The sequence below is a fragment of the Gymnoscopelus braueri genome (assembly GCF_963280865.1).
Source record: "Gymnoscopelus braueri genome assembly, chromosome: 10".
NCBI lineage: Eukaryota > Metazoa > Chordata > Actinopteri > Myctophiformes > Myctophidae > Gymnoscopelus > Gymnoscopelus braueri.
The window spans coordinates 52,912,564-53,045,063 of NC_137611.1; the positions used below are offsets into that span (position 1 = coordinate 52,912,564).

A 132,500-nucleotide genomic window follows, 5' to 3' on the forward strand; every position below is an offset into this window, starting at 1 on the left:
AGTTCAATCTATTCGTTCTATTATATTGGTTCAATCTATTCGTGAGTTATCTGACTGAATTATTATTATTATAATAGATGGTGTTGGAGGGGTTCTACCAGCAGAAAGATGTGAAGTTGAAGAGTTCTCCTGCTGACCTGGTGACTGAGACTGACCAGAATGTAGAAAAACTACTTATATCATCTATCAGAGAGACATACCCTGAACACAGGTACCTGTCTGTCTGTCTGTCTGTCTGTCTGTCTGTCTGTCTGTCTGTCTGTCTGTCTGTCTGTCTGTCTGTCTGTCTGTCTGTCTGTCTGTCTGTCTGTCTGTCTGTCTGTCTGTCTGTCTCTCTGTCTGTCTGTCTGTCCCTCAGTCAATGCTAACTGTACCATGTATTAGCTAGTCTCGCATATCCAGACACATTTCAAATGCTTCTGTCATACAGTCTGGAGCACGGAAGTGGTCTGAAGCTGAAAATGATCCGGGGGTAAAGCGGATGTCCCGATGTGACATTTGACCTCTCAAGTTCTTAGGGGTTTGCCCTTTGCTCCCTCAGGTTCATAGGGGAGGAGTCTCTAGTGTTTAACCTTGCAGTTAACCCATCCAAAGTGTGGTTTAAAACTACATGCTAATAATTTCCCCCACCCCCAAAATGTTCCTAAATGAACTTTATGGGATCTCAAGCCCTATCTGTGCCCTCATTTAGAAGTCCAGGATCTATTAATATGCCAATATATGACATGCCCCCTACTCAATATCTCCACACCCCTGCGTGCCCCCCGCCCCCCCCCCACACACACACACACACACACACACACACACACACACACACACACACACAGACAGCGACCTCACACATGCGCACGCGAGCGAGAGAGCTGGCATTATACTGTTATTCAACTAGATGGCTTGGCAGAATCTAGTTACCATAATCATACACATAGCGATCTGCCAACTACATTCTTTCACATGCTTTTGTTTACTTCCTGCATGGTTTGAATAGCCAGGTACATAATGCAACGCATTGCAGCCACCTTGAGGCAAGGCATGCTATGTATTTTCAAGCCTTTGAAGAGGACGTGATTGGAGTGTCCCTGGCTGTCCTTGATGATGCGAAATTATACCATACCAAAGATTGTTAATATAGAAAGATACACATTCTCCATTGGAGCCACTAGAGGCGAAGTAGTACACAAATCCTACAAATGGTCTCCTAAGTAGGCGTAGTTGTCTTCTCCCCCGACCATCCCACGGTTCCCACCACCCTCCCCCTCCCCTCTCCCTGGCTGACAACGTCATGTGGATGTGTATTTGTGTATTTTCTTCATTAAAGAAAATAAATGCTTTACATGTTTGAAAGTGCACTGTTATTGGCAAAGATGATTTTAAAGAAACCCCCAAAAATCCCACCACAAACTCACACGTATTATTCAGTTTTATCTTCTGCTATATATGCTCCTAATTCTGCTCAACATTGTAACAGGTCCTTTTATTTATAAGGTATATATTTTACCACTATAGACTATAATGTGTTTAGCATGAATGTTTAGCAAAATGTCATGATTCCCAAATCATACCCATCAACCAAGACAGTTAATAATGGAAAATGATATTATTGAGCTTTGGAACACACATTTTATTTAATTTTTGAAATGTCCATAATGATTTCACGTAGGCCTACCACATTCACATATAGAATCTCAGTTTATTAGTTTTTAGAACATCTTATGGGGACAGAGCATAGAGTTCAAATCTAATATAATAATACAATATAAATAGTATAAGGGACAGACAGAGCCCTCTATGTCTCGTCCGTCAGACTGCAGATGGACTCTTCTGATATCTTCCCAGATCTCGCGAGAGTGTGTTGCTAGGATAGAGAAAGGTGGATAACAAAGTAGATTTTATCCTAATTTGTGTCACTAAAAAAAAAAGGCATTTTAGTATGAAAATCGTGCATATTTTGTGTCTTGTGACGATCGGGTCCAATATTTAGTTCAGTGACCATGGAGCTAAAGAATGGTTCAGAAGCTGTGTTCACGTTGACTCTTCCATTGGAATCAAATAGACTCCAACTTGCTTCCTGTCTCCTAAAAAGGTGTCCACCTACGTCACGCAGAAAATAGGAGAAACGGGAAGTAAACCGGAGAATGCGCCTCTTGCTATTTTCCTCTTGGACCATACCGAGTCATGTGTCACGTGACCACACCTGGTTTCACTAGAGGGCTGTGTTAAGGCCAGTTCTGAAGGTAAAACATCCATATTAAGGCTTTAGAGAAAAGCAGAGTGCTAAAAACCACCAGGATTCTCATAGATGAGCTTCAAAAACATATTAAAAACTCAAAACACATGTTTTGTGTGGAGTCCGTCTTTAAACCTCACAGGTTCATAGGGGTTTGACCTTTGACCTCTCAGGTTCATAGGGGAGGAGTCTGTAGCAGCAGGAGAGCCGGTGGTTTTGACTGACAGCCCGACGTGGATCATCGACCCCATCGATGGAACCGTCAACTTTGTTCACAGGTAATAACCAGTGGTGGAAAAAGTACTCAAATGTTTTACTTATGTAAAAGTATCAATGCTGCAATGTAGAAGTACTCTGTTTCAAGTAAAAGTCTCAAGTTCAAAATTTACTTGAGTAAAAGTACAAAAGTATTAGTATCAAAATGTACTTAAAGTACCAAAAGTAAAATGACTAAATGTTTGAAAATAGCAGATCTACAAGCTCACAACGCGTCGCATCGCGACGCGTTGTGAGCTTGTAGATCGGCTATTTTCAAATAGGGCTAAAGTGGTTAATGGATGTGATTTTTATCTGCAAAGTAACTAGTGACTAAAGTTTTCAAATTATTATAGTGGAGTAAAAGTACAATATTTGCCTCTGAGATGTAGTGGAGTAAAAGTAAAAGTATAGACAATTGGAAATACTCCAGTAAAGTAAAAGTACCTCAGAATTCTACTTAAGTACAGTACTTGAGTAAATGTACTTAGTTACTTTACACCACTGGTAATAACACTATTATTATTAGTAGTATTTTTATTATTATTATTATTATTATCATTATTATGGACTTCATGTGTTGTTAGATAATAGTTAACTCATACAGTTAGACACATTGGGACATCCGTGGCTCAGGAGGTAAAGCAAATCTCTGCCTGAAGCCCTAACTACTCCCAAAGTAACCACAGTCTACTATTGTTGTACTGGGGGCTGACCAGTACAACCACAGTCTACTACTGTTGTACTGGGAGCTGACCAGTACAACCACTGTCTACTATTGTTGTACTGGGGGCTGACCAGTACAACCACAGTCTAATACTGTTGTACTGGGAGCTGACCAGTAAAACCACAGTCTAATACTGTTGTACTGGGAGCTGACCAGTACAACCACAGTCTAATTCTGTTGTACTGGGAGCTGACCAGTACAACCACAGTCTTCTACTGTCTTCTACTGTTGTACTGGGAGCTGACCCAACTGCCCAGTTTGTCACCAGGCAGTTGGGTCAGTGTAGTGCTTTGCTCAAGGGCAGCGGGTTGGTGTCAATCCATCATTCACATTAAAGATGAGTAAAACAACAGCAGATCATAAAATACAAAACAATATAACATACTCATGTTTTCATCTCATTCTGATCTCAGGTTTCCTTTCGTAGCGATATCTATTGCCTTCGCTGTCAACAAACAGGTACACACACCACTAAACTTTTCTTTTTTATTTAACCAGTAGGCTATAAAACCACTTTGAGACTAAAGTGTGAACTGGCCAAGAGGCATAGATATTACACAGCTTTGCCAGCAATAACAAATACAGGACAATAACAATGACATATAACATCCGTACAGCACACCGACTATAGAAAGCTCAAGGAAATAGAATTAAAATGTAAAACAACAGATCAGGAGAGTGGCCTGCAGTATAAAACTAAAAACATTTTTAAATGTGCTACTACTCATCAAAGTAGCAGCAGTTACTGGCAACTGCATCCATGGTAATCCTTTTAAAACTCCTTAGAGGAATCAAAGGAGCCATTTGAAAAAAAAAAAAATTATACTTTTCTTTTTTTATTTTATTATTACAATTATTTTATAATTAATCTATCATGGTTAAAATGGAGTTTGAAGTTACAATGGGTTTGAATAGGAAGGGGGCGAGTCAGATACAATGAATATCAAATATCTAAATACTGAATCAAGCAACTTAACAACTGTCAGGGGTGAAACACAAAAGCCCGTTTAGACATTAAAATGACCCCAAACATGTTTGAAAGTGAAATACCCCTTTAACAGAATATGCATTTTCAGGTCAGGATACCAACGTTATCCAATCAGGATAGAGAACTCGGACACAGATTAAACAAAAGAAATTGCAAGTGATGAATAAATGGGCAGACAAAATTGGAACTGGAACACTATACAAATGAAGCTGAGACAGGGAGACTTCTGTTACTGAATCTGTATGTATCTTTGATGATTTTTGACCAGTTTTTATCGTGCTCTTAATCCACCTCTATCCTCTTTCTTCACATGTAAACTACTGTACACAAACATGATTGAATTTCACCCACTTCTCTACACGTGTAAACCTGTGATGTGATTCCATTGGTTGTGTCATGTTGCCCAGGTGGAGTTTGGCATCGTGTACAGTTGTGTAGAAGATAAAATGTACAGCGCTGAGAGAGGACATGGAGCCTTTCTGAACGGAGTCCCTCTACATGTGTCTGACCAAAAAGGTACCTACCTACCTACCTGCCTATACCTATACCTATCTACCTACCTATACCTTCCTTCCTACCTATACCTTCCTATCAACCTACCTTCCTTCCTACCTATACCTTCCTATCAACCTCCACCTCCCTATCAACCTACCTACCTGCCTACCTATCAACCTCCACCTCCCTATCAACCTCCCTATACCTCCACCTCCCTATCAACCTCCCTATACCTACACCTCCCTATCAACCTCCCTATACCTCCACCTCCCTATACCTCCACCTCCCTATCAACCTCCCTATACCTACACCTCCCTATACCTCCACCTCCCTATCAACCTCCCTATACCTACACCTCCCTATCAACCTCCCTATCAACCTCCCTATACCTACACCTCCCTATACCTACACCTCCCTATCAACCTCCCTATCAACCTCCCTATACCTACACCTCCCTATACCTACACCTCCCTATACCTACACCTGTCTGTCTGTCTGTCTGTCTGTCTGTCTGTCTGTCTGTCTGTCTGTCTGTCTGTCTGTCTGTCTGTCTGTCTGTCTGTCTGTCTGTCTGTCTGTCTGTCCGTCCGTCCGTCCGTCCGTCCGTCCGTCCGTCCGTCCGTCCGTCCGTCCGTCCATCCATGTAGCTGATCCAACTTTGTTTTTTAACGTGTGTATGTGTGTGTGTGTCGCGCACGCGTGTGTGCATATAACAGACATCCATCAGTGTGTCGTGGTGACAGAGATCGGAGCAGAGAGAGATGATTTGTCTCTGTCTACGATGACCTCCAACATCTACAAACTGTTGAAACTACCTATCCATGGGTAAGAGAATCCTACAACTACCGTTTATCTCATACAAATACTACAGTAATACAACCGTTTATCACATACAAGTACTACACTAAAACTCCCTTCACACTTGCTTGACAGCCATTTACTGATACTATAAACGACTTTGGACTTGTTTTTCCCTGTAAAGGTGCTTGTACATTTTATTAGTTGCGGGTTGCGTTTTTTTGGGCTTGTTTTTAATGCGTAGTTGCTTTTTTGCTCTTTGATTTTATTATTGTTTCAACAGTTGTATTTCTCCTCAGACCCCCATCCCATCTTAATTTAAAATATATATATATATTTTCAAGATCTTTTTGAAAATAGCAGATTTGCGACGTTTTGTGAGCTTGTAGATCGGCTATTTTCAAATAGCCAATGTGCCTTATAGCAACAGGAAGAGCTGATGTATATTATCATTTGTGTGTGTGTGTGTGTGTGTGTGTGTGTGTGTGTGTGTGTGTGTGTGTGTGTGTGTGTGTGTGTTTCAGTGTGCGTGCGGTGGGTACAGCAGCAGTAGACATGTGCCTCATAGCTACAGGAGCAGCAGATGTGTATTACCACATCGGGATGCACTGCTGGGACATCGCTGCCTCTACGCTCATCGTCTCCGAGGCTGGAGGCGTTGTCATGGATACCGACGGTAAACACAACACATCATCACACTGCAGACGATGAAACAGTCAGTAAACCACATTCAACAGTCAGTAAACAGCTTCAGTCAGTAAAGAATTTCAACAGTCAGTACAGCTTCATTCAACAGTTAGCAAACAGCTTCAACAGTCAGATGATTGGTTCATTGTTTACCTGCATAGTTTTAATGTACATAATGTTATTTAGACACATATTGTTTAGACAGATGCTTCTTGGTTTACATGTGATCCTAGTTTCTTGAGGCACTACAGACGACACTCTCTCTGCATTCTATGGACAGTATGTGGTTACCTTTATTATTGTAATACGCTCTGGATAAGGGTGTCTGCTAAATTGTAAATTGTGTTGTAAATTGTGTGCAGTGGTAAAAGTAACTAAGTACATTTACTCAAGTACTGCACTTAAGTGCAATTTTGAGGTATTTTTTACTTGACTGGAGTATTTCCATACTTTCAGTACTTTTACTTCTACTCCACTACATCTCAGAGGCAAATATTGTACTTTTTACTCCATTACAATTATTTGAACATTTTAGTTACTAGTTACTTTGTAGATTTTGATTATCATTACAATTACATTTATACATTTCGGCCATTTGAAAATAGCAGATCTACAAGCTCACAATGCGTCGCATCGCAACGCATTGTGAGCTTGTAGATCTGCTATTTTCTAAATATTGTTATACATTTGAAAACTTGTGAAATGGGACATTCTGCATAATGAGTACTTTCTACTTTTGGTACTTTAAGTACATTTTGATAGTTTGACACCAATACTTTTGTACTTTGGATACAAAAGTACATTTTTAATTCCGGGACTTTTACTTAACAGAGTAACAGAGTATTTCTACATTGCAGTATTGATACTTTTACTTAAGTAAAACATCCGAGTACTTCTTCCACCACTGATTGTGTGTCTCTCAGGGTCTGAGTTTGACATGATGTCCAGGAAGGTCATCGCTGCCAGCTCTGCGGACGTAGCCAATCGCATCGCAAAAGTGGTCTGCGCCTTCCCCTGTCGCCGTGACGACGAGGATCCATCCCTTAGTGATCCTCTGAACCCATTCTTATACTAGAAACACTGAACCTCTAAACATGCAGAAACCTTGTATCTCCATATTTCAACTTTTGATGTTTTTTCATAAATTGATTACCTACTTTGTCGTACAAAAGTGTCACATAAAAGTAGAGAAAATAGCAGATCTACAAGCTCACGATGCGTCGCCACTTTGAAAGTGGTTAAGTGTGTGTACGTTTTATGAAGATTAAACCAAGGAAAAGTATTAACAAGCGCTTGTGACTAAATAATATTGGATCCATTGGAGAAACAAAATTCATACGAAATTTTAGTACCACCAATCGACTCCAAATGGCCTGAAACGTGCTCCTAACAGGTTTTTGGGTGGTCCATTTTGGTGGGGTAAAAAAAAAAGCGACAAACGCACAAAGGCACCGGTTCTTTTTTACTAGTAAATACAGGATTAAAATCATATAGTCACTTGTACACATCATGAAAACAATTTATCATTCTTTAATCATCATTATTTTGTTAATACGACCTCATACTGCATGTACAGTTCTGTCTAAAGGCCCGTTTCCCATGTTAACATTTCTTATATTGTATTGTTTCGTTTTTTGGCATATGCAGTGCTGTCAAACTGTATTTGGTCTGTCAACACATTAAAAATGTAAATGTGAATCCTGGACTATCAATCTTCCACATACAGTCATGTCTAACTTTGTACTGTCGAAATGTATTATGCCGTACAGGAAAAGTGCAGCCTTGTGCTTTTTCAATCAGTCATCAAAACTTTAACTACAGTATAGTTTACAACAGTGGTTCTGAAAAGTGCATTCCGGTGACCCCCAACAGGGGTCCCCTTGAAGTCAAAAGATCTTCTTTTTTTTTCTTTCTTCTTTTTTTTTGTAAACAATTTTAAAAACATGTTAACAACACAAATGTTATATGGGGTCCCTGGTACAACATATTTTCAAATGGGGGTCTGACGTCTGAGGCCAAATATATATTAATTTGGGGGTCCTTCTCCTTGAGAACCATTGAGTTATACATCATAAAATACCTCCAGAGTAGGCTACACTCTGGTTATATTGACAGCATGGATGAGCATATAAAGACACAAGGACATGTCATGCTGATGGCTTTGACGTACATATTTCAAATTAGGTTTTAGGGGCTTAAAACTGAGAAAAAAAAGCAACTTTCAGGCTTATTGTACTGTAATAGTGACTGTAATAGTAAATAATAACCTATAGTTAGTAGTACAATGGTATAATAATAATTAGCAGTATTTAGTAATAGTAGTAATAGAATCCCTCAGCAGGGTTTTATATCACTGTAAATAATAAATGTTCCTTAAAATAGTACAGGACAATTCAACTGTGTATTTGGTGAGGTTGAGTAACTAAACAGAAGCAATTTTATTTTACAATCAAATTAGTATTTTACACATTCTTCTTCTTGTAATTTGAAATACATTAAAACCACTGAATTCTCCACTAATATAAAGCTAGATACTAGTACCAAAATGTTGTCTCTTCGTATTTTGTACAAATATATATATATATTTTTGCATGTGTACTGTACAGTATTTTGTTCATTGTTACTTGTTACTTGAGGTCTACATATTGTTATATACAGTGGCCACTTGGCGGCAGCATCTCACATGTCCTGATGGAATCTACAACATGAAGAACAAACCTAGAATGAACACAATAGGATAAGTCAGTGACGTCACAATATATCGGCCCCCATGTATTGTGTAAGTGTAGTTCATTAGTGTAGTTAAATATAAACATGCGACACTTTTAATTACATTGAATTGAGTTATGTTTTAGACGTGGATCCGTCTTAAATCAGTTTTAAGTGACGCTTAGTTATGAAGTCAATGTCGTGTCCTTGGTGTGTTTCTTGCAGACATTAACACGGAAGGGGTTTGTGTGACAGATTACAGAAGGAGAAGAAAACCAAACAAACCGGTAAGAATGTCAACATGTCTCTGTGTTTTAAGTGTTCATTTAATAATAATTAAATTGCTTAATAAATAAAAAAAACTCAGATCGCGTGTTTGTTAGCAGCGACAGAGGAGGCAAGGAGTACATTGGAGAAGGAGAGGTCACACAGGACAAAGTTTGATGGAAAGCTTTGGAATCAATGAATAAACATAGTTTTTTTTAAAGTGATTGTGACCTTTGTCCAATAATGTGTTAATTGAAATAAATGACCCGTTGTTTTCTAATCCGCTGTGTTTCGTTGTGACCATTATAATGTTATTGAGCTATCTAAAAAAGCACAGAATGACTTAAGCTCATGCTGCTATTACTTTTTGATGTCAGGAGATGGCGCCAGAGTCAAAGTAAATATAATCCCTTTTGACCGGTCAAGAGTGTTATTAACAGATTATAGTTATCACCAGTGGAGGAAAAAGTACTCACATATTTTACCTAAAAGTACCAATACTGCAATAATATAGAAATACTCTGTTATGAGTAAAAGTCCAGAATCCAAAAGTATTGGCATCAAAATGTACTTAAAGTACCAAAAGTAAAAGTACTCATCATGCAGAATGTCCCATTACCCATTACCCAGTTTTCTAATGTATTATAAAAATCATTTGAAAATAGCAGATCTACAAGCTCACAATGCATTGCATCGCGACGGAGGGTCCATTTGGTTTCATTTTACACTCTCAAGAGTTAAATTATTATTAAACATCTGCATTACTTAATTAAATAATTGTTATTTTGATAAACGTTTGCCTGACATCTCTCCTATTGGTATCTAGCAACATCAATCGACAACAAAATATATATATGTATATTTTCTTTTGGGGCTCTGAGAGGCTAAATCTCATCAAATGGTGGTTCCGTGGTTAATGTGTTGCTATTTAATATCAGTAAGTGTCAAACATTCTAGTCGAGATGTGCTCTAGATACCTCATTAAAATGATCTAATGTGCGTATAATACAACAACAGGTAAGAGGTAACAATGTGTGATATTTCTATATATAGTTTTGTTTTTCTGGAAGGATTATATAACAACGGTCTCCCCATTCAGAGATAGTGTTTATTCTTAAACTGGTCCTTCCTATTCCAAGAGAATCATCTGAATTCTTCTGAACATGACAAAAGCCCTTATAAGGACACATTCCTCTAACTGCTTCTCTTCTCTTCTCCTCTCCTCTCCTCTCCTCTCCTCTCTTCTCCTCTCCTCTCCTCTCCTCTCCTCTCCTCTCCTCTCCTCTCCTCTCCTCTCCTCTCCTCTCCTCTCCTCTCCACAGACAGTATGGGGGACACATGGCAGAGTGTAATTGATCATGCAGTGGGGCTGGCTCGCACGGCTGGAGCAGTGAGTGTGTGTGTGTGTGTGTGTGTGTGTGTGTGTGTGTGTGTGTGTGTGTGTGTGTGTGTGTGTGTGTGTGTGTGTGTGTGTGTGTGTGTGTGTGTGTGTGTGTGTGTGTGTGTGTGTGTGTGTGTGTGTGTGTGTGTGTGTGTGTGTGTGTCGCGCGCATGCATGGGCTACCCGGCCACCTTCAAGTATTACAAAATGCATTTGAAATTAAATACAAATGTTACATTTAATAATACTTGCTAATATCCCTTCACTGCTACATTTGTGACCATTATGGACTGTTTGAGTGATGGGGTTTACAGTATACTACTGGTGAGAGTGCAGGTAGACAATGTTGTCCCCTGGAGTGAGTGTGGACATCGATGTTACCCACCCCTGGTGTAGAGGGGAAAGCAGGTTGTTTGGGAGGCGGTGCAGTAGATCTATATAGCTTATGGAAAGGTTATATGCACAGCAGCACATATTGGAAAGAAATTGAGCCACTTCCTTACTTCCTTCACAGGTTTTACCAATGATGCTAATCAAGGTATATATTATATCGTTGCTGTCCGGCAGGAACCAGCTAACTCTATTTTTCCGCTTTTGCATTTTTGCATTTTGGAGTTACAGTAGCTGGTTTCTGTCGGACAGCAGAGATATTATTGTTGCATGTTGGCTCACTGGAAACACTCTGCTACACCAGTGGGTCTCAAAGTGTGGTCCAGGGACCCTCATGGTTCCTTAAGGGGGTTCCAAATGGACCCTTACGGGTGTGTAACTCTGAGAGTGTACAAATGGAACCAAATGGACCCTTACGGGTGTGTAACTCTGAGAGTGTACAAATGGAACCGGGTCCATTTGGTTCCATTTGTACACTATCAGAGTCAGTAAAAGGTTTGAGAACCACTGTGCTACACTAAATGGAACAGAGCCTTCATTAGAATCATTGGTAACACCTGTGAAGGAAGCAAGGAAGAGGCACCAGTTTCTTTCCAATATGGCTCTAGTGCACAGAGCCCGTTGACTGTGCGATTGACAGCAGATCTATATCATACGTGGATTGACTGTGTGATTGACAGCTGGTGCGGGAGGCGGTCCAGCCAGACATGAAGGTGATGCTGAAGAGCTCCTCTGTGGACCTGGTGACCCAGACTGACCAGAAGGTGGAGCAACTCATCATCCAATCGGTGAAGGAGAAATTCCCCACTCATAGGTAACGCACGAACGCACGAACGCACGCACACACACACACAAGTAGAGAAATCGGCAAATCTACAAGCTCACATGTCAAAAATGTCTTACTACAAAAGAATGTTTGACTATCGATACATTGTAGGAAAGGTTTTAACAACAGCAGATATTTACTTAGTTAGAATTAGGGATGGGGATCAAGAATCGGATGCAATCGATGCTGAAGTTATTCGGAATGGGGAATTCCAAAGGTTTTGGCTTATCGATTCTCTTATTGATTCTACGTGACGTAACGCCATGTAAATGGTAAATAAATGGTAAATGGTGCATTTATGTAGCGCCTTTATCCAAAGCGCTTTACATAGATTGTGCATTACATTCACCCATTCACATACACATTCATACACCGATGGTGGAGGAAACCATGCAAGGCACCAACCTGCTCATCGGGAGCAATTAGGGGTTCAGCGTCTTGCTCAAGGACACTTCGAGACTAACTCTGGGGGAGCCCGGGATTCGAACTGGAAACCTCACGGATCCGAGCCACTGCCGCCCCGTCTCAAGAGATGAGAGTCATGGCATTGCAATCAAATCAACTGGCATAAATATATGCCGTTCTAATGAAGCTTTTGACTTCTGTTGCAATTTCTTGCCAACTACCTGTAAAACAAGCAACATGAATTGAATGGCTTGCATGCATGCACTGCTTCAATGTTGAGCATCAGTTGAAGACCTTTGATTGTCTGCGGATACTAAATGGAAGTGATAGTGTCCCAGATAGGCTCTATGCACAGCAGCCATATTGGCAATCAATTGGGCCTCTTCCTTACTTCCTTCACAGGTGTTACCAATAATACTAATTAAGGGTCTGTTCCATTTAGTGTAGCACAGTGGTTGTCAAATGTCTTATTTTCAAGCACCCCCATAACTCTGAGAGTGTGCAAATGGAACCAAATGGACCCTTACTGGTCCATTTGGTTCCATTTGTACACTCAGAGTTGTACACTCTCAGAGTTACACTCTTACGGGTCCATTTGGTTCCATTTGTACACTCTCAGAGTTGTACACTCTCAGAGTTACACCCTTACGGGTCCATTTGGTTCCATTTGTACACTCTCAGAGTTACACACACCCCCACCATAAGGGGCCATTTGGGAACCAAAATGGAGTGCTTCTAGTGAGCCAGCATACATAATCAGTACCCTGACCAGAATGGAACAGAGCCTTCATTAGTGTCATTGGTAACACATGTGAAGGAAGTAAGGAAGAGGCCCAATTACTTTCCAAAATGGCTGCTGTGCATAGAGCCTATTAGCACCAATTTGCCAACAGCTACCAATAATGGAAAACGATTTATAGTGGGATTGATAAGGAATCAGATCGATAAGGGGATCAACAACGATCCCCATCCATAATCATAATATGATTATTGGTTATTCATTAGTTGTATGTACATGAGTATCGGTTATTGGTTAAGTTTATGTTTATGATTATTGTTTGTTGATTAGTTTCATAGGGGAGGAGTCTGTGGCAGCAGGAGAACCGTGTGTTCTGACAGACAACCCAACGTGGATCGTTGACCCAGTGGACGGAACCACCAACTTTGTACATGGGTAACTATATGATGACGATGATTACTATTGGTACATCACTGCCGAATCCCTTCTGCTTTGTACCATAAATAATAACCTTCAGTATTAGTAATGTAACCCAGTAATATCAATAATTCCCTCCAGATATCCCTTTGTTGCTGTTTCAATCGGATTCGCGGTCAACAGAGAGGTACTGCTATTATTATAGATGATATAATGTTATAGTATGGATAGCACTTGGATGGAGTTTCTAGTTGTGTAAATAATAAAAAGAATAATAATATATTTTGTTTACCGTAGATGGAGTTTGGTGTGGTGTACAGTTGCATAGAGGATAAAATGTACACGGCCAGGAGAGGTAAAGGAGCGTTCTGTAATGGAATCCCTCTGCAAGTGTCACAAAACACAGGTCAGTTCATTACTCTGAGAATTATATCCATAATGACAATGATGATGATGTAGGATTATAATAACAATGATGATGACAACAATTGTAATAACTAGAAGTTCTGGCCGCTGCGCGGCCCTCACATCTAGCGTGACGCGTCGTACACTTCGCATCGCAGATCCACCTTACAGCCAGCTCACAGTGTGAGCAAGAGTATTGTGTGAAAGTAGGGCAAAGTCGCTTACAATTTTCTGACATGGCAACACTGTGGTGAAAAGTAAGGCAAATTCGCTTATAATCAGAGGACATGGCAACGCTGAGTGTCCTGTGCTCCCCTCTGTCTCTGTCCCTGTGTGTCTGTCCCCCTGTCTGTCGAATAAGGTTCGGTCCCACATGGAATTGCCTAGTTGGGTTCCACCTAGGGCCCAGGTAGAAGCCACCTAAAGCCCACATGGGCATCCCAGTTGGGACCCACCTCGGTCCCACATAGACTTGGCTAGTTGGGGGCCCACCTAGGGCCCAGGTATAACCCACGTAAAGCCCACATGGGCAACCAGTTGGGACCCACCTCGGTCCCACATAGAATTGCCTAGGTGGGAGGAGGAGTAATAACCTAGCCCACCTAAGGGCCAGGTAGAACCTACGTATAGCCCACACGGGCAAGCCCAAGTGGGCCCATATAGTTCAGCCCACCTTGAAACCATATGGGATCCACGTCAGCCCCACATAAATGGCCAAATATAGGGCCCACCTACGGCCCAGGTCGAACCCACTTAAAGCCCACATGGGCAAACCCAGTTAGGACCCACCTCAGTCCCACATAGACTTGCCTAGTTGGGGCCCACCTAGGGCCCAGGTAGGACCCACGTATATCTCACATGGGCAACCCAGTTAGGACCCACCTCGGTCCCACATAGAATTGCCTAGGTGGGAGCCACCTAAGGCCCAGATAGAAAACACTTATATCCCACATGGCCAACCCCGCTGACATTGCCGACATGGGGCCCATATGGTGGGCGGATTTTGAAACTTTTTTATTTTGTTTTTTGTGACTTATTTCGGTTTTAGGGTTACAGTTAGGTTAGGGTTAGGTTATTTAATTATTTCGGGGGAGCCAGCCCCCCAAACTCCTGAAATGCATAGAAATTTATGAAATTTATATTAGAAAAGCCAGGCCCCCAACCCCCTAAAATACATAGAAATCTTTATATTATTGTCTGAACACTATTTATTTATTTATGTTTAAGTATTTATTTATGCATTTATGAATTATATTATTTATGTATTTATTAGCTGTTATAATAATCCATTATGAAGAATTCCGTTTTCCAGATGAGCATAACAACATAAGAGTTGTTCTTTAAATGGGCAAACTATTTCATTATTGATTAATATATATGAAATACATGTTTATTTATTAGACTTTAAAAACTCAACATTAATAAATAATCAACCATATGAGTCTACTGAAATAGCCTAGACTATGCCCACATCAGCCAATATGTAGGCTGCCAGGGCAGGGCAGGTAAATAGAAATAGCCTAATGACATCTTGTTAAAAACACAACCAGATGAATAAGATGTAATATCCCATCCCATGCATACCAAATCGATCTCAGGAGATGTTTCATTCAAGAACTGTGACACTTGTGCTTGGGTCCTTTGGGTTTGTATATTTTTGGAATGTTGTTCTCCTGAGGCATGCTGTCTGATGTCAGCCAGTCCACCATGCGCCACAGAAAACATACGGCGACATACTTTGCAGTTTGCTTTGTAAACATCTACACAGACGCTGTCATGCCAAGGGTTTGTCTCTTCCCACTCACGTCTGTACTTTTGGAGGCGTTTTCTCTTTTGAAGACGCTGTGGAGTATCGGCGGCTGTAGTAACTGGCACAGAACGTATCTTAGCTACGTGAAAGCGTCATTGTCAACGTGAAAACTGTCATTGGTCGTGAGGTGCACGCACACAGCTTGTTGTGGGCTAGTTGACATAGCGTCCACCTCGCAGCGCGAGTACGGCATGTTTGTTCCCCCCCCTCCCCCCGAGTATTGTGTGTGCGTGTGCGTGTGCGTGTGTGTGTGTGTGTGTGTGTGTGACATCTGCAAGGCAACAGCACAAGGCGTTGTTACTCCTCTCTCCCCCTGCCTCCCCCTCTCTCTCTCGCTCGCTCGCTCTCTCTCTCTCTCTCCCTCTCTGTCTGTGATGCTCCGGCCGAATGGAGTTTGTTGGTCTGTGCGTGTCTTTCTGTCTTGCCTGTGTGTCTGCGACGCTGACTGGCTGCATGTTGCTGTGATGAGCTGCGTTGAACTGGGTTGCCAGGTCTGCTTTGTGTGTAAGCGATTGTGGGCTTATTTGGGCGCGCTTTTGGGCTCGTTTCCATAGACCACGGCAGCGCTTGTTTCTTTCCCGTTTGACGGATGTGGCAAAAAAGGTTCTCAGTTTGGTGAAACGAACCATCCGGAAGTAAATTGCGAGATGAAATATATAGCACTTTTTGATTATTAGAGAAGGAGACACATGTGAAGGTGGAAAATGAAATGTAGGAGATTATATAGTTTTGCATGAGCGATTTTTGTAGCAAGTTGGGAGAGAATTGGGCCACTCCTGTGGGCGGGGGGCTGAATAGAACCATTGGGGTTTCAAAAGGGGACGCTCTCTGACTGAGGTGTGAGATGATGTCACCTGTTGTATTTTACTTGACGATTAATTGTCGCTCAAATAATTGCAAGTAACGATGTAATTGCTTTTGGAACATTATGAATAAAAATAACCTTCGTAAACAAAAGGTGCACAGGGCAGATATGACAAATAACTTACATCATGTAGTAACTTTATACTTAAAAAAACACATGAATAGTGGAAATAGATGACGCGTTTTGAGCTTGTAGATCGGCTATTTCCACTATTTTTGAAAATAAAAATTATGATAATCTCAAATAATTCTAACAATCGGTCGGCAAGACTCCTGTGATCTGGTGTTTCCTCACCTCTCTGGTGGTTCCATTTGCACACTCTCAGAGTTATGGGGGTGCTTGAAAATAAGACATTTGACAACCACTGTGCTACACTAAATGGAACAGACCCTTAATTAGTATTATTGGTAACACCTGTGAAGGAACCTCTCCTGACCTGAAGGTCCCGGGTTCTATTGTGGCCTTTCTGTTTGCGCTGGGTTTCCTCTCACACCAGTACACATGCATGTTAAGTACATACTCCTGCCCAGTGCACTAGCATTACAACAGGAGTTAGAAGCAGTGAACCACACTCTGGGACCAAGTAGATCAAATGCAGAGGATACATTTATCCCAAGGGCTTTAAAGGAGCATTTCAAATATTTTCAACCTATCTTCATGTAATTGCTCCTCACTAATGCTCATTATAATATGGCACCATTTTTGTCTACACACTCTGTGTCTCATTGGTGGGCTGTGGACAGTTCAGAAACCTGCCTACCAGTGACATCATCGATGTGGATTCCAAGCTAATAGAAACCACAGCCTTTCTCGTCCTGAAAAGTTAGCATGCTGAGATGGAAGCCATTGTTCTTGCATTAACAAAGAAATGTTTGAAATGATTAAACCTGCCTATTGATGATGGTGCATAAATTACTGATCTACAAACAGCAGTCAATCAACTGTTGTTTGTAGATCCGTATGTGATTGATTTTTTTTGCACCAGTGATTTAACTCTGTCCAATCACGTGACGTCAGTCAGTATCGAATCAGATGACAGTATTTCATTGTGTTTCCTGTCAGACATCAACCAGTCCATCGTGGCGACAGAGTTCGGGTCCAACAGAGACTCTGAGGTCGTCGACAAAATCTTCAACTCCATCCGAAAAATACTCTGTCTGCCAGTACATGGGTCAGTAAATACTCTATTACTACTACTACTATGATACTATTAGTAAACATACTCTGTCTGCCAGTACATGGGTCAATAAATAGTCCTATTACTGCTACTATGTACTACTACTACTACTACTATGACTACTAAGCAGTGTAATGTTTGGTTTTGATTGATTGAATACTTTATTAATCAAAAATGTAAACAGCATGTGGTACAGTCAGACATTAAGGCTAAAAGGATACCACAACAAAGTGCTGGGGAATTGTTTCCATTGTGGTCCTATGCATTCAATTCATCAACATATCATAAAAAAATTAAACAATAATAATGTCATCAACAAATACAAACACTTTATGTACAAAGGAGAAAAGGGGGAAAACGTCTGCAGTGAATGACACCTCCTTTTGAAATCACATTTAGCTCCCCTAGTGGTCTCCTGATGATTTTTCAGGTTTTTGTTTTGAAATAAACTAGTGATTTGCATCTGTTAATGGATGGTGTCAGGAGGGCATTCCACATTTTGGTGGCAGAGTAGTAGAATTAGGCCTGTCGCAATTATTACATGATCGCCTTATTGCAATTATTTGAGAAAAAAATAATATTATAATATAAAAATATTATAATGTTTCAAAACTGAAACCAGAAAAATCATCAGGAGACCACAAGGGAGGTAAATGTAATTTGAAAATATGTCACTAATTTCTTAAGTTAAGAAATTAAATATATTTAAGTTATTTGTCATATCTGCCCTGTGCGATTTTTTTTTATATGACAGAAATTAAGTTTTTATTCATTATGTTCAATGCCAAAAACATAATTATTCGTCAACTTAAATTTGCAATCGTGACAGCCCTGAGCAGAATGAGAACGTTGCCACGTTTGTTCTATATTTGTGTGTATACAGGATCAGAGGAGTAGGAACGGCAGCCACCAACATGTGTCTGGTGGCGTCAGGCTGTGTGGACGTTTACTACGAGACGGGAGTTCACTGCTGGGACTTCGCCGCCGGCGCCGTCATCGTCACCGAGGCCGGCGGCGTCCTGATGGATGTGGGAGGTGACGACGCCCTCTACCTTATGCACTTACTTACTACTTATGCACTTACTTACTACTTATGCACTTACCTACGATATCGTTGCTGTCGGGCATCTCCATATTTTAGCTTTTTGTGTTTTCTCGTAAATTAAGGCCCTACTGCAGGGGTCCTCAGAGACAGGGGGGGTCCTCAGAGTTACTACAGGGGGGCCGCCAAATCTTTGTGTGATAGGATATTTTTTACCAGCTAGCTCGAAGAGCGGCTAGTCTCTGAAGAGAAAGAGCACTAGTCAACATATTCTCGACATGTTGTCGATCATTGGCTGTCCTTTAAGCCAATGGCGAGACATCCCATACTCTGAACGCCGGTCTCGTCCTCCCATGCTATGGTATCATAACAGTGTCGCCAGATTCTGCGAGAGAAATAAGCAACCAGGTCTATGAAAACAAGCCGCGCATACACGGAACACACACACACACACACACACACACACACACACACACACACACACACACACACACACACACACACACACACACGGTCACAGAGAGAAAAAAGATCGGATCGGGGCAAAACAAAGCATGCAGCTAGCTGGTATACATGACGTGTCATGTCATGTTTTTACATTAACTTGAACCCTAGCATCCCTATTCTGAGGAGAACTTTAGCCAAAAATAGCCGATCTACAAGCTGTGAGCTTGTAGATCGGCCATTTTTTGGCAAAGAGGTTTAGCGTATAGAGGGGAAAAAGAGCAGACTAAGTACAGAGTGAAATACTGGTAATAGTGCTGTCAAACAAGTCTACGAAAACGTTGAAGACCCCTGCCCTACTGTACATGATCATACTAGAGTGTCACACAAAAGGATCAAAAATTGCAGATCGCAGTGCAAAGCGGCGTGTTTTGAGCTTGTCGATCTGCTATTTTTTACTATTTTTGAATCTGAATCCTGAAAAGTGACCGTTTTGGACATATGAGGTTTCCACCCGACAGAGACGATATACCCTGTGCACATATACACGTATCATACACATAACATACCCTAGCCGCAAGCAACTTAGATGCTATCTGCCTCTAAGTTGCGATACACTCCATTGACAGGCCATTCATGAGACATGCTTCCAAACTCCAAAATCTATGTGTGTACTTAACCCATAAAAAAAACGGGAAAGAGTCTGTGTCATTTCAGATTTTAGCGTTGGCTATTCAAAACTAGCAGATCTACAAGCTCACAGTGTGTCACTTCGTGCTTCGGTGCGAGCTTGTACATCTGCTATTTTTCAACATTTTTGAAACATCTTAAAAGTGTTTGAAATGTTTTGATTCTTTTTTTTATACACACATCTTCTCTTCTGGGGGTCCCTGCCCTGCCCCCTGGCACAACACTTCTTTTCAAATGGGGGTCCACGGCCACATAAATATAATTTTTCGGGTCCTTTGCACCAAAAAAATGAGAACTACTGATTTAGAAGGCATTTGTAGAATCGGCCTCAGGTCTTAATGGGTTAAGCGTCAACCATTCTATGAGCCAGCAGACCAGTGCTGCTACAACTGCAGTCTAGAGGAAACACTGCATAATGTGTTATTACCAGTGTGTTTGGAAGCTGACTAAACAGGTTGAACTTCAAATGTATTTTAGCGGTGAACATTTTGTGGATATGCCCCCAAATGAAACGGCTCAACCAGTGCATTTTACAATGTAAAATGTCTGGTGTAAGGCACGGTGGTGCAGTCGGTAGCGCTGTCGCCTCACAGCTAGAAGGTCCTGGGTTTGATTCCCGCCGGGGACGCTGTGGGCGCTGGGGGCGTGTCTTCTCCTCCGCGTCATCAGCGCCCATACCCTAGGTGGGGTCGGCGAAAGGGCCTACTCTGTGTGGAGTTTGCATGTTCTCCCCGTGTCTCCTAGGGTAGTTAATACCCTCACAAAAACATGTAGTAATCCTGGTCGCTATACCGCCTCCCCCATGACAGCCGGGGCGCCTGATGGAGGGGAAGGGAACTGGTTGGAATAACGTGTTCCTTCCACGCGCTACGTCCAACCAGGGAAACTCCCCACTGTCAGGTGACAAGAAGGTCAGTTGGCTCTCATGCCTGAAGGAAGCATGAGCTCGGCCCTGGCCTCCCTACTGTGGGGGACTGGTGTAGTGCTGGTGTAGGGCTGGTGTAGCGCCCAGGATCACTTAGGAAATTGGCACTGGGTGAAAAAAATGGGTTACAAAAATCGCGGGATAAAATTTAAAGTAAAAAAAAAAAAAAAAATGTCTGGTGTATCTTATAGTTGAACCAACCTGTTGTATGTAAACCAGCCTTAACTCACTCACTGTAATGTGTGTGTGTGTGTGTAGGTGGTCCATTGGACCTGATGTCCAGGAGGGTCGTGGCAGCCAACAACAAAACCATCGCACAAAGAATCATCAAAGAGATCGACGCCTTCACCCCCCCGAGGGACGACGCCCCAATAGAACCAAACGCAACCAAATAGAAGAACCTGTCTGTATATCACTGCCGCTAGAGGCCGGAGTTATTTTTTTCTATTGAAAATCCCATAGGGTCATCTTAGATCGCGCCATGTGTTCCAAAAATGTGAAAAAAAAGAAGAAAAAAACAAATGAGCCCTGCGATTTTACTCATCGATATGAAGCATCAACTGACAGTGAAAAAGTACTTATTAATCCAAAGTAAACACAGGCGTTATCAAATGTAACTCAATATCATAAACGACACAGAGTCACATACCTGACAGAATCGTGGGGCTGATTTGTTTATTTTTGGAACACAGTTCTTATATGACGTGATGTGATCTAAGATCTCTCTATGGGGTTTTCAATAGAAAAAGTACTTCCGTGACCCAGGGGGTAGCGGCAGTGACGTCAGGACTTCAGTACTCTATAGAACGCACCAATAAATGATCCAATAGGTTCTCAACCTGTGGGCCGGGGACCACTGGTGGGCCACGAGGGTATTGCAAGTGGGCCCTCAAATGATTGCCAAGACACTTGAGATTTTAATGATAATATAAACATGAATATAAAAGGAGAATGTAAAAAAAAAAAGAATGTCACAGTATTTATTTTTTTAAACCTTGGGGAAAAAAAATGTTTTATTTGTGATACCAATATATAGGAACTGTACTACTGTATGTATAAGTATACTGTGTTAGTTCCACTGATCCAAGCCGGAACACAGTCAATCGTTTGACCATTACAATTTCCAAGTCCCTGCCTACCACCAAGCAGGTTGTGGGTTTGAATCCACCGTGGTGCATCCGGCTTTGTCGGCCGTCTATGCGAACACAATTGGCTCGTGTTCGGGGGAGGGATGCCGGGCGGGGAGGGTGATATCAGTCATTGCATGTATTCCTATGGGCTGGGGCGGCACCTGTCAGCAGGGAGCGTTGGGCGGGAGGAGTAGGACGAAGACCTCCCGGCGGGGGCTCCTCACTGGCAGGTGAGTCAGTACTAGGATACAACAGCAGTGACAACACAGAAATGTGTGTGGGGAGGAATCAGTTGGAATAACAACTAAATTGGGGAGAAAAAGGGGGTAAAAAATAATTGGCTACTCAAATTTTTTTCATTTTTTTATATGTTCCATGCTCTGAAAATGCACGTGGCCCACCCATCTGACCACTTAACGGCTGCCACGTTAAGTGGTCAGATCCAGGATCCAGAAAAGGTTGAGAACCACTGCAATAGAAGCAACAGTTGTTTGTTGATAAGCAGAATACCAGCCTAGAGCCTAGATATCCTAGGAATCCATCTAGGCTTAGAGTTGGGTTCTTTCCATTTATATACAAACTGAACACACGTCTGATTTCTGAATAGTTTTCTACACATTGTTTGTACTGTACTTTTCCATGTATTAGTATTCTATGTAGTACTGTACCTGTATTCTGTCTGTATCTCTCACTGAAGAGTCTTAAAAACACATTGAAAATAAATGACATGAAGTCGTATTTTTCCTTTTTTGTCAGAAGTTTAATAAGTTGTTTTCCTGGTCACCAAGGAAACAAACTCTTTAAATATGAGAGCATTCTTATTTTTATTCAGTCTGGTTATTATAAACAAATGGCATGTCTAACACTGAATTATAATAACAATAAAAAAACTAATATATTATCATCCATACTAGCAGCTTCTGAATCACTGTTTCTCAAACATTTTCATGTCAAGGACCCCCAACTTAATATGTACTTGTGTTGATGAAATGTTTCAAAAATATAGAAATATTTTGACGATTTTTTGAAAATATCACACCTACAAGCTCAGCGTGTCGATGCAATGCGTTGTGAGGTTGTAGATCTGCTATTTTCAACTAGCTGATGTATATGAGGTTTAAGTGGTTAAACTTATTTTGATGCTATATTAACTAATTTAGCTGGGGACCCCCTGGAACCCTCTCAATGACCAGCTGGGTCAGTGGTTCTCCCCTCAAGGACTCAGGGGTCCTTGAGCGGGCTTGAGGGGGTTCCAGGGGGTCCCCAGCTATTTGTTGCAGTAGAGCGGGAAGTGGAATTCCTTTTTTATTATAAAAAAAAAAAAATGAAAATAGCAGATCAACGTGTCACATTCATTTACAAAAGTCGAGTAGGACATTCATTTACCCAAAACAATTATATGTAAAGAAAATATATGGAAATACAAGGTTTCTATATGCGACAACAACGATATACAGATAAAAAAAAAACAATAAAATATATTACAATATAAATATGGTATACTGGTTAAAAATAATCATTAAAACATTCAATAGACACATAACAGTGCATTTGAATATTGTCTTTATTGACAACATGAATATGAGCATTATGGAAGCTCTTTAATGCAATGCTTCCAGGACCAGTGGTGGAAGAGCTCTTTTTTTTTTTACTTGAGTAAAAGTACAAATGCAATTTTTCGATTTCAATTTACAATTTCAGCATTTAGCAGACGCTCTTATCCAGAACAATAAGTAACTATACTGTGTGTATGTATACTGTAGAAAAATACATGCAGAACTACAAAAGTATTGTCATAAAAACATACAGTAGGCCTACTGCAGAATGACCCATTGCCCTGTGTTTTTGTCAAAATCTATCAAAATCTTTCAAAAATAGCAGATCTAAAAGCTCGTAGCGCAATGCATTGCAACACGCTGTGAGCTTGTACATCTGCTATTTTGGAAGAGCCTTTGGAAGAGCCTTGGGCTTAAAGACTCACTATTTAACTTTTTTTGAATCAATAAAATTTAATTTTGTCCAATCTGTATGGTAGAGTATGTTAATGCAATATAACTTATACAATTGGGGTGGTTGTATTTTGTCTCCCTGCTCTTCTATTGAGACATTTAGATGGTGTCAAAGGTCATGTCTCACCTAGACACAGGATCTGAAACGAATTTGAAAAGTTTCAATTTATCCCCTGAGCAAGCAGGCAGGCTCCATTAGCTCAATGGTAAAAAGTAGTAAGTAAGAAGTAAGAAGCACAGTATTTGGCTCTGAGATGTAGTGGACCCCAAATTAGTAAGTATTTGGCTGCAGACTCCCATCTGAAAAGATTTTGTGCCAGGGATCCCAATAAGAGAAGAGTTGTGCTTTTGTATTTTCAAAATTATTTTCTTTTTTTTTGGCGAACATAGCAGATCTACAAGCTCACAACACATCATTGTAGATCAGATATGTTTGAATAGCTTAAGTGCAAAATAGTGGTTAAAATATACATGAGTAGCTGATCATTTTTATACATGTAGATATCCACAAACTCTGATGATCCAACGTTAGATGCAGTGAATCTGAAGTGATAAACTCCTTTCAATGGTGCTGTGAACATACCTGAGAACATGCACGCGCGCACAGTATCACACACACACACACACACACACACACACATTATGTTGACACTTTTAAACACTGTTGAATACTGACAGATTTTCAAAAACATTGGAATGGAATGTTGGAATTTTGTGAGCTTGTAGATCTGATATTTTTTAAGAATGTTTGAATATTTTAACCTGTCATGACACAGCAGAGCATACCCTTCACGTGCTATTACTGATGTTTACAACGTGTCTGATAGTCTGATTATGTAAGATGTGTGATTATTTGGTGAGAGATAATTGATTGCGTGAAGTTCGCTGACATAATTAACTCAATCACCACCTACCTGTAGATGGATTGTATGCGTTGCCGATGTTAGTGTGAGTTCTCTTGTAAACCAGAGTGGTTGTAGAATTAAATGGTCCAGCATGTTCATGATTGGCCAAATAACCAGCAGAAAAGGCCACCTTTGGTTTGTCTGTCAACACACAGCATTACAGTTTATGATTATACATGCATATATTATTATGCACTATTAATCATCAAATTATTTATATTATTATAAAAGCAAATATTATCCTTTTACCGTCCGTCCGTCCGTCCGTCCGTCCGTTGTATATGGCAATGCCCATATATGGGTATGTGCTGATGACATATATTATGTGCATAAAAGGGACACAGACAGAAAGACAGACACACAGACAGACAGACAGACAGACGGGTACATCGGGTACTCTGACAGCGGTACAACTGGTATTGCATAACCGGATGGGCATGTGCATTCCCAACTTGCATATTTGATAAACATACTTACTCCACAGTTCCTGCACTTTGCCCTCACTGACAGACAGCCTTGTTTCTACTGCGGACAGTTGAGCAAGCTGAGCTGAAATCATTACAACATTAATATTGAATCAGTACAACAGTACTATTAAATCAATACAGCAGTTATCACTAAAGTCAGACATTTTCAACACTGTCCTTTCATACATGCATTGACTGAACATCATTCTGTTCTATTTACCTTCACTTTCTTTCTGCAGGTTCTCCACATGGTCTTCACTGGTACTGAGTCTAGTCAGGATGCTCAGGACCTGGTCTTCACTGGTACTGAGTCTAGTCAGGATGCTCAGGACCTGGTCTTCACTGGTACTGAGTCTAGTCTGGAGGACTTCCACCTGGTTCTGGCTGGCACTCAATTTGGCAGCCATTTCTAAAAAGAAAAATAGAAGTAGCAGCCTAAAGCAAAAACAACATAGGCTATCACAGAGGAAGATTTTAAACACATTTCAGCCTGTACCTTTACAAATTTTCCAAGCTCCATTTAAAAATCATGATTTGCACAACAAGCATGAAGCCTCTTAACCATTCTAACCAATACCTTCTATCTCATGTTTGTTGACGGCCAACTCCATCTGAAGATCGGTCACTAAGTTCTTCTGCTCCTTGGTTTCTTCCTCCATGTTCCTCAGCCTCTCTCGCTGCTCCACCACCATGTCTCTCTGCTCCTTGGCTTCTCCTTCGCTGGCTGCCACCCTGGCCTCCATGTTCTTCAGCATCTGTCGCTGTTCCACCACAGTGTTTCCCATGCTGTGCACCATGTCTCTCAGCTTGCTCAGCTCGGCCCAGAAGTCAGGCGGTTCTACATTGTCTCTTTCATTGACCGATCCTCCCTGAGCTCCAGCCTCAGAGAGACACAACAGTAGAACAAGCAACACCCAACCAGCCTTCATTCTGGAACAGAGTGACTGAAGATATGGTGCAGCCGTCTTTTATACTCTCGCTACCTCCTCATATATTGGACACGTCATTGTACCAAGTGGAAAGTTAATCTACAAGCTGGACACTAGATAAAGTCAAGGACCATCTGAGAGCGCCAGCATGTGGTCCACGATAAGAGCTGGCAAGGCTGTATATGTCCTGGCTCTGGAAAGAGCGGCTGTGAAGATATTTAATATAATCAGCTGTCGTTATTCGTAGTAGGCTTGTTTTTCAGAGGACACTGTGTATAAGAGTGTACACTGACACGTTCAGACGAAGCAAATGATCACTTAAAAATACATTGATATTTCTTCGTTACACATCAAGTATAAATGTTTTCTGTTCATACACATTTTCTCTGTCTAAAGGAGTTTGTGTCAAGTCCAGCATGTATTCTCTCTTAAATATGATAGACTATTTATTTTTGAGAGCCTTTGGCAGCTCTTTTTTCTTTCAGATTTGGAATAAAAAAAATTAGGTTTGCATTCTATTCTATTGCACTGTGGCTCCAGTTTGCCTCCCATCCGCATGCTACTGTATGTCCTCTCCTTCTCTACATATCCTTGATTCGGGGCATGTCATAATAGGTAAACATTCAGCAAACAGTGAAAATAGCAGACCTACAAGCTTACAGTACTACTTAGTTCACAACCGATTCACAAGTTGTGAGTGTTGATCGGTTATTTTGGGTGAAGAGATTAGAGGGAGGAGGGGGGCTATTCTAGGTCCCAGGGGACTCCGATCAACCATGTATGTATGCTTTAACCACATGAACCCTGGCTTCACTAGTCTGGGGTGAACATTCAGCAGAAATAGCAAATCTACAAGCTCACAGCACGGCACATTGCCATGAGTTGTGTGCTTGTACTGTAGATCTGCTGTTTTTCGTCGTGTTCCAGACGCCAAGCCATCTGCAGGTCAATGATTGACGTGTGTGTGTGTGTGTGTGTGTGTGTGTGTGTGTGTGTGTGTGTGTGTGTTTTAAGCTGAACATAATTATATCTACATTGGACAATAACCCCACATTAACATGTATTTGGCTGAGGATCCTTATTTCAAAAGATTTTGTGTCAACATTTGTCAATTGCCGAAATATAAAATAGGGTCAAAGGGATTTAACTGTTTATTATTTTGCTGGGGACCCCCTGAAACCCCTTCGATGACCCCAAGGGGTCCATGGACCACACTTTGAGAACCATACATTATTATTAGTATCACTACTACTATGTCAAAACACACACACACACACACACACACACACACACACACACACACACACACACACACACACACACACACACACACACACACACACACACACGATCCTGCTTATAGATGTATAAGTTATGAGGTTAAAAGTATATATTCCATCAATCTCCGGAATACAGGCTACACATGGTCAATAATAGACTGCTTAAATATAATGCATCTATGTTAATACATGTTTTCACACTGTCAATTATAAATGTTAAATACTTGAATGTTTCTTTATTAATATAGATGTATTATATTTAAGCATTATTTATTATTGACAATGTGGAGACATGTGACTGTATGAAGATTGATGGAATATGTGCATTTAAGTGTGTGTGTGTGTGTGTGTGTGTGTGTGTGTGTGTGCGTGTGTGTGTGTGTGTGTGAGTATGAGAGAGAGAGAGAGAGGGGGAGAGTGAGTGTGTGTAGGCAGTAAATAGGCCATGTAGTTGCTCAATCTTGATGAATCTAATCAACAGCTGCGAGTTTACAACTTTTATCAATATTCACTTCAGACCGTTTCTTCACCTCAATAGCATAACATTGAGACACACTCCTAACCTCTGACACGCCCAATGTATTACATTATTAAATGTTGGTATTTAAACATTCACTAGACGGTGGTGCTGTGAATTCAGAGTTACAGAGACTCTGAAATGATGTGAGAACATTTTTGTTTTGACAGAGTGTGATTTTAAGAGGCAGCTTCAGGTCACAATGCCAACAGCAAACAAATAAAACATCCTCTGACCTTTAACATCTTTAATGAAACAAAGATGTAACTTTTAAGGCAAATTCCAACAGAAGGCACACTAATATTAAAACGCTGGTTTCGGAATATTCCTTCTTTGACTGGACATAAACAGGACCAGTCAGTAACAGCACCAATAACAGTCAGTAACAGAACAAAGCAGTAACAGTACCGATATGAGTAACATATTAACAGTTGCAATAAAAGTATCAGTCAGTACCAGTATCAATACCAGAAGCAGTTTGCAAAATTAAACTTGGTATTAAAGGTCTCATAGAAAACAGTTTTATAAAGTGAACAGGTTTGCATAGGTCATCAATAAACAATACATCATGGGATATAACCCATTATCATAACACTAACATGTACATGCATGTTTCAACACACACACACACACACACACACACACACACACACACACACACACACACACACACACACACACACACACACACACACACACACACACACACACACACACACACACACACACACACACACACACACACACACACACACACACACACACACACGCACACTAGAGGCCTGCAGGGGCCCAAAACTCCAGACCGGCTCGGCCCCAGCCCCAGCCCCAGCCTGACAAGGGTCAATGTATTAGCCCGAACTCAACCCGAAAGGCCGACACCAAATTAATCTGTATCACTAATCTGGGAAAATCATCTGTATCATTTTAGATTTTAGCTATACATATATATATAGCAATATAATTATTTCAGAAAACTGTTAGGATTTAGAAGGCACACATCCCGCTAATAAGAGAGGTCAACTGGTTGCAGTTTTATCAAACATAACTACATGCGACGTGCCACCGACAGACGCATAAGCAGCATGCCATAGCATAGTAGAGAATAACGTTGTGAGCCAGCAGCAAATAACATAAATACCAACAACAACGATGTGTAAGAAGAAATCATGAACAAGCATGCTGTATAAGGAATGAAGCCAAGTCACGTGATCCTGCAGAAAGTAAGTCATTAAAGTGTTAAGAAGATATACTTTGCTTTCTCTGGAGCCAACTGTGAAGAATGATAATCTTTCAAACGTTATATATACAGTATATGCCCCCTAAATAAATATCCTTTAGGAATAGTACTTTAATGAGCCTCATTCTCTGTCAGGGAGAACTGTGTGTCGCATCGTCCAACAAACACATGATCTCACTCACTCCCAACGTGTCAGGCAGAGACACGTGATTCTTTCCTACGCTGCTTTTTAGTGACATTGTTTACTGGTGAATACCGTTGTGTGATGGTTGAGTTGTAAAGGGCCCGTGCCCAATGTATTAATAAATAATAATACAAAAAACGTCTAGAGCTAGGTTGGGTCCCGAAGGGCTTGTAGGGCTCTCGCACACACACATGCACGCACACTCACACATGCACACTCATACAGTTTTACGAGATCAGGTTTTGTGCTTTTAGGAGTCATAGTACAGCTCGGTATGTCATATTATAGGTGCTATAATATAGTATGTAGTATTTTGCATATATATACATTATCATACTTTAGTATGTAGTATGTCATACTGACTGACTGTCAGTCATATTCTATCAGTTTACTACATTAAACAAACTAACAGAGCAGTCTCATATGTAGCAATATTATGACGTCATAAACATTAAAACATGTACAGTACTATCATCATTATTACAGTACATCAAGTATTAGTACCAGTATCATCAGTGTATTGCAAGAATAACAAAACAATGGAATCAACATTGTTTCACATTAATAAACCTAAACTGCACTTGCTGTATATATTGTTTTTTTTTGGGGGGGGGGGGGGGGCGTTTAACCTTTAAACCATTAAAACCGGGAAAGCATCTGTGTCATTTTAGATGTTTGGGTTGGCTATTCAAAAATAGCAGATCTACAAGCTCACTGCGAGCTTGTGCATCTGCTATTATTTTTGAAAAAAATCTTGAAGTGTGAGAACTACTGATTTAGAATGCATTTTGTAGAATCGGCCTCAGATCTTAATGGGTTTTAATCGTGGAAACTTCATGTGACGCATAGAAGATTATAAGCGGCCGGGTACGCAGAAGGTTTTATGAGACGACAGTGCCTGTCTGCTAAGCGTTTCTATGGTAAAGACGCGCAGGAGCGCCGCTCTTCCCAGCATCCGAGTATCGCACTTCGGCGCTCTCGACGTCAAGCAGAAAATAGTTTCACTTTTGGAGAGGAGCGCCGCTCTTTTGATCCTCCTGGCTGTGTTTCACTACCTGGTAATAATGCTCAATGCACAGCAACCATATTGTGAAGAAATTGGGCCTCGTCCTCAAAGGTGTTACCAATTATACTAATTAAGGCTCTGTTCCATTTAGTGTAGCACAGTTCTCAAACTTTATTTCTTCGAAGTATGTATTCAACTAATGAAGCGTGCAATAATTATCTGGATGACACTTTGAGGCAAGAATTGAGGCAAGATTTTCCTGCAAATCTAAAATCTACACCCATGCCTCACTCCCACCCAACTGAAACCGTATGGGATAAAGCCTCTGTGGTGCCATGAAAACTTTATCAGTCACACTCACAGTTTGTTCCCCCAACAAACACTGTTGAGTCGACTCGCAGTTTGTTCCCCTAACAAACACTGTTAAGTCAGACTCGCAGTTTGTTCCCCTAACAAACACTGTTAAGTCAGACTCGCAGTTTGTTCCCCCAACAAACCTTGTGAGTGACCGGAAGACATTCATGAATCCGAACAACCCCAGAGTTAAACACCTGCTGCCTCCTTCAGCCTCAATGATTCCTGGTGGCAATTCAAAGAAACACACTGGCCTACCTATGATGAGGAGGGCGGACGGACCAGGAAGTACTGCTGCTCTCCCCAAGGAGGCCACGGGAATCCCCAGGTCCGTTGTCCCCGAAGCCAAAGGAATTCCTAAGGCCATAGGAATCCCCAAAGCCATGGAAACCCCCAAGGCCAAGGTCACACGTAGCGCAGATACAGTTGGGCCTTCTGTAGGAGCTGTGCTACCTGGTGCTGGTTTAAGGAAACGTCAGGGCGGTGGTCTACCTTTACCCACTCAGAGAGCCATGCCAGCTCTCAGACCCCCTTTGACAAGAAGCATGGCAGGATTGGCAACAAAAGCATCTGTTGAACCAACAGTTCACACAAATGCAGCCCCTGCCGTCCCATTATTGAAGATTGGCCAGCCACCAAACAGGAGGGACTTGAGGAGTGGCTCCTCAAGTGGGGAGGCTGCTTTGTTAGCAAAAAGGAAGAAGATGGATGTTCCGGTGCCCTCTTCTAGTGCTGCAGGGCCTTCCCAGACAGTGAAGACTGGCCAATCACAAACCCTGAAGAGGCCTGGCGGCAGACTGGCTTTGCCTGGAGCAAAACAGAAGAAAATTGATGATCCAGTGCTGCCTAAAGCCTCCTCAGCTCCATCTCAGCCAGGAAGGGCAGCTAGAGGCCTGCAGCCACCTACAGCCAACCAGAGAGTGCCGCCTCCCAAAGTCCAAGACTGCGCCGTAGCCCAGAGACAACTGGGAGAGGCTCAGCAAGAAATCGCAGAGTGTCGAGGAGGTTCCATTTGTACACTCTCAGAGTTATGCACCATTTGGAAAACCCTAAAGGAACCATGAGGGTCCCTGGACCACACTTTGAGACCCACTGGTGTAGCAGAGTGTTTCCAGTAAGCCAACATGCACAATATCAGCACCCTGACTCTGTTTGACCAGAATAGAACAGAGCCTGCATTAGTATCATTGGTAACACCTGTTCACCGTTGTTTCAGCTAAGCTATTTATGCTAATATCACAGATGACAGGACGTTAAAAGCACAGCAACGGCTGATATGTTTGAACGTTCCAGGCATCAATAAACGCTGTGTGCGAACACTCTGGACATGATATCCAAAGCGCTCCTCCGCTCATGAAACAGTTTCTGTGGACAAAGACCCTAAAAGATGGTATTGTCTTCAGCTGTGTGTGTGTGTGTGTGTGTGTTTGAATTACTATACTTGTGAGGAATAAATGTCCCCGCCATTAAAGTAGAATTTGAGAAATAGACGTTGTGAGGACAACTTTCCTGAACCTCACAAGAGAAATGCTTGTTTTAGAGATAGGTTTACAATTAGAAAAAGATTCAGGTTGGGGTTAGATTTAGGAATAGACATTTAGAAGTGTGGTTTAGGGATTAGAGATGAACTTATTCCTGCTTTGGACTTTGTTGGGCGCTGGTGTTGCGCATTTTTCCGGCTTACGGTCCGAAATGGCAAAAAAAAAAAAGAAGAAGGTTGTTCATAAAACTGCTGTCCTAAAACGTTGATGTCCTCACAAGTATAGTAATACAAACGTGTGTGTGTGTGAGTGCGCACGCGTGCAACGTTTCTCAGTTGTCTTGATGGGGGGATGTTTGTTGACTCTGGTCTGTGATTGGTTAGTCAGAATCGGTTTCGTAGTAGTTCAGCTGGGTGCTGTGGGGGCGTGGTCTAGGAGCAGTGGAGGTCAGAGGTCGAAAGTCACCCTTCACATTGACCTGAGAGCTGGCATGTTTCCTCAGAGGAATGTTCTGGGTTACAACCTAGAAAAGACACGCATGCACAAACGCACACACCCACGCACGCACGCACGCACGCACACACGCACACACACAATGTTGCGAGTTACAACCTAGAAGAAACATTAATGCCAACAGTGTTTTGCACAAAAAATAACTTGTGCTTTTTAAGTCCATGTTTTCTATTAACATTTGTGAACAGAAAAGCCAATCATATTCAAGGCATTTTCAACCAGGGCTCCGGTCAGAGTTCCAGTGGGCACTCTCTGGTGGACACAAACAATACACAAGTAAGACGCACGAACGCTGGAAGCGAACGCAGCTCGAAAATATTGTGTATTTACGGACTTGTAATCTGTGTTATTTCACCTTGTTTGGGGGTTAGAACATTGACATTGTGTGTGTGTGTGTGTGTGTGTGTGTGTGTGTGTGTGTGTGTGTGTGTGTGTGTGTGTGTGTGTGAGTGAGTGTGTGTTTTGCACTCTGGCGCACTCTGGCGGCTGCACACAGGCAGTGCACGCACACAGACAGACGGACACACACACAAGCCGAGCAGGGTTTCATAGTAAGCTCCACTTGGGCGGAGGCTCCTTCCGCGTTCGCAATAATAGGCCGTATCATATACTAAGTTCAGCTTTATTCATGATATCTTGTTTCAAAACAATAAGACATTGTTGAGACTTAAAGGGATAATTCACCCCCAAAATGACTTATTCAAATCGATCAGTCACCCCATGGAGACTTGAATTCATGGATATTGTTTAGTTTTTGTCGCATTCCTAAACCAATAATTTGATGACCGGCAGCGGTAACAGAGTACCTCTACATTGCAAGTGTACCTAAAGGAGACTCCTTTAGTTACACTCCTTTGTGTCTCCTACCGGAACTGCTGCCTACCGGTCCGCTGGTCATCAAAATATTGGCTTAGAGTTAGAAATGCGTCAAAGACAGAAAAATATCCATGAATTCAAATTCTCCATGGGGTGACTGATCGATAGAAAATAAGTCATTTTGGGGGTGAACTATCCCTTTAAGGATTATTCAGCTACTGTATGCTAATGATGAACTGAATGTGCCATGCAGTTTGTGTGTGTGTGTGCGTGCGTGCGTGCGTGCGTGCGTGCGTGCGTGCGTGCGTGCGTGCGTGCGTGCGCTAACCAGTCGCAGGCGGTGTGTGTAGAGCGGTTGTGGTTCTTGAGGTGCTGCTTGTGGTACGGTGACGTTCCAGCGATGAAGTTCTGAAAGCATCTCAGTCACATCGAACAGAACCACCGGATCCGCCTCCACCTGGTTTATCAGCTCCACCAGAACCTCCTTATAGTGGAACCTATAGAGCCACAGTTATACATGCATTATGGACCTGGTTTATACTACTAGTATAGTACAGTGGTGGTACAGTGGATACATATTTGGCTGCGGACCCCCATCTCATATTTTGTGACAGTGACTCCCAAGAAGCAAAGATTTGAGTTAAACATATTCGCTTTAAAAAATATATATATATATTCAAAGATTTGCTACATTTTTAAAGATTTTTCAAAAATAGCAGATCTACAAACTCTTGTATATCTGCTATTTTTTAATAGCCAAAGTATAACGTATGGTTAAAATGATTGTGACGCTAATTTAACTAATTGTAACTACTTTAGCTGGGGACCCCCTGGTGCCGCCCCAAGGATCTCTGGGGGTCCCCGGACCCCACTTTGAGAACCAATGGTATAGTACTAGTAGTACTGGTCTTACTGGCAGTATCCTCTGTGTTGAGGTAACGCAGGTCGACCACACGGCTCCTCTGTGCAGAACGCCTCTCTGAGCTCCAGAACAGAACACACAGCTACACACACACACACACACACACACACACACACACACACACACACACACACACACACACACACACACACACACACACACACACACACACACACACACACACACACACACACACACACACACACACACACACACACACACACTGATAAAGCAGTGTTTAACTAGGGATGGGATGGTAATCGTTATTTTCGTGATTAAAAAAACGTTCACAATAATCGTATCGCGGAGATATTAACTCTTAAACTGCCAGGGTTTTTCAAAAATAGTTTGCCACCTCTGCCAGCATGTTTACAGGTAAAACATAGGAAACATGTTATTTTTTTCTCCATTTATTTTTTTTACATTGAAGTGAATGGAGCAGCAACCTTTGGAAAATGTTATCTCCTGGTTATTTATTTTTTTATTATAATTTTTTAACGTTTATTAACGTTTTTGGCAGGCATCTTACTACTATATAATTGACAAAAGCTCCGAAAGTTCGTCCGGGGTAAGCAAGCACAGGATCACTCCATTTGCCCCGAAACTTGCCACAGACTGTTGATCAGAGCTATGGCTATGTTTTAGGCATCTTACCTCACCTCGATCTGTGATCAGACTCTCGGCTTGATTGATTCTCTGATATGCCTATCAGACCCTCAGCCTGATCTGGCAGGTTGCCATAGCAACCAGATACAGGAAGTCTGACCTCTTTATCACATGACCGAGGTTGGGAGGTTGGGACTAGAGGTTAGGGCCGCAAAGCAAAGCGGGGAGGGAGGAGAGGGGATGAGAGGAGCCGAGAGGAGAGGAGAGGCCAGAGGGGCCGGACTTCGCATGACGTGTGTGCAGAGTGACTAGGCCAAGTAAGTAAATAGGGAAGAACTTGAGCAATACAATGTGGGCAAGGATAAAGAGGATGATGATGTGAATCTGTTACACACACCACTAAAGCACGAGGAGGAAATTGACTATTTAGAAGGGATGACAGAGGAAATGTTTGGAGACTATGAGGAGTGGTGGTTTAAACAATGGTGCAATAGCGGTGGTGTCTTAGAAGGGATGACAGAGGAAAGTTTGGAGAGTTTGAACACCCTGACATCTGATGAGTTTTGGACTCTGTCTGGACCAACCTCAGATCAAGCCTCAGATCTAGGGCCTAGATGTGAGGGCCGCGACGGAAAGCTGATGTGACGACGGAAAACTAGATGTGAAAGCGGCCCTGACATCTAGTTAGCTTCATTCTCAAAAACGTTTATAAACGTTTTTGGCAGTATAAGAGTTAATTTATCGTGAAATTGTCCTCCATCATACAATATGATGAATTAGCTTTTCTTGAGCTGCAAATTCAGTACCACTTAAATCCTCGATACTTGATAAAACGGACCTGTAAAGAGCACATTTGGTACGCTCTTATTTCACTCTACACAAATCGATTTGCCAAAAATAGCAGACACTAGTAAATAGCATAACGCGCTGTGAGCTTTTAGATAGGCTATTTTTGGCGAACATTCCTCCCAGAATAGGGATGCTCGGGGTTCAAGTGCTGATGATAGTGCTGTCAAACAAGTCTATGAATCCTATGAAAAAGTTTAATCTGCAACACAATTCTATACAATATGTAGTGGGTGGTCCCTGTTTCATCTCTCTCAGCTAAGGGGTCCTTGGTCTGAAAAACGTTGAAGACCCCTGTTTTAGAGTTATGATTACACACACGATCTGTCATTGATTCGTCTGCATCCTCACATGTTGTTGATGCCCCCAGTAGCACTGTAGTGTGTTGCAGAGCACGGACAGCAACTTTGTGACCCGGTTCATTATTATGGCGGAAAAGCACTTTTTGTTGCACACACACACAACAAAAAAATGCTCCCAGTTCTCTGAGCTTTTTGCAACATGACCTGAACGGCTTTCCCTTTTCAACATTTTCATTCAGCCAAGCCCATCTCCATTTATTTTTGACTGTGGCAGTCATGTCCGAACCTTTCTTTTATCACCAACGCCTCGATCACTCGACTGGACCGCGACCACACGTGGGAGTAATTTAATGCATATTCTCTCGATAAACCTCCGCCTACTGCTTTGAAAACCTATCATGATACCGTCCCAAATGAAACACCGCACCGAAGTATTTGCATTGGCACCTATTAGCTGCCATCAAGACTCTCGTAGATCGTATTTTATCTACGAGAGTCTTAGCGACCACCCCCCCAGTTTTCCCTGGAATGTCACCAGTAAAGCCTGTATTTCTCCAAACATGTTCAAGTGCTTAACACAAGTGTCATTTTAAGTTTTATGCATACTTTGATTATCGTGATAATATCGTAAATCACAATTATTTTTGCCACAGTAATCGTGCCATCCCTATATTGAACACTTCAATTGGCCATAAAGTGGTGACAATTGCCATGCTGTGTAGAAATCTAGTTTCAAATAAACAAAACACACAACCATTTATTCTCTGAAGAGAAATTAAAAGCTACTAACCTGGTACATTCACGTCTGAGCTGCCATTGGCTGAGAGCAACCATGTGGATGGGACTCTGTAATACTGAAATGAAATGCATTATTTCAAAACTATTTCTTTAAAAAAAAAGGTACACTGATGAATACATATTATGTATTTAATAAATCATGCTTATGGCTGAAACAACACAACCTACATTTTGTGGTCTTCTTGAAGGGGAACTATACTGTATTCTTTACAGTTTATTAATGTACAACCATTATTACTGTTATTATCAGTATGTTGTTGTGTGTTGTTATAAACGTATCATGTACGTACATTATATTGTCAGGATGTCAAATATATGTTTTGTTTTCTTCTCATATTGCATTTATTTATACAGTATATGTTATATAAGAGTACAATTATGTTAATATGTATGGTATTGTAGTCATGTGGACAACGTAGACCACCTCCGAATGTTCCAAACAGTCCAATAATACAATTCATCCAAAAGCAACAAAGTACTGGAACCAATTAATCCTCTGTGGTATATATATAATCCTTAAAACACAAGAACCTTTGAAAAGCTCCTCTTGCATCTGGAGGTACAGCTGAGTGCACAGAAATCAAGGATGTACACACCCTTTCATAGCCTCGATATCCAGGCTTTTATTTTCCTTCGCGTTTTGCTCAAAAATAACCCTTTCATGGCAGCCTTTAATTAGGAGCAAACCTACATTAAAATATAGTCAACATTTAAGAAGAGCTTTGTCAATCAGACTCATTCCATCAAACGTCCAGCTCCAGTTTGCCTCCCAGTGTGTTACACATTACTGCAGGTAACAATAATGTCTGTACCACCTGAGACTGGAGCGTAACTAGACTGCACCAACTCCTACAGGTGTAGTCTTTCTATACTGCAGTGTCTCAGATGGTACAGACAGTATTGTTACCTGCAGTAATGTGTCTCCGGTGGTACAGACAGTATCGTTACCTGTAATGTGTGTAGTCTTTCTATACGCCAGCCTCTCAGGTGGTACAGACAGTATTGTTACCTGTAGTAATGTGTGCAGTCTCTCTATACTCCAGTCTCTCAGGTGGTACAGACAGTTCCTGGGATGATGTGCATGAAGTCCCAGAATGCCACAGTCCACAGAGAAACCACACGCCTTAAAACACACACAATACACAATACAATACTGTCATTATCTTAACACATTGCATGCCAGTCGCGTAGATCTACGCGAACCTATTTAAAGCCGCAGCGTGCCAGTCGCGTAGATCTACGCGAACCGCCGATTCCCATTGTAATCGCCCCAGGTGCACTTTCCGAATTTTTTTGATCCATTTCCGTTTCCGGTTTCCGGTCGGAAACGGAATTATTCGGGTTCCGGTTTTTTCGATCGTATCCGCTTCCTGTCTGGGATCCTGTTTAAAACTCGATTTTCTCGGTTGTTGTTTTTCTCCTCGCTGATCACTGTTTACCGTTGATCGGCTGTAGCTTCAAGATGGCGGCACGGATTTGGAAACTGTTTTCGCTGGCCGTTTCTCACGGATCCGCTGTGTGTTTAGAACCAAATGAACGCGCACTTTTAACTTATTTAGCGAGGTCTGTGGCGACATGAAAAAAACTAAAAAACAACAATAAAACGCTGGCACTGGTGAGTACATTATGAGATTAAACTCTGGCATGGAATGTGTTAATAAGAACAAGAATACAAACACATACAGTACAATACAGTACTGTCATCAAGCCACCTTAATAGAGGAAGGCCACTTCGTTTATCCGTCCACCCTAGTACTAGCACACCTATAATATATACTGCATGCAATGGGAAATCTGATAAACTACATTTCATGCTTTCAAATGTCATAGTTTGTAAGTTTGTAATTGTATGAAAGTACATTATTGCGCAATACTTATTGCGCAATACTTATTAGTGCTCTGACGCAAAATGCGTCCCATTTTTCCAGTTACACAGTGCATGCGTGGACATGAATAAGACGACACCGTCAGCCGTTGTGCTCACACACACACCGTACATTAGGAACGAAGCCGAGGGGGGTCTGTGTTATTTTCATGTATATCCAGGTCCTGGTAGGCTATAGCAAGAAAATGCATTACAGTCTAATGTATTTTGTGGCCACGGAGAAGGTACGGTGTTAGTGACACCGCATGTTAGACCTCCGATTCTGAGACCTGCTGTTATGCGCGCACGCTCTCTCTCACACTCACACACTCACACTCACACTCACACACACACACACACACACACACACACACACACACACACACACACACACACACACAGCTGAAGTAATCAAATCAAAGCAGCGGTGTTGTTTTTATCTTGAGTTGGAACAGCACGGTTGCTTGGGATGGGCACATTATCAAATTAAATCAATATTGTTTTGAGGCAGGTGGTATTTGTACCGACAAATTACATAGGGATTGTCTTTCTGTGTGCACCCCCCCCAATTAAAACACCCAGCAAAGTACTTACATTCTATAAAAGGTAAAATTCTACATTTAAAAGGGTCTTTAAAAGAAAGCAATGTCCTCTCCATACTTGTGGAACGCCCATAATGTGTTTGTGTATGATTTCATGTGTGTGTGCATGTACAGTATGTATGTCCATGGAAGATATTCACAGAGAGGCAGCATATCTCCTACCCAAGGGCAGGACCTGAAAGCAGGTGCTGAGGTTATGAGTTGGGTCTCTCACGATCTTTCCTGCTTTTTTCACTGTCCTCTGGTCATAGAGATGCAGCTTAGCCTTGTTGGTTTGTGAGAACCCCCCGTACCAAGCCAGGAAAGAGAAGGTAAGGAGGCTTTCTCTATGGCAGATGTACAAGCTGCTAAGGATGGGAGGGGCAACATCCATGCGTCTCAGCCTCCGTAGGCCAGGAAAAGTCCACAAACAGGATCCTGGCATACAGTAGGCATGTGTTGTCTCCATTTGACTGTAGGTGGTGTTTAGTACAATTATCACTGCATCCTCCACTGATCAATTTGGCCTATAGGCAAAATGCAACTGATTTAGGTGTGATGATGCACTCCAACGTACCGCTCCCACAGTGAATGGTTTTGGTATAAGTGTGATAATAACATTTTGATGTAATAACGTACCGCTCCCACAGTGAAGGCTCGGCCACATCCTCCACAGAAGTCAAAGTGACACTGGCTGCAGCGATAGTGAAGACAGCCTCCTCTCAACAGCAGGAACACAAAGCTACAGCGAGGACACACTGAAAATACACACGCACACACATATATATCACACACCTTTTGTGTAAAAGGTGAGTTCTGAGAGGCTTCTCACCGCAGAGAAAAGTCTTTAACACCGTAAAACCTCTTTTGTTTCGATGAGTAGTGAAATTATATTTATTTTCATAACAGTTTCTTTAGATGATCGTTAACCTGGTCAATGACAAAATACATAGTCCTTGGTATATATGGACCGGAGCTAAACCTGGTCCAGTAGTGTAATGTTACCTATCTTGTTATGGGTCAGAATGCTACCTATCAGAACCAGGCCCAGTAGTGTTATGGGTCAGACTGTTACCTATCTTGTTGCGGTTCAGAACCAGGTCCAGTCCGTTGTGTTCTTGCGGTTTGTCAAGCAGATCAAACTGATCACAGGTCAGTCCTTCATGCTGCGGAACCCACTGCAAACACAATAACACACTTACTGTAAGTACAGTACAAGGTGTGTGTGTGTGTGTGTGTGTGTGTGTGTGTGTGTGTGTGTGTGTGTGTGTGTGTGTGTGTGTGTGTGTGTGTGTGTGTGTGTGTGTGTGTGTGTGTGTGTGTGTGTGTGTGTGTGTGTGTGTGTGTGTCGTAGCCCCTGCCTGTTTATCCTGGGGCAGAAGTGGTTCAGGAGGTAGAGAGGTTGCCTGGGAAAAAAGAGGTCCCTGCCCCGGCCAATGTGTCACTGAATAAAACATTTACCCCTTAACTGTACCCAATCACCATCCACACCTCCAACCTAAACGTTTGCACCCCCACCTCTGATCAAAGTTAGGTGTCCTTTGTATACGCTACATTGTATTGTGTGTATGTGTTGTGTATAAACAGTATGTTGTGTGTGTGTGTGTGTGTGTGTGTGTGTGTGTGTGTGTGTGTGTGTGTGTGTGTGTGTGTGTGTGTGTGTGTGTGTGTGTGTGTGTGTGTGTGTGTGTGTGTGTGTGTGTGTGTGTGTGTGTGTGTGCTTACAGCAGATCTGCATTGTGAACAGGTGCTCTTCTTACAGACAGGACAATCCATCCTGAGTCTGTCTGCCTCATGGAGCACACCGAATGAACACTGTAACACACACACACACGCACACGCACGCGCACACACACGTAATTAATTAACACCGCAACACACGTGAAGGGAATACTGGATGCGTGCATGCGTAAGTGCGCGCGTGCACGTACATGTGAGCACCAGGTGAAGTTGGGCATGTTGTGCAGAGCGTGGTCTCTGAGCTTCCTCTGGTAGAGCTCATGAACTTCTGCATCCAGATAGTGACGGATCTGAAGACACAAAATACTAGCGTGTTATGGCAATATTGGACTGTCATATATTGATCTACAATGTCTTGATTGTATGCATATCACAAGTTGCCATTCGCCTCACACCCACTGTTGTGGGTGTCCTTTCAGGTGTTAAGACACCTCCTTTGTGTTTATTCCTCCGTGTTAAATCAACACTTTTGATCAAGCATGTAAATGGCCATGCCAGACCTATTGTTTCTTGGTCATGGGACCCCCTGGGCCTGACTTGGGAGAGAGGTATAAAGACACTGAGAAAAGATATGAGGGGGACTTCTTTTAAGAGAGCTTGGAGGGAACACCACGGTCGGAGGAGCACCTAGAGTGAGCTCAGGGTACAGGCCCTCTTGGGCTATGGGGGGACAGGACATTGAGGAGAAACATGCTTGTTTTTGATGCGGTTGGATTTGACAAATAAACATATTTCTTATCTATTTTCACCTCGACTGGATATACATTATTTCCAATACAAGCGTTATAGATCTGAAAAGACATAATATTAGTATTATAGATCTGAAAATACAAAGCTTGTACTATCATACTGAAACCCTTGGTGGTGCCCGGTGCCATTTCGGTGTTGACGTCCCAGAGCGCATGATTTTATTTGCGAATGGGCATTTTCCATATTTGTCTTTTAAAATGCATTCAAATGAACGTTCATCCCATGTATAAACATGATTAAACCTGTTTATTACCTGTGTATCCAGCAGGTTGTAGTACTCCATCTTATCCTCCAGTGCATTGTGGGTAAGGTCAGGTTGGCTACATAGAGGACAGTGCATCTGGGTGATGGTTTTCTCCTTAACGGCCGTAGAGAAGTAAACCTTAAAACACTCCTCACACACGGAACAACTGCAGTGTGTCATCTTCACCATCTAGAGGGAGAACAGAGAGACAGGCAGAGAGAGACAGACACAGAGACAAAGAGAGACAGAGAGACAGACAGAGTAAAGAACAAATACCTAAAATTGTACTTAAGTACAGTTCTTAACACATCGTGTGCCAGAGGTTTATTAAAATAGGGTACATCTAGTCCCAGCATATCTTCCATCCACTTACGCTGATATGTTTCGTGCTGTAGAAGCCCCGACGAGGACGCGCATGTAAACAAAGCCTGCGTGCGAGACGGCGGAGGGTCCCGACTACCGCCTGGAACAATAATATTTCTAACGCGATCCTCCATTGCAGAGTGATCGCCGAAAAAAACGTCTCATTTCCACCACGTTAAAAAGAAATCGGAGATATTAAGCTTTTAGTCAAGGAGTTAACATTGGAGCCGACGACCGGAAGCATTTTTGACATGGATCCACATCCGGCCTCTCCTTCTCAGAGACTTCTTGGATGATCCCAAAGTTTCATTAGAGTGCCCCACGTGGGAAAAATATATTTTTAAAAAATGGGAAAAAAACGGTCTGGACCGTTTATGACACATAACGCATAGCTTCTCAAAAACGGTCCGGACCGTTTTTGGCACTCAATGTGTTAAGTAACTGTACTTCTGCATACATATTCAATCAATAAAAAAGTCAGTCAGTCAGTCAGCCCTACCTTGCTGAAGGACACCTGCTCCTGACAGATGGGACAGTCATGTGACAGAAACTTGACAGCCGATTGGAGGTCTTTGCTGGACTGGACCGCCTCCAGAACGTCAGCCGGGCTGAAGCTCCGCCTCTTCAGGTTGAGCAGGTGAATAAACATGGCCGCCTTGTCCGGAGGCAGCCCAGCAGGGGGCAGCCACGCCTATAGGGGTCAGAGGTCACAGGTCAAACGATCACTTTATCACCACCAGGCCGAGCCCAAAGCTAAGCTTCCAATCCCCCAAACTCGGTCACTCGCTCACTCTCCTCGCTTCCTCCACTCGCGCCTAAGCCCCGCCCCTGTGAGGAGGAGAGGATTATTTGCAAGGACCGAGTGGTCGACCCGTTTGCCTCACAGGATCGGAATGCACTAGAAGCATCATTTCAAAGCGACGGCAAATTCCGCTTATGACGTTTCATACAGCTGGACCACAGCCGTGGATGAAAATATACATGCATATAATAATATGCAGGTATAGAATAATACAGAATATAAGAATAGACAATTCATCAATGTGGATGGCCACATCGTTATCTTTATAGTTAACATTGTTGTGCAAAGCCATTTATTCCTGAAATAGTGAATGAAGCACCAGGATGAGCAAACTTACATTTATGAATTAAATCCTGACCCGTCCCTCTTTTTGCTCGTACAGTCCCCAAAAAAGTACAATATTTTCCTCTGAGATGTAGTGGAGTAGAAGTAAAAGTATTGAAAATTGGAAATACTCCAGTAAAGTTAAAATACCTCAAAATTGTACTTAAGTACAGTACTTGAGTAAATGTACTTAGTTATTTACACCACTGTGTAGGGCTGACCTTCGATTATAATTTTGGAAATCGAAGTTTTAGGCCAAAAAACGATCAAACTTCGAATAATCACTGTTTAAAAAAATAAATAAAAAAAATTAGTAGCAGGGCTGCTAAAGGAGCGCTACGACATTGAAACGCGGAGCCCCCCCGAACCGGGTCTGCGCTGAAGTCACCCACCCCCCGTTGTCAAAACGGTGCCCCGGCCACGAAGGTGCCCGGTGCCCCGGCCACGAAGGTGCCCGGTGCCCCGGCCACGAAGGTGCCCGGTGCTCCGTTAGATTAAGATCAGCTGTAGAATGCTGCTCCACGACCCACTGAATGTAACCCGACACCGAATGAGCTATACTAGTTGTGTGTCGGTGTCGTTGTTTGCTATTTACGGCATGCAACACCAGTGTGCAATTAAGTATGTTGTGCTCCGTTCCCCCTCTCATTAATGTATGACTTAAAGTAGCACAGATTTACCACTGTGAAGTTATGGAAGGTGGAACGTTTCCAAAAGATGAAATCCCAGGAATAATGGAATAAAGACACTGGAGTTTTAAATAGAAAGTGGGTTAATTTACGCCACGTAATAGGTAGGATCTAGTTATTTGTTGACATGGAAGGACCAGCAGTAATTGACAATAAACGTATGCTCAGGTTCTTTTGCATTAAAATGAGCAGCGGAACACTTGCTATGTTTGTCAATTGGAGATTCGAGAGGATTTATTTGTCAGTCACAAACGTCGTAGTAAATGTATTTTATCGAGTCGTCGTGACTTTTATTTTCGTATCTACGAGAGTCTTAGCGACCACCCCCCCAGTTCGCCCTGGAATGTCACCAGTAAAGCCCGTAGTTCTCCAAACATGTACAAATGGAAAATATAAGGTGCTTACCCACTTGCCTCAAATGTTAACTAGGTGTCCGGAGTATTTGTGCAATATATTAGTCCATACTTTTCAATTAAGAAGTGTTTAAATCTCGTCTGTGACCGATTCTGTCGGAAGTTCCCAATGGGCGGTAGTGACGGGGCGCGTCCGGTGAAAGCCGGAATTACATAAACAGGAATTAAACGAGGGGGGAAAATGGCGTTCGTCCACAGACGGGATTAAAACACTTCTTTATTCAAAAATATGGACTAATACATTGCACAAATACTCCGGACACCTAGTTAACATTTGGGGCAAGCGGGTAAGCACCTTATATTTTGCATTTGTACATGTTTGGAGAAAAAATAACCACATTTAAAAAACGGCCAATTACTCGATTTTTGAAAAAAAAGTTCGAATCATGTGCCATCGAACGAAGCTTCGAATATTCGAGTTATTTGGGTCAGCCCTACCACTGTGTAGTTGGTCGCTTTGTTAGGAGACCAGAAGTAGGTCTCAATTTATTAATTCTAATGAACACAGCTTCTGACCCATTATTTAATATTATCATTATTAATATTAATATTATTATGAGTCTATTAATTCCAATGGGTTAGGGTTTGTCCAATGGGAGAAGTGACCGTGAACACAGCTTCTGACCCATTCTTTACTGTAGCTCCATGGTTACCAAACTAAATATTTGACCCGTTCTTCTAAAGCCACACAATCCTCCCAGCATTCTGACACTGAAGTGGCATTTATTAATTTTGTTATCAACCTTTCTCTATCCCAATAACGCACTCTCACAAGATCTAGTAATCATAGGACATTCGTGAGATCTGATTAGGAGACAATTATCATTATTATATTGCAAGTGGGGCAGCAGTGGCTCCTTGAGCAAGACGCTAAACCCCTAATTGCTCCCGATGAGCAGGTTGGTGCCTTGCATGGCTTCCTCCACCATCGGTGTGTGAATGTGTGTGTGAATGGGTGAATGTAATGCACAATCTATGTAAAGTGCTTTGGAGAAAAGTGCTATATAAATGCACCATTTACCATTTTAAGTGGGCCGCCAAATAATTGGCAAAACACCAAGATTTTAATGATAAAATAACAATAAAAAAATCTGATTACGAGACACTTAGGAGACCATATTTTGTGAACCATGTTGCACCTATAGTGCGATGGCGTATCTTCCTAAATTAAGCATCTTTGGCCGAGCTTAAGTGACACCGTGTCACCATGACGACATCCCTGTCACCATTACCTGACATCTGTCCCGTCCAATAGGCTGTGGGGGGTGGGGCTTTGTGCTCTTAGTGGCTTCTGATTGGTGACACCCGGGATCTAAAATCAACACCACAGGACTGGTCAGCAGCATGATCTATTTACTGTGTCTAGATCTACTCTGTCCAGATCGACTGTGTCTAAATATCCACCTAGATGGACAACAGTGCAATAGGCTCTATGCACCGCAGCCGTATCGGAAAGAATTTGGGCCTCTTCCTTACTTCCTTCATAGGTGTTACCATTTATACTAATTAAGGCTCTGTTTAGGGGTGTGCCGATACACTAATTTCACGAAACGATACGATACGATATTGGGCACACAACTTCGATACGATTTCGATACGATACACACTTTTATTATGAAAATGTATGGGGGAGAAAAAAAGCAAATGCAAACAAATATTTCTGTTTTTGCATTATTCAGACATGCAAACTTGTAGCTTTTCAGCTTCCACTAGCCGTTTTGAATCCAAATAGGGCAATAGTGTGACACCTGACCCGAAAAAAAACAACATGTTGTAACCCTTTTCACCTCTGGGCTGTTTGCATGCCTGATTATTATTATTGTAAAAAAACTAGCGATATTTTTTTTTTCCAAAACGATACATATCGTCACGAAAACGTATCGCGATATATCGCGGGACGATATATCGGCACACCCCTAGCTCTGTTCCATTCTGGTCAAACAGAGTCAGGGTGCTGATATTGTGCATGTTGGCTCACTGGAAACACTCTGCTGCACCAGTGGGTCTCAAAGTGTGGTCCAGGGACCCTCATGGTTTCTTGAGGGGGTTGCAAATGGCCCTTTATGGGTGTGTTACTGTGAGAGTGTACACATTGAACCAAATGGACCAATATGGGTCAATTACACTAAATGGAACAGAGCCTTAATTTGTATAATTGGTAAGACCAGAGAAGGAAGTAAGGAAGAGGCCCAATTTCTTTCCAATATGGCTGCAGTGCATAGAGCCTACACAGTGTAGTAGTAGTAATAGTAATAATAGAAATAGTAGTAGCTATGCTATTAGTACTCACCCTGTGTTGTGTTGACAGTGTCAAGCTGCAGACTGCTGAACAGACTGCTCAGGGTGTCACCACCTGCTGACGACACTAAGAACAACACCAACCTCTTTACATCAAGATAAAGCCATAATAATGATATATTATTTCGTATATTCTACTATATCCTACAGATCGCTGCTGTTGGGCAGAAATCAGCTAACTCCAAAATGTCCATTGTTCAGGAAATGAAAAAACAAAATATCAAATTTTCAGAAAATGAAGAAAACAAAGCAAGACTGCCGCATCTAAGTTGGTATAGTGACTTTATATATTGTCAGAAACTTGTGTCATTATATTATCACCACTTTAACCAAATACAGCTCAAGTGGAGTTAGGAGTTTTGTCCATCATTGATAAGAACAGCTGACAATGGATCTCCAAGCTCACAATGCACCACAACGCGTGAATTAATGCCCTGATGCTTCATGACACTGCTTATAGGCCTGCAATAATAAGCAGGACTTTAAGATGCGACACATTGTGAGCTTGTAGATCGGCTATTTTCAACAATAACCTCTGCCAAGAGGGTTTCACGGAGTTGCAGTTTCAGTAGAACTAGCGAGACAAATGCTATATGAACTCATTTCTTGTCACATTGCTCTGCTCAGAAAACACTACATAGATGTTAGAAATAGAATGAATTGTTTTCATAACATTAGCGTCAGTGCTAGTTTGATAAAAAGGTACACTGCTTAATTACTTTTTAACAGACATGGGGGGAAAACCCCTGCCTCGTTAAACTTTGTTTATCTTCCGCTCCGCACTGTCCGCAGCAGCAGTCTTCTTCGAGTCCATAGCAATCTTAGATGTCGTTCTGCCAGTATCGGGCACAGGCCACAGCTGATGGAGTAGGTTCTGCCAGGTCCTCTGGGCTGCACCGGGGGGCGTCGGCACATTCCAGCAGGTGGGACATTGTCTGCTCTGATCCACAGTTGCACGTGTCTTCTGCTGTGTAATTCCAGGCTTTCATCAGTGCTTTGCACCTCCCCTGTTCCACACGCAGTCTATTTAGTGACTTCCAAGTTGTCCAGCCAAGGTCGTGGCCACTAGCGAGGCTTTCCGTTGGTGTGTTGTTACTTTGCCATTCATCTTCCCAGATGTTGGTCCTTGCTGCTTGTTTGGTTGTCTGGAGGGGCACGACTGTCTGCACAAAACTGGCTCTGGATCGGAGCCTGCGTGGGGGTGCTACGTGGCCATGCAAGGGGTGTCTGATGTCTGTCTCCTGTGTTCTCCGTTCATCTTGAGCGATACCTAGTCGTCTGATGTGCGGGGGAGAGATGCCGGCTAGCGCATAAAGGCACGGGATAGGCGTTGTCTTGACGCATCCCGTGATGATGCTGCAGGTGTCGTTCAAGGCTGTGTCGACCAGTTTGGGATGGCGTGATCGGCTCCTGCTTGAGCAGGCATACTCTGCTGTGGAGAAACACAGGGCCATGGCAGTTGCACGGATTATTGGTGGATCTGCACCCCACTTGGAGTTCACTAGTTTGTGCAGGATGTTGTTGCGGGTGTTGACCTTGGCTTTGGTGTTCTCCAGGTGTTTCTTGAAGGAGAGTGTCCTATCCAGTGTAACACCAAGATACATACGTGTGGTTAGGGCTGCACATACAGAAACCTCCCCGTGGTGCAGCCTGGGAAACGCTGGTTGAATGAGATATATACGTCCAAGAGGATATAATCTGATACTGCCAGTAGGCCAATCTCTGTATACTTACCTACGCAGCAGCAGTAGCTCTGTGTCTTTGAGTCTGTGTGCTACGCAGGGGCGAGGAGGTGGAGTTGGGTGGCTTGACCGACAGTTTGAGTATCCAATGGAGTTGGGAGGTTTTGTCAGAAGCGCCTTTTAATACTTTTCATTGGTTCAATATATATATATATATTTTTTACACAGACGTAAAGGGTGTTCAATAGCGTTGATTTATGAAAAAAAAATAAGCTGAAAATGGGGTTGGCTGGTTCCTGCCCGACAGCGACGATATAATATATTTATATTGTTGTACATATAAATATGTATTCATGTTTTACCTGAGCAGTTCGTGGACACTAACTGCCTGAAGGGGTTGGTGGAGGAAGTACAACTGAAGTCGATTCCTCGCAGCTCCTCTGCGTACGATCGCCTCACTCTGCCCTGCTCCCATTGGCTGCTGGAACCTGGCGGCGGGGTCAGTAGAGTTTACTTACATTTGTATTTATTAATTTAAGACATTTTTACCTTTAGTGTTTAACATTTGCCTAAATGTTTACTTCCCAAGTTTTTAATCAGTTAATGAGAAGCAGCTAGCCTGTCAACTTTGCAGGCGAGATAAATGCCATGATTCTAATTATTCTAATTACATTGTCATCGACTTTCAAAAATTCTAATTTCAAATGCTTTTAACACCTTAGTATTAGTAATTTTAAGACAATTTAAAAAGACTGTGGTTGTACTGGTCAGCTCCCAGTACAACAGTATTAGACCGTGGTTGTACTGGTCAACTCCCAGTGCAACAGTATTAGACTGTGGTTGTACTGGTCAACTCCCAGTGCAACAGTATTAGACCGTGGTTGTACTGGTCAGCTCCCAGTACAACAGCATAGGACTGTGGTTGTACTGGTCAGCTCCCAGTATAACAGCATAGGACTGTGGTTGTACTGGTCAGCTCCCAGTGCAACAGCATTAGACTGTGGTTGTACTGGTCAGCTCCCAGTACAACAGTATTAGACCGTGGTTGTACTGGTCAACTCCCAGTGCAACAGTATTAGACTGTGGTTGTACTGGTCAGCTCCCAGTACAACAGCATAGGACTGTGGTTGTACTGGTCAGCTCCCAGTATAACAGCATAGGACTGTGGTTGTACTGGTCAGCTCCCAGTGCAACAGCATTAGACTGTGGTTGTACTGGTCAGCTCCCAGTGCAACAGCATTAGACTGTGGTTGTACTGGTCAGCTCCCAGTGCAACAGCATTAGACTGTGGTTGTACTGGTCAGTAACTCACCTCTCTCCACATTTGGCTGGGACGAGCGCCTGGTCTTCAGAGAGGAGGATGATGATGATAATAATGATGATGATGATGGTGATGAAGTCAGGTGATGAGGACTGAGGAGTCATTCAAAGGTTACAGTCTATAAACTGTAAAGCCTATTCATACTTTGTCGCAGTGTTGATTTTGACAGCAAATTTTGATTTAGTTTGTCATATTTTAGTACATCTGAAATGTTTTAGTTTTAGTCTAGTTTTAGTTGACTAAATATCATAAGAATCTACAATTGATTTAGTCGACTAAAATGTATTTTGGCGGTGCCTTGATGGCGTCGTAATGGCTGGTTTTACACTTGGTTGCATGCTGAAAATAGCCGATCTACAAGCTCACAACGCGTTGCATTAGATCGGCTATTTTCAGCATGCAACACCTGAGCAACCAAACACAAAATGACTTTTAGTTCTACTGGATCTGGAGTATTTATTTGTTGACGAAATTGTCAACATATTTAGTCTTAGTTTTAGTCATCGTAACTTAGTTTTTATTTAGTTTCCATCAGTGATAAAAGGTAGTCGACGAACATTTTTCGTCATAGTGTTAGTCGACAAAATCAACACTGCTTTGTCGGATGACGGTGTTGCACACAGAAAATAGGTGACCTTTCAACCCCACAAGGTTGTAGGTTGGCTATTTTCGGCGTGTGCCACCGCCGTGCGGAAAAGTATGAATTGGGCTTCAGGCTGTGTTTACACCAAGCTGAAAATGAAAGGCACTCTACTAAAAACACTTCCAAAAAAGAATAGAATAGACGCTCAGTGCCTTGTATACTGCTGGTGTTTCTAGCATAGCGTAACAATCTGACACTCCCATTGAAATCTATTCAAAACATACGCTGCACTCAGGAAATATACCCCTTGCTGGACACAGCACGCACAATATATATATATATATATATATATATATATATAATATATAATCAGTGTTTACAGTAGAATATAGTAGCCTATATAGGTTTAAAGTTTACAGTGATGTATACATTTAATGTTTACTGTAGGTCTCATGTTTACAGCAGGGCTTATATTTAAACATTTTAATCAGATTAATCACACGTTTAGATTCAGGGACAGGGCAAAGGGGGCTAAAAGAAAAAACAATCAGGGTAAAACAATGAAAACTATTTACATTTACAAAACACAGTTAAAGTGCACAGACTGCACACGATCGAATCCAAATGTAAAACCTCCTCCCTTAAAAAGAGTTGGGTGCACAACAACACATTTTCAAGCGTGTGGAATGCCAGCTGTCCGAAGAGACAGGTTAAAAATATCTGTAATGGGAGCCAAAATGATGGGGGGGGGGTTTAAAAAAAGAAAGGATCCGACCCGTCGGACCCTGCTGTTTTTTTGGGGTTCAAACTAAGCAGCTCAAAACTGAACCTCACGCTCCCAGAACACCTGCAACGGGGGGGGGGGGGGGCAGTGAGCTAGTAGGGCAGTGGTGGACGGTAACTAAGTATATTTACTTGAGTACTGTACTTACCACTTCACTCACTTTCAATGTAACTTCATATAATTGGTCCTCACTAATACTCATCATAAGATGGCACCATTTCAGTGTACTCACTCTGAGACACAGACCTGTACTCTGTGTCTCTGATTGAATAGACATCACACTAAAATCACACTAACATCACATAAAAACTGACAGAGTGTAACATCACATTCAAAACTGCCCTAAAGATACACCTTCAGGAGGCTGCAATTCGAAAATGGCCCCTGTCTAAGTCTTAACCTACCCACCCCCCACCCCCTTTTTTTTCCTTCTCTTGTACATATTTTCCACTCTTCATACCAGTAACCTGTAAGCTGATTGTATGACGTTCTGTATAGTAGTGTGTATATCTGTCTGTCTCTTATATGTCATCATGATTTGTGTGCATGAGGATCTCATCTTAAACAAGCTCAGTGCTTAATGAGACTCCCAGTTTAGTAGACCTTGTATTGTGAATTTGTACTTCCATGTACTGATGTTCTCATGTCTTACTAAATAAAGTACATCAATCAATCAATCAATCACACTAACATCACATCACACTAACATGACTCTCTGTAATGGACAGACGGACGGGACTTGGTAGCCTATTAAATGTGTGAGTCATTTGTTGGTGGAACTTGAACTAGGTTATGTTATTGTTTAATAAAACTACAACAAGTTCACATCTCTTAGTAACGTACTGTATGTGACGTGTGTGTTCTGTCTGTGTTTGCATGTACAGTATCAGACAGTGTGAGTGAACACGCATCAGTTGCACGCTGTGCGCGTCAGAGAAAGTGCACGTCGGAGAGATGAAATTAATTTGGTGTCGGGCTCGGGCTAAAAAACTTGCAAACCCTTGTCCGGGTTGGGGCCAGAGTTTTGGGCCTGTGCAGGCCAGGGCTCTAACACAGAGTGAGTAGACAGAAATGGTGCCATCTTTTGATGAGGATTAGTGGGTTAGGTAGAAATGCTCGTTAAAATAGTCAGCTTTGGCCTTCAGCTTGCGTGGATGTATTTTTAATATGCCTGAGATCTAGAGAGCCACGCCTGACATGAGAAGTTGATTCAAATAGATTGAACATTTTAATGCATCAGGTGTAAAGGGCTAAAGTTCCTGCCTGCCACCACGGAGACTGGGGGTTCGAATCCACCGTGGTGCATTCGGCTTTGTCGAGCGTCTATACAAACACAATTTGCCCGTGTTAGGGGGAGGGAAGCCGGGCGAGGACGGTGATATTTGTCACGTACTCCTACGGGCTGGGGGGGGGGGTGGGGCGGCACCTATCAGCAGGGAGTGTTGGGGCGGGATGAGTAGGACGAAGGCTCTACGTCCTCCCGGTGGGGGATCCTCACTGGCAGGTGAGCCAGTAGGATACAACAGCAGTGACAACACAGAAATGTTTGTGGGGAGGAATTAATTGGCATAACGACTAAATTGGGGAGAAAAAAAGGGCTAAAAATAAATCTGAATAAAATAATAATAATAATACTTTAATCCCATAAATCAATCAACCAAGTTAATGCCCTAGTTTACAGTAGAATATATACAGTAAATGTAATGTTTACATTAGAATACAGCATGATATTTTTAAGTGACTAACGTTTCCGCTCACCTGGCCTCAGTGGGAACGCCTTGCTGGTCGGACTGTTCTGCACGCACTCGGTGGCCAGGAGAAGGCGGGGTTTGGTGCGAGGTGAGGGGCGTGGCGTAAAGAGGCGTGTCTTTCTGGAACGCCAGCCTCATTTCGGTGAGCAGCAGAGTGAGACTGGACGCACCCTGACACACACACACACACACACACACACACACACACACACACACACACACACACACACACACACACACACACACACACACACACACACACACACACACACACACACACACACACACACACACACACACACACACACACACACACACACACACACACACACACACTAAACCACTTGAATCCTAGAATCCAACATTCAGCGAGAATAGCTGATCTACAAGCACACAACACGTGTTGTGAGCTTTGATGTAAGGCTGGCATTAGAATGTACCTTATACAGAGAGCTGTTCTGGCATCTGTAACACACTCTGTCTACCAGTAGTTCTCAAAGTGGCGTCCTTGAGAGGGTTCCAGGGGGCACCAGCAACATTAGTTGATATCATAATCAGTTTAACCACTTTAACCCTACAGTATATATATTGGCTATTTGAAAATAGACGGTTTACAAGCTCACAACTATTTTCTAAAACTCTTGAAAAACAACCCATGCTCCCTGTGGCACAACGTATTTTTAGATGGGGGGTCTGATGCCAAATACAAATTAATTTAGGGGTCCTTGACATGAAAACGTTTTAGAAACACTGCTGTACACAATATGATCATGTATATAATGGAGAAAAGGCCTTATCATATGATTTCCTATTGGTAAAATAGGAAAATGGAGTGCTGATTTTGTGCATGTTGGCTCACTGGAAACTGCAACACCAGTGGGTCTCAAAGTGTGGTCCGGGGACCCTCATGGTTCCTTGAGGGGGTTCCAAATGGACCCTTACGAGTGTGTAACTCTGAGAGTGTACAAATGCTCTTTGTACACTCTCAGAGTGATGGGGTCCTTGAAATTCAAATGTTTGATAACCACTGTGCTACACGAAATGGAACAGATGAGACCCTTACAGTAATTAGTATAACTGGTAACACCTGCGAAGGAAGTAAGGAAGAGGCCAAATTTCTTTCCAATATGGCTGCTGTGCATAGAGTGTATTGTGAATTAGCATTGAAACAGACACACACACACACACACACACACACACACACACACACACACACACACACACACACACACACACACACACACACACACACACACACACACACACACACACACACACACACACACACACACACACACACACACACACACACACACACACACACACACACACACACTCGCAGACTCACTCCGGTCCAGTTGGACAGGCCTGGCAGCTTGACGTGTCCACTGCTGTCCACACAGGGACAGCTGGGGTTGATCACCATGGTTACCGAGGGACAGACGTAACACCTGGGCCGATTCACAGGATGAGTCTCGTGGATCCACATGCAGACTGGAATATTATAGTCACCTCCTGAAACATTACAAAATAACATTGTCGCTGTCGGGCAGAAACCTCTTATCTCCATATTACAAAATGTTGTGTTTTTTTGGTAAATGAATGCCCAACTTTTATCATACTACAGCGGGGGTTTTTTATGTACTTTATTTAGTAAGACACACAAAAGTATCAAAAGTAGCAGATCTACAAGCTCGAAATGTTGCAATTTTTTTATTTGAATCCTTAAAAGTAACAGTTTTGGACAGACGATATAGTATAGCCACTGGAAATATTATAATCACCTCCTAAAATAACAACATTATTAAAATAATACTATAATATACACACTGGAATATTATAATCACCTCCTGTAATATTAGTAACATTATTATAATATTATAAAACACCAATAACATTTTTACATTATAAGACAACAATAATAACATTATTATAGCCTTCTAATATTACCCATATAATGCCAATTATATTTTAGGTTTGATGGCACATTCATTCGTTCTGTAAGAACTCTTATTTTGAAGGTTCTCACCATCATAGCTGACTGGAATCGTTCCAGCCAAATAGACCAGCTTCTTCTTCTCCTTGTTAGGAAAACCTGGAACCACAATAGACAATACTTTACTTTATCAAACTGAAACCACACAATGGTTTAGATCAGGGGTCTTCAACTAGGGGGTCCTCAGAGATACTGCAGGCTGGCCGCCAAATCTTTGTGTGATGGGGACTTTATTGTCTCCGCCAGGCCGAAAGGCATGGCGAGAGTATGTTTTGCACCCTGGCCGTCCGTCCGTCCGTCCGAATTTTTCAGATTGGCCTGTTATAGCGCCACCAGGAGGTCGGCAAAACATTTATTTTTATATCACTCCTACAGATATATATTATCTCTATAGTCATGTGATCAACACAGATCTGTCCGATTTCCCATATTCCATCCTGATTGCCCAAGATTGGCTTCCAAAGTTTGCAGGATTGGTTCGTTTTGAACAAAATGCCTCAAATCATGAACGCAGCATGGAATTTCCGTGAAATTTTGCACGCACATTCCTACTAGGCCGAGGAAGAAATGCTACTTGATCATTTTCAAATAAGCCTCATGGTGGCGCTATAACTGTCCGTTTTGCGTTTTTACCTATAACTGCACCGATCTGCGTGAAACTTTGCACGCACACTCCCTAGAGGCCAAGGAAAAACATCTGCCCTGCATTTTTCACATCTGCCTTTTAGAACGCCACCAGGAGGCTGATTTGTGCAAAAAAAAAAATTATATTACTCCTACAGATTCTGTCCAAAAATCACGCCAATCGGTACAGAGTATCTCTATAGTCATGTGATCAACACAGATCTGTCTGATTTTTCATATTTCATCCTAATTGGCTAACATTGGCTTCCAAAGTTTGCAGGACAGGTCCGTTTTGAACAAAATGCCTCAAATCATGAATGCAGCGTGCAATTTCCGTGGCATTTTGCACACACATTCCCACTAGGCCGAGGAGGAAATGCTATAGCGCCACCAGCAGGTCTAATTTAGCAAAACACATTTTTGGAACAAAATGCCTCAAATCCTGCATGCAGTGTCCGATTGCCGTAAAAGGTCGAAGAAGAAATGGCACCCTTTTCACATTGGCCTATTATAGCACCACCAGGAGGCCACAATAACATACCTGATCTGGCGGAGACATGTGCTCCGAGGAGCACTTTTTCTAGTTTGTGTTATTTTTACATTAACCACTTGAACCCTCGCATCCGTATTCTGGGGGGAATCTGTAAATAGCCGATCTACGACACGTTGTGAGCTTGTAGATCAGCTATTAATATCGGCTTGTAGATTGGCTCGTTAATTGTCTGAAAATACAAATTTGACATGAATCCAATATGTAGTGGGGGTCCCTGCTTCATCTCTCTCTCAGCTTAGGGGTCCTCCTTGGCCTGATAGACGTTGAAGACCCCTGGTTTATTTGATGCACTTTTATTGGCATTCATTGTTTGTTATATTTAAAATTTGAAATGTAACTGACAAACTTACAGTAAAATTGGGTGTACATACGCAGGTCCCTGTAGATGGAGCGGACACGGTTGATGTCTGATAGAGTCTCATCTGGAAAACTGTAACCACACTGAGAGAGAGAGAGAGAGAGAGAGAGAGAGAGAGAGAGGAGAGGTTAGGAGAGGAGAGGAGAGGAGAGGAGAGGAGGATAAGATGCAAACTGTTGTGAATAAATACAAACTCAAAGTTTAGGGACAAACAGGACAGGCTTGAAATTAAACGGAATGCTTGAGACAGCCATGTCCAAAGTGTTTTTTTTTACTGTTATTAGAAAACACATTAACCACTTGCCATATATACAGTATATATTTCAGCCATTTGAAAATAGCAGATCTACAAGCTCACAATGAGTTGCGATGCAACACATTGTGAACATTTGAAAACTTGAAATGGGACATTCTGCATAATGAGTACTTCTACCTTTGGCACTTTAGGTACATTTTGATACCATACTTTTGCACTTTTACTCAAGTAAATTTTGAATTCTGGACTTTTACTTGTAACAGTATTTCTGCATTGCAGTATTGATACTTTTACTGAAGCAAAGAAATGTGAGAACTTCTTCCACCACTGCTTAGTGCTTATTCATTATAAAAGTCATAAAGTAATCCATTATAAAGTAATGGAGTAGTAGTTAAGTATTTTGTCCAGCTGCCTTCACTAGTAGCACCGCCTACCAGCACAGCTGTTATGCATCAGCACTTTATTTACAGTCAAATCATAATGATGCATAATATGTAAATATTATCACGTATTTGAATATTTGATATCATGTATTTATTTATTCTATTTTTTTCCTCACCTCACACAGTGTGGTGTGTTCTCGTTCAGGAGCAATCTGTGACGTCATTTTTGAACTTTTTAATCCTTGAAATGCCGTGACTTCAAGTGTAAACAGGTGTTTGCCATGTTAATTGACATGGTTAAAGTTTTTACACACTCCGTTAGCCGAGAGGCTAACTAGCAGCATAGGTGTGTGAACAACATCCGGGTCACATTGCTTTCAAAATAAATGTTTCAAGCCCCCAGAACAGCGGAGAATGATTGAATCCTGAAACCTAGTGGCCAAGTCTGGTATGGCAGGAATTCCACATTTGGGACGCTACTGCGCATGCTTGTATCGTCTGAAACACTAGTGCGCCTGCTCTATTGGCTCCGATATTGGAGCCAATCCAGGAAGTAGAGGTTCTATCGGGTGCTTTCATGTGCGAGTGAGGAACTTTCATTGAAATGAATAGTTGTGGACGGGGCCGTCCGCCCTCTAGATATATTATTATAACTCTATGCATAAACCAGAGCTACGAATAACCAGCTGGTGTAAAGTAAATAACTAAGTACATGTATAAGTACTGTACTTGTCTTGAGTACAATTTTGAGGTATTTTTTTTAAACTTTACTGGAGTATTTCCAATTTTTTACTTCTACTCCACTACATCTCAGAGGCAAATATTGTCCTTTAACTCCACTACAATTATTTGAAAACGTTAGTTACTAGTTACTTTGCAATTATCAATTATTATATTATAAAATACACATTAACCACTTTAGCCCTATTTTATACCTAGACTATTTGAAAATAGCAGATCTACAAGCTCACATCGCATCGCAACACGTTGTGAGCTTGTAGATCTGCTATTTTCAAACATTTTAGTACTTTTACTTTTGGTACTTTTGGTACATTTTGATACCAATACTTTTGTAATTGTACTCAAGTCAATTTTGAATTCCGGACTTTTACTTGTAACGTAGAGTATTTCTATATTGCAGTATTGATACTTTTACTTAAGTAAAATATCTGAGTACTTTTTCCACCACTGCTGGTGGAAGAAGTACTCTTTTATATATTTTATATATATTTTTTACTTAAGTAAAAGTAGTAAAGTAGCAATAGCACAAGAAACCCCCAAGAAAGCACTATGGCTTGTTTCCATTGGGGTCCTGTGCATTCAATTCATCGGAACATTTAATGACAGACAATATACAATGCTATGCAAAAAAAACTTCATATTAAACGAATTGTAATCAGAAATAAATATATGTACAGTAAACAGTGATTGGCACTGTTTGTTTATTTGTCCTATAAAGTCCTATGAACGACAAACAAAACAAATAGAATGGGACAAAAACACAACATTCATCTAAATCCATGGATTCAAAGACCTGAGACTCCGTTCATCTGTTTTTATTCAACGGTCTGTGTCGCCCTCATGTGGACAACATTAATACTACAGCTGAAAGTCAATAACTGTAGGCCACTGTAGGACCACTTCATCCATTTTCAACATATCCAGTGGTGGGAAAAGTACTCTCATTGTTTACTTGCAATGTAGAAATACTCGGTTACACGTAAAAGTGTGGTAATCAACATTTTACAAAATAACTAGTAACTAAAGTTTTCTAATAATCGCAGTGCAGTAAAAGTTTAATATTTGCCTCTGAGATGTAGTGGAGTAGAAGCAAAAGTATCGACAATTGGAAACACTCCTGTAAAGTAAAAATTCCTTTAAATCTTAAGTACAGTACTTGATTACATATACTTAGTTACTTTACACCACTGAACATATCTTCATATAATTGGTCCTCACTAATGCTCATTATAAGATGCCACAATTTCTGACTCTTTTCTGAGGGCTGTGGACGGTTCAAAGCAACCTGCCTACCAGTGACATCATCGGTAGGCAGGTTTGGTGATGTAATTGTTTTGTTTGATTGTATTAATTAGAATTTATTTGAAATGACCAAAACCTGCCTTTTACTTGAGTACGTAGGATACGTTTTTGATACAGACAGAGGCAAGTATACTTTTTGCTCCTCTACGATTATTTGACAACTTTAGTGACATGTGATAATTATCCATTAACCAAGCCCTATTTTGTACAACGTCATTTCGATCTACAAGCTCACTTATTATTATTATTATTACCCTTATTATTATTATTATTATTATTATTATTATTATTATTATTATTATTATTATTATTATTATTATTATTATGATTGTTATTATCATTGATATTATCATCATCTAAATATTACTATTACTACTCCTACAACTAATTACTAGGAATAATGAACTACGTTTTGGCAACATCTCCACCGGGTGGCGCTGTGGTACAAAACGAGCTCAACCACACCGACTTCTATTGTGAAAAATAAAACTCTTCCACTAGCGGACCAGCGTTGCCATGTCCGCTTATTATAAGCGACTGTGGGGTTGTTTTTCTGTAAAGTTGCTTGTACATTTATAGTTGGTAGTTGCATTTTTTTGGCCTTGATTCTAAAGTGTAGTTACTTATTTGGGATTGTCTCCTAATGTTGTTTTAGAGCAGTGATTCTCAAACATTTTCATGTCAAGGACGGCCCAAAATTAATATGTATTTGTCTGCAGACCCCCATCTGAAAATAATGGCCAGGGACCCCCACCAGATTTGTGTGGTTACAATGTTTCAAAAATATTAAAAAAAAATCCACCCAAATATTTTTTTTAAATAGCCAACGTGATTGCTCATGTGGCCTATGAGTGCGTTCGTTTGTTTCTTACAATTGTTTCTTACAGTATTTTTTTATTATCATAGTATTTGTATTTATTCTTCTCTTATAGTATTTCTTATAAAATAGTTTCTTCGTTTGGCTTGTTTTCATGACGTGGTTGCTTATTTCTCTCGCCAAACCTAGACAGGGATCAAGTTGCTTTCCAGGTTGCTGATCCGGCCGGGGTCTATACCGGATACGGAAACGTTTATGTCATCCGTGCAAATAACGGATACAGTAGGCGGGCTTTGAACCGGACCACACTGGTTGATTCTTAATAGAAACCAGGGCTTCCCGCAGCTGCTGAAAGAAAACCTGGTGAAGCGAGGTTAAGGGCCAAAACCTGGCAACACTGGTACAGGACGTGACGTCAGAGTGCCGCTGAGCTGGCAGAGAGCATCATCAGTTGAGTTTCAGCTCCATAGTGTTTGTTCCAGTAAATCCTCATTAATATGATCTTTAACTAAGTGTTGATATTTGTTACTGAATGCTGCGTCATGTTGCTGTGCTGCGTGCTGCTGCTGGCGGCGTTCCCGCCCCGCGCTGCGTGCTGGGAACAGTACGACATGGAGCTGTTTGACCTGGTGGAGGAGTTCCCTCAGAATTTCTACCAGTTCCTCTCCGTTCCTCAGGTCTAATACTACTCTTATTACTTATCATGGATTACTCTATGACTTTTGTAATGAATAATCAGTGGTGGAGAAAGTATTCACATTTTTTTTACTCAAGTAAAAGTATCATTGACCTGGTGGTGGAGGAGTTCCCTCAGAATTTCTACCCTCTCCAATCCTCAGGTCTAATAATACTCTATTACTTTATAATGGATTTCTGAATGACTTTTATGATGAATAAGCAGTGGATTTTGGTATCAAAATGTGCTTAAAGTAGGCTACCAGAAGTAGAAAGTACTCATTATTTATCAAATGGCCAAAATGTAAATAGGGCTGAAGTGGTTAATGTATGTTTTTTAATCAAAGTAACTAGTAACTAAAGTTTTCAAATCATTGTAGTGGAGTAAAAGTACAATATTTGCCTCTGAGATGTAGTGGAGTAGAAGTAAAAGTATTGAAAATTGGAAATACTTCAGTAAAGTAAAAAATACCTCAAAATTGTACTTAAGTACAGTACTTGAGTGAATGTCCTTAGTTCCTTACACCACTGCTATTACTTTATAATGTATTGCCTTATGACTTTTATCATGAATAAGAGATTCCACACAAATTCTATCAGTTCCTAAACGGCCCCCCAGGTGCATTTTATTACTTAATCATGTATTAATTCATAATTTGTGTAACTCAACGTTTCATGTCAGCGTGTTAGATAATGTAGCAGCTGCTGCCCTCACATCCACCACAATGCAACTAGCTTTGTGTGTGTGTGTGTGTGTGTGTGTGTGTGTGTGTGTGTGTGTGTGTGTGTGCGCACACACACAGGCTAGTGGTGTGTGGTCTGGTCTCTTATTAACAGAAGGCAGTCAGTCAGTGACATATAGTTCATATAGTGTTGTCATTGGTAGCATCTGTTTTTTTATAGCCACGCAATATGAATGTTTGTGATGTCACTGTAAGGGGCTTTTATTTTTTAGAAGGAAAAACTAAATCTTAAAGACCCAATAAACGGATATATAAAAAAAAGAAACGGTGCAGATACAGGACGAGAAAAAGGAACGGTATCAGAATAGCATCACTTTAACTTAAAGTAACGGCACAAGTTCAATTTTATTATGGTGCCAAATCATAACAAGTTGTCTCAAGACACTTTAAAGTTTGTCTCAGAGCATAGTCCCTGCATTGTTCCACCCTGAGCAAGCATTTGTGCGACATGGCAATGAAAAACTCTCCTTATTTCTCCTCTCTCTCTCTCTCTCTATGTGGAGAGTTATGTGGATATAACTGTGTGTGTGTGTGTGTGTGTGTGTGTGTGTGTGTGTATATGTAGGATGCGTCCTCCACAGACATCAAGAAGGCGTACAGGCGGTTGACTCTCACCCTGCATCCTGACAAGAACAAAGATGAGGAGAACGCCGAGACGCAGTTCAGACAGGTAACCATGATGACTGCACATCACCGTGACGCCACTTGCCGTGGTGATACAACGTCGACGACAAGTTACCGCCACAGCGAGTTACCATGACAGCATTAACCCGTTTAGACCTGAGGCGGATTTGGTAGTTCTCACACTTATCAAATGTTCATGAATAGCAGATGTACAAGCTCACAGCACGGCATGAAGTGACCCGCTGCCTCTAAAATGACACGGAGGCGTTCCCAGTTTGAAAGGTATAACAACGTATAGGTCTAAATGGGTTAACCCATTAAGACCGGGAACACATCCGTGTCATTTTTTGATTTCTTAGGCTATTAAAAAAATTGTGGGGCACCAAGTGCTGCACTATGAGCTTGTATATCTGCTTTTTTTTTTTTTATGATAAAATTATACATTTTTGCAAATCTTTGAATGCATATTTTTTAAAGCGAACATTTGTAACTCAAATATTTGCTTCTGGGGATTCTACAAATGTCTTCTAAATCCATTTTTTTTAAAAACATGTATATATTTGGCCGTGGACCCCCACCCCCATCTCAAAAATATTTTGAGAAAAGCAAAGATTTGAGCTATTTTTTTTTCAAAAATAGGAGATCTACAAGCTCGGTACCGCACTATGAGCTTGTATATCTGCTATTTTTGAATAGCCAAAGAAATCTCAAGTGACACAGATGCGTCCCGGATTGGAACGGGTTAATTGGTTTTCTTGGCCTTTCAGAGTATCAGAATCAAAGATAGACCGTAATGTCCATCAAAGCATGTATTTCTTTGTGCGCTGTGTGTTCACATGATGCTTGAAAATCAGACTTTGCAGCCTCACTCCCCGCTTCTTAGGGTCCCAGCAAAGGTTGTGTCCCGCAAAAGTCAGTGAAAGTAACATTTAAACGACGGGGTTGAAACAACCGTTTAAATCAGCCCATTTAGTCACCATGTTTTCCTATTCAACCCGGATGGGCCCTCCCGACGGCAGGTGTTTAGTTCTGCTCCCGATTCGGCTATTATGGGAAAACATGGCACAGGCTGACTAAATAAGCGATTTAAACGCACCACCCCGTCGCTTACATTTTCCCTTCCGACTATTTTGCAAACGTCTGTAGGTAGGTACCTTTTATTTTTTTTGGATACAATGTTGCGAAAAAGGTAATCTTCACAGACTTTTTGCCAGACGCAAGATTTGGCAAAGATAGCCGATCTACGACCTTGTAGATTGGCCAAGAGAGATTTGAACAACGTCACACAAATGTATCGTTCACACCTGACGCTGTGTTTTTCATGTTTTGTCATGTAGCTTTCACCATGCACATGCAAGCACTACGAATACCTAGTACAGAGCCCTGGAGGACCCCGGGTCGACTAAGTATATATATATAGTGTTTTAAGTGGTTTTAATGTAGATAAGTGCAGTGTAAATATGTTCAGTTCAGTCTCCAGACTGTTGGCAGCCTGCAGGCTTGGGGACCAGTTGTTCAAGCTGCATCACCGTCAATATTAACATCACTTAACCTATTTGAACCCAGGCATCAATATTCTAGGGGAACATTAGCCAAAAATTGCAGATCTACATGTAGACATTAAAAAACGGTCAAAAGTACTAACAGAGCCAACTCCGGTCCAGTTTACTAAGTCTTGAGGGCTTTAGTGGTTTTAACCCTCGTCAGCACCTGTTTACAATTAAACTCATTATGATTAACCCTGGGGACTGCACTGTTTGGGGCCAATTTTATATCATTTTCAAAATGTTATAAACATTTTCCAAAACAACGGGCTAAAAAATTACTTGAATGACTGACTACCGTCACTGCATGTATTGTGTAACTTTACAATAAGCGGGTGCTCGTTGTGAGTTACGTTTAATGCAACATAATGAAAGAAATACACGTATATGTTTGTCCTACGGTTTTTGTAACCGCATGTAGGATGATGGAACCTTAACGTGCAGAAATACTACTGTTTCGGTTCAGATAAAATAAAAAATCATAATACTACATATTAATGTGTTTATAGTTGGTGTCCGTCTATGAAGTTCTGAAGGATGAAGAACGGAGACAGAGGTGAGTTGTCGAATGGAAAGATTGTAGGAAACACTTCTGTTCTGTTTGGTGGGTTCTGTTCTGTTGTGCCCCCGATAACTCCCGATAACCGCCCTGACAGGATGATTAAACACAGAGGCAAAAGCCGAGGTGTTTAATCATCCTGAAGGGGGTTATTTATGAACAACGGCCGGTATGGGGTATATTATCCTGCTTATTACACGGCTACTTAATAAATAAATTAACAAATTGACCCAAAAGTAACAACAAAACGCAGTATTTCCTTGCTTACGGTAATGAAAGTATTCCATCTGTGTTGCGTTGGGCAGACACGGTCGGCTCGGAAAACAAGGAAGTGTCGAGCAAATAGAATCAATTTTCAGTTACTGCATTATCTATTTCTCATCTGAAATGTTCTCAAGAACATTCTCGAGAGCAGCGTTTAGCTGTAAATGACATTCTGCGTTTGTTTACATGTCTGTCATGTCGGATACAGCATGAAATCAAGCAGCGCAGCAGGTGCTCTGAGCCTTTGATTAGACAGCGACCTGCTATTGAGCTCAGTGGTCATTATCCAGAAATGACACACCGCTGAATTCAGCGATTGACCAATCAGAATCAAGCGTTCAACCAAGCCATGTAATAACAGTACGCACAGCATTATAAGCAGAAGGTGTGTGCATGAGGTTGGACATGATAGATTGATTGAATACTTTATTAGAAGTTTGCAGAAAAAAAGCACAGTTCAATACAAGGTCAGCTAATAGGAATTAAAAAACCCAAGACACTGAAGAAAGCCTTTGGCTTATTTCCATTGGGGTCCTTTGTACTCAATTCATAGTGACATTAAATGACAGACATATATACACTACTATGCAGAACAGCATATAAACAGCAACATGGTAGATCCACAAAGGAAAAGTAGTTCTCATTGACCAGGGAACAATCCACATGGAGGGCTATAATCCAAATATAAGGAAAAACAGGCTGTCAAAATAAAGTGTTCCAGTGTGGAACACTTGGACAGCCTGGTGACATGCGGTGTTCAGGCCTTGTTCAACAGTGTGTGTGTTTGTGTGTGTAGGTATGACGACATCCTGGTGAATGGCCTTCCAGACTGGAGGCAGCCAATGTTTTACTACCGCAGAGTGAGGAAGATGAGCAACGCTGAGCTGGGCTTCCTGCTCTTCCTCATCCTCACTGTGGGACACTACGCCGTCATCTGGTCCATTTACCTGGAGAAACAACTGGTGAGTGACATCCGCACTGCCCAGTAGGGCCCTAACTGGGTCCTACTGGGCCGGCCCGAGGCTCTGCCCGGCCCGAACAATTACCATACTTTTAGGCCCGAAAACCCCGAAAAGATGTCATCCTCAAAGTCACGCATCCAACAAGCTTTGAACTGAGCAGATTGGACCTTCCGTTCCAGAGATAATGGCCAAAACATCTTGAAAATGGCAACTTTCGCAGATTTTCGATTGAGTCTTGGCCATTGTCACCGCTAGGAAGGTTGGACAGTGACAAACTTCCACTTCCAACAGTAAAGTTCACTTAGAGGTGCATCCAACACATCCACTGCCATTTCCGTTTGCCTTACCGTTAGGCAGCTAGGGGCATTTCTTTTTTGCCGGTAATAGATTTTTTTTCTTCACGGAACCAAAGGCTCGGCCCGGCCCGACTAATTAGCATAGATTTTGGCCGAAAACGTAGGGTCGGGCAGAATTTGAGAACTCTAGCAGGAATCCGTCTCTGTCCTCATTAAAAGCAAGTGTTAGGACACACTTACTGTATGTCTACCTGCATCTCTCTCTCTCTTTCTGTCTTCTCTCTGTCACTCACTCGTTCACTGTCAGTGTTGCTTGTTGACGAAGAGACATGTTGTTGCAGTCGTTATTAATCTCCTTTAATGACAACAAGACTTATTTTGACAAGACAGTGTTGTCACTAGAAAATCTGTTATACATGCTAACTAGGATGCAATAGTTGTGTGTTTGCAGTTGATATCAGACGGGAGTGTTTATTGTGTACATCCCATACCCCGGGTGGATAGCGTGCACCCGATTGGCTGCTTCCTCACAGACATGTATCTATAGGCTAGAGGGACTATTGTCCCTACTGCAAGCTAACTGATTTTACATCAGTCATAAAGGATCAGCAGGTAATAACACAATAATGACACAATACTACTTTATTGTCGGCTTTCACTGAAATGTGTCTTGTGACAGCAGCCTTGCATGCGACACACATTATAACACAAAGAATAACAAATGACCTAAAAACAAAAAACATAAAGACAAGAGCAACGATGTCCACTGTTCTGCTTACCCGTGGCCAGATTCTAAATTTAAGGGATGTCTGTAGTCTGACCTTATTGAACTTTGTATCTCCTTTTTTCAAGGTAGCAAGTTGCAACTTATATTCCACATTCAAAACATGGCTAGTTTTTTTAAAGTGATATTGAACATTGAATGATTTACATTTTCAGAGGATTGTCAAAGTATTGGTTTTGAATTGAGAATCGAAATCGAAATTTCACACTGACTGTGTGTGTGTGTGTGTGTGTGTGTGTGTGTGTGTGTGTGTGTGTGTGTGTGTGTGTGTGTGTGTGTAACAGGATGAACTGTTGAGTAAGAAGAAGAAAGAGAAGAAGAAGAAGTTAAACTCCAGAACAACAGACGACTCCAGAAACCTCCAGGACAGGTAGACAGACTGGCTGACAGACAGACAGACCGACCCTAGATCAGGAGTGAATATTGGGCGAGATTATCCTCTAGTAGTGTGAAGGGTTCAAAAGGTCTAAGGATATTAACCCATTTAGACCCGAGGACCCGATTCTATAAATGTCTTGTAAATCCAGTAAAAAGGTTTTCTGAAAAACCTATGTTTCTATGTCAGTGGTTCTCAAACCATTTGGCCACGACCCCCCCCCCCCCACCATCTCAAAATATGTTGTTCCAGGGACCCTCCAGAAGCAAAGATTTGAGTTAAAAATGTTTGCTTTAAAAATGTATATCTTCAAAGATTTGCACCAATTTTCACGATTCTTCAAAAATAGCAGATCTACAAGCTCATATCGCGGCACGAAGTGACTCGCTATGAGCTTGTGTATCTGCTATTTTTGAATAGCCAAAGTACATTTTGAGAACTAATGTGCTATATAGCTAAAAATCAAAAAATTACACAGATGAATGTCCAGGTCTAAATGGGGCCGAGCTTGTAGATCTGCTACTTTAGGTACTTGTGTGTGACGCTGTAGTAAGATCAAGTAGGGCGTTAATGTACAAAACAAAACACAAGTAGTTAGAATATTATGGAGATACAGTAAGAGGTTTCTGCCTGACAACAAAATGACAGTCATGTGTAACGTCACGGTTGGACATCATTATAATGTGATTTCATCAAATCACAGTTCAGGGGTAGAGTCAGCCTATGCTGAATGTAGCACTGGTGACATTTAATGTAGCCAAATGAATCTGATTGGATTGGAAAACGGGCCTAGACAGACTGCTTTGTCTGGGTCAAATAAAGGTACTGTCTATGGGGCTCAGACACTTACAGGACAGACTGGCTGACAGGTATACAGACAGACAGCTATTGTTTCATAATGTGTATTGTGTTCGTTTTGTAATGCGTAGTTTTTTTGTTGTTGTGTTGTGTGTTAGATTGTGCGATAAACCTCATTGGCAGGACATCCTGCCACTCAAAGTCAGCATCTGGCTCTACCTGTCAATCAAGTCCCTTCCACAGACCATCCAGGTACTGTAGCCCCGCCTCTCCACTTAGCTCGTAATGTCAAGTCACTCCCTCTCACAGATTAATGAAGGAGTGTGTGCGTGTGCATGTGTGTGTGTTACAGGAAGTGAAGCAGTACTACGAGGAATACAAAGTGATGAAGCAGAGATTGAAAGAAGAGGCTGAACAGGAAGAGGAAATCGTTCCAAGTAATCAACTTTTACAAACATTACTCCATTGTAGTACGGCTGGACAATAGTATATCATAGTAGCATAGCAACGTTGTTAGCTAGTAGATCTCTTTACAGAATAGTATCTTACAGTAGCATAGCAACGTTGTTGGCAATGTAAACAATATGCTATCACAGATAATAATCTGCAGTTTCAATGTACAGATAATTATTTATGACAGTATGTCGTTTAGAGTCAGATGCTATGTTCATGGTTTACTGGTGATCCTAGTTTACTGTCTCTCTGCATTTGATGTACTGTATGTGTTTACCTTGCTTTGCATTGTAAGGCGCTCTAGTTAAGAGTGTCTGCTAAAATGCCTAAATTGTAGCTTGTAGATCTGCTGTAGAATAGGATCTTACTCTAGTATAGCAACGTTTTTAGCTTGTAGATCTGTTATAGCAGTGGTTCTCAACCTGTGGGTCGGTGGGGGGGTCCCTAGATGACAGTGAAGTGACAATTTAAGGACTCTTAATACCTAATACCTAAAAAGAAATGAATCAACAAACTATACTATAAAAGCTGGTCAAACATTGGCCAAATTGCCAAATAATATAAGAAAAAGGCAAACATTGTGAAAATAGCAGATCTACAAGCTCACAAGGCGTTGTGAGCTTGTAGATCTGCTATTTTCACTGTGGAACCGAGTCAAACTAAATGTAATGCCTTATCTCTTACAATTCCGAGTGCTTGTCAGGGTCAGGGGTCCCCAGTTCAAATATGATTATTTTGGGGAGTCCCCGGTTCAAATATGATTATTTTGGGGAGTCCCCGGTTCAAATATGATTATTTTGGGGGGTCCCCAGTTCAAATATGATTATTTTGGAGGGTCCCCAGTTCAAATATGATTATTTTGGAGGGTCCCCAGTTCAAATATGATTATTTTTGGGGGGTCCTCAGTTCAAATATGATTATTTTGGAGGGTCCCCAGTTGAAAAATTATTATTTTGGGGGGTACCCAGTTCAAATATGATTATTTTGGGGGGTCGCGGCCTGAAAAGGTTGACAACCACTGTGTTATAGAATAGTATCTTACATTAGCATAGCAACGTTGTTAGCTTGTAGATCTGTGCTTTTTTGGCGCGTTACTCCAAGCTCACGACGTACCGCATCATTTCCTGTTTGCGCGACATCATTTCCTGTTCGCCTTGCAGGAGAGAAGCGTCCAAAGGTGAAGAAGACCAAGGTGGAGTTTCCTGTATACGAGGAGTCAGGAGGTCAGGTGGGCGGGGCCTACCAGAGCTATGATCAGGGCGCGTCCATTGAGGAGATCGAGGAGCAGATGAACGATTGGCTGGAGGAGAAGAAGGGCGCCAAGAAAAAGGTATTTGTCTTTTGACTTGTAGATTTATCCGCTAAAAATTATTATTATGTAATCTGTAGATTCATGAACAGAAAATATGTTATGTAATTGTTACGACCGCTTACGACAGTTGGTCTAGACTCTAGGGGATGTGGGGTGTGAAAATAAATTAAAAGCTGTGAAAAAGAAGGAGTCAAGACAACAAATGTACAAAAAACTAAGGATGTATTTACAAACTTAAAGACTTAAAGCAGCACTATTGTCTCCCCTATACATAGTAACGCAGTCAAGCCCCTAGCAGGGACCCCCCTGAGTCTATACATTTATGCAAGGATGATTATTATTGCTTAAACACGTAACTTTATAATTCTTTGGGACATAATATGCTATATACTGTAGTTGTTAAAAAGTTACATAGTGCTGTTTAGCAAAACGCATACCATATGTTCTGACCATTAACTAAAGTTATTATAAAGCAAGAACACAATAAGCCGGCACCCAGAACAGATAGACAAACACACACACACACACACACAACACACGAAAAGGGTACTTTTCTTAAACTCCAATACTTCCATGCTTAAGGGATGAGTTCTGATGGCTTCACATCTTTGTGAAGGGTATTCCAAGTAAAGGGGGCAGCACATTTGAAAAGTTTGTATTTTTTTTACCCCGCTCTGAAAGAGCATGAGGAACAGTCAATATAAAAACATCAGAAGAGTGGAGGTTGTAATGTGATAAAATATGTACACAGTACACACATAGAGGTCATAGTGTCCATGCATTGCTTCTGGTAAGATATGTACACAGTACACACATGGCAATATATGTACACAGATACACCTCCATACATCCAAGCATAGCCAATCTGCTCTTTCAAAAAAAATAGCACAGAGTGCACTGATGTGTAAGATGCTTCCAGCCATTGACACATCTTAATAGACATTCTCAGAGCCATGTAAAAAAGGGTTATAATGATTAAGACGGATCATATGCTTACTTGCCATAAGAACAAGGTTTATGTACTCACTATATACATATAGGTTTATAAAGACTAAGATGCACATCTCTGCTGTCCGGCAGAAACCAGCTAACTCCTAAATGTTCATTTTTCAGGGTTAGGAGGTTTTGTCCATCATTGATGAGAACAGCTGAAAGGGGGTGGAGCCTAGAGTCAGCAAAACCAGCTAACTCCACCCCCCTTTGTTAGCTGGTTCAGCAGAAAGTTTGAGAGTCCAATGGAGTTAGCTGGTTTTGTCAGAAGCACTTTTTTATGTTTTTCATTTGTTCAATTTTTTTTTTTACCAACACACAGACGTAGCTAAAGGGTGTTAAATAGCACTGATTTATGGGAAAAAATGCAAAAGTGTCAAAATGGAGTGCAGAATGAAAGTAAATAAACGTAATAAATGAATCCATGTAACACGTTCATTTGTCGGTCAGTCCTCAGAGTGGACGGAGGATGAACTGAGCATGCTCAGTAGATGCATGCAGAAGTTCCCTGGAGGAACTCCTGGGCGATGGGAGAAGATCGCTCACGAACTGGGAAGATCCGTCTCTGAAGTAAGATCTGACGTTTATTATCTATTTGTTTATTGCAAGTGGTTAAACCTTTTATTTAACCCATTAAGACCGGGAACGCGCCTGTGTCATTTTAGATTTCTTTGACTATTCAAAAATAGCAGATCTACAAGCTTGTAGATCTGCTATTTTTTTTTAATCGTGAACATTTTTGCAAATCTTTGAATGTATATATATTTTTAAAGCGAACATTTGTAACTCAAATCTTTTCTTCTGGGGGTCCCTGGAACAACATATTTTGAGATGGGGGTCCGCGTCCAAATACATTTTTTGGGCGTCCTTGACATGAAAAAAAGTTTGAGAACCACTGATATAGCAACATAGGTTTAAAAAAAAAACTGTTCGGATTTAGAAGACATTTTGTAGAATCGGCCTCAGGTCTTAATGGGTTAACCAGGCAAGACCAACTAAGGTGCCGTTTACACGAGGACCGTCTCTGCAGAAAACGGCAAAATAAAGTATCAGATGTGCCGTCCGTTTACACGGGAACGGTGTTATCAGAGGTTGAAAACGCAACAAAGTGAAACCACCTTCCAGGGTGGAGAACTTTGAAAACGCGGCGCCTCGTGTCTCCGTGTAAACGTGCAAAATTAGTGTTAACCAGTGTTGCCAGATTCTGGGAGAGAAATAAGCAACCAAGTTTATGAAAACTCAAAAGAAGCGACTTGGCTACGGCTATTTGAAAATAGCAGATCTACAAGCTCACAACGCGTTGCGATGCAACGCGGTGTGAGCTTGTAGATCTATTTTCAAAAAAAGAAGAAAAAATAATCTTGAGAAAATAAAAAGAGGTCATTCTGGAACATTTTTGAAACATGTTAACAATATTAACAACACAAATCTTGTATGGGGGTCCCTGACACAAAATATTTTCAGAAGGGGGGGGTTTGTGGTCAAATACATAATTTGACATTAAGATGTTTAAGAACCACTGGTTTAAACAACATTAGGAAACAAGTCCAGATAAGCAACTACACTTTAGAAACAAGCCTAAAGTCGCTTATAATAAGTGGACATGGCATCCAAACAAACAGCTGATAGGAAGAAGACACGTCACCGCCACCTAGCCACCTGGCATGCACACTACAGCATTAGAACTCACTGGAGCGTCTCCGTGTAGATGCCAAATTAAAAGTGACGACGGTACGGCACTTTGTCGTTTTCTCTTCTGATCGTCCTCGTCTAAACGTAGCCTAAGAAGGCATTCTAACTGTCGCCTGGCAAAAGGCAAGACCTCTTCAGGGAGTTACGCATCAATCAGGTTAAAAGCAAATAAAACACAAACACAGTAGAAGAACAAATAATATAGTCAATAAAACACAATGAAACATAAATGTAACCACACATTACTGTACAGACCAGATAATGCAAATAAACAGACTAGCAGTCTAAAGGACAACAGCATTTATCTTTAAAGGTCCATCATATGTAGAGCTACAAACCAGCAGTACTACGCAGTAAAATCCTCAGTGTTAATTTATCCATTTGTAAATCTTGAGAGAGTATAAATAGAACCAAATGGACCCTTACGGGTCCATTTTGGTTCCGTTTATACTCAGAGTTAAATTAACACTCAGGATTTTACTGTGTAGAGGACCTTGTAGGAGATAAAACCAGCAGTACTAGAGTTTTTTTTTATAGATACATGGTACTGTATCATGGATTCATTTATAATTGTATTGAATGTGTTTAACATGGAACAAACGTCCCTTTTTTTGGGCTCACCAGCCAAGCAGATGTTTTTTAACAGCTCAAAATGACAAATGTCTCTTAAGTATATTACCATGTGTTGTTTAATATTACTATACTCCCATATGCATTGTAATTTTTCAATGACTAACATAAATAGGAGCATACTTTTGAGTGGACTGAAGGCAGACCTGCAAACTCTGGAGGCCTTGAAAAGGGTGACTAGTCTAAAAAATCAAACCCCTGTTGGTGGTCAATTATCCCGCTTATTACACGGCTACTTAATAAATACATTAATACATTGACCCAAAAGTAACAACAAACAAAGTATTCCCTTGCTTACAGCAATGCAAGTATTCCATAAGTGATAATGATAATGAATTTATTTATATAGCGCATTTCCAGACAAGTGCTTTACAGAGCAGAATAAAAAGAACAATCATGATAAAACTTTGGATAAAAGCTATTACGGACGATTAGAGAATAAAGCAAGTGGCACAAAATACATACAGATATACTCAAATAAAACAAAAGTGACAGTAAAATTTAAGAAAAGGCCTTAGCATAGAGATACGTTTTCAGAAGAGTTTTAAAAGATGATAATGATTTTGCACGTCTTAGGGTGACAGGTAGGGCGTTCCAAAGCTTAGGGGCCCGGACTGCAAAAGCTCTTCCACCGTTTGTGATGAGCTGCTGGGGTGTGGGGGTCTCCAGGAGGGGCTTATCCGAGTATCTGAGGCTGCGTACATGCCTATAAGGTTCCAGCATGGCAGAAATATAAAGGGGGGCCTGTCCATTCACAGCTTTAAAGGTCATAAGAAAAATCTTAAAATCAATTCTAAAATTAACAGTTAACCATTAACAGGTAATAAGTGTTGCGCTGGGCGGACACGGTCGCCTCGGAAAACAAGGAATTGTTGATCAAATAGAATAAATGTTTTGGTTTGCATTGTCTAGGTCTCGCTTCAAATGTTTTCAAAAACATTCTTGAGAGCAACGTTTAGTTGTATATGACATGGTGTGTTTGTTTACATGGCTGTCATGTTGGATACAGCATAAAATCAAGCAGCGCAGCAATGGTGCTCTGAGTCTTTGATTAGACAGCGGTCTGTTATTGAGCCCATCGGTCATTACCCAGAAATAACACACCGCTGAATTCAGCGATTGACCAATCAGAATCAAGCATGTAATAAACAGGTATACTGTATGTACTGTACTCATAACTGGGTGTGATGTCTTGTATTATGTACAGCATGTATTGTATTATATGTACTGTATGTTTTGTAAGTACTCTTAACTGATGTTTTGTATGTTTCAGGTGACGTCCAAAGTGAAGCAGCTTAAAGAGTGTGTCAACATTTCAGGTACTGTATGACTGTGTGAACACATACATACACATACACATACAGTGTGACTTACTGTAAATTAAACTACTAACACATAATGAACATACAGTATGACTATAAATAACCTGACATTATTTAACTACTAGGGCTGTCAAAAGATTAATCAGATTAATCACAGTTTAGCTTTGATTAACTATGATTAATCACCATTCGTAAATATCCACAAAATATGCCCATTTTATCCGTTTGTGACGTTAGCCCTGGACACACACACACACACACACACACACACACACAGACACAGACAAACCGACCCATTTTAGATTATTTGAAGTTTTGTGTGTAGAGCCTAGCGCCTCAACACCAAATGTCTCAGAAAATATCTGATCTAGAAGATCCAAACACGGATGCGCTGTGAGCTTGCAGATCGAATGTTCTCCCCAGAACAAGGACACTAGAGCTGAATTCCAAAACCCCACACTTTTCACACTCGCTCACTCTCCTCGCGTCCTCCACTCGCGCCTAAGCCCCGCTCCTGCGAGGAGGAGAGGATTGAATGTGAGGACGGAGTGGTCAACCAGTTGGCCTTATAGGATCGGAATGCACTCTAGCGTCATTTCAAAGCGACGGCAAATTCCGTGATCACTTATGACGTCTCACTTGTCCACCCCCCCGACCCCCCCCCCCCACGACAGTCCCGCAACACGGCACTCTGTTGCCAATGTAACAGAGTTGAGGTATGTCTGACTGTGAATTACATCATATTACATGTTCAGTCCACATATAAATACAATACTTTATTTTAATAATATGTCTTAGTCATTATAATTGCAGTCCCTGCATTCAGGCATGCACGGAGAGAAACTATGCTTTAATAGCTTTTGAGACAGATGAAGTGTGCGCAAATTGCACAATATATTACAATGTATATAGTTGTATTATTCTAATATCATACAACGCAATAAAGCCAGCAGCTTGTTGTGGTCCTTTCTTTACTTTATCAGCGGAAGCTCTATAATTCAGCATTATGAAAATGTGTCTCTCTTCAACAAACCGATACAGCAATGCTTTTTAGCTAAGCGTAAGCGTGTGTGTGTAATATGGGAGAAAAAACGTGTACACGTGATGCAGAAGTCTTCCGCGAGAGATGTGAAGAGTGGTCGAGCCGACACGTCATGTACACTCGCTCCATCGAGTGAGAGCCGACTCGGCCCCTCCACTCGCCTCCTCCAAAAAGCAAATGATCAATTGGGCTCAAACTATTTCCGGGTCAAGCTGGAGTGACCGAGTGGGAGTGAGCGAGTGGCTGAGATTAGCCAAATTCCAATACCGAAAATCTCGGCCACTCGCTCACTCCCACTCGGTCACTCCGACTTCGAACCGGAAGTAGTCGGAGTCCAATTGTTCATTTGCTTCATGGAGGAGGCGAGTGGAGTCGAGTGGAGGAGGCGAGGAGGCTCTCCGCTTCCGCATTGAGCGAGTGTACATCAAGTGTACGCTCAAGCTGCCTCCACAGCTCCTCGCGGCAGACTTCCGCATCACGTGTACACGTTTTTTTTTTTTTTTTTCCCCTTCTCCCGTGACGTATACATGGTCCTCCTCCACATGTGGCCACACAAACAATGCTTGAAACCCGAAACCATGCCGAAAACACCGGCTGCCCCCCCTTCGCCCCTGCCGATCACTCGTTGCGCATCTCACACACACACACACACACACACACACACACACACACACACACACACACACACACACACACACACACACACACACACACACACACACACACACACACACAGTGTAAATTAACTGAAAAGACGCAACAAGCCACTGGCTTTATTGTGTTGTATGATATAAAGTATAATACAATTATATACATTGTAATGTATTGTGCACACTTATTCTGTCTCAAAAGCTGATGGTTCATTTCTCTCCGTGCATGCCTCAATGCAGTGCATGGACTACTATAAATTACTGTGACAAAGATTATGTTTAAAATAATGTATTGTATTTATATATAGACTATATTCTGAATTCCCAAAAAGAGGACACTTTACGCTATTTAACTATAGCCGTACTCATTCAATTCTGAACCGATTCTTAAAATTTTAAATTCTCTATTAGCTGTGAAGGGTCTTTTTCATGTCTATCAGTCATAATTTATTTCGCCATCAAACAATATCAGGCAAAATCACAAAATCGTCTGAGTTTTTTTCTTTTTTCTTCGTCCCAGAAGTGGGGGGGATATCACCCAAACTCTCAAAACCCTGGACATTTGAAGGATTTTATAAAACCCCCCCAGACAGCCCCCCAAAAAGGACATGTCCGGGTAAAAGAGGACGTATGGCCACCCTGCATGAATGATGTAATTCAGAGTCAGACATACTCTGTAATATATGTTGGCTGTTATAAGCAGCAGTGCCGTGCGGGACTGCTGCGGGGGGTGGGGGGGTCTGGGGACTGTACGAGCAAAAAGAGGGACGAGTCAGGATTTAATTCATAAATGTAAATTTGCTCATCCTGGCGCTTCGTTCACTATTTCATGAATAAATGGTTTTGCACAAAATGTTAACTATAAAGATAACAATGTGGCCATCCACATTGATGAATTGTCTATTCTTATGCATATTATTCTATGCATGTATATTTTCATCCACGCCTCTGGTGCTCTGGTCCAGCTGTTTGAGACGTCATAAGTGATCGCGGAATTTGCCGTCGCTTTGAAATGACGCTGAGTGCAGTCCGATCCTTTGAGGGCAACCGGTCGACCACTCCGTCCTCGCAAATAATCCTCGGCTCCTCGCAGGGGCGGGGCTTAGGCGCGAGTGGAGGAAGCGAGGAGAGTGAGCGAGTGACCGAGCTTTGGGGAATGGAATTTAGCTATTGTGTGTGTTTTAAGGAGAGACGTGTCTATTGTGGTGTCATGGTTGCCATCTGTCTTGTCCTGCTCCAGGATTGGTCAAGCTTTCAGAGCTGAAGGGGAAGTCGGTGATGTCAGCGAGGGCGGCGGGGCCTGGGTGTGTGCCAGACAGCCTGATGACACACAGAGAACCAGAACCTCCTGCTGCCCCTGCTCCTGCGCCTCCTGCTGGCGGGGAGGACCAGGTGGAAGAGCAGGAGGAGGAGGAGGAAGAGGTGGAGGAGGAGGGTCAACAGGTCATCAGGAGGAGAGGAGTGAAGGCGAAAGGTAAGGCCTGGGATCCGGAATCGGACCAAATGGACCCGTAAGGGGGTCCATTTCTATTTACATCACATTATCCTCCCCCAGTTTGGTCCACGGATCCCCATAACTCCCTTAAGGACCCCTGGCGAGTCCCGGACCGTACTTTGAGAACCACTGTTTTTTGTCAAAGATGCGTCTCCAACCATCAAACAAACCATCCACGGGACACATAACTACATTATCCTGCTACCTTATGAACCAATGCAGCACTTCTAATGCGGGAGATTCCCGCACAACACCGCAATGTTATTATTACACTCGGAGACAATATTTTAGTTTTTGCGTATTAACCAAATATTTTTGTTTTTATTCTTGCAGTTTCCAAGAAGTGAATGTGATATTGTTTATTGATATTTTTGGTGTCTTATAATCCCATAAGGGAACATATGTTATGATTTGGCATTTTCATAGACAATAAGTAATGTATTTTTCACATTATTTGAAGATCCAGTATTTTAAAAACGGTCCGTTGCCCCTGCCTTGTTTTAAAGGTCGCAGAAGACAGGGCGACTTTGACCCCACAGCCCTGGAGGAAGAGGAGGACGAGGACGGGGTGAAAAAGGAGGTGGTGAAGAAGGAGGTGGTGAAGAAGGAGGCGGCGGTGGAGGAGGAGGTGGTGTGGACTCAGAGCCAGCAGCGGTTGTTGGAGTTAGCTCTACAGCAGAACCCCAGAGGAACAGCCCAGCGCTGGGACCGCATTGCCAAGCTGGTGCCTGGCAAGACAAAGGTCTGATTTTTATATTTTTTCCCCCCTTCGAAATCTTGAGACAATTCATTATAATGTAAACTAGACAGATATTCCTCCCGCTCATTACTGTGCACAAAAGTACTGTATACTTAAAGGGGAATTTCACCCCACGTTATTCTTACCTTTATTATGACGTTATGATATCCTAGGGCGAGTGGTACAGTCCAGAAATTCCATAACTCCATAACGGATCCGCCACAGTTAAAAACCCGCACCTATGGTTCTTGCTTTAAATCACGCATTTTAGTAGCTTCTTTGTTGTCGTGTGTTTTTGGCGTGGCTTACGGTCGAGCGCATTCAAGAACAACAAGTTGCATAGTGTTCTCTCACTGTAAACATCAGATCTCTCCAGAAAAAAAGCTATTTAGACCCATTAAGACCTGGGATGCATCTGTGTCACTTTTTGATTTGAGCTAAAAAAGCATTATTTTACACTTTGGCTATTCAAAAATAGCAGATATACAAGCTATTTGAAAACCGCAAAACAAAGGGTATTTATTAAAGATAGTATATTGTATAATTAAATATTCAAATATTATTTTTTACACAGAATCAAATGTGTTATGGTCATGATAAACCAGGAGCCTGGATGGCTTGGTTCAAGGCTTAAAATAATTAATATCAATATTTTCGGAAATCTCTATGGGAAAAATGAATGGGCTTTTGAATTGCTGCACCAGAATTTGGCCCCCAAAAGTTGGAGTTCTAACGGTATGTGTGTGTGTGTGTGTGTGTGTGTGTGTGTGTTCTACAGGAGGACTGTATGATCAGATACAAGCTGCTAGCTGAATTGGTGCTGAGGAGAAAACAAGCCAAGAGCTGACTTCACCTTCATATGGAAACAACACAGGAACCTTCATATGGAAAGAAAACACAGGAACCTTCATATGGAAAAAATACAGGAACCTTATGTAAGCCAGAAGCTCCTATGAACCTCCATATCGTAGGGCAGAAACCTCTTCTCTCCATATTCTAACTTTTTGTGGTTTTTATTTCGTAAATTGAGCGCCCTACTTGATCATCTACAGCGTCACACAAAAGCATCAAAAGTAGCAGATCTACAAGCTCGAAACGTGGCGTGAAGCGACACGTTTTGAGCTTGTGGATCTGATACTTTTGATGCTTTTGAATCCTGAAAAGGAAAAGCTTCTATGTCCAGAATCCCGTGTTCCAATGGATCCAATGTAGTTATCATTTAGTCACAAACTCTTAACACTTAACATTAGTTAAATATTCATAACATTTCCGTTCGTTTTCACAAAACGAACGGAAATAGCAGATCTACATGCTCATGAGCATGTAGATCTGCTATTTTCACTACTTTTGTTCAACACTCTCCGTAGGGCATTTACAGAATAACTTACAAAGATGAAATATGGAGATTCAAGGTTTCTGAAGAGTTTCCGACGAGTGACGACAACGGAAGCCAGAAGGTTTTCTGAACCTCCCCAAGATCTTTGAGGGGACAGAGAGACGCCATACAGAGGGTTTCCCTTCATCTCCTAGTGGTTTGTCTGTTGAACATTTCAGAGGTTTGTTCCATGGTGTCGTGAGGAATGACAAAGCCATCATGAACTCTGACCCCCACAGCTTTCACATTATCTTTGTGCCTTAGCTCCGCCACCCGCCCCCCACACAGCATGCAGTTCCGTCCAATCACGTCTCTCGATAAGCGGATGGACGGACAGACGGCGCTCCGCTCAAATCAGTCGGATGAAGTTGAATTAATTTGGACGTTTAACCCATTAAGACCGGGAACGCATCTGTGTCATTTTTAGATTTCTTTGGCTACTCAAAAATAGATCTACAAGCTCATAGTGCGGCACCGAGTGCCTCGCTATGAGCTTGTAGATCTGATATTTTTGAAAAATAAAAATAAAAAATCTTCTGGGGGTCCCAGGAACAAAATATTTTACACCTGTTCGCTTTAAAAAATATATATTCAAAGATTCGCATATTCTCATGATTTTTCAAAAATAGCAGATCTACAAGCTCGTACAGCTTGTATATCTGCTATTTTTGAATAGCCAAAGAAATCTGAAAATGACAGATGCGTTCCCGGTCTTAATGGGTTAAACGAGATTGGCTCCTTTCAGTTTTATCACATTTTTTTATACGACAAAGTGTTTGCTTCTTAATTTGTAAATACTGTCTGTTACCCAATCTGGACGTGAATTATTTTGTCTTTTCAGCAAATATTAAACGTAGAGCAGCGGTTACCAACCTTTACTGGATCAGGGCCCACTTAAAAATCTCGGGCCCACCCATCTGACCACTTAACACGGCAGATGGGTGGGCATTTTCAGAGCATGTTTATTTTAATGATCAGTGGAACTAAGGTAGTATACTTTAACTTCCTATTTATATTTATGTTATATCATCAATACGATCTTTCTGTTTTGCCAATTATTTTGGGGCCCACAGGTTGGGAATCGCTGACATAGAGTATCGGGCTCATCTTTTACTGATAATACTCTCAAGCTTCTAGAAGGAAGGCGGAATCCTGCAAGGAGCAAATATTCAGTATATTACGTGTTAAAAAAAAGCCTCTGATGTGCAACGAGTTGAACTTTTATTTTTTATGAAACTTGTTTGTTACACATTCTGTCGTGTTTGATGTCAGTTTGGGTCAAAATGTGGGCTTTCTCACAAATCCCGCCATGTGCTTTTCTGACCGTTAGAACTCTGTTTTATGAGTTGAATCCACTGTGTTTTCAACAACATCTGGCTGGCAATCTGTCGGTCACTCATTTAATAAAAACAACAAATAAAGTATTTAATTTATTTCCCTGTCCTTGTGCATTTGTGTTATTGCGACTATTAAAAGTCCAAAATGTGTAAAATGTAAACGCAACGCATATATTCTTCGCACATGCTGGCAGTATCAATAAGACATTGGTAGTATTGCTGTGATTTTCATATCAAGGTCCATTATTTATTTGGGATTTGACCACCATTTGATGAGATTTAGCCTCTCAGACCCAAAACTTAGAATATTTTGTTATCGTTGGATAATATTTTGTCCACAATTCCATGCTGTATTGATGTTGGTACCATAGGAGAGACAACAGGCAAACGTTGATCAAAATAACAATTATTCTACATTCTCTTGTAATTTAAGTAAATAAGATGTTTAACAATACATTAACTCTTTAACTCTGAAGAGTTAAAGATAAGGGTCCATTTGGTTACCAGCTCCATCATTTAGCTGGGGACCACCTGGAATCCCTTCAAGGACCACTCACTGGTTGAGAACCACTGGTATAGTATATAGCAGAGATCCTCAAATAGTGGACTCAGGATCCTGTCCGAACCACAACAACCTCTGGACTCAACTTATAGCAAATGATACTTTTCCTAATATATTATGTTGTATTATCTGTGAGATGCAATCGTGACGTAACGCAGTGGTTCTCAACCTTTTCAGGCTGTGACCCCCCAAAATAATCATATTTGAACTGGGAACCCCCACCCTGAGGTCGAGGCATGACATTTTGTTTGACTCGGTTCCATAGATAAATTGTGAAAACGTCTCATCACGCCCTTTTCTTATATTATTTGACTATTTTGCTAAAGTTTGACCAGTTTTTATAGTATAGTTTATTGATTTATTTTGATGCAGTAATTTTTCTTTTCTCTGCTCTCTCTTTTTTGTAATTAAAAAGGGTTTAAAAGTGCTTAAATTGTCACTTCATTGTCATCTGGGGACCCCCCCTGGGAGTCCCGAACCACTGACGTAACAGATCAAAATTCTCTCTTGTCTCCATCGCACGCAACGCTCCAAATGTGTGATTACCGTCCGTTACATGGTTTGGTCCAAACATTGTTTGGGTCATTCATTGAGTTCACAGTGCAGACGGAGAGAAGATGACATTACAGTCATTTAGCAGACGCTTTTATCCAAAGCGACTTACAGTACAATAAGTGCGGTAGGGAACAAAACTACTAATCTACTAATCTACTTGATACTAATCAAAAACTACAACTTTGTTGTTTTTGTTGTTGTGTTTTATAACCTCAAACCGCCTTCCATCCAGGATATGAGATCAGAGTATGTCTGTCCAAAAAGGAGTTCCACACTGATGTCATCAATATGATCTTAGTTTTGCCCAAATATGGAGTTTGTGTTTGTGTGGCTGTATCAATATAAGTGTTAACATGTGGAACATCACTGCATTGTTTTACAGAGACTTGAAGACTTCACTTTCATCTGATTTGTTGTTGTCCAAAATGTGGCACTGGACCTTGCATCTGAACAGAGGAACAAAGAGATCCTTCAATGCTGCTGTAGCAGTGGAACACAATCTGTACTCCTTTGGAGGGTACTGTGACTTGAATGACAGGGACCAGATTGCAGTGAATGTCTTCAATACAGTGTCTTTGAGATGGATTAAGTTGCCTCCTGTGACAACTAGAAGAGGAGAACTTACCCCTGAGGTTCCCTCCAACTGTGTGAACCACACAGCTGTGCTTATAGAAAATGTTGTCTACATCTGGGGGGGTGTAGTGGATTTTCAGATAGAGGAAGATTATTTTATATATTTCCGGGGTCTCAACTCCAACATGCTTTATGCATTTGATGTCGACACCCACAGTTGGGTCAAGCCCAGGGTTTCTGGGACAGTTCCAGAGGGGAGGAGGGACCACTCAGCCTGTGTCTTGGGGAAGGTCATGTACAGTATATCTATGGAGGATACAACCAGCTGACTGGACACACTAATGACATCTACAAGTTGGACACCACCACAATGGTCTGGTCTTTAATTAACACCACAAGCACTCCACCACCTGTTTCATCACATCACTCTGCCACCATCATCGGGACAAAGATGTTTGTATTTGGTGGAACAGGGAACCAGAACGAAAACTACAACATTAGAGTGTTTGACACAGAGACCAACTTCTAGCTGAGCACGCCTTCTACACAGCTTCTCCCAAAAGGACGCTGGAGCCCTGCAGCCTTTGCTTACAATGGAGAGCTCTACATATTTGGTGGATACAACAGTCATCTGGAGCAAACTTTCAATGATCTGTGGAAATTGAATCCAGAGACCTTTTCCTGGAAGAAGGTTGAGCCCAAGGGGATACCCTCGTTTCAGATGACTTGTATGTCCTGTTGCATGGTGGGAGATCGTATCATCCTCTCTAGAGGATACAGACACAACATGCTAGACTTGAGTCCTAGTCTGAAGACGTTATGTAAGCTAGCAGTTATTCAGTACAATCTGGAGCAGTCTGAACTCCCGCACGACATCAGGTGGGAACTGGCAGCCATGACAGCTACAGAATAAATGACTAGAGAATCTCCGCCAGGCTGGGTTGCCTATCCAGATATGTGTCAGTCGTGGGGTGCAGCCGTCAGGACACGAGGAAGCTTTAGGGAAAACTAAAGGTTGTACGACAGATGGTGCAACTGTTCACGTTTGTGGCGCACCCTATCGGCACAAGTGAAAACACTTTTGGTGGTGCGTTCTATTATAGGGACCCCTCAACATGTAACTTCATATTCTGAAGAAAATAAATAATACAAACAAACAAACAAAAAAAAACAATGCCAGGTCTCTAGGCCTACTCTATATGTAAAGTGAGACAACTTGTTTTTGATTTGGCACTTTAATAAAGTTGAATTGAATTGAATTATCATATCTCTACTGTCCGGCAAAAACCAGCTAACTCCAAAATGTTCATTTTTCAGGAAATGAAAAAAACAAAGCATAAAGTGGAGTTAGGAGGTTTTGTTCATCATTGATAAGAACAGCTAAATGGACCTCCAAGCTCTCAATGAGGTTGGAGGTCAAAAGGGGGTGGAGCCTGGACTCAGCAAAACCAGCTAACTCCACCCCCTTTGGTGACAATTTGAGGATACAATAGAGTTAGCTTGTTTTGTCAGAAGCGCTTTTTAATACTTTGCATTGGTTCAATATTTTCTTTTTTACCAACACAGTGAACACACAGACGTAAAGGGTCTTCAATAGCACTGATTCATGAGAAAAATGCAAAAGCGGCATAATGGAATTAGCTGGTTTCTGTCGGAGAGCAACGACACTAAGACAAAAAAAAGGAACAACAGATAAATAGTTCTGATCTGAAAAATCCATAGAAGTTCAGTGCATGAATGGGATGTCACAATTCAGAACCTCTAGCCTGAACTAGAAGAAAAACTCACACATATTGTTGAGCTCGGGCAGAAACCTCTTATATCCATATTTAAACTTTTCATGTATTTCTTTGTCAATTAATGCACTACTTTTCAACAATGAATGCACTACATACAATAGTGTCACACAAAAGTAACACGAATGGCCTTGTGAGCTTAGTATAGATCCAAGTAGATCAGCTATTTTTATATAACAGTTTTGGACGTATGAGGTTTCCACCTGATAGAGACGATAATAGTACACGTCCTGTGAACATTCATATCATCGCTGTTGGACGGAAAACCTTGTATGTCCAGAATCCTGTGTTCCAATGGATCCAATGTAGTTATCATTTAGTCACAAATTCTTAATACTTAACATTAGTTAAATATTCATAAAACCCCACCACACACACACACACACACTTGACATCTTTCACAAAATGTATCACAAAACAAACGGTAATAGCTAATCTACATGATCATGACGAGATCATGAGCTTGTAGATCTGTTATTTTTGCTACTTTTGTTCATCACTCTCCGTAGGACATTCATTTACGGGAATATATGCAAAGAAATATGGAGATACAAGGTTTCTGGCCCCGACGATTGACGACAACGGAAGCCAGAAGGTTTTCTGAACCTCCCCAAGATGTTTGAGGGGACAGAGAGACGCCATACAGAGGGTTTCCCTTCATCTCCTAGTGGTTTGTCTGTTGAACATTTCAGAGGTTTGTTCCATGGTGTTGTGAGGAATGACAAAGCCATCATGAACTCTGACCCCCACAGCTTTCACATTATCTTTGTGCCTTAGCTCCGCCCCCCCCACACACAGCATGCAGCCCCGTCCAATCACGTCTCTCGACAAACGGATGGACGGATGAAATTGAAATTAATTTGGACGTATAAACGAGATTGGCTCCTTTCAGTTTTATCACATTTTTTAATACGACAAAGTGTTTGCAGCGGTTACCAACCTTTACTGGATCAGGGCCCACTTGAAATACTCTGCCCACCCATCTGACCACTTAACACGGCAGATGGGTGGGCATTTTCAGAGCATGTTTATTTTAATGATCAGTGGAACTAAGGTAGTATACTTTAAGTTCCTATTTATATTTATGTTATATCATCAATACGATCTTTCTGTTTTGCCAATTATTTTGGGGCCCACTTGCAATATCCTCACGGACCACCAGTGGGCCCCGCCCCCACAGGTTGGGAATCGCTGACATAGAGTATCGGGCTCATCTTTTACTGATAATACTCTCAAGCTTCTAGAAGGAAGGCGGAATCCTGCAAGGAGCAAATATTCAGTATATTACGTGTTTTTAAAAAAAGCCTCTGATGTGCAACGAGTTGAACTTTTTATTTTGTATGAAACTTGTTTGTTACACATTCTGTTGTGTTTGGAGTGTTTGATGTCAGTTTGGGTCAAAATGTGGGCTTTCTCACAAATCCCGCCATGTGCTTTTCTGACCGTTAGAACTCTGTTTTATGAGTTGAATCCATTGTGTTTTCAACAACATTTGGCTGGCAATCTGTCGGTCACTCATTTAATAAAAACAACAAATAAAGTATTTAATTTATTTCCCTGTCCTTGTGCTTATTGTGACTATTGAAAGTCCAAAATGTGTAAAATGTAAATACAATGCATATATTCTTACCACATGGTTATATAGTGCTGTGGTTTTCATATCAAGGTCCATTATTTATTCGGGATTTGACCACCATTTGATGAGATTTAGCCTCAGACCCAAAACTTAGAAAATGTTATCGTTGGATGATATTTTGTCCACAATTCCATGCTGTATTGATGTTGGTACCATAGGAGAGACAACAGGCAAACGTTGATCAAAATAACAATTATTCTACAATCTCTAATTGTGTAGACCTCTTGTAAATTAAGTAAATCAGATGTTTAACAATAATTTAACTCTCTCTTTAACTCTCAAGAGTTAAAGATAAGGGTCCATTTGGTTACCAACTCCATCATTTAGCTGTGGACCACCTGGAATCCCTTCAAGGACCACTGGTGGTCCCTGGACCACAGGTTGAGAACCACTGGTATAGTGTATAGCAATAGCAGAGATCCTCAAATAGCGGACTCAGGATCCTTTCCGAACCACAACAACCTCTGGACTCAACTTATAGCAAATTATACTTTTCCTAATATATTATTTTGTATTATATGCAAGATGCAATCATGACGTAACGCAGTGGTTCTCAAACTTTTCAGGCGTTGACCCCCCAAAAGAATCATATTTGAACTGGGGACCACCCACCCTGATAAGCATTTGGAATTGTAGGAGTCGAGGCATGAAATGTAGTTTGACTCGGTTCCACAGATGAATATTGTGAAAATGGCAGATCTACAAGCTCACAACACCTGGCCACGCCTTATTTGACAAATTGGCTAATGTTTGACCAGTTTTTATATTATAGTCTAATGCTTAATTTAGATTTTTCTTTGCTTTCTTTTCTTTTTTGTTATCAAAAAGGTTTTAAAAGTCTTTAAATTGTCACTTCACTGTCATCTGGGGTCCCCCCACAATCATGTGGGAACCCCCCTGGGAGTCTTGACCCACAGGTTAAGAACCACTGACGTAACAAATAAAAATTATCTCTTGTGTCCATCGCACGCAACGCTCCAAATGTGTGATTACATGGTTTGGTCCAAACATTGTTTCGGTCATTCATTGAGAGTTCACAGCGCAGACGGAGAGAAGATGACAACACGCTAGAGATGCACGGATGGGCTTTTGACATGACCCAAAACTATGTGTACAAATAAATAATCTGCCCGAATTAATTATTTCTCCAGTTCCAGTCGTTGTTTGGTGTTGATGAGGTGGTCTGTAACTTGTTGTCATTATGCCCCACAAGATGGGTTGTACACCATTTCACGCGTGACCGCATATGCAACCTTGTTGGAGACACTGAAAATATTGGAGCAGGATAAAACAGTGAGACCTGATGCTTGCGCAAAAATAGCAGGTTTATACAGACAAGCTACAAAAGCCAGGACATATTTTGGGCTTTTGTGCTAACAGGCTCTTTTTGCGGCATGTGAAGCTGTAGCCACGTCTTACAGAGTGATAAAGCAAGCGCGAGGGGAACACAGGCGATTGTGACTGCGTTACGAGGGCTTATGCATGCCCCGAGAAAAGAAAGTGTTGTCCATGAGATGTATTCCAAAGTGACCGCTTGTGCAAAAACCAACAATCTGCAAATGCCCCTTCCTCCACGAACCAGCAAAACACCTGGCCGTTATAGGGACACAGAGGCGACAGAGGACATAGTGACAGATGTGGGAGAGAAGCAGTGGAGGCGTGAGTTCTTTGAGGCCTTAGAACTTGTGACATCCGAGCTAGATCGTCGTTTTGACCAAGAAGGAATGCAAGTTGCTACCATGAGAGAGCAAACTCTTATGGATGCTGCAAATGGAGTCTATACAGCATTGAATGAGGACGTTGTGGCAAAGCTCCCCGATCAGATTGACAGAGACCGTCTCCATACGCAGCTCACATTGCTGGGTGACCTCTCCAAGAAAGAAAGATTCAAGACAACTCAAGATGTAGCTGGATTCGTCTGAAGATTACATCCTCAAACAACATCATCACTCAAAGAAGTGGAAAAGTTGATACGACTCTGTCTCTGTCTACCCGTCTCTGCTGCTTCCTCTGAGAGGACATTCTCCACTCTACGCCACCTAAAAACTTGGCTGAGGAATACTATGACTCAGCGAAGGATGACACACCTGACAATACTACACATCCACAGTGACATCCTTGATACGATTGATATTCAGCCACTGATGAAGAAGTTCATCGACAACACACCAGAAAGGAAAGCTACCTTTGGAGTCTTCAAATAGGTAAGACATGCATTATATTAGACTGTTAATTATTGTTTATTGCTGCTGCTGCCGCCGCGCAGCCAGAGCGGCAGACCTGTTGGATATTATCCATGTGCAATTTATTTTATTTTGTATTCTATTAGTGTTGTGAAAACAGGGTGTTTGTAACTGAGGCTTATTGGACCTTTTTGTGGTAAAATGTGTGCGCGTGTCATTGTTGACCGTCTAGCTGCTGCTGCTGTGATTTGCATAATACACAGGCTCTTTAATTTCCAATACAAGTAACAGTAAAATCCAACACACTGCTGTTGGTGAAATAGAACACTGTCTTTGTGTGTGTGTGTGTGTGTGTGTGTGTGTGTGTGTGTGTGTGTGTGTGTGTGTGTGTGTGTGTGTGTGTGTGTGTGTGTGTGTGTATGTATATGTGCTGTGCTGCATGGTAAATAAATAGTATCTATGCAGCGTGTACACTGTCTGCAGCTCTATGCCGTTGTGAGGGTACCAAAAAAAAGAAGCTTAAAAAAATGTGTGCGGCCGCACGAACGAGAACTCCCCCCTTATACAGCCCCCCTTGCTCTAAAGTAGTTACCGCGTCTCTGAAGCCATGGAATGGAAAGACCTTCACACTTTGTCCACCTTTAATTCCTACAGAAAATTGCTCATTTGTGATTTCAGGTTCCTGTTTGAAAGTATTAAAAGTTCTTGTAGAACACAGGAGTCTAGCGGTATAGATGTACAGGGTTATGCTGACTTGGTGTGTGTTTGGGGGGGCTAATGTCCTTAACTCAAAAGCTAAGCCATGGGACCTTGGTCTTTTTTATTCTCATCATTGTAGAAGACTGGACTGATTACATTTTCCTAATCTAATCTTAATCCTTGGTCTGCAGCTAATTTCACAAACCACTTTAATGATCAGTGTCAGATTTCCCAAATGTTTTTCAAATCTGTCAACGACAACTATGTTGATTTTGTTGTGGTGAATGTATAACCTCAGAACGCCTTCCATCCAGGATATGAGATCAGATCAGAGTATGTCTGACCAAAAAGGAGTTCCAATGTCATCAATATGATCTTAGTTTTGCCCAAATATGGAGTTTGTGTTTGTGTGGCTGTACTAATATAAGTGTTAGCATGTGGAACATCACTGCATTCTTTTACAGAGACTTGAAGACTCCACTTTCATCTGCTTTGTTGTTGTTGTCCAGCATGTGGCACTGGACCTTGCATCTTTTATCCCACGATTTTGTAACCCAATTTTTTACACCCAGTGCCAATTGTCTATGTAATCCTGGGCACTACACTCCCTCTACCAACCTAGGGAGGCCAGGGCCGAGCTCATGCCTCCTTCAATGCATGAGAGCCAACTGAGCTTCTTATCACCTGACAGGGGAGAGTTTCCCTGGTTGGACATAGCGCGTGGAAGGAACACGTTATTCCAACCAGTTCCCTTCCCCTCCATCAGGCGCCCCGGCTGGCCAGGGGGAGGTAGTATAGTGATCAGGATTACTGCATGTTTTTGTGAGGGTATCTACCCTAGGAGACACGGGGAGAACATGCAAACTCCACACAGAAAGGCCCTTTCGTCAACCCCACCTAGGGTATGGGCACTGATGACGCGGAGGAAAGGACCTTGCATCTTAACAGAGGAACAAAGAGATCCTTCGATGCTGCTGTAGAAGTGGAACACAATCTGTATTGGTACTGTGACTTGAATGAAAGGGACCAGATTAAAGTGCATGTCTTCAAATACAGTATCTTTGAGATGGATTCAGTTGTCTCCTGTGACAACTGGAAGAGGAGAACTTCCCCCTGTGGTTCCCTCCAACTGTGTGTTCCACACAGCTGTGCTCATAGAAGATATCGTCTACATCTGGGGGGATGCAGTGAATTTTCAGATAGAGGAAGGTAAAATCCGGGGGCACAACTCCAACATGCTTCATGCATTTGATCAGTGTGCCGTGCCCGGCTTTCAGTTGTTCCGCCACTGTATCGTTGATCTCGGGCAGAAACCTCTTAAATCTATATTTCAGCATTTCTTTTTGTCAATTAATGCCCTACTTACTCATACAATATTGTCACACAAAAGTAACATGAATGGCCTTGTGAGCTTAGTAGATCAGAGTAGATTTACTTTTTTTAAACTGAAAGTGGTTAAGTCTGTCTGTGAGTTTTATAAATATTGAACCGATGAAAGTTTTAACAAGAGCTTGTGACTATTTTAATAACTTCATTGGATCCATTGAAACACAGGTTCTATTGTCCATATGGCCCAGCCCTAGACATAGCAGTCTAGTAAGTAGGGGTCTTCAACCTTCACTATTTAGCTGATTGTCTCAATAATGTGTGTTAGCTTGGAAGTATTCCACAGGTTTTTCTTTGAAGTGACTATGGCTTGTTTCCAAGCGATAATATGTTGGATTCATGATAATGTGTATTGTCAGACATTTACTTAACAAACAAACTAACAAACAAAGAACAACGCTCCTATCACAAACAATTGGTGGCCCCCATGTAGTGACTCGGAGGAACCCTTGTTGAAGAACCATAATTATTCTAGAGCCAGAAACAGTCATTGAACACCAATAGAATCAGGCCAGAACTTGAAACTGAAAAAATAAAAATATATAATAAATACATTTCAAAAGGTTGAAAAAAAGGGTTTGCAAGGTTGAAAAAGTGAAGAGGAGGAGAGGAGAGAGGAGAGGACAAGGACACCTGTCTGCATCAACACCTCAATCGCTGTTAAAAAAATGTGTTCAGTGTCTTCAGTGGCTTGTTCGCGACGCGACCGTGGAACAATAAACTCAAATACCAATTTATGGGCTTGTTATGTCTGCAAGGATGCAGTTATACAACACATAGAAAATGTACACAGGGACCTTAATGGACCCGGGTCCATTTGGTTCCGTAATGTACCGGGGTTACAAAATCACCCAAAACGAAAGAAAGATGAGCAACTATATTCTATTTAATGAGTAAAATATATCCATCTCATCATCGTTTATAATGAAGCTGTGGAAAACACAGACACAGTGTGTTTGACCTCCTTCCCAGAGATTGAGCAGGACTACCTGCTCGGGAAGATAAGATAGATAGAACACATTGTGTTGACATGGCAGGGGCTAGTTTTGTTTGCAAGCACATACAACAGATATAAAATGTACACAGGGACCCCTCCCGTGTTCATTTGCGGTGTTAATTTAACTTATTTGGGAGTGTAACCTAATGGACCCGACGGTTCCATTTTGTATTGTACCTTGGGGCTAGGAGTTTATTTACAGAACACGCTTTTATTTCTAAGCTGATATACAGTACCTGCGCTGCTGGAAGCCTTTTCCAAAAATCACCACTCGAGGGCAGCATTATCATTTAGACACATTGCATCAGTCCCTTCATGTAAAGTAACATTAATGCTACACACGGATAAACACATCAAATCAAACATTACTCATAGGCAGTCTAATCTCCCAAATAGAAACTGAGATTAATAGTCTCAGTTTTATTAGTCTCACTGAGACTAATAGAAACTGAGACCCAAGACCCGTACGTGTCCGGATCTGTATCTTACCATAATCACTCGGACCCGGTCGGTTCCAGATTTTATTATCTTGGACCTCGGGTCTGTTTAATGATGTATAATACCAGAGTGGATCCAAGAAGACCCGTGCTCAGCACTGATCGGTAGAGAAAAGCATGAAGTGCTTCAAAGATTACACTGATCTGGGATCAGAATATATGGAGGAACGAAGTTCAGCTGTGTGTGCTGTCAGTTCAGTGAGAGCGTAGAGCACACAGACTCAGTGCATCAAAACTATACCTCCATGGAATAAAAATGTGAACGTGGCGTGTGTGATCATGGATTCCCTTTTCATCGAGGTGAAAACATGCAATTTAATGTCATTGTCTCTTATTGTAAATGGTAAATGGTACACTTATATTGTGCCTTTATCCAAAGCGTTTTACAATGAGTGTGCATTACATTCACCCATTCACACACACATTCATACACCAATGGCCGAGGAAACCATGCAAGGCACCAACCTGCTCATCGGGAGCAGTTAGGGGTTCAGCGTCTTGCTAAAGGACACTTCGACACTAACTCTGGGGGAGCCCGGGATCGAACCGGCCGCTCTACCTCCTGAGCCACTGCTGCCATTGTAGGCTGGCAGTATAACTGACATCTAGCCTGTTAGAAAGGCATTTTAGGTAGGCGATGTCGGGTCCATAAAAAATAGGTTCGGGTTTGTAATATCTCTGAACAAATCGGATCTGTTTCTATGTCAGTGGTTCTCAATCTTTTTCATGTCAAGGACCCCCACAATTATATGTATTTGGCCACGGACCGCCATCTCAAAATACCCCCCCAGAAGCAATGTTCGCTTTAAGAAAATATATATTCAAAGATTTGCTCAAATGTTCACAACTTTTCAAAAATAGCAGATCTACAAGCTCATAGCCGTGCTATGAGCTTGTATATCTGCTATTTTTAAATAGCCAAAGTATAAAATAATGATTAAAGTGGTTACACAGATGCTGCTGCAGATGCTGCTCTCGCCGGGCTACATTAATGCTGACAGCCCAGTCATCTGAAGCCTATAACGGGTATTCAGATGTCTGAAAACATTACAGCACATTTTTCATTTTCATCTTGACCACAGATTTGAAGTTTAAATACATTCTCGTCTACAAAAATGTCTTAATAATAATAATTATAACTCCTATGCCGATTATTACTATTATTATTATTATGTGCCTGACCGGATGAGCGTATGCGCACGCTATGGGAACGTTACCGAGGATGTTCCGGACTTTATTACATTATATAAATAACCTGACATATTTCTTTTGCACATATTCTTTCCTCTCCTAGGTGGGGAAACAAGGGTACCTGGAGGTGGGGGTGTGGCCGCACCTTCAGCACCTGTAGTTCCTGTGGCTACAGTATGTAAGAGGTTGAATTGAGTGTGTAAAGCTACATGAAAGAGAGGAAGCTTAAATGTCTTTAGTTGACACTTTTGTGTCTTTAGTGTCCTTGGTTCATTCAACATGTTTTCATTCTGTTTACTGTTTCTGGTATTTATCTGAATGGGTACGTCTAAGTCACATTATTTCTACTGGTATCGTCATTATACAGGAAAATCACCAGCATTCCTTGTGCTTATTTCAGGATCAGGGATTACGAAAACAGCAGATAATCACAAAATATACTCTACTAAACTGTCTGATGGAAACAAACATGTGGATCTTCTGCTGCACTGACAGACTGTACTACTGTGCTGTGAGGCCCACAGTGACAGGAAACACACACACACACACACACACACACACACACACACACACACACACACACACACACACACACACACACACACACACACACACACACACACACACACACACACACACACACACACACACTGTACAACAACCTGCGCTAGCCTGGTAAACCATTCCGGTCGCGTGAATTCACATGTTCACTTGAAAATGTGAATTCACACGACTGGGATGGTTGACCAGGCTACCCAGCCTGATCTCCCAGAATTTAGTATACATTGCACAGACCCAGTGCACGTCATTCCGTGCATAGTCGCCTAGAAAACCCGAAAATCTGTGCATATGTACGGCGAGTCCCACGGTGAGCGTAACCAGTTGCAACCCGGAAAAACCCGGAAGCAAAGCAGTCCCCACAACAAAATGTACGATTCTGTGCCTATCGGTACATAACTCAAACGGCGCTGAGTAGGCTCAAGGGAATGGAGCCACGTGAGGGGCCACCGAGTGAGCTAAAGCGAACGAGTTGCCGTCCCAAATGTTGCGACGTTCCCCTGCGCGCCTCCGAAATGGTTTAGTCAATGGGGGAGATGTGTGGCAGCTATACACGGATTTTCCAGTTGTCTATGCACGGAATGACACTCCCGTGCAATGTATACTAAGACGTGGGAGATCGGGTTGGGCTACCAGTGCGCTGCTAGAAGATTTTTCCTAAAATCACAGCTGGAGGTCAACATTGCACACCGTGCTTGATCATTGTGTCTTTAAAAACTACTGGCATGAAGAGAACAACTCTCAGACTGAATGTTGACCACCTTAGTTTCTCTGATGATTTAACCTAATTTAAACCACCTTGTTAACATGATGAGCAAAGCACTTCCAATGTGCTCCTCTCACAAGAGGTGATATCTTAAACTTTAAGATATCATATGAAAAGAAGTCCAAAACTAGAAAAAGTGCTCCTCGGAGCACAGGTCAGGTAGGCTATTGTGGCCTCCTGGTGGCACTATAATAGGCCAATGTGAAAAGGGTGCCATTTCTTCTTAGGCCTTGCACGACAATCGGACACTGACTGCATTCATGATTTGAGGCATTTTGTTAAAAACATTTGTTTTGCTAAATTAGACCTGCTGGTGGCGCTATAACAGGCCAATGTTAAAAGGGTGGCATTTGTTCCTCAACATAGTGTGAATGTGCGTGCAAAGTTTGACCGCAATCGGACGGTGCGTTCATGATTTGCGGAATTCTATTCAAAACAAGCCAATAATGCAAACTTTAGATGTCAATCTTAGCCAATCAGGATGGAATATGAAAAATCAAACACATCCGTCTTGATCACATGACTATAGAGATCATGTGTACCGATTTGCGTGAAATTTGGATAAAATTGGAAGTTGTACACTAGTATAAAATAATGTGTTTTACATAAGTTGGCCTCCTGGTGGCGCTATAAAAGGCAGATGTGAAAAATGCAGGGTAAAGGTTTTTCCTTGACCTCTAGGGAGTGTGCATACAAAGTTTTACACAGATCGGTGCAGTTATAGGTAAAAACACGAATCGGCCTGTTATAGCGCCAATATGAGTCTGATTTGAAAAATGTCAAATGGTATCTCTTCCTCTGCCTAATGGAAATGTGCGCGCAAAACTTGACGGAAATTGCATGCTATGTTCATGATTTGAGGCATTTTGTTCAAAATGGAGCACTCCTGCAAGGAGGGGGGAGGGGGGGTGCTGCGCGCCCCCAGGTTGGTGCCCTGTGCTTCAGCACCTCAAGCCCGTTGGATAAGCCACCACTGTCGATGGCTGCCCGTCTGCCACCGGGCCCACCCCGCGATCGATTTAGAAGGCTTTGATGATCTACCAGTAGATCGTAATCGATTGGTTTGTTACCCCTGTCTTAAAGAATTGATGAAATTATGATCAAGAAGCTCCAATTCAATTCAACAGGCTTTATTGGCATGAGTGTTTCCAAAGCACAATTACAATTATGACATAAACAACAAACAACGTAACAACATACAATCAATGAAATTACATAAATAAAGTCCTACTAGTTTTCCCTTTCCTTGTGAGAGGAATTGACATATTTTGCAGCCAAAACTGCACATTCCTTCTGTTCCCCCAGAAGGAGTGGTAATGTTCTTCCTTTCTGTCATACGACTATTTATTTTGAATTTTGGAAAGAACTCCCTAATATTTGTGTAGTTGTCTCCACCAGGCCGAAGGCATAGCCGAGACTATGTTTTGCACCCTGTTCGTCCGTCCGTCTGTCCGTCTGTGGACAGCTAATCTCCGGCACCGTTGGCCCGATCAACATGAAACTGTGCACACACACTCCTTGGATGCCAGAGCAGAACCTCTGCCCCAAATGTTTCACATAGGCCTGTTATAGTGCCACCAGGAGGCACAAAACACATTTTACATATTACTCCTACAGATTTTGTCCAAACATCAAGCAAATCGGTACACAATATCTCTATAGTCATTAAACCAAACGGGTCATTCAGATTATTATTCCATCCGGATTGACTAAGATTGTCTCAAATCACGAACACAGCGTGCGAGTGCCGTGAAACTTTGCACACACATTTCCACTAGCAGGCATGCAAACGTGTAGCCTTTCAAGGATGTTGTTGAGGACGAACGTCAAAAAAATCTTTCGACCACCCGTTGCAGTGGTGAGTGGGTCGTTATTTTACGTTGTGTCTGTCGAACCTACGAACCTATTTATACATATGTGTGTGTGTGCTCACAAATAATGTATTCATTTGTAATTTAATAACACATTTCCCTTCTGCAAATAGTTTTATTTATTTTCTTAACGGGTATTTAAACAATATAAAGCCAATTAAATAAAGTTTGTTATTCAGAACCTTTTAATATTTGCAATTGTTAATACAATATTGCAAACTTCTCTTCAATTAGATATTCATCCAAAATAAATGTGTAAAAGAATGTTTTCTACTTTCCCCAGGTGCTTCCCAATTTCACAGCCAGGTGTAAATGATGGATGTTTACTAGATTTACGGTGACATGACAACACAGTTGCCTAGTTTTCTAGATAAAGAGGGTGGTTCAATTTACCCACTGGCTCATCTTACCCCGTTCTCTCCTACAAGTATTTTTAGCAGTGGGATTATAATTTTTTTGATAGATGGTGGTGTGTGTTGAGCTGGTTAGTTTATTTTAATGCGCGCATTCTTAATAATCATATGGCAGGAGAGAACAGGGTAAGATCACTTTTTACATTTTAAATTACTATGTCCAGAAAATTTGAAATTCGATAATATAATAAAGTGTTAATTTATCTGGTCTATTAACAGTGAAGACAGTACAGGGAAATAACATTTCCAAATAACAAATAACAAAGTCTAAGATTTCCCATTCAATGGGATGAGAACATAGGTATTGGGTGACCTGATACAGTGTTTAGGCTTTCCTCATTCCACATTCCTCATTGCTATGAGCACTACACAGGTGTACTTTCTATCAGCCTGTTTACTGTCTCTGCTACAACACCCATTCATATTCATAACAATGTGAGATTATAATGAACCAACTCTATACAGTCATGAGAATGAAGCTGAAGTAAATGACAGACAATCATAGAATGTATTGCTGCCACAGTCTTGGTCTTCAGCGGGCACGTCCCTGGCAGTACTTGAAACGGAAGCGACGATCCCTGTCAATAGAAAACACAGCATAGTAAATTCAATTACTCTTCTAACGAGTTGTTGAAGACATTTAGCTCATGTGAATCAGTATGAAAGGTGAATAGTGTGATGATCACACATAAACTTAACTACAATGTTTATGTATGCGTAACATCAGGGAAGAGTGACAGTCCACTATCTTGCTCTTTGTTGTAATTGTTCAGCCCAGTCCACAACAATGATTCGTATCAAGTTGCAAGTTATTGTCGTAGAAGCAGAGTTGTCTGGATATCTTTGCTTACTTTGCAGATGGTTGGGGTTGATGTAACATGATTTATCAGTTGGGTTTTATTTAATGTAATCTAATTTAACGTTCACTAAACACATGTAGATCTGTGTGTGTTTGTGTGTGTGTGTGTGTGTGTGTGTGTGTGTGTGTGTGTGTGTGTGTGTGTGTGTGTGTGTGTCACAAACTAGACCTCTTCTATAATGAAAGGTGACCTTAAATGACTTATGCTGTGATTTGGTGTTATATAAAATAAGAGCAATATAATGGTAGGGGAAACTACATAATAGAATATGTATAATGTAATAATAATTAATAAAGAACAAAATTAAAATTAGAGAGACAAAGAAAAAAACAACGTGGCTGTGACTGTACTTACTCTGCTCCATTACTGTGGTGGCTTCTCATGCCTGTCATGTAGTTTCCTCCAGGAACAGTCCAGTAGAAGTACCGGTCCCAGTCGTTCACATAGTAGGTTTCTTGGCATCCATGTGTTTCCAGTCGAGGGGACGTACAGCACTTTAACTTCCATCTGAAATTATATGTAAATGTTTATGTATGTATGTATGTATGTATGTATGTATGTATGTATGTATGTATGTATGTATGTATGTATGTATGTATGTATGTATGTATGTTATGTTATGTTATGTTATGTTATGTTATGTTATGTTATGTTATGTTATGTTATTTATTTATTTATTTATTTATTTATTTATTTATTTATTTATTTATTTATTTATTCATTCATTCATTCATTCATTCATTCATTCATTCATTCATTTATTCGAGGTGGCTTGGGGGGTTGTCCTTCCATGCCATTCTTTACTTGTTTGTAGGTTATTTGGAGGTACCCCTTTTTTCTCTAGTAATTATGCCAATGATCCCTCCCCACACATTTCTGCACCTACTCATCCCTACCACCCTCCCCCACACACACACACACACACACACACACACACACACACACACACACACACACACACACACACACACACACACACACACACACACACACACACACCTAATGCTAATGCTTTATATTTCACGACAACTTTTCATGACAATAGGTTTGCATGCACTGTTCTTACCGTCTGTCTTCGTGGCCATTGTGGTGATAACTGTACATCCCAGTGATGACAAAGTTGTCGCGACAGTTGAAGTTCATGGGACGATCAAAATTGTTGACAAAGCCTGACCAGTAACACTGTGTGAAGGTCACAGCTGCCCTGCATTGGACAGTCCAGCGTCGATCTTCATGACCGTTGTGGTGTTGACTTGGAAACAAATGAAAGTGATGCAATGATTGATATTATTAACAATGACATGATGATTCAAATCAGTGTGTGTGTGTGTGTGTGTCTGTGTGTGTGTGTGTGTGTGTGTGTGTGTGTGTGTGTGTGTGTGTGTGTGTGTGTGCGCGTGCGCGTGCGCGTGTGCGTGCGTGTGTCCTCATTTATTTATTTATTTCTGTACCTTGCGACGTAGGAAACAGCTTGGCCCATTGGACATTCACGATTCAAACGTTGGTCCCATTCGTTGTCCCATGCTGTCACTCTTTCTCCAGCTGTAAACAAGAAGGAGAAATGTTTCAGAGACGATTGATTAAAAGTCTGTCTCATTAAAGTATGTTTTAAGAAGACAGTTTTCCAGTGTGACATTCTCAAAGTCACGAGAGTGTGACGAATAAAATAAAAATGTGGCTAATCAAACTATTAATGTGCTGATATGTCTCATTCATACATGTTGATGCTTTTATTTACGATGAAAAATCTACCTTGTTTTGCTAAATAATTAAGTGGCTTAATCACCACATAATATTCACATTGGTTTTTAAGTCTCAGTCTCCTCACATACAGTCCACCTTACACTTTAAAAATGTTGTAAAAGTGTTTTAACAGAGCCCAAAACCTGTTACAAATTCAAGAGCCCAATTTTTTATGAAACTATCCCAAAATATGTGTTGTGCGATATATATATATATTTTTTATTTGATACGATACCGATGCCAATTTTCTCAAAACTGATACCGATACCGATATTGCTAATCATTACTTGGTATGTGTGAAAATAAATCATTACAGTTGAAGGGACATAACAATCACAAGACATATACCGGCAATTAATACATTTATAAAAGCAAAGCAAAACAAAACAAAACAAGTTTGTTTAAAATGCTATTAAATAATAAAATGTGAAAACTAAAAACGAATTAATGAACATAATAAATAACACAATATATAATTAAAAAACAATTCGAATTCCAAAATAAATTAGCACTTTCTTAAAGATTAAGATCCTAATTTGGTCACTACTTTTCTAATTTTTTTGCTAGTCATCAACAATCATCTTCTTTTGTCTCACTGTAATGTATCTGGTTCTTTGGGAATAATCTAAAATGATTAAGGATTCACCATTATAAAAGGAAAGCTGAATTCTAATTGTAAAAAACAGAATAAGACTGAATTGTTCTTACCTGTCAGAAGGATGAGGAACAGAGGCAGAGACAGCATCTTGTTGTCATCAACTCTTCAGGGAGAATGTCACCACAGCGGGCAAACATGACAATATATACATTTATGAACGAGGAAATAATGTGTGTTTGATGGATTAGATAATGTGGGTGTGAAATAATGTAATTGAGAGGTCTTTGAATTATTCTTTTGTTTGTTTCCTCATAACATTTAGGACAATGTGGTTTAGTTCAGGTTACATTTTTTGCAAAGAACATGAGCATACAGTAGCTACCAGGCCTGGAATTTCAGTATTTCAGGGGCAAGGCCACTTGGCCTTTGGTGTGATGTTAAGTCTACCGAAACAATGATTTTTAAATGTATTTATTTATTAACACATATAGTATAACTGTGTAGTTTTATAGGGTTTTTCCGACCATATTTTATATTCTATTGTTTACAAACATTCACCGGCATGCACGGGTTAAGCTGGTAGCGAGTGACCTCTAGAGGAGAGAAGGGGTCTTTTTCTTCTCCGCTGCTATGACATCATGATTGTTGTTGTAAATACTTTGTTTATCGTGTTTACTGCCTTTACATATTTTCTTTGGGGTTTTGGATTCTGGGGGCATGTGTAAACTCAGGGATACTTTTTTATGGGAATTATTCCATTAAGTTTAGTATAAGAGAAACGTCCTTATTTAATTGAAACTTATGTGTGTTTTGGTACGAGTGTTCCACATGTGTTCTTGCGCGTGCGCATAAGAGCCGTTTCACACTCGGGTCCCGGGTGCGCACTCCAGACCACATGGCAGATGTTGTGGTAGTGTGAACGTAGCGAACCGTTCCCCGTAACGCATCACCGTACCGTACTCGAAACCACCTGGGGAGGTAGTCTCGGGTCCGATTGCTGCGGAGTCGGGAACGGAACGCGGCAGTGTGAATCCATCCGTACCAAGAGAAGGAAGTGGACAGACTGGACTGCTAATCATATATCATTTTTATATTTGTTATAATGACGCATTATTTTAGCTGGGTTATACCTTCTCATTGTTCTACTTGAATGTTGACAAGAAATAATAATCCCACTAGTGTTTGAGTAGCACGAGCCGTGAAAAATAATAAACAAAAAACACATTTGTGGCGAACGTATTTATAAGGATAAATACACCAAGGGTTAGTCCGTGACGTCATACCAAGGATGCGTCCGTGACGCCAATATCATATTAACAGACGACGTTACATTTCGAGGTTTCAAAGACCAGTGCATACACTGCTTTGGTTGTGTATTGTTGATCTGTTGTTATTATAACTCAAGACATCGTCAGGAACACAGTCAAACTTTATTATTCACTCTAGAGTGACTTTTCTTCTGAGAATGACATTCTCTCTTCCAAAGCCCCATAGTCAACAGCGCCCCCATGAGGCACATATTTACCATTACTGCTAAATTAAATGGTCGAGTACGAAAGGATTTTGGCCAGTGTGAATGCTGACCAGCTGGGAGAAGCCAAGCGTACTCGGGAACGCTTCGATTCAAACGGATCCAGTCTGAAACCGCCCTAAGAGTTGTTTTGACCAGCAAGTTTCATTCCATCGCAGCGTGAGAGAGCGTTCGCACGTAGATTGAGAGCTGGTAAGGCAAATGTGCACGAAAAGTGATCATTCTGTGTGAAAAACTCTTTTATTGTACACATATATGTTAGTTTATTTATGCATGTTTTCATATTATTAATGGTATTTTCTTTCGTGTGGTTTTGTGTTTTTCAGTTAAATAACCTGCTGCTACATCACGTCACCTCATGCAACCGTTAGCACCCATTTTATAGAGTTCTAATGTGCGTAGATTCTCTAGGGCTGGCTGAAGGTAGCAATACTGTACAAGTGAGTTTAGTTAGGTAACCATGTGTGTTTATGTGAGAATTTGTGTGTGTTATTATAGTTAATAAATTACCAAAAGGCAGTACTGGTGTTTCGTGTTGTTGTTGTCGAGTGGTTTACATCAATCATATCTACGTGTGTACGTCCCTGGACCGAGGGGAAGATCTGAAGTTAGGTTGAGCTTTAGATATCGGTACAATAACTATTTGTTAAATAAATAAATAAATATGCTGTTTATTTCACAAACGTAATGGTATTTACAAATTACCAGTATTTGTAGAAACATAAAGGTTAAATTATGGTCAAAGTGTCTGCTATCTAAATATCAGTCTGTAGCCTACGTTTGAAACTATAGAATCAGGTAAACAATGAACTTAGCATGTGTCTAAACAACATGCTATCTGAATAACATTCTGTTTTAACTCGATAAACAACAATAATGATAGGATAGAATAAAAGCCAGTGTATAGTAGCAACAAATACAGAGACAAAAGTGTCTCCACACCTACAGTAACTGTAAACATGAGTCAGCATGTTGAATGATGTGAGAGTGATGTCATGAGAGGAAACAGGAGAAGAGAGAAAGATGTTTTGCACCAAGGACCACTTTCAAATAGTATTGTCACAGTCTGCTGGGAATGCCGATTGAATGCCTCTTTATATTTACATAATGGAGATAGTTTACATTGTTGTTATATGACTTTGTTTCTTCTCTACAGATTAATCAGGCCATGCATATACTAATCATCCATGGTCAACTGTTTTAACTAAAAGCTCTGGCAGAAAACGTGTATTTAGTCAAATATGTCCACTTTTCCATGATATTCACTCGGACAACATTCTCTGTGTGATGGGATGACATTCACAGCAGCAGCAAACGCATGTAAACTTCCTTCAATGAACGCATGTAGGCTATGGCTATGGGACACACAAATTGACAGGTGCGTCGTGGTTGGTATGGGATCACATGCTAACAATTATAATGCTGCCGAGATAATTGCTCCGCAAAAATGCATTGAGTGTTCATATGGCTGTGTATGGAGCAATAATATCCTGCTGTATTGTAATATCCTATTATCACTAGAAAACCAATCCGACGTTCATCTTGAGTAGGCCTACTCCTGGTGATTGTACAGTGGGAAATTAACGTCAGATAATTATATCAGACTATAGGGAAAAATGTTAAAGAAAGTTTAAATACTGCTAATGTCATCTCTATGGTAATTATATTTATCAGCCAATATGTTGGTATTCTTTTTGCTATTTTCATAAAACTTTTTATAACACTTAAACTGAGGGGGCATAATGTGCAGCATTTGCAACTGAGGGTGCCAGGCCCCCTCCTGCACCCAACCCTGTGGGGCCGGCCCTGAATGTGGGTGTGTTTGAGTTGTTGTTGTTTTGGAAGTTTTTTGTTTACTCAATCGGTATGAGGAAGTTAACATGGCACTGGTCTGACGAGGAAACCATAAACTTCCAAAGAAACATAATACACAACATTTTAATTCAGGTGAAACTGTTAAGGCATAGCTACACATTCTCTACTTCAAATGTATTGTCATGCCACAGGTTTACACGTCTAAAAAAGCGAGCATAGCTACACATTTGACATGCACAAGTTAACATTCTAAATGTCAACTTGTTGCAGACTAAGCACCATTCTAGTCGCATATTGAGAAACTTGGAATTATAAATAATTATTTCATCCTCGTCAACATGCAATATGTCAGGGGTCTCAGGTCTAGTCTGATGCTTGGTGAGATGTTGTCTACCTCGTAAACATAATTAGGAATAAGAAAGTGTCGAGCAAAGACAAGGAAAGTACAGTATGGATGGATGGATGATTTTATGTTGTCATTGAACACAGGTGTACAACAAAATCATCTTTATGGCATCAATCCAATGCAGAAGAGCGATAGAATGCATAGATTTACTGTAGGTACAGTAGCAGCATAGGTAGTTATTAGAAAGATTGTTCAAAGAAAGATAGTTGATCTAAATATATTGTATATATATATTACATTTTGATCAGACATAGTTTGTTCTAGAAAATTCAACAATCACTGTGAAATGATGCTTCTCATCTCTCATTGAAACTCCACCATGGCCTTGCTTTCTCCTAAAATGGGTTAATTGGATGGCTAATAAATGGTTAATAAAATGTATTAACCATTTATTAGCCATCCAATTAACCCATTTTAGGAGAATGGTTAATATATTATTAACGGATTGATCATGGATGGTTAATGAAAAGTGAAATGGTATAGCGCCACCATGAGACTAATTTGAAAAGGTACTTCCTGCTTGGCCAACTGGCTTCATGCAGGACGTGTTTGATGTAGTGCCCCAGACAAGAACCCGGCCACAACAACAGGGCCTAACGGGCCCAGCTCTATTAGCACGGTAGGTTGTGTGTCGGTTTGCCGAGTAGGAGACTGGGTTTCGATCCCAGCTTGACGCGAGTCACTACATGTACTGTAGGTGTGTTTTCTTGACCACAATGTCACGTAAACCCTCTGTTGTAGACCCCTGCCTAGACTTAGCAAACTACACCTGAAAGAATCTTTGTACTTGGACTGCTTTTATGGCAAATGTTCCCTCCAGGACATGGATGATAGTGTTCAAGTGGTTAATATAGAAAAACTGTAGGGTCCGTTGTGCACACACCTATTTAAGCATGATTTAAGAATCAAGCAGTGAAATCTTGGTGGGACATGTTCTGCACAAACTGTGCTTGCACGCACGCGCACAAGCACACACACGTTGGATTTCTGACCGCTCCCGCGTGTGCCCGCAATGATTTTATTTTTGACCGCCCACCGATTCCTGGCCGCCGCTATTTAAATACCGCCCGCCAGATTCGCGTTGGGTCCTGCGGGTACCGATGCACTGCTCTACTCTACCTCTCTCTCTCTCCCCCCTAAATTTGCACACACACACACACACACCACACACACACACACACACACACACACACACACACACACACACACACACCACACACACACACACACACACACACACACACACACACACACACACACACACACACACACACACACACACACACACACACACACACATACACACACACATACACACGAACACGCACGCTATTCTATTAAGAATCAAGCAGTGAAATGTTGGTGGGACATGTTCTGCACAAACTGTGCTTGCACGCACGCACACACACACACGCACACACGCACACACGCACACACACACACGCACACGCACATGCACACATACACACACACACACACACACACACACGAACACGCACGCGCGCGCGCACAGACACACATACACGTGCGCAAACGACACAAACTCGACCGAGACTGCCCTCCTGGCAGTGACGGAGTCGCTCCATGCCGCTAGAGCGAACTCTCTCTCCTCCGTCCTGATACTCCTGGACCTGTCTGCAGCGCACAGACACACATACACGTGCGCAAACACACACCCGGGAACTCCCAGACGACCATTATCACACCCTATGTTTACAGCTGAATAACTATACCTTGTCTTATGTTTCATGCTAATTTACCACCTGTTAAGAGTCCACAATGCAGTCACACAAGAGAAGGGCGTTGTATAGGTATAAAGTTGAGTAGAAACAAAGAAAGTGGACACTTGTCGCAAAGATGTTTTGTATCTGGCATTTACGTTATCATCAGTTCAATATCTCATTTTACTGTACAAGCTCACGACAACCCAGGAGATGCTGTTTGTCATCTTTCTTGCCAATGTATTATCATAGACATACAATGGATGAAGGGCTGAATAGGAAAGTGATGATATAACATGGTACGTACAACCAACAGGATGTAGGAGACTGACAATAAATGCACTTATTGTACTCACATAAAGAAAGTCTTGCATACGCACACATCCAGATATAAGGTTGCAAGTTCATCTCACCTCAGTGATTTTCCTAAACACCTAATCCCATTGGATTCAGGTGTAGATAAGTAAATGGACCTTCATTTACTTTATGACTAATTACGGGGCCAGAGCTCAGCTCTGGTTTTAATGTTGCCTGTATTCTTCTGTTTCTGCCACTTTTCGCAGTTCTGGGTGAACCGTGCTGTCGCTTTTTACGAAACTCGGCCATATGGTAGATGGTCATGAAAAATGATCAAGAAATAATTCTCACAATCTTTCGTCAAAAGGTGGCGCTATAGACCATATTCACACGGCGGCCATGTTCCTATTAAGTCAATGAAGTGCCACCTCTTTTCCACGGCAACGGGGTGGCACTTTCAATGTTAAATTCCAATATGGCCGCCGTGTGAATATGGTCTATAGCACTCAATTGAAAATGCCAAATTTGAACAGGTACAACTCATGCCCTGTTTGACCTACAGCCATAAAACTTCAATACACACATGCGTCTACTCATGATGAACAACTTTTACCCTCTGACTTTTGACCTCTGACCTTTAGATCTCCCACCATTTTGAATTATATGAAAAGCAGCTCATCTATCTCCTCCTGGGATTTTTGAGCAATCTGCACGAAACGTTTTACACATGAACTTTGGACCTATGCCAATACCAATGAGCCAATGAATATTGCAGTTTTATGACAATTATTCATCTGCCCCTATCACATACATGCAGACTCACATTTCTTTGAAACTTTGCGGTAATGTTGAGGGTCATTCCAAATATCACTGAAACCAATCTTACTCCAATTGGTCAAAGGGGGGCGCTATAGCGATTTTTTGAAAATGCAAACTTTAAACAGGCAAAAGTCATGCCTCGTTTGGCCGACAGCCATTAAACCTGCTTACACATGTGCCTTGACTCACGAGGAACACATCTATCACGTTGGCCAGTAAGCTCCGCCCTTAGATTGTCCGCAATTTTGAGCAGTTTGAAAAACACTTAAACCCAGGATTTTTTTGCTATTTGCGTGAAACTGTATCATCTGTGTGATCTCTTTTTTCACAGGTCTTGTCTGTTGGTCCAGTGGCTTCGCCCTTAAGCGAGTGCCTCACGACCGCAAGGTTGCCGGTTCAAGCCTCACTTGATACAGATTCATTTAAGTTGAATTGCAAAAAACATGACTGCATCAATGAATACATGTACAAACGGTAAAGATAACCTGAAATGCTTATTTGAGAGGGTATGAAGTATGGATGACATACTTCATTCTGAAAATAGCCGATCTACAATCTCAAAACCTTTCAGATAGCAATGTTCTTTCTGAACTTGTAGATCGGCTGCTTTCACTGATTCACTTTTATCTTCAACAGACAACCGCAGCCTGGACGAAGCTTTAGCACTATAGGTAGTGTTGCAGCCTGTCAATCCGAAGGTTGATGGTTCGATTCCTGTTAATGGCAATAGGTTGAGATGTCCAATCAATCCATTCTGCTTCCATCTCTCTCTCTCTTCAATCTATTCCGTTTCCATGTCTCTCTCTCTCTCTCTCTTCAATCTATTCCGTTTCCATGGCTCTCTCGCTCTCTCTCTTCAATCTATTCCGTTTCCATGTCTCTCTCTCTCTCTTTCTCTTCAATCTATTCTGTTTCTCTCTCTCTCTCTCTCTCTCTCTCTCTCTCTCTCTCTCTCTCTCTCACTCTGCCTCTCTCTCACTGCCTCTCTCTATCTCTCTCTCTCTGCCTCTCTCTCACTGCCTCTCTTACTCTCTCTCTCTCTCTCTCTCTCTCTCTCTCTCTCTCTCTTTCTCTTCAATCTATTCCGTTTCTCTCTCTCTCTCTCTCTCTCTCTCTCTCTCTCTCTCTCTCTCTCTCTCTCTCTCTCTCTCTCTCTCTCTCTCTCTCTCTCTGCCTCTCTCTCACTGCCTCTCTCTATCTCTCTCTCTCTGCCTCTCTCTCACTGCCTCTCTTACTCTCTCTCTCTCTCTATCTTCTCTCTATCTCTTTATCATATCTATAGCGGTGCCAGGAGAGGGATAGTCTGGTTACCTAACGTGCAATCACGCTTCAGCATTTCCTAATTCCCCCATAAGATGGGAAAGCAGTCTCATTGACTGCTGTTTTCAAATCACACCTCCTCATTTCCATTTAATGGAAATGCTCGATTCTAATTAGCTGGGGAAAAGATGGAGGTGGAGATAAAGAATTTGGAGACACCTGATTCGTTTTTCTGCAACCAACCAGCAAGCGTTCCTTCCAGCTTCTCTCATCTTTTTTTTTTCAAGCACAGGTGTGTTGATTAGGCTACAGCTGAACTTATGGTGAACTCTGCTTGTAGTAGGGGGCACTAAGTGAAAAATCGTTACGCGGCGGATAAAAGCATGAAATTTGATACAGATGCCCCTTGGGTCATCCTAAAACATCCTAGAAGGGGTGCCCAAAAAAATCTTAAACAGGAAGTGAGTTATGGACAAAATCCAAAATGGCCACCTAAACTGTTGACCATTGACTCAAAAGACACCAAAAGAATCTCCAAAAAGCATAAAATGTGGCACACATGTCCCTTGGGTCATCCTAAGACATCCTAGAAGGGGTGCCCAAAAAAATCTGAAACAGGAAGTGAGTTATTGACCAAATTGAAAATGGCCGCCTAGTGTTGTCGATTGACTCAAAAGACAACTAAAGAATCTCCAAAAAGTATAAAATGTGTCATGTCCCTTGGGTCATCCTAAGACATCCTAGAAGGGGTGCCCAAAAAAGTCTTCAACAGGAAGTGAGTTATTGACTAAATTGAAAATGGCCGCCTACAGTGTTGAAAGATGATGCAAGATACCTAAAGAATCTCATAAAAGCATGAAATGTGGTACAAATGTCCCTTGGGTGATCTGAACGCATCCTACAAGGGGTGCCCAAAAAGGTTTTAAACAGGAAGTGCTTCTTAATATATCCTAGAAGGGGTTATTTATTTGTTTGTTTGCTTGTTTATTAAACTTTTTAGGAAGGGACCATGTTGAAGAAATTCTAAATGGCTGTTTAAACAGTTGACCATGGCAGTCTGCATATTATGCAGACTCAATACGACAGGTTATGCAGCGCATAACCTGCCGTATTTTGTAGTCTACCTTATGTTTTCATTTCTACATCACTTAACTCTCTGCATATTCTTATTTATTTTACTCTGCATCTTATCGTACTCTGCATATTCTTATTTTACTCTCTGCATCTTATTTATTTTGCACTCTACATCTTCTTGCTTGTTTTACACTCTATCTTCTCATGTATTTTCTTCTTGATCATTACAGTTTTTTTGTGATTAGTGTTTAGTAACTACATGTATTCATGTGTGCCATTTCGCAATTACCAGCACATTGGCATAATGCTCTAACCCAGCATCCCGGCATCTACACTTTCTCGAACAGAAGGGCTCAGCTTTGCAGCCACACTTGAGTTCTCTACAAACTTAAGCAGCCTCTGGCAAGAGTGTCCACGAATCAGCGACTTTAATCCATCCATATTTGTCAGGAGATGGTAGAGATTGCATAGCTTTCAGGCTTCTGGACCAAATGCCAGATTGGCTGCTCGATTTGAATATTGTAGCAGTGCAGCCCGTGTGGGAGGAGTGTTTTCCATTGAGAGACTATTAAAACTTTTTTTAGCACCCCTTAGGATGCATTCAGATCACCCAAGGGACATTTGTACCAAATGTCATGCTTTTATGAGATTATTTTTTATGAGTGTCTTTTGCATCATCTGTCAACACTGTACATGGCCATTTTCAATTTAGTCAATAACTCACTTCCTGTTTCAGATAATTTCAGGCACCCCTTCTAGGATGTCTTAGGATGACCCAAGGGACATGTATGCCAAATTGTATGCTTTTATGAGATTCTTTAGTTGTCTTTTGAGTCAATCGACAACACTGTAGGCGGTCATTTTCAATTTTGTCAATGACTCACTTCCTGTTTAAGATTGTTTTGGGCACCCCTTCTGGGATGTCTTGGGATGACCCAAGGGACATGTATGCCAAATTGTATGCTTTTATGAGATTCTTTAGTTGTCTTTTGAGTCAATAGATAACACTGTAGGCGGCCATTTTCAATTTTGTCAATAACTCAGTTCCTGCTTAAGATTTTTTTGGGCACCCCTTCTAGGATGTCTTAGGATGACCAAAAGGACATGTGTGCCAAATTGTATGCTTTTATGAGATTCTTTAGTTGTCTTTTGAGTCAATCGACAACACTAGGCGGCCATTTTCAATTTGGTCAATAACTCACTTCCTGTTTCAGATTCCTTTGGGCACCCCTTCTAGGATGTCTTAGGATGACCCAAGGGACACATGTGCCAAATTTTATGCTTTATGGAGATTCTTTTGGTGTCTTTTGAGTCAACGGTCAACAGTTTAGGTGGCCATTTTGAATTTTGTCCATAACTCACTTCCTGTTTAAGATTTTTTTGGGCACCCCTTCTAGGATGTTTTAGGATGACCCAAGGGACATCTGTATCAAATTTCATGCTTTTATCCGCCGCGTAACGATTTGGCCATTTTTTGTGCTTAGTACCCCCTACTATTGCAAGTTGCTATGACATCAGAGGGGCTTCAATGGAGCTGAAACCTTGCCCTTTTCCAGTAAAGCAGAGTTTAATAGCAATTATTTCATTCATGTCTTTGTATGTTTGAAAAGAAGATGTGTATATTTTGCAATAAATCTGCACTTTATTTCTACAGCTGTACTTTTGACTTGTTTCTACCAAAGATATCTGTAAAAATAGCAGTCAAGCAAATATATTTGCTTTTGTGTGTGTGTGCGTGTGTGTGTGTGTGTGTGTGTGTGTGTGTGTGTGTGTGTGTGTGTGTGTGTGTGTGTGTGTGTGCGCGTGCTACACACCGCATATAACTCAGTCCATAATTATAATATAGTGTATGTTCATACAATATATATGAATATACTAATATATACACACGCACATATATATTATATATAAGCATACACTATATTATAATGATGGACTGAGTTATACACGCACGCACGCACACGCACACACACACACACACACACACACACACACACACACACACACACACACACACAGTAGCACATTAGCACAAGACTGTATAATCTATGTCACACACTTCATATAAAGATCAGTCCATAATAATTCAGCTCTGTTCATCATACAATTAAAATATCACTACAGTAAAGTATTTAACAATACAAAATATAACTACTTGGCTGTATGGCAATCTCAATAAGGCACTGACCTCTTTGTGTCACTAATTAAATGATATTTGAAAGATTCATATCACTTGGTAAGATTTTGGGTGGGTTAGAGAGATGTTCCGGTCGGGAATCGAACTGGTGACCTTTCGATCCACAGCTTCTCCTCCCCCCTCCTTCCCCTTTTTTCCTCTTCTTGCCCCCCTCACCCAGGCTATTGTTCCCCAGCTTTAGCTCAATGAGAAGAAAGGCAGCCCATGAGTCCGGAGGTCACTGGTTCGATTCCTGTCCCCGACGATGTGTTGAGGTGATCATGATTTGGCATTCGTACGCTTACGCTTAGTATTTCTTGAGGTTAGGGGTAGGCATAGTTTTACTGAGGTTAGGGTTAGTGAGGGTTTAAAATGCTCATTTGTTAATTGCATGGTCTTCTTTCTCTCAAGTTCAGTCTTCTATGTTTCTATGGCTTATTGTGCATATTACTTATCATTGCTTCTTTCTTTCTTCTCTCTGCAATCCCTGGCCCTGTATTATCGCTGCTTGCAGCTATATTTACTATTACTATTCATTACTATTACTTTGACTTTTAAATATGTAACTTTGTAGATGGTTGAGGTGTCAGTCGATTGTAAAATGGTATGTCTCTCCTCCCTAAATTTGCATGGGCCACCTTTCAAATACCTGAGTGTATCAGTCAGGAGGAGAGTGATCATACTGGAAATAAATATTCTGTGACTAGTTGAAAAGTTAAGAAAAAAAAAAGAAATCGCTGGCAGTGGGTGATTATTTATTTATTTACTCTGGCAGTGAATGAGTTAAACTGCTCAAAATATTCCAAACATAAAGGTGCCTTATTTTCAAATTCATGATTGTTACAGTATGCAACAAGTACTGTAGTAAAGAGTGAATAAATGATTGCTCAAAATGTTCCAAAGATAAAGGTCTCATGTCCTCAAATTCATTATTGTTATGCAACAAGTAAAGGGCATAGCAGTGGCGGCCATTTTGTGTGGTGCCACAGATCGAAACCCACCCCCATTTCCACCCCCCAAAGATATTTCCCCAAAAAGTTATATCAATTATTTTAAGCCTGGAACCAAGCCATCCAGGCTCCTGGTGAATCATGACCATAAAACATTGGGTCAAAAAATATTTGAAAACCGCAAATTAAATAATATATAATATAATTAAATAATCAAATATTTGTTGACACTAAATGGGACCGTATCACCAAGCTGGTGCCTGGCAAGACCAAGGTCTTGCCAAGGTCTTGGACCAAGGTCTGAAAACTAACACACCCCGTGTCCATTTATGGTCATCACACACCCCCATGTCCAATAGTCATCACACACACCCCCATGTCCATATATAATCATCACACCCACACCCATGTCCATATAGTCATCACACACACACCCATGTCCATATATAGTCATCACACACACCCCCATGTCCAATAGTCATCACACACCCCCATGTCCATATATAATCATCTAATCTAATCATATAATAATCTGTATATCTTTGCTGTCGGACAGAAACCTCTTTCTCCATACTCTAATCTAATTGGTTGTTGTTTTTTCGTAAATGAATGCCCTACTTGATGAAAGGTACAGCGTCAGCGTCACACAAAAAGTATCAAAAGTAGCAGATGTACAAGCTCGATTCGCCCCGCGTTTTGAGCTTGTAGATCTGCTACTTTTGCTATTTTTGAATTTTTGAATTAGTGAAGAAAAGATCCGGACAGTCTTTGGTTTCGGTTTGGTCTGCATTAGTGGAGAAAAGTTGAGTCACACACATAGACGTGACTGTATGGAGATCTAACAGTAATGAGTCCTTTTTTTTTTTTTTTTTTAATAAAAATGAGAAACAAAATAAAAAAGCAAGGATTTAGACATTATACCTCAAGGTCAGCGGTATCACTCCTGTTAAGGAACCCTATCGTTAAAGTGTCAGCTAGTTGAGGGCCAATAAAATGTAGATATGGGTCCCATATTTTATAGAAGGCATCGGTTGTGGAACGTAGGAGGCAGGTTAAAAATTCCAACGGCATGCATTGCATGATTATTTTGTGCCAGTCCCTCTTTGTTGGTGGTTTCTCATTAATCCAAGACAACAGAATATTTTTCCGCGCAGCATAGGTTAGAAGATTAAACAAACGTCTATGAAACTTGTTAATAATCTTTTTATCAGGAAGTCCCAGAATCAAACACATGGGGTCAGGTTCGAACTCCATATTGAAGATCTCATTCAACTGCTGCACAACACCCAACCAATAATGTCTGATCTTATGACATGACCATATACAGTGAATATATAGTCCCCCTCTTCAATCTTACATTTAAGACAGAGATGTGATAGATTAGGGTTCATTTTATGGCGAAGGCTAGGAGAGATCTGTAATCGGTGTATGGTTCTTAGCTGAATCGACCAGGCTCTATTGCACACAGAAAGTTTCTTTGCATTTTCAAATATTTCATACCAAATTTCGTCTGCAATTTCAACCCCGAGATCTCTCTCCCATTTCCTCTTAGTATCCAGGGTGTTAACAGTCGCATTGGATCTTAACAGGCCATAGAGAATGCTTCCTTGTAAAATCCATTGTCAATGCTCTTTCAATTGGAGAGTTGCCTATGTTAGTTGAAAGAGTTGTGCGCCTGAGAATGAAATCCCTCACTTGTAAGAATCTGAAAAAATTGACATGAGTATAGGACCCTCAAACAAATTCCCTAGTGTTGTTATACCACCATCTTTCCAAGAATTAAACCCAGGGTCATTAAGGCCAGGAGGGAAGTCTGAGTTCCCCTGAATTGAGGTGAGAGGTGATGTTATTTTGGATCGGGCCTCCAGGAGCCTCGCCACCTTCCATGCCCTAAGCATGTTGGAAAAAATTGGGTTTTTACAACATTTCTTCACTGTTTTAGGGTCCGTAAGAAACAAGAGATTCCGGAGGGGACAATCACACTGTGCAGCTTCAATATCTAGCCAAATTGAGGGCTGGTCACCCTTCAACCAGGCCGCTACAAACCGCAATTGTGCAGCTGCCTGATACCATTTTATATTGGGAAGATCTAGTCCACCCTCAGAGCCAGACAGTTGTAATTTTGATAATTTTAACCTGGGCCGTCTCTTGCTCCAAATAAACGAGCTCAGCCAGCCTTCAATGATCTTAACCACCTTGCTTGAGAGAAAAATAGGAACCATTTGAAGTGGATATATAACCTTGGTAGTATGTGTAATGAGTCTTTTCTAAGCCGCTTTCTGTCTGTGTTTTTCTTTCTACATGAGGACTGTATGATCAGATACAAGCTGCTATAGCTGAACTGGTGCTGAGGAGAAAACAAGCCAAGAGCTGACTTCACCTTCATATGGAAACAACACAGGAACCTTCATATGGAAAGAAAACACAGGAACCTTCATATGGAAAAAATACAGGATCCTTATGTAAGCCAGAAGCTCCTGTAAACCTCCATATCGTTGCTGTCAGGCAGAAACCTCTTATCTCCATATTCTAATTTGTGTTTTTTCGTAAATGAATGCCCTACTTGATCATCCTACAGTGTCACACAAAAGCATCAAAAGTAGCAGATCTACAAGCTCGAAGCGTGTCGCTTCGCACCACGTTTTGAGCTTGTAGATCTGCTACTCTTAAATATTTAAGGTTTCGAGGCCTATCAGGCTCGAAGCCTTATTGCGTTGCTTGGCTTTCTTGTTCTTCCGCCATTTTTTCAGTTCTGGCCCAACCGTGCATACGCTTTTTACGAAACTCGGCAATATGGTAGAGGGCTATGCCAAACGGCGAAGACCCGAAACTCACAACCATCGGCCAAAGGGTGGCGCTGTAGCACTCAATTGAAAATGCCAACTTTGAACAGGTACAACTCATGCCCTGTTTGACCCACAGCCATGAAACTTCGATACACGTATGCGTCTCCTCATGCCTGACAACTTTCACACTCTGACTTTTGACCTCTGACCTTTAGATCTCCCACCATTTTGAATTATATGAAAAGCAGTTAAAATCAAACTCCTCCTGGGATTTTTGAGCAATCTGCACGAAACTGTCTACACATGTACTTTGGACCTATGCCGACAAAAACATGTCGTGGATTTTTTCTAAGTGAAAACATTAAGCTTTTATGAACCAATTAATATTGCAGTTTTATGAAAAGTATTCGTCTGCCCCTAACACGTACATGCAGACTCACATTTGTTTGAAACTTTGCAATAATGTAGAGGGTCATTCCAAGTATCACTGAAACCAATCTTACTCCAATTGGTCAAAGGGGGGCGCTATAGCAATTTTTTTTAAATGCAAACCTTAAACAGGCAAAAGTCATGCCTCGTTTGGCCGACAGCCGTGAAACTTGCTTACACATGTGCCTTGACTCATGAGGAACACATCTATCACTTTGACCAGTAAGCTCCGCCCTTAAATTTTACGCCATATTGAGCAGTTTGAAAAACATTTAAACCCAGGATTTCTGAGCAATTTGCGTGAAACTGTGTCAAATGTGTGAGCTCCTTTTTCATCAGTTCAGGTCTGTTGGTCCAATGGCTTGATCGCTTAATTATCTGCCTTGATACCACAGGGTAGCCAGTTCAAGTCCCACCTCATGCAGGCTTCATCTCAATTGCATTGCACACAACATGACTGAATCAATTAACAAACGTGCAATTGTTAAATGAAATGCTTATTTGAGAGTAGTTATTTTCAAGTGACGTACTTCATTCCCCCTTTTGTTTTGTTTTGTTGGATTCTCCTTTTTCACTGAACAAAAGCTGTGGATTGAATAGCTTGATCAGTAAAGTGTTAGCCTCATCTTCCGAAGGTCCCTGGTTCAAACCCCACTCATTACAGTTTACATTTAAATTGCATCGTACAAAACATGACCCTGTTAATTTAGAAATGTGCAATTTTTTAAAAATAACATGAAATGCTTTTTTGAGAGTAGTTGTTTTTTATGTATGACATACTTTCTTGGGAAAATAGCCGATCTACAATCTCAAAACTTTTCAGATAGCAACGCGTTGTGAGCTTGTAGATTGACTATTTTCACTAGTTTCCATTCCGAGAAGACAAAAAAAAACGTTATCATTACGGACGGAAAAACCTATAGATATCAACAGACGCCATCAGGGAGGCTATATCTCTAGCGCAATGAGAAGAGAGGCAGCTTTTGAATCCATAGGTCGCTGGTTCGATTCCTGAGTACCACCTCATGCAGACTTCATCTCAATTGCATTGCACACGACATGACTGTATCAATGAATAAATGTGCAATTGTTAAATATAACAATCACTGGTTCACATGTTTTGTGAACCAGTGATCTAGAGTAGTTAGCGAAACAGAGGCTTGGTTCATAACGGACGGAAAAACCTATAGTAATAATTTTGTGACATATGTTCTTGTAGAAGAGTCATCCTAGTGTGCAACACTCCCCCTGGCCTATTCCCATGGATTGGATCCACCCACCTCACCTGCTGTCACTCCCTCTCAATCCATAATCACACCTGCCCTCACTCACTTGGCATTAGTCTCTCTCTCTCTCTCTCTCTCTCTCTCTCTCTCTCTCTCTCTCTCTCTCTCTCTCTCTCTCTAACTGCCTCTCTTTCTCTCTAACTGACGCTCTCTCTCTCTCTCTCTCTGCCTGCCTCTCTTTCTCTCTCTCTCTCTCCCTCTCTCCTTCTCCCTCTCTCCCTCTCGAAACCGCTTGTTGCTGCTTGCAGCTATATTTTTTTATTTGAATCCTGAACAGTAACAGTTTTTGACGTATGAGGTTTCCACCCGACAGAGACGGTAATAGTACACGTCCTGTGAACATTCATATCGTCACTTTTGGGCGGAAAACCTTGTATGTCCAGAATCCCGTGTTCCAATGGATCCAATGTAGTTATCATTTAATCACAAACTCTTAATACTTAACATTAGTTAAATATTCATGAAACACCCCCACACACACACTTGACATCTTTCACAAAATGTATCACAAAACAAACGGTAATAGCTAATCTACATGCTCATGAGATCATGAGCATGTAGATCTGCTATTTTTGCTACTTTTGTTCAACACTCTCCGTAGGACATTCATTTACGGGAATAACGTCAAAAGATGAAATATGGAGATACAAGGTTTCTGGCCCAGACGAGCGACGACAACGGAAGCCAGAAGGTTTTCTGAACCCCAAGATGTTTGAGGGGACAGAGAGACGCCATACAGAGGTTTTCCCTTCATCTCCTAGTGGTTTGTCTGTTGAACATTTCAGAGGTTTGTTCCGTGGTGTCATGAGGAATCGTAAAGGGTCCCCCCCCCCCCACACAGCATGCAGTCCCGTCCAATCACGTCTCTCGACGGACGGACGGATGGACGGACGGATGGACGGACGGACGGACGGACGACGCTCCGCTCAAATCAGTCTGATGAAGTTGAAATTAATTTGGACGTTTAATCCATTAAGGCCGGGAACGCATCTGTCATTTTTAGATTTCTTTGGCTATTCAAAAATAGCAGATGTACAAGCTCATAGCATAGCATGGCACCGAGTGCCGCGCTATGAGCTTGTAGATCTGCTATCTGCTATTTTTTCCATTTACAAATGTTTAAATGCTTTAAAAAATACATAGATTTGCACATTCTCACGATTTTTCAAAAATAGCACTCGGTGCCGCGCTATGAGCTTGTATATCTGCTATTTTTGAATAGCCAAAGACATCTGAAAATGACAGATGCGTTCCCGGTCTTAATGGGTTAAACGAGATTGTCTCCTTTCAGTTTTATCACATTTTTTTATACGACAAAGTGTTTTCTTCTTAATTTGTAAATACTGTCTGTTACCCAATCTGGACGTGAATTATTGTGTCTTTTCAGCAAATATTAAACGTAGAGCAGCGGTTACCAACCTTTACTGGATCAGGGCCCACTTAAAAATCTCTGCATTTTCAGAGCATGTTTATTTTAATGATCAGTGGAACTAAGGTAGTATACTTTAAGTTCCTATTTATATTTATGTTATATCATCAATACGATCTTTCTGTTTTGCCAATTATTTTGGGGCCCACTTGCAATATCCTCACGGACCACCAGTGGGCCCCGGCCCCACAGGTTGGGAATCGCTGACATAGAGTATCGGGCTCATCTTTTACTGATAATACTCTCAAGTAAAATATTCAAATTACATATTCATTATATTACGTGTTAAAAAAAAGCCTCTGATGTGCAACTTGTGAACTTCTTATTTTTTATGAAACTTGTTTGTTACACATTCTGTTGTGTTTGGAGTGTTTGATGTCAGTTTGGGTCAAAATGTGGGCTTTCTCACAAATCCCGCAATGTGCTTTTCTGACCGTTAGAACTCTGTTTTATCAGTTGAATCCACTGTGTTTTCAACAACATCTGGCTGGCAATCTGTCGGTCACTCATTTAATAAAAACAACAAATAAAGTATTTAATGTATTTCCCTGTCCTTGTGCATTTTTGTTATTGCGACTATTGAAAGTCCAAAATGTGTAATATAAAATGTAAACGCACATGATGGCAGTATCAATAAGACATTGGTAGTATTGCTGTGGTTTTCATATCAAGGTCCATTATTTATTCGGGATTTGACTACCATTTGATGAGATTTAGCCTCCGTTGGATGATATTTTGTCCACAATTCCATGCTGTATTGATGTTGGTACCATAGGAAAGACAACAGGAAAACGTTGATCAAAATAACAATTATTCTACATTCTCTAATTGTGTCTGATTTACTTGTAAATTAAGTAAATCAGATGTTTAACAGTAATTTAACTATTTTTTTTAACTCTCAAGAGTTATAGATAAGGGTCCATACCAACTCCATCATTTAGCTGGGGACCACCTGGAATCCTTTCAAGGACCACTGGTGGTCCCTGGACCACTGGTTGAGAACCACTGGTATAGTGTATAGTAATAGCAGAGATCCTCAAATAGCGGACTCAGGATCATGTCCGAACCACAACAACCTCTGGACTCAACTTATAGCAAACTATACTTTTCCTAATATATATTATTTTGTTTTATCTGTGAGATGCAATTGTGACGTAATGTAGTGGTTCTCAACCTTTTCAGGCCGTGACCCCCCAAAATAATCATATTTGAACTGGGGACCCCTCCACCCTGATAAGCATTTGGAATTGTGGCAAGATATTGTGTTTGACTCGGTTCCACAGATGAATATTGTGAAAATGGCAGATCTACTGTACAAGCTCACAACACCTCGTCACGCCTTATTTGACAAATTGGCTAATGTTTGACCAGTTTTTATAGTATAGTCTAATGATTAATTTGGATTTGTTTTGCTTTCTTTTATTTTTTGTAATTAAAAAGGTTTTAAAAGTCCTTAAATTGTCACTTCATTGTCATCTGGGGACCCCCCCACAATCATGTGGGGACCCCCCTGGGAGTCCTGACCCACAGGTTGAGAACCACTGACGTAACAAATAAAAATTCTGTTGTGATTAGTGATTAACTAATGAATTCTACCCCACTGTAATAGTAATACTATTTTGGAAACAACAGAACTATTTGGTGTCATGTATTTATGTTATATTTTTGTAAAACATGTTTTTGTTTAAATGTGATGTGATTTCTGTTATGTATTATTCTGTTTATGTCCAGTTACAGTATGGCTATCAATCAAAAAGAAAGCCAATGCATCCTGTTATGATAATCTGATGAAGAAACGTGCCTTAAATTCATTGTTTATGTGTTTAACTGTCTTATTGCAGTTCCATAATGTCCAGTAAAATGAACAAACTAAAAACAAACACACTAATATGGACTCATTCCTTCTCTCTACATCAAGCTATAGAGTCTCTACATCAAGCTATAGACTTGCTATTCAAGTTCATAGTAGATGTCATGGTATTACAAGTTAAATAGTTTCAAATTCCATTCTCTAGTCTATTTACTTAATACTCACTGTGTTCCATTCCTGCAAAAGACAACACATACAGAGCAATAGCTCCACCGCGCCACAAGGGGGCATTACACTCCAGTGAGCGCTACAGGATTCTGTCAGTCAAAGAGGACAATAACATAACATCCTGTTATGCAATGTGATGAAGACTGGACAGAAACGTGCCTTAATTCATTGTTTAATTATGTGTTTAACTATCTTGTTGCAGGTGGGATATCATAAAGTGGGTAAACTTAGACACATAAAGTAGCATATGACCAGGGAGTATTTTGATGATGGGAAAGTTGGCCATTTGTCTCCACAATGTTTGTAACCAAATTGTCCTCCATGCTGAGCAGCTTAGCTTAGCATCTTAGCTTAGCATCTTAACTTAGCAGCTAAAGCTAACTTGCACTGAAGTAGTGACTGCAGAGGCCCCAAGCTGCTACTGTGTGACTGTGTTGTGATTAATTAATGAATTCTACCCCACTGTAATAGTAATACTATTTTGGAAACAACAGAACTATTTGGTGTCATGCATTTATGTTATATTTTTGTAAAACATGTTTTTGTTTAAATGTGATGTGATTTCTGTTCTATTATTCTGTTTATGTCCAGTTACAGTATGGCTATCAATCAAAAAGAAAGCCAATGCATCCTGTTATGATAATGTGATGAAGAAACGTGCCTTAAATTCATTGTTTATGTGTTTAACTGTCTTGTTGCAGTTCCATAATGTCCAGTAAAATGAACAAACTCAAAACACACTGATATGGACTCATTCCTTCTCTCTACATCAAGCTATAGAGTATTATAATATGATACAAATGCTAATGACTCATAAAGAATGTTGTCACTTTACTTAAAGGTCACTACGTCATGCTATTGGGTATTATAGTATGATACAAGTGCTAATGACCATTAAAGGGTCTACACCATGAAAATCACTTTTTTCTTGTTTTTTTGTATTTTTTGGGGTCCCCAGTGTCTCTTGTACCCAAAAAAATGTTTTTTTTTTAAATTCAGTCATTCCTTCTCATTTCATGGATTTCCAGAATGGGCATGTCTGAACAGGCGATCTCAGAATGGAAATGTTTATGATGTCATGAACATTAATGATGGCAAACCCAATGTTAAATGAAAAGTGCCCGAATCGCTCCGAAACTTTTTCTACCCCCCCTAAGTGGGGGTCTACGAACAAATACTTCGGGCTCGGATTTTGGCTCCGCCCCCCGGAAGTGGGTGAAACAGGCACCTCAAACACTTGGTGGAATTGTTCAAAAATGTTCAAAGTGTTTTTTTTCCGATTTTGTATTTTTCTTAGATGCTTCTTTTTATGCAGAATTTTTCCATATATATATTTTTTTTAAATATGTTTTTTAAATATTTTTTTTAATTAACAGACAGAATTGCTCAGTAGCCCCCCCCTGCACAAGAGGACGTTTTGGTATTGCAGCTGAAAGTGCTGTATAAGCCAGAGACAATTGACTTGGGATGAGTATATCTGAGTGATGATTTAGGCTCAAACCTTTTGAAAAAGGTTTGAGGGACATACACCATATGATATTAAATATCAAATATTTTTTTTAAATTCATGGTGTAGCTCCTTTAAAGAATGTTTCCACTTTACTTAAAGGTCACTACGTCGTGCTATAGGGTATTATAGTATGATACAAGTGCTAATAACCATTAAAGAATGTTTCCACTTTACTTAAAGGTCACTGTGTCGTGCTATATGGTATTATAGTATGATACAATGTCTAATAACGCATGAATATGTGGCCACTTTACTTAAAGGTCTCAAAGTCATGTTATAGTATATTATTGATGTTTATAAGACATTATTCCATTTAATAAACATTTGGTTCTAATGCGTTATGACACATTACAGCACTTCTCTATGAGCCTTTACAACGGACTAAGTTAGGGTAGTTATAATGTGCTGTTCCACTGAGCATAATAATGCATTATGACCAGCAGTTATAATACGTTATAATTATTATTATTATTATTATTACGTAATAAATGTGGTTATAAGTCATTATACATGATTATAAACATTTATAACGAGCATTATAATGCCTTATAAGGGCATTATAATGCATTATAAATGAGCTTATAAAGCATTATAGAGGCGACCTTCATAGAAAGTGTTACCAAATTCTCTCCCGTCTCCATCGCACAACGCTCCAAATATGTGATTACCTGGTAACTGGTTTGGTCCAAACATTTGGGTCATTCATTGAGAGTTCACAGTGCAGACGGAGAGAAGATGACAACACGCTAGAGATGCACGGATGGGCTTTTGACGTGACCCAAAACCATGTGTACAAATAAATAATCTGCCCAAATTAATTATTTCTCTGAGATATAGATCCGCCACCTAGCCGCACCCACACGGACACAACTTTTTAATCAAGACAAAATTGAATCCAAACATCTGTTTTTTGGCAGTAGGAATGTCTGTTCAAAATAAATGGAACCAAATGGACCCGGGGAAGCTCTCCTCCCCACTCTCCATTTGCAAACGCAATGGACACACCTGGTAAACATAGCCTAGTCAAATCTCATGGGAACAAATGGCATTGATCCTGTATGTTTAACAGCTGAACACAACAGTAATATACGTTAGTTGTAGTTATATCAGTGTTCATTTTGACAGCAAATTTTGATTTGGTTTGTCATAGTCTATTGAAAAACAAATCATTCCGCATGTTTTAGTTATCTGAAATGTTTTAATTTCAGTCTACTTTTAGTCTACTAAAAATACGATTTTAGTCGACTAAATCTACAGTTGATTTTGTTCACAAAAATGTATTTTGGCGGGCCTTGATGGAGTCGTAATGCCTGATTTATACACTTGGTTGCATGCTGAAAGTAGCCGATCTACAAGCTATCAACGCGTCGCAGCTGAGCTTGTAGATCTGCTATTTTCGGAGCGCAACACCCAAGAGCGTACTGGATCTCTTCTCCACTAGTCCCCCCCTAACATTTTAGTGTAGTTTTTATTTGTTGACGAAATTGTCAATACATTTTGTCTTCGTTTTAGTCTTCATAGCTTAGTCTTTATTTAGTTTGTCAGTGAAAAAAGGTAGTCGACGAACATTTTTCGTCATAGTTTTAGTCGACGATAAATGCATACATTTGCAGATCTTATGTGCCTTATGACTGGCCCTACAGACCTTTGACCTATTGAAAATGTTCTTTGTGGACCTTTAAGATTTGTATTTGAGTACTTGAGACCCTTAACTCTCCGAGTGTACAAATGGAACCAATTGAACCCTTAAGGGTTAACTCTGAGAGGTCCATTTGGACCCGTGGTGGTCCCCAGACCAGACTTTGAGAACCAGCGTATTAAAGAAGAAGCCATGGAATGGAAAGACCTTCACACTTTGTCCACCTTTGATTCCTACAGAAAATTGTTCATTTGTTATTTCAGGTTCCTGTTTGAAAGTATTAAAAGTTATTGTAGAACACAGGAGTCTAGCGATATAGATGTACAGGACTAGATGCTGACTTGGTGTGTGTTTGAGGCTAATGTCCTTAACTCAAAAGCTAAGCCATGGGACCTTGGGCTTTAGTCTAATCATTGTAGACGACTGGGCTGATTACATTTTTCTAATCTAATCTTAATCCTTGGTCTGCAGCTAATTTCACAAACCACTTTAATGATCAATGTCAGATTTCTAGTGCACGCTGCCAGCAGGCCAAAGAACTCAATCCCCAAATGTTTTTCAAATCTGTCAACGACAACCATGTTGTTATTGCTGTTGTGTTGTATAACTTCAGACCGCCTTCCATCCAGGATATGAGATCAGATCAGAGTATGTCTGTAAATGAGTTCAACACTGATGTCATCAATATGATCTTAGTTTTGCCCAAATATGGAGTTTGTGTTTGTGTGGCTGTACCAATATAAGTGTTAGTGTGTGGAACAGCACTGCATTGTTTTGCAGAGACTTGAAGACTTAACTTTCATCCACTTGTTGTTTTTGTCCAAGATGTTGGACCTTGCATCTGAACAGAGGAACAAAGAGATCCTTCGATGCTGCTGTAGCGGTGGAACACAATCTGTACTCCTTTGGAGGGTACTGCAACTTGAATGACAGGGACCAGATTGCAGTGCATGTCTTCAACACAGTGTCTTTGAGATGGATTCAGTTTCCTCCTGTGACAACTGGAAGAGGAGAATGTCTCCCTGAGGTTCCCCCTAACTGTATGTGCCACACAGCTGTGCTCATAGAAGATATCGTCTACATCTGGGGGGGTGCAGTGAATTTTCAGATAAAGGAAGGTGCCGACTTTATTAAAATCCGGGGGCACGTCTCCAACATGCTTTATGCATTTGATGTCGACACCCACAGTTGGGTCAAGCCCTGGGTTTCTGGGACAGTTCCAGAGGGGAGGAGGTGTCATTCAGCCTGTGTCTTGGGGAAGATCATTTATATCTATGGAGGATGGAACCGGCTGACTGGACACACTAATGACATCTACAAGTTGGACACTACCACAATGGTCTGGTCTTTAATTAACACCAAAGGCACTCCAGCACCTGTTTCATCACAACACTCTGCCACCATCATTAGGACAAAGATGTTTGTATTTGGGGGCCTTCCGGACCACGACAACAACAACAACAACAACAACAACAACAACAACAACAACAACAACAACAGAGTAATTGACACAGAGACCAATTGCTGGCTGAGCATGCCATCAACACAGCTTCTTCCAGAAGGACGCAGGGGTCATTCAGCCTTTGCCTACAATGGAGAGCTGTACATATTTGGCAGATACAGTCATCTGAACTAGACATTATACGATCTGTGGAAATTGAATCCAGAGAACTTCTCCTGGAAGAAGGTTGAGCCCAAGGGGAAACGCCCGTTTCGGATGACTTGTATGTCCTGTTGCATGGTTGGAGATCGTATCATCCTCTTTAGAGGACAGAGAGACAAACCCAGTGATCTGTTCATCTTAGACTTGAGTCCTAGTCTGAAGATGTTATGCAAGCTAGCAGTTATTCAGTACAATCTGGAGCAGTCTGAACTCCCGCACGACATCAGGTGGGAACTGACAGCTACAGAATAAATGACTAGAAAATCTCCGCCAGGCTGGGTTGCCTATCCAGGCCTGTGTCAGTTGTCGGGTGCAGCCGTCAGGACACGAGGAAACTACAGGAAAAACTAAAGGTTGTACAACAGATGGTGCAACTGTTCATGTTTGTGGCGCCCCCTATCTGCACAAGTAAAAACACTTTTGGTGGTGTGTTCTATAGGGACCCCTCAACATGCAACTTCATATTCTGAGGAAAATAAATAATACAAACTAACAAACAAAAAAAAAACTGTTCAATTGTCCCCCTATCTGCACAAGTGAAAACACTTTTGGTGGTGTGTTCTATAGGGACCCCTCAACATGCAACTTCATATTCTGAGGAAAATAAATAATACAAACTAACAAACAAAAAAAAACAGTTCAAATTATCATATCTCTGCTGTTCATTTTTCAGGAAATTAAAAAAACAAAACAAAAAGTGGAGTTAGGAGGTTTTGTTCATCATTGATAAGAACAGCTAAATGGACCTCCAAGCTCTCAATGAGGTTGGAGGTCAAAAGGGGGTGGAGCCTGGAGTCAGCAAAACCAGCTAACTCCACTCCCTTTGGTGGAATTAGTGAGGCGAGGCGCTGCATCCACCCGGAGCAGAAATGTGTGGGGAGGGGGCTAATTGGCATAATGACTGGAGAAGAAAGGGGTACAAATATTTGTCTTCTAAAAAAAGCAAAGGGAGAAGAAAAAAAAAATGGAATGGATGGTCAACCCCCCCACCCCCCCCCCCCCAGCCACCTCCAATGAATAAATAAATGAATACAATATAATTTCAGATGGAATTTTAAGTGCTGTAAGTCCCCTATACTGCAAACACATGGCTGCCGTCAAACAGGCTGGGTGAACAACTGGGACCAGTACCTCTCCTGGAGAGTTCCTGGAGGACACTACATGACAGGCATGTACAGTGTCCACAATAGTGGCTACGAGTAAGTATACAGTCACAGCCACACGTAGTTTTTTTCTTTGTCTCTCTAACTGCAATGTTGTTCTTTATTATTTATTATTACATAATACATATTTTATTTTATTTTATTTATATGGTGTTTCCAATACCATTATATTGCCCTTATTCTATATAGCACCACATCACAACAGAAGTCATTCAAGGTCACTTTCAGTATAAAACAGGTCTAGTTTGTGACACACACACACACACACACACACACACGCACGCACACGCACACACGCACACACACACACACACACACACACACACACACACACACACACACACACACACAGGCAGAGAGAGAACGTTAAATGAAATAGATGTCCACAATCCAACTGGTAAATCATGTTACATCGACCCCAACCATCTGAAAAGCAGGCAAAGATATCCAGACAACTCTGTTTCTACGATATCACGGATAACAAAACAATGTTTGTGACTTGTACTTGAACTGAAGCCCACTCAGTGGTGGAAAAAGTACTCTTGTTTTTTTACTTAAGTAAAAGTATCAATTCTGCAATGTAGAAATACTCAAATTTTCTTACAAAAGTATTGTACTAATGTAACTAGTACATGCACTCAAGTACTGTACTTAAATAACATTTTGAGGTATCTTTACTTTACTGGAGTATTTCCAATTCGCAATACTTTTAATTCTACTCCACTGCATCTCAGAAGCAAATAATTGTACTTTTACTCCACTACAATTATTTGAAAACTTGAGTTACTAGTTATTTTGACTTTTGTACTTTTACTCAAGTAACATTTTGAACACAGGCCTTTTTTCACAGAGTATTTTTATATTGTGGTATTGTTACTTTTACTCAAGTAAAATATCTAAGTAATTCTTCCACCACTGGTTGCATGGTTACAGTTGCAACTTGTTGTTTTATGAATCATTGTTATGGAGTCCATAACAATGATTTGTAACACAACAAGAAATGGACTGGGCTGAACAATTACAACCAAGCCCCCAGAACCCAGTGGTTTCATTGAAGCCAAATGGACATGGTGACCATTCATGGTAGTGCAGGCGCGTGCAGGCCTGGGGCTTCAACACATGAACGAGAAAACGGTTTCGACCAATGGGCTCGACTCACGAGCATGCGCACGAGCTTGCGCACGGGGCTGCGCACTTCTGTGACGCAAAACGCGTCACTGTGACGCAAAACGCGTCACCGTTTGGAGCCCCAAATAGGCCTCGCCCACCAAATTTCCAACCCGGAAGAAGGGTTCAAACAGGCCCATGCGCTGGGTGAGCAACTCAATGCAAGTGGATGGGAGGAGAATTCGGGTGCCCTCTCTATTATTTTTAACTCTATGATTACAACAGAGCAAGAAGGTGGACTGTCACTCTTCCCTGATGTTACGCAAACATAAACATTGTAGTTTTGTTTATGTATGATTATCACACTATTCACCTTTCATACTGATTCACATGAGCTAAATGTCTACACCAACTTGTCATTCAATTTACTATGCTGTGTTTTATATTGACAGGGATCGTCGCTACCGCTTCAAGTACTGCCAGGGACGTATCCGCTGAAGACCAAGACTGTGGCAGCAATACATTCTATGATTGTTTGTACTTGCCTGTATATTCATTGTATAATTCATTTCTACTTTCAGCTTCATTCTCATGACTGTTTAGAGTTGGTTCATTATAATCTCACATTGTTATGAATATGAATGGGTGTTGTAGCAGAGACAGTTAACAGGCTGATAGAAAGTACACTTGTGTAGTGTTCATAGCAACGAGGACTGTAAGAGAGCCTAAACACTGTATCAGGTCCATTTGGTTAAATATGTATCCATGGGGTTAGATTTGCATCCTCTTAGAACTCCTTCTTGTCAGTCTCCCGAAACCTTCCGAGGCAACCGGACACTGAACCTCTGAATTCAGGTTCATTTCTTTATTATACTTTATATCTCTGTCGTATCAAATAAATATTCAAGCATTTAAGTGGTCATTGTTTATTATCTTACCAAGGAAATGCTTAATTTACACAACAGAGTCCCAGTCATCTGTTCCACACACAGACAAACATATCACTTTGGGGTAACCAAGTCTGTTGTTCAAGGCTATGCCCCTGAAAGAAAAGGCAGGGGGGTCTGAGAAGACCTCCCATAAAGGGAGTCAAGTTCATTGAGTCAAGTTCCAATTGTATTTATTTGTTATGTGCTGAATCGAGTAACAAAACAAACACACACACACACACACACACACACACACACACACACACACACACACACACACACACACACACACACACACACACACACACACACACACACACACACACACACACACACACACACACAAAAAACACATAACATCTCTAGGCTGTTTTGGGCTTCCTATTTAGGAGGACATTCCTATCTATAGAGAACTGGCTTTAACAAGTGCTGTATCAAGTGCTTTAGTGGAATAGCCTTGTTCTATAAACCGACTGTGCATCTCCCTGCCGTTGTCATAAATCCTACGAGGCTTTGAAACTGACCATAATGGGATGCTCCACTAGGTGGCAGAGTGAAAACTCTTTGCATGGAGTAAAGTATTTCTGTAAATATTAGTATAGATAACCCAAGTCATCTTTACTGATTATCAGATCTAAGAAGTTCTTGTTCATTATACTGCAATTTGTGTTTGCATTGTTAAAGGACCACTTCACTCATTTGTGACAGGAACACACACACACACACACACACACACACACACACACACACACACACACACACACACACACACACACACACACACACACACACACACACACACACACACACACACACACACACACACACACACACACACACACGCACACACACTGTACACAAAAACATGAGCTGACATACAGTACCAGTGCACTGCCTTTCATAAAACCATCATTGAATTAAAATATCCACTCCAACCCCACTAGAGGGCAGCATTATCCAACATGTTAGGCATTGCACATGTTAGGCATTGCACTGTTTGATCATTGTGTCGGTAGAGCAGCCGCTTGAGAAATGGAAGGTTCCAATCCAGGTTGTGAGTGACTAAGGATGAAAATGAACATGTTCACTAACTCATATGTATTTACTCTGCATTTTAACTGTACTGTACAATAATGTACTTGTACTGTATTAGGCTACGGTACATACTGTCCCTCTCAAATAAACAAATAAGTGATCAAATGAAATCCCCAGCTCCCCCTGGGTTAGTGTCGACGTGTCCTTGAGCAAGAGTCTGAACCACTAACTGCTCCTGATGCTTCCTCTGCCATCAGTGTATGAATGTGTGGGTGTGAATGGGTGAATATAATGTGCATTGTAAAGCATTTTGGAAAATTTGCACAATTTACCATTTAAAGACTTTGAGACTTGAAAATAAAGTTGTATGATTCTCACTTCTCTATCATCTATCAACTATATTATGTTATTTAAAATGTATATGAATATAGAATACTCACAAAGTCATCAAACTGTGTTTCTAATTACAGCCCAGAGGAACATTCATTAGTTTATCATGTATAATACATACTATCACTATGATTTAGATACATTTTGGGGTTTCAATTACTTTAGATATATTCAAAAAGCAGGAGGATGTCCTTTCTCCACAGTGTGTTTACCCTTAAATCTGGATCCATAGGTCAGGATGAATGACCAGTTAAAGTTCCGGTAAGAGACACAAAGGAGACTCTTTGTGTCTCCTACCGGAACCGCTGCCAGTCATCAAATTATTAGGTTAGGAATGCGACAAAAAAAAAGTCTCCATGGGGTGACTAATCGATAGAAAAAAAGTCATTTTGGGGGTGAACTATCCCTTTAAACTTGAGTCACCGCATAAATGACAGTAAAGTAATATAGCAAACCCATTGCTTGGTTATTCCTAAATATATTCATATTGTAACCTCAAAGAGATGGGTTTCCAAGTACAACGTATGCTAGTCCCTACTTCTTGCAAGACATAGGAATTCATTTGCAGTTATCTTCATTTTGTTTGATGATCTGTGGGTCTCTAACATGATGATTAATTCAGGATATGAGCTATTAGCATCCTGTTCATTTCGGTTCCTTCTTATTCAAAATCTCTATAATCAATGCCCAGTGGAACATTCATTCATTTATCCTTTTGACCGAAATATTACTCTCACTATGATTTTAAGTTGGGGAGTTCCGACCACTTCACACATGTTTAGTATGTTGATAAAGCATTTGTTTAGACAGCAATACACTGTAGCAGGAAGAGCTTAACACACTTTGAAGGGAGGATGTTTTCATCAACAAGTGTCACCATCTGTAGTCAAACTGAGAGCCTATATAGCTGTGCTAACAGCATCATGTTCCTCCAGCTAATATTGTTCCTTTCTGCTCTAACAGGTGAGTCTGTTGTCATCATAAACTATTCATAAACTACTCCATGATGACACTCAACATACTACAAACAATAAAGAACAATATTTCATCAGAACAACAGGTATCTGAGACAATGGTTCTAAATAGAAACATTTACAACTGTGCATTTAAAAAAAAAACTATTTAAAGGTATAGGGTAAGTGATATGTTTTGGTTAAAACAAAAAGTATTTTGTTAAAAGGTTAAAATACTATATTCTGATAGTAATCATTGCTATAGAGTGTTTTTTCAGTAACAGATGTCTCCCTGTCTCTCCAGCTCTTTAATAAACAGAAAATATTTTTTTCGGTAGGTGTCAAAATCTCAGCCAATCAGGAGAAAGTACCCATTTTTAAGCTTAATTTGTATAGTGTTCCAGTTCCAATTTTGTCTGCTCATTTCTTAGTGTCATCACTTCCAATTTCACTTGCTTAATCTGTATCCTGATTGAGTTCTCTGTCCTGGTTGGATAAAATTGGAAATGAAACTGAAACGAAAATGCATTTTGTGTTTAATAAAGAGGTGGAGAGACAAGGAGACTCCTAATACTGAACAAACACTCTATAGCAATGAGTACTATCAGAATATAGAGCTATTTAACACTTATTTTAACCAAAGCAAATCACTTACCCTACCTTTAACTTATCTCTCATATCTTTATTGAGAACCATTCATTGGAACTTTTAACATGTTTTAATCTTTTTTCAGGGGTCAGTTTGCAGGTGAACATCAAACCCAAAAGATCATTGGTTCAAAGTGTGGGTCGATCCCTAGTTATCCTGTCCTGTAATTATAACATCTCTACTAACAACCTCCAGTGGTATCGTCAGTACCCTGGATCACCACCTCAATTCCTCCTGCTTTTTGTGTGCCCATCAATGAGTATACAGTCAGAGTGTGGCCTGAAGATATTCTGAATGTCAGATACAATGAAGAGAAAACCTGTGTGCACTGACAGACTCTGCTCTGTACTACTGTGCCCAGCAGCCTACAGTGACAGGAAACACACACACACACACACACACACACACACACACACACACACACACACACACACACACACACACACACACACACACACACACACACACACACACACACACACACACACACACACACACACACACACACACACACACACACACACACACACACACACACACACACACACACACACACACACACACACACACACACACACACACACACACACACACACACACACCTCCGCCGCACCCCGCCTTGCCTCCACCGCACCCGCCGCGCCTCTGCCGCACCCGCCGCACCCGCCGCGGCGGAGACGCGACCGCCACGGCGGAACGACCGCCACTGACAGCCACTGACTGCCACTGACAGCCACTGACTGCCACTGACAGCCACTGACTGCCACTGACAGCCACTGACTGCCACTGACTGCCACTGACTGCCACTGACTGCCACTGACAGCCACTGACAGCCACTGACTGCCACTGACTGCCACTGACTGCCACTGACAGCCACTGACAGCCACTGACTGCCACTGACTGCCACTGACTGCCACTGACAGCCACTGACAGCCACTGACTGCCACTGACTGCCACTGACTGCCAATGACAGCCACTGACTGCCACTGACTGCCACTGACTGCCACTGACAGCCACTGACAGCCACTGACTGCCAATGACTGCCACTGACTGACACTGACTGCCACTGACAGCCACTGACTGCCACTGACTGCCACTGACTGCCAATGACCGCCATAGACCCGCCACGCCCCGCCACGGACCCGCAACAGACGCCACTGACAGCCACTGACCACCACGACCCGCCAAAACCCGCCACAGACCCGCCACTGACCCGCCACTGACCTGTGGCATATTTTTCACATTGAGAGAGAGCAGTTGAGATTTCATCAGGCCAGATCTTTGTCAATTTTACTTGAATTCTTATCATTTTAGCTGTATGATAACTTACCACATATGAAATCCAATTCTGTCTATCCAATGGCTCTGTCAGTACTGCGGCCATAGCTGAGTGGTTAGTGAGCCCGCCTAGGTTGCCCCAGGTACGATTCCAGGCCAGGCCAGCAAATATGTCGATGAAATGAAATTTGTCCCTGAGCAAGACTCTTAACCCCTAATTGCTCACAGGCCCTCATTGGAAACAAGACCGCAAGGACTTTCATGAACGGACCTGTTAAAGGAATTATCCTTATCCTTTACACTGTCTACCCGCAAGTCTGTAGGTCCCTGGTTCAAACCCCAATTTAACCAGTCCAAATATAATTTACTGAACAAAATACATGACTTTGTTAAATAATGCATGTTCACTTCTTCTCACTCTGTCACTGC

The 132,500-nt window shown here is 41.2% G+C and overlaps 7 protein-coding genes and 1 long non-coding RNA gene across 9 annotated transcripts; 5 read left to right on the forward strand and 3 right to left on the reverse strand.

Annotated features, from left to right (window-relative positions):
• Positions 1–77: 77 nt before the first annotated feature.
• LOC308093687 (inositol monophosphatase 1-like) lies at positions 78–7,252 on the forward strand (the record flags this gene model as incomplete). Its single annotated transcript, XM_080440016.1, has 7 exons — positions 78–211; positions 2,401–2,505; positions 3,623–3,668; positions 4,605–4,713; positions 5,409–5,517; positions 6,015–6,166; positions 7,101–7,252. 7 exons carry the CDS (start codon positions 78–80, stop codon positions 7,250–7,252), a joined length of 807 nt encoding a protein of 268 aa, XP_080296142.1.
• Positions 7,253–9,124: 1,872 nt separating this feature from the next.
• Positions 9,125–22,542, forward strand: LOC308094365 (inositol monophosphatase 1-like). Its single transcript, XM_080440973.1, has 9 exons — positions 9,125–9,173; positions 10,476–10,543; positions 11,605–11,738; positions 13,225–13,329; positions 13,453–13,498; positions 13,609–13,717; positions 17,454–17,562; positions 18,452–18,603; positions 20,928–22,542. Exons 2-9 carry the CDS (start codon positions 10,481–10,483, stop codon positions 21,062–21,064), a joined length of 855 nt encoding a protein of 284 aa, XP_080297099.1. The 5' UTR covers positions 9,125–9,173; positions 10,476–10,480; the 3' UTR covers positions 21,065–22,542.
• A 508-nt stretch (positions 22,543–23,050) lies between these two features.
• Positions 23,051–26,109, reverse strand: LOC308093688 (uncharacterized protein; the record flags this gene model as incomplete). Its single annotated transcript, XM_080440017.1, has 5 exons — positions 23,051–24,391; positions 24,723–24,854; positions 25,191–25,262; positions 25,401–25,589; positions 25,758–26,109. 5 exons carry the CDS (start codon positions 26,107–26,109, stop codon positions 24,222–24,224), a joined length of 915 nt encoding a protein of 304 aa, XP_080296143.1. The 3' UTR covers positions 23,051–24,221.
• A 2,086-nt stretch (positions 26,110–28,195) lies between these two features.
• LOC308094178 (uncharacterized protein) lies at positions 28,196–32,427 on the forward strand. Its single transcript, XM_080440668.1, has 2 exons — positions 28,196–30,802; positions 30,842–32,427. Exon 2 carries the CDS (start codon positions 30,858–30,860, stop codon positions 31,752–31,754), a length of 897 nt encoding a protein of 298 aa, XP_080296794.1. The 5' UTR covers positions 28,196–30,802; positions 30,842–30,857; the 3' UTR covers positions 31,755–32,427.
• On the reverse strand, positions 31,937–57,641 carry LOC308094177 (E3 ubiquitin-protein ligase RNF31). Of its 2 annotated transcripts, XR_013933926.1 has the most exons (21): positions 57,510–57,641; positions 56,687–56,777; positions 55,193–55,258; positions 54,512–54,678; positions 53,171–53,334; positions 50,037–50,137; positions 49,087–49,212; positions 47,035–47,109; positions 45,977–46,056; positions 43,016–43,207; positions 42,163–42,342; positions 41,351–41,449; positions 41,145–41,234; positions 40,495–40,597; positions 40,059–40,177; positions 37,984–38,097; positions 36,967–37,030; positions 34,414–34,504; positions 33,829–33,997; positions 32,467–32,694; positions 31,937–32,035 (listed from the first exon to the last, which is right to left on the reverse strand). XR_013933926.1 is itself a non-coding variant. In XM_080440667.1 (19 exons), the coding sequence occupies exons 1-19, from the start codon at positions 57,555–57,557 to the stop codon at positions 32,551–32,553; spliced, it is 2,193 nt and encodes a 730-aa protein (XP_080296793.1). In that variant the 5' UTR covers positions 57,558–57,641; the 3' UTR covers positions 32,520–32,550. The 2 variants fall into 2 exon arrangements, 1 of the variants encoding a protein (XP_080296793.1); XM_080440667.1 differs by lacking the exons at positions 31,937–32,035; positions 41,145–41,234 and having other exon boundaries at positions 32,520–32,694.
• A 2,980-nt stretch (positions 57,642–60,621) lies between these two features.
• dnajc1 (DnaJ (Hsp40) homolog, subfamily C, member 1) lies at positions 60,622–79,410 on the forward strand. The gene is made up of 13 exons (XM_080440480.1): positions 60,622–60,870; positions 62,177–62,281; positions 64,289–64,335; positions 65,399–65,564; positions 66,929–67,014; positions 67,977–68,070; positions 68,171–68,255; positions 69,432–69,601; positions 71,024–71,143; positions 74,169–74,214; positions 77,150–77,383; positions 77,911–78,146; positions 78,922–79,410. The coding sequence occupies exons 1-13, from the start codon at positions 60,736–60,738 to the stop codon at positions 78,988–78,990; spliced, it is 1,593 nt and encodes a 530-aa protein (XP_080296606.1). The 5' UTR covers positions 60,622–60,735; the 3' UTR covers positions 78,991–79,410.
• Positions 79,411–97,025: 17,615 nt separating this feature from the next.
• LOC308094020 (hemagglutinin/amebocyte aggregation factor-like) lies at positions 97,026–98,648 on the reverse strand. The gene is made up of 3 exons (XM_080440457.1): positions 98,465–98,648; positions 97,753–97,905; positions 97,026–97,116 (listed from the first exon to the last, which is right to left on the reverse strand). Exons 1-3 carry the CDS (start codon positions 98,539–98,541, stop codon positions 97,071–97,073), a joined length of 276 nt encoding a protein of 91 aa, XP_080296583.1. The 5' UTR covers positions 98,542–98,648; the 3' UTR covers positions 97,026–97,070.
• A 26,971-nt stretch (positions 98,649–125,619) lies between these two features.
• On the forward strand, positions 125,620–127,753 carry LOC308093248. The gene is made up of 2 exons (XR_013933866.1): positions 125,620–125,767; positions 127,291–127,753. It is a non-coding gene; the product is annotated as an uncharacterized lncRNA (long non-coding RNA).
• Positions 127,754–132,500: the final 4,747 nt, after the last annotated feature.

What these genes read in the sequence shown, in the direction of transcription:
- LOC308094020 (XM_080440457.1), bottom strand. Translation starts at nt 98,541, where the DNA reads ATGAACTTCAACTGTCGCGACAACTTTGTCATCACTGGGATGTACAGT. An exon ending in AATGGCCACGAAGACAGACG is followed by an intron (nt 97,906 to 98,464) that starts GTAAGAACAGTG and finishes ATATAATTTCAG; the next exon opens with ATGGAAGTTAAAGTGCTGTA. An exon ending in CACCACAGTAATGGAGCAGA is followed by an intron (nt 97,117 to 97,752) that starts GTAAGTACAGTC and finishes TTCTATTGACAG; the next exon opens with GGATCGTCGCTTCCGTTTCA.
- dnajc1 (XM_080440480.1), top strand. Translation starts at nt 60,736, where the DNA reads ATGTTGCTGTGCTGCGTGCTGCTGCTGGCGGCGTTCCCGCCCCGCGCT. An exon ending in AGTTCCTCTCCGTTCCTCAG is followed by an intron (nt 60,871 to 62,176) that starts GTCTAATACTAC and finishes GTGTATATGTAG; the next exon opens with GATGCGTCCTCCACAGACAT. An exon ending in AGAAGGGCGCCAAGAAAAAG is followed by an intron (nt 69,602 to 71,023) that starts GTATTTGTCTTT and finishes TTTGTCGGTCAG; the next exon opens with TCCTCAGAGTGGACGGAGGA.
- LOC308094178 (XM_080440668.1), top strand. Translation starts at nt 30,858, where the DNA reads ATGAATCCGAACAACCCCAGAGTTAAACACCTGCTGCCTCCTTCAGCC.
- LOC308094177 (XM_080440667.1), bottom strand. Translation starts at nt 57,557, where the DNA reads ATGACGTCACAGATTGCTCCTGAACGAGAACACACCACACTGTGTGAG. An exon ending in TATGTACACCCAATTTTACT is followed by an intron (nt 55,259 to 56,686) that starts GTAAGTTTGTCA and finishes TTGTGGTTCCAG; the next exon opens with GTTTTCCTAACAAGGAGAAG. An exon ending in ACTTCACCTGGTGCTCACAT is followed by an intron (nt 40,598 to 41,350) that starts GTACGTGCACGC and finishes TTGTGTTTGCAG; the next exon opens with TGGGTTCCGCAGCATGAAGG.
- LOC308094365 (XM_080440973.1), top strand. Translation starts at nt 10,481, where the DNA reads ATGGGGGACACATGGCAGAGTGTAATTGATCATGCAGTGGGGCTGGCT. An exon ending in GAGAAATTCCCCACTCATAG is followed by an intron (nt 11,739 to 13,224) that starts GTAACGCACGAA and finishes TTTGTTGATTAG; the next exon opens with TTTCATAGGGGAGGAGTCTG. An exon ending in GCAAGTGTCACAAAACACAG is followed by an intron (nt 13,718 to 17,453) that starts GTCAGTTCATTA and finishes GTTTCCTGTCAG; the next exon opens with ACATCAACCAGTCCATCGTG.